At 46.3% G+C, this 135937-nt stretch overlaps 1 protein-coding gene, 1 long non-coding RNA gene and 67 other non-coding genes across 69 annotated transcripts; 68 read left to right on the forward strand and 1 right to left on the reverse strand.

Annotated features, from left to right (window-relative positions):
* Positions 1-28839: 28839 nt before the first annotated feature.
* On the forward strand, positions 28840-28911 carry trnaq-cug (transfer RNA glutamine (anticodon CUG)). Its single transcript has one exon. It is a non-coding gene; the product is annotated as a tRNA-Gln (tRNA).
* A 1320-nt stretch (positions 28912-30231) lies between these two features.
* On the forward strand, positions 30232-30303 carry trnaq-cug (transfer RNA glutamine (anticodon CUG)). Its single transcript has one exon. It is a non-coding gene; the product is annotated as a tRNA-Gln (tRNA).
* A 97-nt stretch (positions 30304-30400) lies between these two features.
* On the forward strand, positions 30401-30474 carry trnai-aau (transfer RNA isoleucine (anticodon AAU)). The gene has a single exon. It is a non-coding gene; the product is annotated as a tRNA-Ile (tRNA).
* Positions 30475-30989: 515 nt separating this feature from the next.
* Positions 30990-31060, forward strand: trnag-gcc (transfer RNA glycine (anticodon GCC)). The gene has a single exon. It is a non-coding gene; the product is annotated as a tRNA-Gly (tRNA).
* A 563-nt stretch (positions 31061-31623) lies between these two features.
* On the forward strand, positions 31624-31695 carry trnaq-cug (transfer RNA glutamine (anticodon CUG)). The gene has a single exon. It is a non-coding gene; the product is annotated as a tRNA-Gln (tRNA).
* A 97-nt stretch (positions 31696-31792) lies between these two features.
* Positions 31793-31866, forward strand: trnai-aau (transfer RNA isoleucine (anticodon AAU)). Its single transcript has one exon. It is a non-coding gene; the product is annotated as a tRNA-Ile (tRNA).
* Positions 31867-32887: 1021 nt separating this feature from the next.
* On the forward strand, positions 32888-32960 carry trnaf-gaa (transfer RNA phenylalanine (anticodon GAA)). The gene has a single exon. It is a non-coding gene; the product is annotated as a tRNA-Phe (tRNA).
* Positions 32961-33015: 55 nt separating this feature from the next.
* On the forward strand, positions 33016-33087 carry trnaq-cug (transfer RNA glutamine (anticodon CUG)). The gene has a single exon. It is a non-coding gene; the product is annotated as a tRNA-Gln (tRNA).
* Positions 33088-33184: 97 nt separating this feature from the next.
* Positions 33185-33258, forward strand: trnai-aau (transfer RNA isoleucine (anticodon AAU)). Its single transcript has one exon. It is a non-coding gene; the product is annotated as a tRNA-Ile (tRNA).
* Positions 33259-33773: 515 nt separating this feature from the next.
* trnag-gcc (transfer RNA glycine (anticodon GCC)) lies at positions 33774-33844 on the forward strand. Its single transcript has one exon. It is a non-coding gene; the product is annotated as a tRNA-Gly (tRNA).
* Positions 33845-34407: 563 nt separating this feature from the next.
* trnaq-cug (transfer RNA glutamine (anticodon CUG)) lies at positions 34408-34479 on the forward strand. The gene has a single exon. It is a non-coding gene; the product is annotated as a tRNA-Gln (tRNA).
* A 1192-nt stretch (positions 34480-35671) lies between these two features.
* Positions 35672-35744, forward strand: trnaf-gaa (transfer RNA phenylalanine (anticodon GAA)). The gene has a single exon. It is a non-coding gene; the product is annotated as a tRNA-Phe (tRNA).
* Positions 35745-35799: 55 nt separating this feature from the next.
* trnaq-cug (transfer RNA glutamine (anticodon CUG)) lies at positions 35800-35871 on the forward strand. Its single transcript has one exon. It is a non-coding gene; the product is annotated as a tRNA-Gln (tRNA).
* A 686-nt stretch (positions 35872-36557) lies between these two features.
* trnag-gcc (transfer RNA glycine (anticodon GCC)) lies at positions 36558-36628 on the forward strand. The gene has a single exon. It is a non-coding gene; the product is annotated as a tRNA-Gly (tRNA).
* Positions 36629-37353: 725 nt separating this feature from the next.
* On the forward strand, positions 37354-37427 carry trnai-aau (transfer RNA isoleucine (anticodon AAU)). The gene has a single exon. It is a non-coding gene; the product is annotated as a tRNA-Ile (tRNA).
* A 1149-nt stretch (positions 37428-38576) lies between these two features.
* Positions 38577-38648, forward strand: trnaq-cug (transfer RNA glutamine (anticodon CUG)). Its single transcript has one exon. It is a non-coding gene; the product is annotated as a tRNA-Gln (tRNA).
* Positions 38649-38745: 97 nt separating this feature from the next.
* Positions 38746-38819, forward strand: trnai-aau (transfer RNA isoleucine (anticodon AAU)). The gene has a single exon. It is a non-coding gene; the product is annotated as a tRNA-Ile (tRNA).
* A 2412-nt stretch (positions 38820-41231) lies between these two features.
* On the forward strand, positions 41232-41304 carry trnaf-gaa (transfer RNA phenylalanine (anticodon GAA)). The gene has a single exon. It is a non-coding gene; the product is annotated as a tRNA-Phe (tRNA).
* Positions 41305-41521: 217 nt separating this feature from the next.
* Positions 41522-41595, forward strand: trnai-aau (transfer RNA isoleucine (anticodon AAU)). The gene has a single exon. It is a non-coding gene; the product is annotated as a tRNA-Ile (tRNA).
* Positions 41596-42616: 1021 nt separating this feature from the next.
* Positions 42617-42689, forward strand: trnaf-gaa (transfer RNA phenylalanine (anticodon GAA)). Its single transcript has one exon. It is a non-coding gene; the product is annotated as a tRNA-Phe (tRNA).
* Positions 42690-44008: 1319 nt separating this feature from the next.
* On the forward strand, positions 44009-44081 carry trnaf-gaa (transfer RNA phenylalanine (anticodon GAA)). Its single transcript has one exon. It is a non-coding gene; the product is annotated as a tRNA-Phe (tRNA).
* A 217-nt stretch (positions 44082-44298) lies between these two features.
* Positions 44299-44372, forward strand: trnai-aau (transfer RNA isoleucine (anticodon AAU)). The gene has a single exon. It is a non-coding gene; the product is annotated as a tRNA-Ile (tRNA).
* Positions 44373-45393: 1021 nt separating this feature from the next.
* On the forward strand, positions 45394-45466 carry trnaf-gaa (transfer RNA phenylalanine (anticodon GAA)). The gene has a single exon. It is a non-coding gene; the product is annotated as a tRNA-Phe (tRNA).
* A 1616-nt stretch (positions 45467-47082) lies between these two features.
* Positions 47083-47156, forward strand: trnai-aau (transfer RNA isoleucine (anticodon AAU)). Its single transcript has one exon. It is a non-coding gene; the product is annotated as a tRNA-Ile (tRNA).
* A 1318-nt stretch (positions 47157-48474) lies between these two features.
* trnai-aau (transfer RNA isoleucine (anticodon AAU)) lies at positions 48475-48548 on the forward strand. Its single transcript has one exon. It is a non-coding gene; the product is annotated as a tRNA-Ile (tRNA).
* A 1311-nt stretch (positions 48549-49859) lies between these two features.
* Positions 49860-49933, forward strand: trnai-aau (transfer RNA isoleucine (anticodon AAU)). The gene has a single exon. It is a non-coding gene; the product is annotated as a tRNA-Ile (tRNA).
* Positions 49934-51251: 1318 nt separating this feature from the next.
* On the forward strand, positions 51252-51325 carry trnai-aau (transfer RNA isoleucine (anticodon AAU)). The gene has a single exon. It is a non-coding gene; the product is annotated as a tRNA-Ile (tRNA).
* Positions 51326-52346: 1021 nt separating this feature from the next.
* Positions 52347-52419, forward strand: trnaf-gaa (transfer RNA phenylalanine (anticodon GAA)). Its single transcript has one exon. It is a non-coding gene; the product is annotated as a tRNA-Phe (tRNA).
* Positions 52420-53725: 1306 nt separating this feature from the next.
* On the forward strand, positions 53726-53798 carry trnaf-gaa (transfer RNA phenylalanine (anticodon GAA)). Its single transcript has one exon. It is a non-coding gene; the product is annotated as a tRNA-Phe (tRNA).
* A 1306-nt stretch (positions 53799-55104) lies between these two features.
* On the forward strand, positions 55105-55177 carry trnaf-gaa (transfer RNA phenylalanine (anticodon GAA)). The gene has a single exon. It is a non-coding gene; the product is annotated as a tRNA-Phe (tRNA).
* Positions 55178-56483: 1306 nt separating this feature from the next.
* On the forward strand, positions 56484-56556 carry trnaf-gaa (transfer RNA phenylalanine (anticodon GAA)). Its single transcript has one exon. It is a non-coding gene; the product is annotated as a tRNA-Phe (tRNA).
* A 1603-nt stretch (positions 56557-58159) lies between these two features.
* On the forward strand, positions 58160-58233 carry trnai-aau (transfer RNA isoleucine (anticodon AAU)). Its single transcript has one exon. It is a non-coding gene; the product is annotated as a tRNA-Ile (tRNA).
* Positions 58234-59553: 1320 nt separating this feature from the next.
* trnai-aau (transfer RNA isoleucine (anticodon AAU)) lies at positions 59554-59627 on the forward strand. The gene has a single exon. It is a non-coding gene; the product is annotated as a tRNA-Ile (tRNA).
* A 1320-nt stretch (positions 59628-60947) lies between these two features.
* trnai-aau (transfer RNA isoleucine (anticodon AAU)) lies at positions 60948-61021 on the forward strand. The gene has a single exon. It is a non-coding gene; the product is annotated as a tRNA-Ile (tRNA).
* Positions 61022-62336: 1315 nt separating this feature from the next.
* trnai-aau (transfer RNA isoleucine (anticodon AAU)) lies at positions 62337-62410 on the forward strand. The gene has a single exon. It is a non-coding gene; the product is annotated as a tRNA-Ile (tRNA).
* A 1320-nt stretch (positions 62411-63730) lies between these two features.
* Positions 63731-63804, forward strand: trnai-aau (transfer RNA isoleucine (anticodon AAU)). The gene has a single exon. It is a non-coding gene; the product is annotated as a tRNA-Ile (tRNA).
* A 1320-nt stretch (positions 63805-65124) lies between these two features.
* trnai-aau (transfer RNA isoleucine (anticodon AAU)) lies at positions 65125-65198 on the forward strand. The gene has a single exon. It is a non-coding gene; the product is annotated as a tRNA-Ile (tRNA).
* Positions 65199-66513: 1315 nt separating this feature from the next.
* trnai-aau (transfer RNA isoleucine (anticodon AAU)) lies at positions 66514-66587 on the forward strand. The gene has a single exon. It is a non-coding gene; the product is annotated as a tRNA-Ile (tRNA).
* Positions 66588-67608: 1021 nt separating this feature from the next.
* On the forward strand, positions 67609-67681 carry trnaf-gaa (transfer RNA phenylalanine (anticodon GAA)). Its single transcript has one exon. It is a non-coding gene; the product is annotated as a tRNA-Phe (tRNA).
* A 224-nt stretch (positions 67682-67905) lies between these two features.
* Positions 67906-67979, forward strand: trnai-aau (transfer RNA isoleucine (anticodon AAU)). The gene has a single exon. It is a non-coding gene; the product is annotated as a tRNA-Ile (tRNA).
* Positions 67980-68999: 1020 nt separating this feature from the next.
* On the forward strand, positions 69000-69072 carry trnaf-gaa (transfer RNA phenylalanine (anticodon GAA)). Its single transcript has one exon. It is a non-coding gene; the product is annotated as a tRNA-Phe (tRNA).
* Positions 69073-69279: 207 nt separating this feature from the next.
* trnai-aau (transfer RNA isoleucine (anticodon AAU)) lies at positions 69280-69353 on the forward strand. The gene has a single exon. It is a non-coding gene; the product is annotated as a tRNA-Ile (tRNA).
* A 1021-nt stretch (positions 69354-70374) lies between these two features.
* trnaf-gaa (transfer RNA phenylalanine (anticodon GAA)) lies at positions 70375-70447 on the forward strand. The gene has a single exon. It is a non-coding gene; the product is annotated as a tRNA-Phe (tRNA).
* A 1319-nt stretch (positions 70448-71766) lies between these two features.
* On the forward strand, positions 71767-71839 carry trnaf-gaa (transfer RNA phenylalanine (anticodon GAA)). Its single transcript has one exon. It is a non-coding gene; the product is annotated as a tRNA-Phe (tRNA).
* Positions 71840-73158: 1319 nt separating this feature from the next.
* Positions 73159-73231, forward strand: trnaf-gaa (transfer RNA phenylalanine (anticodon GAA)). The gene has a single exon. It is a non-coding gene; the product is annotated as a tRNA-Phe (tRNA).
* Positions 73232-74672: 1441 nt separating this feature from the next.
* On the forward strand, positions 74673-74744 carry trnaq-cug (transfer RNA glutamine (anticodon CUG)). The gene has a single exon. It is a non-coding gene; the product is annotated as a tRNA-Gln (tRNA).
* Positions 74745-74841: 97 nt separating this feature from the next.
* trnai-aau (transfer RNA isoleucine (anticodon AAU)) lies at positions 74842-74915 on the forward strand. The gene has a single exon. It is a non-coding gene; the product is annotated as a tRNA-Ile (tRNA).
* A 1149-nt stretch (positions 74916-76064) lies between these two features.
* Positions 76065-76136, forward strand: trnaq-cug (transfer RNA glutamine (anticodon CUG)). The gene has a single exon. It is a non-coding gene; the product is annotated as a tRNA-Gln (tRNA).
* A 97-nt stretch (positions 76137-76233) lies between these two features.
* Positions 76234-76307, forward strand: trnai-aau (transfer RNA isoleucine (anticodon AAU)). The gene has a single exon. It is a non-coding gene; the product is annotated as a tRNA-Ile (tRNA).
* Positions 76308-77456: 1149 nt separating this feature from the next.
* On the forward strand, positions 77457-77528 carry trnaq-cug (transfer RNA glutamine (anticodon CUG)). The gene has a single exon. It is a non-coding gene; the product is annotated as a tRNA-Gln (tRNA).
* Positions 77529-77625: 97 nt separating this feature from the next.
* Positions 77626-77699, forward strand: trnai-aau (transfer RNA isoleucine (anticodon AAU)). Its single transcript has one exon. It is a non-coding gene; the product is annotated as a tRNA-Ile (tRNA).
* Positions 77700-78848: 1149 nt separating this feature from the next.
* On the forward strand, positions 78849-78920 carry trnaq-cug (transfer RNA glutamine (anticodon CUG)). Its single transcript has one exon. It is a non-coding gene; the product is annotated as a tRNA-Gln (tRNA).
* A 97-nt stretch (positions 78921-79017) lies between these two features.
* Positions 79018-79091, forward strand: trnai-aau (transfer RNA isoleucine (anticodon AAU)). Its single transcript has one exon. It is a non-coding gene; the product is annotated as a tRNA-Ile (tRNA).
* A 1021-nt stretch (positions 79092-80112) lies between these two features.
* Positions 80113-80185, forward strand: trnaf-gaa (transfer RNA phenylalanine (anticodon GAA)). Its single transcript has one exon. It is a non-coding gene; the product is annotated as a tRNA-Phe (tRNA).
* A 55-nt stretch (positions 80186-80240) lies between these two features.
* trnaq-cug (transfer RNA glutamine (anticodon CUG)) lies at positions 80241-80312 on the forward strand. The gene has a single exon. It is a non-coding gene; the product is annotated as a tRNA-Gln (tRNA).
* Positions 80313-80409: 97 nt separating this feature from the next.
* Positions 80410-80483, forward strand: trnai-aau (transfer RNA isoleucine (anticodon AAU)). Its single transcript has one exon. It is a non-coding gene; the product is annotated as a tRNA-Ile (tRNA).
* A 1149-nt stretch (positions 80484-81632) lies between these two features.
* trnaq-cug (transfer RNA glutamine (anticodon CUG)) lies at positions 81633-81704 on the forward strand. The gene has a single exon. It is a non-coding gene; the product is annotated as a tRNA-Gln (tRNA).
* Positions 81705-81801: 97 nt separating this feature from the next.
* trnai-aau (transfer RNA isoleucine (anticodon AAU)) lies at positions 81802-81875 on the forward strand. The gene has a single exon. It is a non-coding gene; the product is annotated as a tRNA-Ile (tRNA).
* A 1021-nt stretch (positions 81876-82896) lies between these two features.
* On the forward strand, positions 82897-82969 carry trnaf-gaa (transfer RNA phenylalanine (anticodon GAA)). The gene has a single exon. It is a non-coding gene; the product is annotated as a tRNA-Phe (tRNA).
* A 55-nt stretch (positions 82970-83024) lies between these two features.
* On the forward strand, positions 83025-83096 carry trnaq-cug (transfer RNA glutamine (anticodon CUG)). Its single transcript has one exon. It is a non-coding gene; the product is annotated as a tRNA-Gln (tRNA).
* A 1192-nt stretch (positions 83097-84288) lies between these two features.
* On the forward strand, positions 84289-84361 carry trnaf-gaa (transfer RNA phenylalanine (anticodon GAA)). Its single transcript has one exon. It is a non-coding gene; the product is annotated as a tRNA-Phe (tRNA).
* A 55-nt stretch (positions 84362-84416) lies between these two features.
* trnaq-cug (transfer RNA glutamine (anticodon CUG)) lies at positions 84417-84488 on the forward strand. Its single transcript has one exon. It is a non-coding gene; the product is annotated as a tRNA-Gln (tRNA).
* Positions 84489-85803: 1315 nt separating this feature from the next.
* trnaq-cug (transfer RNA glutamine (anticodon CUG)) lies at positions 85804-85875 on the forward strand. The gene has a single exon. It is a non-coding gene; the product is annotated as a tRNA-Gln (tRNA).
* A 97-nt stretch (positions 85876-85972) lies between these two features.
* Positions 85973-86046, forward strand: trnai-aau (transfer RNA isoleucine (anticodon AAU)). Its single transcript has one exon. It is a non-coding gene; the product is annotated as a tRNA-Ile (tRNA).
* Positions 86047-87067: 1021 nt separating this feature from the next.
* trnaf-gaa (transfer RNA phenylalanine (anticodon GAA)) lies at positions 87068-87140 on the forward strand. The gene has a single exon. It is a non-coding gene; the product is annotated as a tRNA-Phe (tRNA).
* A 55-nt stretch (positions 87141-87195) lies between these two features.
* On the forward strand, positions 87196-87267 carry trnaq-cug (transfer RNA glutamine (anticodon CUG)). The gene has a single exon. It is a non-coding gene; the product is annotated as a tRNA-Gln (tRNA).
* Positions 87268-87364: 97 nt separating this feature from the next.
* Positions 87365-87438, forward strand: trnai-aau (transfer RNA isoleucine (anticodon AAU)). The gene has a single exon. It is a non-coding gene; the product is annotated as a tRNA-Ile (tRNA).
* A 1363-nt stretch (positions 87439-88801) lies between these two features.
* On the reverse strand, positions 88802-91182 carry LOC125709981 (uncharacterized). Its single transcript, XR_007382884.1, has 2 exons — positions 90947-91182; positions 88802-89915 (listed from the first exon to the last, which is right to left on the reverse strand). It is a non-coding gene; the product is annotated as an uncharacterized LOC125709981 (long non-coding RNA).
* Positions 91183-97820: 6638 nt separating this feature from the next.
* On the forward strand, positions 97821-100864 carry LOC125709967 (uncharacterized). The gene is made up of 2 exons (XM_048979067.1): positions 97821-98490; positions 99234-100864. The coding sequence occupies exons 1-2, from the start codon at positions 98483-98485 to the stop codon at positions 99949-99951; spliced, it is 726 nt and encodes a 241-aa protein (XP_048835024.1). The 5' UTR covers positions 97821-98482; the 3' UTR covers positions 99952-100864.
* The last annotated feature ends 35073 nt before the right edge of the window (positions 100865-135937 follow it).

Below are 135937 nucleotides of genomic sequence, written 5' to 3' on the forward strand. Positions count from 1 at the left end.
TATCCAGAGCCATCCAGGCGTATTCAGAACGGTATTTACAAAGATCAACGAAAAGCTTACAGCTGAGAGTATTGAACAGCAGTTTACAGAACAAAGGTCTGAGCGAGGGAGCGACAAAATCGAAAATGAAGCTATCTCTTGGATGCTAAGAGAAGGTATTCCTCAACCACAATTAGAACCAAACTTAAAAGGATGTGGAATTCTAAAGAATGATGGTTCTTCCTAATATCAGCACTACAAATATTTAAGTAAAATTCAGCCTTATTTACTTTATACATGGAACCTGGCAAAAGCAGCCAGCCATTACTGACACATGAGAAATTATAGATAGAACATTTTTATTCTAAAATGTATAGTAATTTGTATCAAAATTGTAACTAATTAAAAATTAACTGACTAAGTATATATGACTATACTATACGCTACATAGTGCAGGACAGTTACACTTATTTTTGCATTGTTCATTGATTTTGCATATGCTTCATACAGGTTGATAGAACTGTTTGTTGTTACATTATTTTTACACTACAGAGACTTAAACTGTGCCTTATTGGCTCTTAAACTCAGAATCTCTCGAGTCCCCTTTAGGAACAGGCTGGGTCATATGATTTGACATGTTACACACTGGATAACCTGTTACAGTTTTCTCCTATATATCCCATACATGGGGATGGCACAGTGGTGCAGTGGTTAGCACTGTTGTCTCACAACTCTGGGACCATCCAACCATCCATCTTCTGAAACTGCTTCTCCTGTTCAGGGCCGCAGGGGCTTCTCCTGTTCAGGGCCGCATTTAAACCCAAATCCCAGAGGTGTGAGGCGAAAGCGCTAACCACTGCATCACCGTGCCACCCGCCTCTGGGAACATACTGCGGTTAATTGGAGTTAACAAGTTGACCATGAGTGTGAATGGTGCACACAGGCAGGCATGTAAGTAGGCAGGCATGTAAGTAGGCAGGCATGTAAGTAGGCAGGCAGACAGGCAAGCGCGCGCGAACACAGACAGGCAAGTATGCACACATGCATAAAGGCACTCCTCCAAACAGTCAAGCACACACGCACACAGGCAGGCACACACACACATAGGCACGCACAAATGTACGCACACAGGCACGCACGCAGACACACACACACATAGGCAGGCACAGACACAGGTAGGCTCACAGGCACTCAGAGGCACCCATGCATGCAAGGACACACAGAGACACAGGTGCATACAAGCACACAGGAATGCACGGACACAGGCACGCAAGCACAGGCATGCACAGAGGCATGCACACACACAGACATATACACACAGGCAGGCACACACACGGACACACACAGGCGCGCAGACAGGTAGGTACTTACACAGGAATGCACGCACCCACACAAGCACGCATGCACTCACACAGGCAGACATGTACACAGGCACGCAGACAGGTAGGTATTTACACAGGCATGCACGCACCCACACAAGCAGGCATGCACGCACACAGGCAGACGCGCAGACAGGTAGGTACTTACACAGGCATGCACACATGCAGGCACGCATGCACGCACAAAACTCCTCGTCCTTAACCCAGGACTTCCAAACATAAGCAAAACACAGTTACAATATTAGTTGTAATTATTAGCATTAGTAAGATTCCCCTTACATTGCATAATAGGTAAGAAATAAATGGATGTAGAGAAGAAACATGTTTACAATTCAAAGTATATTAGAGATGCTGTAAGTATGTATGTGAAGGGTTCAATGGGGCTAATCCCACAATGATTAAAAACAATTTGACAAATTCAAATAACAGGCTGAGAAGGATGTTCAGCTTCAGCCACCGGCTCTCGTTTTTGACAGTGGGGTGTAATTTTGCCGGTTCTTTCCTTTCTTCTGTTTCCCATACGTTGTTTGCAGAGGCCCCTTCACCACATCGCCATGTGATGTGGACACCTTCACACTGCCTGCTTCTAGATCATTTATGTTGAGGTGTTCCACTTTAGTTTCAGCAATGTGTAAATTAACATCATTCAGCTGGAATTCATCGTCTACAACTTCTAATAATAATAATAATAATCAATACTTTATTAATCCCTGTGGGGATATTGCGTTTTTTGTGTCTCCCTCAACATGCCCTTTGTGGAGTAAGTTGTCTGTGAAGGGCAGCTACCTGTTGGGGCGTCTAGGGAGCTGGGGGGAATTAAGGGCCTTGCTCGAGGACCCGCAGACGTGCTGAGGCTGGGTTTGAACCGGTGACCTTCCGATTACAGGCACAAGGACTTGGTCTATGTATTGACCCCTGCCCCCCAACTGTGTATGAGTAGCATTTATGGTGTTTCTTGAATGTGAGCTAGTACATAAACCAGCTAGTACCCACCCTTGCAAAAATACTCTAGAGTTCCGTCATACACATTCTTTTATTTTCTTGCATTGTCCGTTTTTGTTCATAGTCTGTAATTTTCCGAATAACGGCAATTTCAGATAACTACTGGAACTATGAATTCCGGAGGGGAGAATATATTCATGCAAGTTCCATTACATGCTATAGATATATTGATCTGATACCTTTCTTTATCAGACTGTTACTGTACCACTGTTAAAAACCACAGATATTTTATTCTGATTGTATGCATTTCCTTATTAGGGCACATTAGTTAGTTCTTTTAAAAAATCTGTTTATTCTGACATCGTAAATTTCCTGATCAGAGTTTACCCTCTTTAAAATGACAGGGTTACACTTGTGCCATTTAATTTCCGTAATCTGTGGCAGTCAGTGACAATGACTTATTTACTACCAAACAGCACTGAGATTGAGTAGAGTGAGGGGCTTAGGGCGTATTACGGAAGAATAAAAGCTGAGTCCTGTATCCAGGCGAGATGCGTAGCTGACAGGCTGATGAACGTTTCAAACTCTTACCTCCACCGTACTGACAGGAACGGCGAGCAGCTGTGGCGTCATGGCATCAAACTTCTGTTTCTCCAGGCAAGAAAACAACCAAGACCAGCCTTAATAATCTAAACACTTTGAAGACTGATATAAATGGTAAATATGAGGCGTGAATACCATCCAACACTACCAGTTACTCAGTGAATACTCAGTCATGCAGAAATATAATCTAAAGTTATAATTATGGGGACATGTGGCCATCCACTGCAGGTGACAATGTCCTAAACTCTTTCATACTTAAAGAACGCTTACAGTTATTACTTTGTAAGGATGCATAGAACTCCAGTTCAGTATATTTATGGAATATATACAGCAGCAACTACTTTATGGTCATTTATTAAGTAACAGACTTATTTTCTACCTGCGGGATCTTATAATTATGCTGAAATAAAAATGTAACTTACAGCGTAAAAACATGGAATCCAGTCCAAAATTTATTTAGTTTGACATGTGATCAAAATTCAGAGTAAACTAATACATGATAGCATGCATGCAAAAGATCAAGGGCAGAACAGGGGCTGTGAACCCAGTCTGCATTAAAATGGAATTAACCATCTCTCTCAATATAAAATCGGGATAATTATTCTCTTCAGAGGCATCCATAGAATAGTGTATCCATCCCCTCACTCCTGTGTATAGAGGCATATCCTAAGGCTCTGGCAACAAATTTCAGCTCAACAACAGCATCAATAATTTTACAGCTAGTTTTAAAACTTGCTTTAACATACAGTGATTGCAGAAAATGATAAACAAATTAGGTAATATTAATAAAATCATTAAAATGTGCAGAAAAGGTTTTGAAGTTTACATCACGATAAATGAGAACTACACGTGATTACTAATTACTGTTAACTAATTTGCTGTCTGGACTTTTTACAGTGAGGGGGGAAAAGTCATTATATGTCAGGATGCCAGTCAGTGGCACAGACACAAGTTGGCCAGCTGGCCTATTCATTCAGCACCAGCCCATCAAGTAGAGAATTTATTTACGTAGTTTTAAGTGGACAGATTTCTGACTAATTTTCAAGCATGTGCAACAAGCAATGACAGATATTGACGTTAGTTTCACACATTCAAAAATATTCAGTAACTGCGTTGCTTGTGACATTTGCGTTTGGTTTATACTTTCATAAGGTGTTCGAATTTTTAACCAATATGTTTTGTTTTGCCATTTCCAAATATATGTGTCTAACATCCGGAATACGGCACGTATGGTAGATGTTCATGGACGTGGATGGTACTCACACAAAGGATGTGAGGACCGACTTCAAATAGCATATCTCGGGGGGGCCAATAGTACTATTGGCACACGTTTCCCTTCGTATCAAAACATGGGTTAGTATGACGTGTTCGTAGTGAGCATATATATCCTCTATCAGTTTTATCACAATCTCGTATATCATACCTTTTGTTAGTATAGGTATCTAGCTATTCTCCCTTTACCTGTAGAGTCCATTAATCACGGCGGGGGTTGCGGAAAATAAGGAGGACGCTATAGCGGATCAGTCCAATATTTATCTTCTCCGTCAACTCCGGGAGAGAGAGCAACAGGACAGAGACAAAAAAAATCCAAAATCGAGGTAGTGAAAACAGACAGGTGGTCAGGCGATCGGCATCGGCAGTGAGAGGGCTAGGCTATAAGCGAAGGGCGGAAGAGGCAGAACAGAGGTGGAGACAGGTCAGGGAATAAACGCTGGAACTTAGCACGGAGGGCTGAAGACCGGCAGGTGTGCCAAACACGAATAAAAAGGCTCGCCGATTACCCCGACGGGCATCAGCTGGTAGAGGAGGGCAAACGGTAACCGGTCCTGCCGGTTCTCGGGACAGGTGTAGAAGCGCTACGGCCGCTGCTCAACTCCCTCCTAGGGAAACCAGCGGGGGTGTGGCAGGGGAGTCCCGCGTGACATCATAGGGGCTTCCCCTGGGCGATCCACGACACCATTATGCCCCTCCAGCTATTATGGACAACCCGTGGAATCTACATTGAGCTTGGTGTGTAGCTACATTATACATTCCCCCATGCCCAGTGCATAAAGTATCATTACACTGAGGTATTTCAGGCTTTAGATGTAACCACATAGTAGAACTAATACTCCACAGTTGCTTCCATGCACTATGATTAGATGTCAATAACATTCGTTGAACATTATTTCGTTGTATTTTGGCATTTAACATAGCCATAGTACATGCAGTCCAATTCATCCATCGAGTTCGGTCACAGCCACTTGAGGGGGCACTCCGGCAGACGCAAGGATGTTCTTTCCCCTATAACACCCCCTGCAGAAGTACATCTCACTTCCATTAGTAGGGGCCAGTTCAGCATGGTTGGTTTGCTGGACAGGTGAAGTTGTCTTGCTGTCGATCTTGTATGCTGCTTCTCCATCCAATCCTAAAAGTGGAAGTGTGCTCCAGCTCGGTCATTGGGACTGTATCATAGCCGAAGGCTGTCAGCAGCATTGGCCACGCCGTCCACCAGGGCCATTGCGCCATCCTTCACGCATAAAGAAGAACTGACATCCACATTACTGTAGTTTTCTCATAAATAACATTTATTAGCTGGGATACGTCACCAACTTTCGGCGCCTGGCTTCATAACGGCCACAGTGTTATCTTGTCCCACTGTTTCTATAAGGAAACATTCCAATTATTCCTTTTTCTGGATCTATTTTTATAAATGAATTGTGAAGGAAAAGGAAAATATGCAAAGGAGGCCAAACTAACACTGCAATCTGGAGTAATGTATTTTATTCTTTTTATAATAATGGATGAAGTTTAGCTTCCTTACACTCTCTCTGTACCTCTGTTTCTAATGCGGGTTTACGTGAAGAGTTGTACTGTATTTAATCTAACTACAGCTAGATCAGTACCAGAGATATAAACACTGGATGTCGCGTTGAATACAGCCGTCTATGGGAGCGAATGCTTCAACAGAGCCGCCATCTTGGGACGGGGTAGAGCTCCTTTTAAATGAATGAACGTCTATCAGGGACAAGCTGGCATTCAGAAATAAAGAACCATAAATGGGCAAATTTGAGAAGCGATTTTTATTGTCTTGGTTCATTATAAATGTCAGACATGTATTTACGACCGAGCCACGAGTAAATCGACAGGGAAGCGGTTTTTCTTAACACAGCCTACTTTTATGTTCAAAATGTAATGCGCATATAGGTATTTTTTCATTCTTCCAATCGAAATAAACATACACTACTCTCCTACTACGTGCAGAACAATGCAAATACAAAACACCACAAAAAAGGCCAGCAATGTTAGCTGAAAGACCCTGGTAATCTCCATGATAAATCCCATTGTGTTACCACTCATGCATTTACATTAATGCAGGCCGGCTCGTGGCATTGGCAATATAGGCAATGGACCAAGAGCGCCATTCATCCAGGGGGCGCCACAAACGGAGGAAGAAAAAAGTGTAACATTCCACTATTCTTAAAGCTAGTTGGTATTAATGTGTCTTAATATGAAAAGAACAAGCCCACATGAATTTACCTGCTAAACAAAGCCTATTAAGTAGTAATAATAATAATGATGATGATGACGATGATGATGATACATAACTTTCCTATGAGCCCCCCCCCCTTGTAACCTCCCTCAATAACAAACACAAGTTGATCTCTGATCACGGGCATTTATTCACATATCTATCCGGTCGAGCATGCCGTGAGAACTAGATAAAATAAAGCACATACATCAAAAAATGAATAAGTAAAAACACAGGCAATTTCCTAAAAATAACCAAACACAAACATAAATAGGCTACAGCTCGCTCACGCCATTAACTTATGAGTGCAGCTCATACAATAACTCCAATATCCATGAATATTGACATTATAACTTAAAACACTTTCTCAGCCGCATAACAAATGCTGCACTTATAACTGAGCAAAACAAAAATGTTACCAGCAAAACTGACCAGACCTCAACCCAAACGCAACATTAGTTCCGCTATAGTTTCCCTACGCCTGGGGGGGGGGGGGGGGGGGATGCTCGCCTAGGGCGCCTCATCGGCTAGGACCGTTACTGCATTTAAGCATTTGGCAGACGCCTTTATCCAAAGCAACGGGCATTTGTATAGACTTGTAGAGAACTATAGACAATGAACTGTACACAATACATTTTCCAGACAAAGAAAATTCTTTCTTTTTTTTTTACATTTAATATGAAAGATGAACATCCGTTTACCTGCTTTTTGGAAAAATAACTATAGACAGGGCAGGTCCATACACACAGGCATCTTGTGTATTATTTGTCAAGAACTATAGCCAATGAACTGCAATATATACTGGTGTCAGTACAGAAGCTGTGTCTTTCCTGTGGGGTGGGGGTGGGAAGACAGAGGCTCTGTGTCTAGTATTTAGTATCCTTGTAACAATACTATTTTACACAGTTTCTTCCTCAAACTGCTGCTCTGTAGTTGGAGAGTATGTACTTTTGCCACATGGTCTTCTCTCAACTTGTGAAAGCAAGACAAGTGAAATTAAATTGAAATGATGGTTGCCAATGCCATCTTGAGTTTCAGCAATGTGATCACAACGATTAAATATATCCTGAAAACCTACATCTGCTTTCACAACCCTATTCAACAGAGACTGGATGTTGGAGGCCTGTCTGATGCACTGCTCAGCTGAGCCAATCGCCTTTACTGTACCATGGCTTAGTATCAGCAGGCCTCCATTGTTACGCAAGGTCAGCAGATGATAGTTCTGACGAGACGTGAAGGCACGGCTGTACTAACCAAGCTACTGCAGCACATCACACTTCAGCTTCTTCACGACCTGCCTAACAACAAAACCTGTGATATACACCAGAGCATTCTCAGTTAGGGCTCCAAAGCTGGCTGGCAAGTAGCTACGGTCTAACACAACACCAGTGACTTGCTCAAAAGGAGAGGACCCTCTTGTGTCCCTGTCCTTTGGCATGGCTTTGAACAGCAGAAATGCCCATGTTGCCTACATCAAAAGCTTTCTTGCATATCTTGCAGTATGCCCGATGTACATTATCTGTCACATGCCCTATCCAGTACCTGAACTCAGGATTTATCGTCCATTCCACCTTAAACGTACACCTCCTTCACATGATTCTGCTCTCCCTCACTTCTGTAATTAGAAACACATTCTCTAAATTAACCATTATAGGCTACTATTTTCCTGCAACACTGCCTATTAGTGTCAAAGATATTAAATACAGTAATGCACAAAAATGTAGGCTAAACAGAAATACTGATCCAATACAGATTTTCTGTAGGCTAACTGTGGTAAACTGAACGTGAAAGCATACCTGTCACGCGTAGTGCAGGACGGGCTGGATTGAAGATCGCTCAGGGAGCGCGAGCGATCCAAAATAGACAGGCAAGCAGGAATCGGGGTAAACGAGGGTTTAATCGGGCTTCGGGGAGCCGGGAACATTAGACGCAGACTAACATCAATGACAGACAACGGGTTAGTACAAGTCAGGAACTTAAATACATGAAACAAGGCAGCAGGAAACAAGACACGACTGGGCACGATCAGGAAATCACACGTGGGTAATTAGGGGGCGTGGCACACACGAGGAGCGGACGGAGCGGGCGTCACAATACCCATATAATTCCTCTAGAGGGAGCTAACGTTCTGGGGAATAATGGAAGCTAGCTAGAACAAGAAGTTGAGCCAGAAGCCGTTAAGCCTGTTTGCAGTTGTGCAAATAAATGGCACAAGCCAAGTAATATTTATTGTGTGGTGATTGCTGGGCTTGAAGGATATCACAGGAACCTACACAAACACACAAACACAGGCATTTAGATGTAGGCTTCAAGTAGCCTAAGCTCAATTTGTTTTTAAATGAAAGAGCTCTTAGTCTAATCATTTTTAAGACTGTTATCGTCTTTGTGCTGTTTCAGATTTGGTTCACTGAATTTATTTGCTTAACAGTGGGACCACGTAGGCCTCCAAAATGATTTTAGATCGATTACCGTCATTGACAATTAGCACTATGCTAACACCTAATGGGAACTGCCATTAACAGGCTAACAGAAATTAGCATCGCCAATTTACTTGACATGTTTAACATGCGGCCTGGGTCCACATCAGATGGTATGAAGTGACAAAACTATCAGTTGCACCATATGCACTGTGGTCATACTTACAGTCATGAACTTGAGAAATTTCAATTGATGAACTGATATCCTTTTGTTCTCCTGTCAGCTACTAAGAAGCTAGAGCAACGAGAGTCAAAATATGATAAGTCGCATTAAGTTGACGTCATTGTCCAAGGTATACATAATGGAAACGAGGCGGCGGCCATTTTACTGGGGTGCGAGAGACAAGAGCAGCAAGAAAACCGGAGAAAAACTGAGTAGGGGCTATGCTGTAACAACGCGAGACCTCGACGAGAAGCACGGCAGTATTGAACATGGCGGTGCGCAGCTGACTGCAAAAAGGTTATCAATCGGATTCTTTCCACGCCAACTTATCTCTAGACAGCCTTAAAGGTAATCAAAATTCATTTCAGTTGTATCCATAAAAAAATTTAGCATCCTGGAGCACAGTGAAATTCTGAACAGTTTAGAAAATTGTATAGACAAGTACTTCGAGAGAATTGCTATGCGGAAATCAGACAAAACACCGACCACTTCCACCTGTAAAAATAACTCGTCCTCCAAGAGAAGCCGCCCCGAGGACTCCCCAGAAGCGGCTTCTCGTAATACCAACGATGTGACAGACATTTTGGAGTCTATAGATATACGACTATCCTGCTTAGAGGCGCGTCTGTCCCTAATGGAAATTCTCCATAAAGAGTTCCAGGCTTTGCGTGAGTCAGTGGAGTACAGCCAACAACAGGTGGAATCACTTGCTGCAGAGAATGCGACCCTCGGGGAATCGGTAAAATCCCTCACAGATGGAATGACGCGCCTTTCGGAGGAAAATTAAAAAATAAAATAAACTATCATTGACCTCCAGGCCCGCAGCATGAGAGACAATTTAGTAATTTCAGGCATCCTGGAGAAAGCATATTTTAGCACTTTGAAATTGCTAAAATATAAAGTGCAATACAAATAAAATTTATTATTATTATTATTATAATTATTATTATTACAGTGAAAGAGTTCATTCTAACTCAGCTAAAACTCCCGGAGGACACAGTAAAAACCATCAGCTTCTATCGAGTTCACCACCTAGGAGTGAAGAGACCCGACGGACGCAGACCCAGACCAATAGTGGCTAAATTCGAGCACTTTAAACAAAAAGAACTGGTTAAAAGCCTCGGCCGGGAATTAAAAGGAACAAACTTTAGCATCAATGACCAGTTTCCCAAGGAGATCCTGGAAAGAAGGAAGATCCTGTTCCCTATAAGGAAAAAAATTCATCGACGGAGGCTCCCGTGCTGTCATCGCGGTCAACAAACTGTATGTCAGCGGATGGGTCTTTTGCCACCGGACCCGGAGCCGTACAGCATCTTCCAAATAATAAAGTCCCAGGTCCCGATGGTTTCCCAGCAGAATTCTACAAAGTATTTTGGCCAACGTTAGCACCCGTTTTTATCAGAATGGTTACTGAAATTCAGAATGATCACTCGCTATCTCCAAACATGAACTATTAGCCTGCTTCTGAAACCTGGTAAAGACCCAACGTCGAGCTACCGCCCAATCTTACTCATAGACGTAGATCTTAAAATAATTTGGCAAAGTCCTTGCCAAAAGATTAGAGAAAGTTAGTCCATTTCTTATACATCCTGACCAAACAGGTTTTTATCAAGGGTAGACACTCAGCCAATAATACACGTAGACTATTGAATGTTATAGACTATTGCTCCATTAACAAATTAGAAACCACGGTTATATCTCTAGATGCAGAGAAAGCATTTGACAAAGTAAATTGTAAATTTCTATTTGCAGTTCTACATAAATTTGGATTTAGTTCATCCTTCATAAGCTGGATTAAAACACTATACAGCTCTCCAAATGAATGTATTAGGACAAATGAACTATTTTCTCGAAGCCTCCGTTTGCAGAGGGGCACCAGGCAGGGCTGCCCGCTCTCTCCCTCGCTTTTTGTTATCTTCATTGAGCCACTAGCAGCGGTGATTAGACAAAATTTACATATTAAAGGAATTCAAACAGAAAAAATAGACCATAAGATAAGCCTTTATGCAGATGACGTATTACTCTTTCTTAGGAACTCACCAGCCTCTCTTCTTAAGACAATATCACTTATAGATAAGTTCTCATCTATATCAGACTACTCCGTCAACTGGAGCAGACCAACAGTTCTGCCTTTGAATTGTAATTTCCAAAACACAACTGCTACTCCGTTGCAGTCAGGTAACCTCAGATACTTAGGCATACATTTTTCCACCAGGCTCTCAGACTTGGTACAGATGAATGACATTCCAGTATTAAAAATGGTAGAAGATGATTTCATGCGATGGAAAACTCTACCTATATCACTCATGGGTATAATTGCCACCATTAAAATGAAGATCCTGCCTAAAATCAACTACTTGTTCTCAATGATCCCTAATATTGCTTGGTTTATATCACTAGACACAAGCATCTCATCATTTTTATGGGAGAATAAACCATCGCGAATAAGATTAAAAACCCTACAAAATGCTAAAGGTGATGGTGGTCTAGAACTACCAAATTTCTATCACTACTTCTTAGCCAACAGATTGCAGTATGTATCAAATTGGATTAAATCAAGCCCAGTAGACAGTCCATGGCTGGACTTAGAACAAGCAATCAGTGGAGAAGTAAAAAATCTCTGATCTACCCTTTATAAGTCGTAGCATGAAGTGTTATAACTGTTTTAAAAGCCTTAGTAACCTCATTGACAGCCTGGTGGGAATTTTTAAAAATAACCAGGTCTGCACTTAGCCCTGTAATCTAACACCCATTTGGAACAATCCAGATATTTGCCAAAAAAAGAAAGCATTGAACTTTCCTGTATGGCGTGATAAAGGGATTATAAATCTATAAATAGATGACTCAATTTCCCTCCCAACCTCAAAATGGGAGCAAGATCTATCCATTGATCCCGAGCAAAACGTTTTGAATCAAATACATTTAAACCCTTTCAAAATGACTAAAAGTCCCAACTTGCAACTTGTACAATACAAAACTCTCCATTGAATACACTACACAGGACAAAGGATGTTCCAAATAGGCCTTAAACACTCAAACTTATGTACCCACTGCTCAGGTAACTTTGTGGAGAACTACAGTACATGCATGCAATATGGTCCTGCACACCGGTGCAGAAGTTCTGGCAGATGATATGTGAAGATCTATCAGTATGGTTTAATTGTCATATCCCAACCTCACCCACACTGTATATTTTAGGAGATGCAAGTGAATTAGATATGGAAGAAAATAAGGCACACATATTCCTTACTGCCTTAGGCATTGCAAAGAAAACTATCTTCATGAACAGGAAATCAAAAAATAATTTATGTATTACTCAGCATAGAAATTTACTGTTAGACCACTTAAGTATGGAGAGAATATCTGCTCCCATCCAAAATAAACAATTATGTGAATTGGATTCTCTCTGGTCCACTCTCTCTCTGGGCCAATTCCATTATATGGGGGGGGTGGTCGGCTGTGGTCTCGTCTCCTCGGGATCCTGGCGGATGGCGGGGTTGGGCCCTCGAGCAATGGGCGTCTAGTGGCTTCTTGGGATGGCTGCCGTTTTATGATGTCTGGGTGTTTGCCCTGGCTGGGGGTGGTGGGGGGGAGCTTGGGCGGGTGCTAACTGGTGGTTATGGGGCGTGGGGTCTGGAGTGCTGGTGGTGGCAGGGGCTGGCCCTGGGAGGGGCGGTTGACCTCTTTGGTGCAGGCCTCGGTACGGGGTTCGAGGCTGTGGCGCCCGGGGCCTGGCCATCTCTTCGGTGGGTGCCTCCCTGCGCCGGGGTGGCCTGTGCTTCCCCCGGGGTGCCGCCGAGGGTGGGGGAGGGGTGGGGTGGGTTTTGGTGCTGGCGGTGCCCTGGAGGCCCCGGGTCCGCTCCTTCCCGCTCGGCGGGGGGGGCTGGGGTGCCTACTAAGGCAGCTGGTTAGCTGGCTTTCTTTTTCCAGGGGGTGAATAATCTGCCCCCTGGCCTTATGAATCCTAGCCCCTCTCCCCCCTCATTCACAACATGCCACGCACACATGTAGGACCTCTGGGGGGGGGGGGGGGGGCATATGCCGTGCATACTACGGTGGGGAGGGCCATTTACGTGGCCTTACTCACTCTGTTGCGCGGCCTTCTGCCTCCCCGTTTTAATTGCACTTTAGTCATCACATACCAGTATACACACGGGGCCTTGGGGGGCGGGGGCACTACTCAGAGGCTTGGTGGCATCCCCCGTCAATTTTAAACTCATCTTAGTTTCTCAACTGTCATACTCACCCTTACACTACATACAGTCTCATACATCACCACACGCCTCCAACACTCTACCTTTCACACAGGTGCATGGGGGAGGAGAGTGGGAGGGTCTTCCTACTCCCCTGCTTCCTGCCGGGGGTGTGGGGGGGGCGCTTGGGTGGTCGCTCGGCTGGTGGCGCCCTGGGGTCGTGGCTGGTTGCATTCTCCCGCACGTCGGAGGGCAGTTCGGAGTGAATGGGCCTATTACATTTACATTTACATTTACAGGATTTGGCAGACGCCCTTAGCCAGAGCGACTTACATAAGTGCTTTGAGACTCTGCAATGAATTTCCGATGCTAGCTCAATAAGGACCCAAGCTATGAATACTATCTCTGAGAACTCCATTGAGTAGTGCAGAATTTTATTTTTTTTTTATAAATTTTTTTTTTTAAACACACACCAGAATAAGAGTCGAGAAAGAATATAGAAGTTCTACGTCAGGTATTTCTGAAAAAGAAAAGTCTTGAGTCGTCGCTTGAAGACAGTCAAGGATTCAGCTGTTCGGACATCTAGGGGGAGTTCATTCCACCAATTAGGTGCCAGGACAGAGAAGAGCCGAGATGCGTGTCTTCCTTGTGCCTTGAGGGGAGGAGGGACCAGTCGAGCAGTGCTGGAGGATCGGAGAGATCGTGGTGCAGAGCGGGGTGTGATGAGGTCCTTTAGGTAGGATGGTGCCAGAGAATTTTTGGCTTTGTATGCGAGCATCAGTGTTTTGAATCTGATGCGTGCAGCTACAGGAAGCCAGTGGAGGGAGTGCAGCAAAGGAGTGGTGTGGGAGAACTTGGGAAGGTTGAAAACAAGACGAGCAGCTGCATACTGAATCAGTTGGAGGGGACGGATGGCGCTCAGTGGTAAACCCGCTAGAAGCGAGTTACAGTAGTCAAGGCGTGAGATGACGAGGGACTGGACGAGTATCTGGGTAGCCTGAGTGGAAAGAAATGGACGTATCCTCCTGATGTTAAAGAGGAGAAACCGACAAGAGCGAGAAAGACTGGCGATATGTGAGGAAAATGACAACCGATCATCTATGGTAACTCCAAGGTTTCTAGCAGAAACCGAAGGACGGATCAGGGAGTTGTCGAAAGAGATCGCAAGGTCCTGGAGGGGGGATGAGTCAGCCGGGATGTAAAGCAGCTCCGTTTTACTAGTGTTGAGTTTTAGCTGGTGAGTGGTCATCCAAGATGAGATGTCGGCCAAGCATGTAGAGATCTTAGTGGAGACATGAGTGTCTGAGGGAGGGAAGGAGAGGATGAGTTGAGTGTCATCGGCATAGCAGTGGTAGGAGAAGCCATGTGAGGATATAACTTCGCCAAGAGATTTAGTGTAGAGGGAGAATAGGAGAGGGCCAAGAACCAAGCCCTGAGGGACACCGGTGGAAAGACAACGTGGAGTAGATGTGGATCCATTCCATGTCACTTGGTATGTTCGGCCTTCTAGGTAGGAAACCAGCCAGTGCCAGGCCAGGCCACCAATGCCAAGACTCCTAAGGATGGATAGGAGAGTTTCGTGGTTGACCGTGTCAAATGCTGCTGATTGGTCAAGAAGGATGAGGACAGATGACAGTTTGGCCGATCTGGCAGCATGTAGCTTCTCAGTGACTGCTAAGAGGGCAGTCTCTGTAGAGTGAGCTGCTTTAAAGCCAGACTGATTAGGATCCTGGAGGTTGTTCTGAGAGAGATAGAGAGAAAGCTGGTTGTAGACTGTACGTTCGAGGATTTTTGAAAGGAAGGAAAGAAGCGATACTGGTCGGTAGCTGCAAGTGTCTGAGGGATTTAGAGTGGGTTTTTTTAGGATGGGAATGACCCTGGCTATTTTGAATGCTGTTGGTACATGACCGGAGGTTATGGAGCCATTAATGATAGTCGTGATGAAGGGGAGAAGGTCTAGAGAGATTGTCTGAAACAATGCAGAAGGGATTGGATCAAGTGGGCAGGTGGTAGGGTTGGAAGATGAGATGACTTTCATGATCTCATCTGCCGTAAGACCGGAAAACTGGGCCAGTGAGGGGGGAGGGAAATCCTTAGTGTGTAGTGTAGTGGATGAGGGAGAGAATGTCTGACAGATTCTGTCAATCTTCTCGGCAAAGAAGTTGGCAAAATCTTCAGCAGTCAGGAAGGAAGGAGCAGGAGGAGGGGGAGGGTTGAGAAGAGATGAAAAGATGTTATGGAGTTTGCGAGGATCTCGTGAGGATAATTCTAGTTTGTCTTTGTAAAAGGCAGTTTTAGCTGCAGTCACGTCCATAGAGAATTTGGATAGCAGAGTACGGTAGGAAGACAGATCTGCATCAAGCTTAGATTTCTTCCACGTCCTCTCTGCTACCCGCAATTCTCTTCGGTTAGTACATAAGAACATAAGAACTATACAAACGAGAGGAGGCCATTCGGCCCATCAAGCTCGCTTGGGGAGAACTAAACTAATAGCTCAGAGTCGTTAAAATCTTATCTAGCTCTGATTTAAAGGAACCCAAGGATTCAGCTTGCACTACATTATCAGGAAGGCTATTCCATACTCTGACTACACGCTGTGTAAAGAAGTGCTTCCTTAAATCCAGCTTGAAATGTTCTCCCGCTAATTTCCACCTATGGCCACGAGTTTGTGTATTTAAACTAATGCTGAAGTACGTAATGCAGCTGAAAGCCAAGGAGTAGGCCGAGTTTTCCTTGGTTTGGAAGACAGCGGGCAGAGGTTGTCCAAGGATGTGTAAAGTGAGGAGATGAGAGTATCAGTTGCAGACTCCAGTGCCAAGGAGGAAAAGGAGTCAGGGTCAGGAAGGTAAGACAGGGTGCAGGAAGCAACAGAAGAAGCGGAGACAGAGTGGAGGTTTGGTCGAGTGGGGAGGAAACGTTGAAAACTGGGATTGGGCAAGACGGGTAGGGCAATGGTAAAGGATACAAAGTGGTGATCAGAAATGTGTAGAGGAGTAGAAGAGATGTCAGTAGCCGGAGAGGGGCGGCTGAAAACCAGGTCGAGGACGTTACCTCCTTTGTGTGTAGGAGAGGAGCTGTTGGATGTTAGAGAGAAGGAATCGAGAAAAGGGAGGAGACCAGAAGAAGGGAGCTTGTCATGGGGGAGGTTGAAGTCACCAAGGAGAATGAGAGAGGAGCTGTCAGTGGGGAAGAGACTGAGGAGAGTATCAAGCTCCTCTAGAAAGCAGCCTAGGGGGCCAGGAGGGCGGTAGACAACAATGATCCGAATATCGAGTGGAGAGGTAACAGCAACTCCATGGAATTCAAAGGATGAAATGTTGAGATGGGGCAGAGAGAGGGGCGTGTAGCACCAGTTCCGAGTTACCAATAGACCTGTGCCACCACCCCTGCCAGTCTGGCGAGGAGAGTGAGAGAAAACATAAGCAGAGGAGAGAGCTGCCGGGGTAGCCGAGTTCTCAGGCGATATCCAGGTCTCCGTCAGAGCCAGAAAGTCAAGAGAGTGGTGTGAAGCAAGGGCAGAAATGAAATCAGCCTTCTTTACAGCAGACTGGCAATTCCAGAGGCCACCCAACACGCTTCGCTGTGACTGGGGTGTTATGGGAGGGTAGACAAGATTACTGAGAGTGCGGCGCCTGGATGTTGGATGAGATATTCTAGGTCTCAAAGATAAGTGTACTGGTATATGTCTAAGGCACATGTCTGTAGTGATGGTGTGAGAGATTGCGAAGTAGAGGATAGGATAGAGTAGGAGAGAAAGGTTTAGAAGCAGTAGTAACAACTAGACTGTTTACCTTTATCCGCCACAGACACAGGTGTCTGTGGCGGTGTCACCTTCAATTTAAACTCAGTAAGCCCTGCCCCTTGTCTGTGTATGTTGTGGGGATGTGTGTATGGTGTATGTGCATGGCTGCGAGGTGTGTTTGCGGGGTGTCTGTGTGGATGGTGGCGGCCTGGGTCAGTGCTTGCTGCTCCGTCCTGGGTGCGGTTGGTTTCCTGGGCATGGTTGCTGGCCCCTTTCCACTGGCTGGTGGCCCGGGGGGGGCTCGGGCCTCTCCAGCGTGGGTGAGGCTCTCTATTGGGGGCTGGTCGGCCCTCGGCCGCCTGGGGTCCTAGGGGCCCTGGCCTTAGCTCATGTGGGAGTGGCCGCGCCCTCGCATTTGGGAACCCACCTCTGGTTCTTTGGGGCTCATGCCCTTTTGGCTGCGGGGGCTGCGTCTGGGACCTCCCTCCTCCCCCGGCTGGAGTGGAGGCATGGCTGTTATTGGGACGTGGGGCCCGGCTCTTCCGTGCTCTTTGGGTGCTGCGTACGTCCTGGTCCTCCCGGGCCTGTCTCCGCCGACCTCTGGCTCTTGTGGGGTGTGGTTGCGGCCTCCCACCCTTGCTATTTAGTCCATTTCATGTTGAAAACACACGCACACAACACACGCACACAACACACGCACCCTAGCCTGCATCTCGCCTACACAATTGAGCACACATGCACGTATACTTGCACGCATCCATCCAAGCACACACTAAGATTTTATATGCTTGTATAGTTGTGTTACTTTCTTCACTTTTTAATTTTGTTTGTTCCTGAATTCATCCATTTCTGGATAATTTCACATTTCTGAATTTATCCACTCTTGACATGTTTCTCACTTATTCCTTTTTTCTTTTTCCTTCTTTTTTCCCTCCTAATCTGTCCCTCCTCTTTGGCCAGCTCACCCACTGCAAAATTTTGTATGTGTTCAAAATAAAATAAATAAATAAAATAAAATAAAATAAAGAAATCGATTAATATGAGGAGTCTATAGAGTTTATAGAGCCCCTCATGGTAAAGCAAACATGTTTGGCAGAGCAGTGCATTCAGACCTCGATTCTGCTAAAGCTGCCGGACAGGACAAAGGGGAAAAAAAAGAAGAAGGTGGGGGTCAGTGCAGCAGTGGATAGTTCAGGTCCAGAAAGTAAAAATCCAGACCAAGATTTAGTTTCAACCAACCAGCTGAGTACTCTGTGTCTGTGGCACTTTACACAACTAGTTGTTTGAAACAAAATCCAGGACTGGATTTTTACTCTCTGGACCTAAACTATCCACTTCTGGATCAGTGTCATTCTTAAAGTCGTGTTTCAACTTCTGGCAAAGTTCTCCCAGGAGCCCATCTCTGTTGTATGTACATTTGACATGTAATTCATTCCTGCCCAGATCCCTGACAAACAGTTGGAGGCAGAGTTACTTACTATCAGAGTATGTGAATTTATACACACACCAGCGGCTGTGACAGAATAAGATATTTCCTGGATACATTTTCTCTCTATTTCTTGTCTGTAATAAGGAAAACAGTTTGATGCTGCTTTTGTCCTGCTCTTACCAGGAATAAATATTTTGATTACATCTAGAATCTTATTTTAGAAACATGATTTCATAGCAAAATTATTGATAGCTGGCCTTCACAGTGAATCATTCATGCTCACAGTTTAAACTACAAACAAATTAATCAAATAAGTCTAGTTCTTTTCTAAACTGTTAATTCCTCATATTGCAAATGAGCAAAGAGCAGTGAAATCAGACTTATTCTGAACAGCAGAAATGTCGTCATACAGGATGTGAGTGTGAGACTCTGCAGAAACACTGTGTGCTGCATACAGAGGGTCTGACCTCAGGCCTTTGTTTCAGTCTTTATTATGTTTTATACAGTTTTAAAATGTCACTGCAGTAGGTCCTTTTAATATCTGTGGATCAGTACAAATCAAGAAGTCCATTAGGAAGGTGTCTGTATGACAGGGGCGGGGGTGTCCTGGGGGGAGGGGGGCAAAGTCAGGTGATTCACTTCATCTGGGTCTTATCAGCAGTCCTGTCAGACTGAGTGCTGTTTGTCTTTCTCTCAGCACCACAATGGTGTTTCACACATAATGGGGTCCGTGGGCGTCCTCAGTCATATTCAGGCTTTCAAAGCTCATCAATCATAAAAAGTCACATGGATCTGACACTCTGACACTGTTATATTCATTTGTTTAAATTCAATGAAAATACTATATATTACAGCTAGTTGGTGGATCCGTCTGCTCTTTATCTGCTCCTCACTGGCATACCTGGGTCTCTCTACAGTGCTTCCCTGAAGCATCAGAACCATTTATAAGGGAATCTATGTGTGGCTGCCCTCTAGTGGATAAACAAAATTCAGCTACTTACATAGCTTGACTGTATTTCCCTCCTAGTTTAGTTTAGTTCCTAATTTAATCTATCTGATGAAGCTGAAGGCAGAGATGGAAATTAGTTTAGTCATGACTTCAGACAAGGGATTCTGTACAATCAGAGATGGAGCTGCTGGTTGGGCTGGTCATCTTTTTCTGACTGATGTAGCTCTGGATGTAAAGTTACAAACTGCTTAATATGTATCAATCTGTTTTATAATGTTCACACAAAAAAGTGCTTTTAATGTGTTTGCACCTTGTATCTCCCACAATGTGCTTCTGCATTTGATTCCTTCCTGACTTGGAGGTAAAGAGATTTAACTGGATGGATTTTACTTTTGTGAAGCACTACAGTCCAAAGCTGAACTGATTATTCAAAGCTTTCTGGTTTTTAAGTAAAACTACTTCATTTAAATTATCTGTAACCCACTTTGCGCCTTTCTAGACTCAACAAAGCATCATTGCCAACAAAATATGTTACAATTAAATCAGGTAAAGAAGTTTCATTTGGAATTTACTGATCCAGGTTTTCAGAACCATGGACAGCAACTGGATTTACTGTCATTTAATGGGATTGAAAGCAGAAAACACAGGGATGTTTTCAATTGATGTTGTCTTTCTTTTTACTTTTGATATGCCGTCTTCCTCCTTAGTTGATATGTGAGGCTGCTGTCAGCTGAGACAAACTGGTGTGATTTGTGATTGGATTGGATGGTGGTGTGATTGGAGCGATAAGTGGGCGGTCCTGATTTAATGCGTACATCACCCTCTAAAAGAGTCCCTGATTGGTGGGCCCTGACAAGGAGGCGTGACCTAATAACCCCAAACCGTTTAAGTTTGTGGAATTTGTTTTTAATAATAACCAATTTCATAAAAATACTAAATGTCTTGTAAAGTATCAATTTATTAATCATGTATTAAAACAAATAATGACCAGTATAAAAGACATATACAAAACTATGCAAAAGTCTTGGGCCGTCAAATAAAATGATGTTCATCTTGGTCTAGAATTATAATATTTTGTCCATCAAAGAGTGGCAGCCCAGTCATTTCAAAATCTCTTCTAAGTCAGTACAGCATTTGCACCAACCATCTAATACACCCATATATTTTTGACTTGACCATTAACACAACTCCTATGGCTAATCAATACATCATTAACATTTGTTTAATAATTAAATTAAGCGAGCTGGTGGTGAAATTTAACAAATACATGGAATGGCTGAGGTGCCCCTGAGGAGAGATTTTGTAACCAAAGCGTGGTTCATCTAGTGATCCAACAAGGCATCAGCAACTTTTTGGAGAAAAGGAGAAATTCTTGTTAGTTTTTATTGTGTTACTTTTAATTTGCATATATTTTAATGATAATTGTGTTTTTGTTCTGAGCAAATATACAAAACCCAGATAAATAGCATTAAACATTTTCTTTGATGGCCCAAGACTTTTGCATAGTACCGCATTTTTTCAGAATTAATAGACAATTTAATAAAATCCAGTCTAACCTTCACTAGTTAACTATTATTAAACATTAACCAGCAAGTGGCAGCAAAGCGCTTGTGAATAAGTGGCCAATACGTGGTTGTACAGGTTCCCAACAGATAATCCAACACTGCAGATCAACCTCTCTGTGTTTAACTGACTCTCTTGCTATGACTGTACAGACTTAGCAGGGTCAAGTGAAAGAGGCCTCACTGCAGTTAACATAACCGTGTACCTCGGCCGGTTGGGGAGGTTCTTACCATCTGTCCGCAGGGGGTCCCTGCTTTTGGGGTATCCACTCTGCGGGGGGGGGGGGGATCCAATAGAGGAGGAGGAGGGACTCAACCTGGATGTCTTTTGTCTTATGCAGTCTGAGAGTTGACTGAATGCTGGGGCGGGGGTAGTTTTTCCTCTGTGGTGGGGTGTCTTGGGCTCTGTGGGGCCCGCTGATGCCACTGCCTTTGGCCCCGGTCTGGATGGGCCTGGGCCCCCCACCTTGGATGGATTTCGGGGGGGGGGTGCCTATGGGGGTCAGCGGGGGAGCTGGCTCCAGAGGGGGGGAACTTTGCCCCCCGCCATTCCTTTCCTCCCCATCCCGAAGTGCCTCCCTTCTCCCACTCCATCACACCACCACACACGTAGGGCTTTGAGGTGCAGGTGCGTTGCTGGGATACAGGGGAAGTATCCCTCCTCTGTCCCCTCGCGACCACATGTACCTCATTCATACACTACAACGTAGACACTCTCATTACTTACTCTCTCACAACACATACATTTAGGGCCTTGGGGGTGGGTACACAGAATGGCATCCAGAGGGCGGTCTGTTCATTCAGCCTTACCTCTGGTGCCAGGGCCCACATCTCAATTTTAATCACACATAGACATTGAGGGTTCTGGGGAGGGGCCGAGCTAACACCAGCTGTTGGTCGGCAGGGGATGGTTATCGCTATGCCCTTCACCTGTTTTAAAAGCACTTTAGAACAACACGCACCAACAACACATCTGAGCGGGCGAAGGGGGGCATGGGGTCTTTTCACACCCCCGTTCTCTGTTCGCCATTTGCAGCTGGGGGCTGAGAGGAAGAGCTGTGGCCCCGCCGCCACACTCCCTGCCGGTGGATGGGGCCCCCGGCCGCTGGTGCGTTGGTGGTTCTCGATGTCCAGGGCTGGGTGCTTGGGTGGGTGCTGGCTCACCCTCGGCGGTTGCCTGGCGGGGTCTGGCCCTCGTGGCTCTGTCGGCCCTTGCTGGGGGTTGGGGGGGCCCTTGGATCTCTGGGCCCAGGGCCTGGTCTGTTCTGGTGGGGCCGGCCGCCGGCGGAGCTTGCGGGCTCACCGCCACGGCCCCCTGGGGCTCCTGCACTGTGGCTGCCGGATGGCCTCCCTCCGGAGCTCTCCTCTGCCCTTTTCTGGGTGAGGGATGCTATTCTCCCTGCGGTGGTCCTCCGGGGGCTCCCATGCCCTGGGGGGCCTCTGGATGTCTGGGGTCCGGGCCTCCTCCGTGTCTGCTTCATGTCCTGAGGGATGGGGCTGTGGCTCCCCACACACACTACTAGACATTTACATGGAGAAACCTTTTGAAGACCGGCGCGCTCACAGATACAGGTGTGCACACAGGGGTACAAACAGGTTCTCACAGACACAAACAGGAGTACAAACAGGTTCTCACAGACACACGCAGGTGTACAAACAGGTTCTCACAGACACACGCAGGTGTACAAACAGGTTGTCACAAACACACACTGTCTTTATCGGCTGTTGCTCCTTAACATGCTCATTGTGATTCGTACAGATGTTGGTTGTTGTTTTCTCTCATCAGCAGGTATTGAAGCAGATTATCTGTGGTTTTCTTTCTTCTTAATTGTTTTTCTCTTTTCCCTCCCTCCCTCTCTATTTACCTTCCTCTCCGTTTTCGTCCTTCTGTCCCCCTCTCTCTCCTTCTCCCTCTCTTGAGGAAATAAATAAAAATAAATAGAAATAAAGTAGTCCTCCGCAGAGGGGGGGTGGTGGAGGGAATATATATATATATAAAATATATATATAACCATTTATTTCCAGCTTGTCTGACTCTCATTCTGCTCCACGAAGGTCATCTCCTCTGCCAGCTTCCTCTAACACAGGGAGACCCTCTGCTTCTCTCTGATTGGTTCCCGCTTTCTACAGGAGGTCCAGTGCAGCTGAATGGTGATGATGGTGCAAATCAGATAAAACACACCAGTCCCAGCTTTCAGTACAGCATCCAGAACCTGCTCCCACCTGTCAGACATCAGTGTGTCTGTCAGTCACACGTATCACAATTAAACCTGAAGAACAGAAGAGTGAATCTATTCTGACTGAAGTAAAACCATCTTGATGATCAACAGCAGCACCGATAAGCCCAGTCCTACATGCAGAGCCAGCTGGACCAAAGAGCTGAATAAGAGGGTGGATTTGAACAGTAAAGTCTTACGTGCTTTATAGCAACACGGTACAGCCATCTGTACTACTGTATTACACAGGTTACATGTGAGGAACAGGAGACATTAACAAAGAGCATGAAAATAGCTAGAGATTATCACACAACATGTTACACTATTTTGTAAAAACAGGCCTGCAGTCGTTCCCCAGCAGCATAGGGCACAAGGCAAGGGCTCACCCTGGATGAGATGGGATCTCAAGTTTATTATTAATAAAATAAAATAAAAAATAATATCTTTTTCTCTTAAAATTAAAATGACAGTTTCCCATTACTGTGTGATCAGGTAAATGCTGCTAGCTGGATCCCCACACTACTGTAAATGCTGCTGAATGCTTACCTCAGTTTTTCATTATCCCCTCCTTCTTCCTCATGTGCAGAGAAAAGGAGAGCAGTGGAAACAGGAGAAAGGATCGTTAATAAAAAGCAGTGCTCTGTTAGTCAATAAAGACTAAGAAAAGGTCACTCTTGAAACTGAAATATAAATTATGAAAGGTATTCTACAGAGAAAATGATTAGATGGAGAACAATGAATTAGTGTCATGACCAAAGTATTCACATCCCACGGCACTGATAGTGAACAGGTGAGATAAATGATCCATCCATCCATCCATCATCTCCCGCTTGATCCGGGGTCGGGTCGCGGGGGCAGCAGCCTCAGCAGGGAGACCCAGACTTCCCTCTCCCCGGCCACTTCGTCTAGCTCCTCTGGGGGGACCCCGAGGCGTTCCCAGGCCAGCCGAGAGACATAGTCTCTCCAGCGTGTCCTGGGTCTTCCCCGGGGCCTCCTCCCAGTGGGACATGCCCGGAATACCTCCCCAGGGAGGCGTCCCGGAGGCATCCTGATCAGATGCCCGAGCCACCTCATCTGGCTCCTCTCGATGCGGAGGAGCAGGGGCTCTACTCTGAGTCCCTCCCGAATGACTGAGCTCCTCACCCTATCTCTAAGGGAGAGCCCAGCCACCCTGCGGAGGAAACTCATTTCGGCCGCTTGTACCCGCGATCTCGTTCTTTCGGTCACTACCCAAAGCTCATGACCATAGGTGAGGGTAGGAACGTAGATCGACTGGTAAATCGAGAGCTTCGCCTTTTGGCTCAGCTCTCTCTTCACCATGACAGACCGATGCAGCGCCCGCATGACTGCCGACGCCGCACCGATCCGCCTGTCGATCTCCCGCTCCATCGTTCCCCCACTCGTGAACAAGATCCCGAGATACTTAAACTCCTCCACTTGGGGGAGGACCCCATCCCCAACCCGGAGAGAGCACTCTACCCTTTTCCGGCTGAGAACCATGGTCTCGGATTTGGAGGTGCTGATTCTCATCCCAGCCGCTTCGCACTCGGCTGCGAACTGCTCCAGCGAGAGCTGAAGGTCATGGCTCGATGAGGCCAACAGAACCACATCATCTGCAAAAAGCAGAGACCTAATCCTGAGGTCACCGAACCGGACGCCCTCAACGCCCTGGCTGCGCCTAGAAATTCTGTCCATAAAAACTATGAACAGAATCGGTGACAAAGGGCAGCCCTGACGGAGTCCAACCCTCACCGGGAACGAGTCCGACTTATTGCCGCCCATGCGGACCAAACTCTGGCACCGGTCATACAGGGACCAAACCGCCCTTAAAAGGGAGCCCGGTACCCCATACTCCCGGAGCACTCCCCACAGGACCCCACGAGGGACACGGTCGAATGCCTTTTCCAAGTCCACAAAACACATGTAGACTGGTCGGGCAAACTCCCATGAACCCTCCAGAACCCTGCTGAGAGTATAGAGCTGGTCCACTGTTCCACGGCCAGGGCGAAAACCACACTGCTCCTCCTGAATCCGAGGTTCGACAATCCGGCGGACCCTCCTTTCCAGGACCCCCGAATAGACCTTACCAGGGAGGCTGAGGAGTGTGATCCCCCTGTAGTTGGAGCACACCCTCCGGTCCCCCTTCTTAAAGAGGGGGACCACCACCCCGGTCTGCCAGTCCAGAGGTACTGCCCCCGATGTCCACGCGATGCTGCAGATGCGTGTCAACCAGGACAGCCCCGCAGCATCCAGAGCCTTGAGGAACTCTGGGCGAATCTCGTCCACCCCCGGGGCCCGGCCACCGCGGAGCTTTTTGACCACCTCAGCGACCTCCACCCCCGAGATAGGCGAGTCCACCCCCAAGTCCCCACACTCTGCTTCCATATTGGAAGGCGTGTCGGTGGGATTGAGGAGGTCTTCGAAGTACTCCCTCCACCGACCCAAAACGTCCCGAGCTGAGGTCAGCAGCGCACCATCCCCACCATAAATAGTGTTGATGCTGCACCGCTTTCCCGCCCGGAGCCGCCGGATGGTGGACCAGAATCTCCTCAAAGCCGTCCGGAAGTCGTTCTCCATGGCCTCACCAAACTCCTCCCACACCCGAGTTTTTGCCTCAGCGACCGCCAAAGCCGCATTCCGCTTGGCCTGCCGGTAGCCGTCAGCTGCGTCTGGAGTCCCACAGGCCAGAAAGGCCCGATAAGACTCCTTCTTCAGCTTGACGGCATCCCTTACCACCGGTGTCCACCAGCGGGTTCGGGGATTACCGCCGCGAGAGGCACCGACCACCTTGCGGCCGCAGCTCCGGTCAGCCGCCTCCACAATGGAGGCACGGAACATGGCCCATTCGGACTCAATGTCCCCCGCCTCCCCCGGGATATGGGAGAAGTTCTGCTGGAGGTAGGAGTTGAAACTCTCCCTGACAGGGGATTCCGCCAGACGTTCCCAGCAGACCCTCACTATACGCTTGGGCCTGCCAGGCCTGGCCGGCTTCCTCCCCCACCAGCGGAGCCAACCCACCACCAGGTAGTGATTGGTTGACAGCTCCGCCCCTCTCTTCACCCGAGTGTCCAAAACATGCGGCCGCAAGTCCGACGACACGACTACAAAGTCGATCATCGAACTGCGGCCTAGGGTGTCCTGGTGCCAAGTGCACATATGGACACCCTTATGCTTGAACATGGTGTTCATTATGGACAGTCCGTGACGAGCACAGAAGTCCAATAACAAAACACCGCTCGGGTTCAGATCGGGGGGGCCGTTCCTCCCAATCACGCCCCTCCAGGTCTCACTGTCGCTGCCCACGTGAGCATTGAAGTCCCCCAGCAGAACAAGGGAGTCCCCAGGAGGAGCGCTCTCAAACACCCCTTCCAAGGACTCCAAAAAGGGTGGGTATTCCGAACTGCTGTTTGGCGCATAAGCGCAAACAACAGTCAGGACCCGTCCCCCCACCCGAAGGCGGAGGGAGGCTACCCTCTCGTCCACTGCGGTAAACCCCAATGTACAGGCGCCCAGCCTGGGGGCAATAAGTATGCCCACGCCCGCTCGGCGCCTCTCCCCGCGGGCAACTCCAGAGTGGAAAAGGGTCCAACCCCCTTCAAGGAGACTGGTTCCAGAGCCCAAGCCGTGCGTTGAGGTGAGTCCGACTATATCTAGCCGGAACTTCACAACCTCGCGCACCAGCTCAGGCTCTTTCCCCATCAGAGAGGTGACATTCCATGTCCCTAGAGCTAGCTTCTGCAGCCGAGGATCGGACCGCCAAGGTCCCCGCCTTTGGCCGCCGCCCAGATCACTTCGCACCCGACCCCTTTGGCCCCTCCCATGGGTGGTGAGCCCATTGGAGGGGGGACCCACGTGCCTTGTTCGGGCTGTGCCCGACCAGGCCCCAGAGATAAATGATTTTATTAACATATTATAATGTATTTATTGTAGCAGGGTGGCACGGTGGTGCAGTGGTTTGCAATGTCACCTCACACCTCTGGCACGTGTGCTCAAGTCTCTACCAGAGTTCTGTGTGTGTGGAGTTTGCATGTTCTCCCCGTGTCATTGTGGGGTTTCCTCCAGGTACTCTGATTTCCCCCCACAGTCCAAAAACATGCTGAGGCTAATTGGAGTTGTCAAATTGCCGGTAGGTGTGCTTGTGCGAGAGAATGGAGTGTGAGTGTGTCCTGCAATGGGTTGGCACCCTGTCATGGGACGTACCCTGCCTTGCGCCCATAGGGACCCTGAATTAGACAAGCAGTTTCAGACAATGGATGGATGCAGCACTGGAACAGATATTACAGAGTACAACTGTAACACTGGCCTACGCTGCAATGAAAAACCACCTACAGACATGTTAGTCAGTCTTCACACAATTAGACTGATCATAAACTAGAAGACACACATTCTATATTAGAGACACCAATTAGGTTGACTGTGTGTTTTTGGATTGTTGGAGGAAACCCACACAGCATGTAGAGAACATGCAAACTCCACACAGAAAGAGCAGAAGCCAGATTAAAACCCCTGAACATGGAGGTGTGAAGCAACAGCCCATACGGGCCACGCTTTCTCTTTCTCCCGGTGGTCGGAGTGCTTGGAGATCAGAGGTAGGGAAAATGAAAGTGTCCGACGTGATGATAAGAAGACAGTCGTGCCAGATTCACCTGCGTCGTGGTGAGAAAAAGAAATGGAGGATACACACATTTCTCTTAGCTGACAATTCTGCAGCAAGTGGACTGGCAAAGTGTACGTCTACATACACAATTTGCTCAAAGAGCGTAGTAGTTCTTGAAGAAAAATCCAACCCGCACTGTAAAACCATGCTGCCTTCTGGTGTTGTTTACAAGTTTCTGATGGAACGAGCTTTTTTGGAGGCATTTATTGGAAAAGTCGACGGAGTTGTCAAGCATCCCGAAGCAGCACTTCCACTAGAAGGTCCCAGAGTTCTTGTGCTTCAAGCACGTCAATTTATAAATACTCCGTTGATCTTAACAGTTGTGTGAAATGAGCTGTCATCACTCCGTTTTTGCTTTAGCAATTTTTCCGGTCTTTCGGCGGAAAGCCGGTCTCGTGTGTTTGCATGGGTGGTTCAGTGGTAGAATTCTCGCCTGCCACGCGGGAGGCCCGGGTTCGATTCCCGGCCAATGCAAAGCGGCTCTTTTAATAACTGTACACTCAGCGCTGAACTCCAGCTAATTCAGTCTTATCTCAAGACAGGTACTCCACATTTCCGCTCAACCCCTGGCAAGCGGAGCCCTGAGGCTGGCTCATTACAGTTCCCCTAGCTAAAAACTACACAGAGGCATCTCAGCTTCACACTTCTGACCGCCTTCTTGCCCATCCTTGCATCTGTGCACTTTCTCACACATTCCACTGTCTGACATATTGTCTTTGTTGAGCAACAGTCTCGTGTTAGCTTGAGAAGAGCCTCTCACCTGACTCGTGTACCGTACTATGGCTTAAAATCGGACACTTCTCATAGCTTGCTGCTGCTCCAGGTTGACATTCACTGCATGTGGCTCAGGTGGGGAGATGGGCTCCAAAGAAAGAGGCAGAAAACGGCAAGAGTGGAGCTCACGGTTGTGCCGGAATAGCTCAGTTGGGAGAGCGTTAGACTGAAGATCTAAAGGTCCCTGGTTCAATCCTGGGTTCTGGCAGCACGTGACGTGAGTCTTGGAGCTCGTCTCCGCCTTGGGCTGCGATGTACCCGCTGGTTCCATGGTGTAATGGTTAGCACTCTGGGCTCTGAATCCAGCGATCCGAGTTCAAATCTCGGTGGGACCTGTCATGGGCTCAGTTTAGCGCCCCAAGGCGCACTCTTGCCCAAAAACGTTTCTTTTCCACTTTTTGCATGTGGTGTAGCCGACCTTTTCTGCTGCTTGGTCGGTTAGCTCAGCTGGTTAGAGCGTGGTGCTAATAACGCCAAGGTCATGGGTTCGATCCCCATACGGGCCACGCTTTCTCTTTCTCCCGGTGGTCGGAGTGCTTGGAGATCAGAGGTAAGGAAAATGAAGGTGTCCGACGTGATTATAAGAACACAGTCGTGCCAGATTCACCTGCGTCGTGGTGAGAAAAAGAAATGGAGGATACACGCATTTCTCTTAGCTGACAATTCTGCAGCAAGTGGACTGGCAAAGTGTACGTCTACATACACAATTTGCTCAAAGAGCGTAGTAGTTCTTGAAGAAAAATCCAACCCGCACTGTAAAACCATGCTGCCTTCTGGTGTTGTTTACAAGTTTCTGATGGAACGAGCTTTTTTGGAGGCATTTATTGGAAAAGTCGACGGAGTTGTCAAGCATCCCGAAGCAGCACTTCCACTAGAAGGTCCCAGAGTTCTTGTGCTTCAAGCACTTCAATTTATAAATACTCCGTTGATCTTAACAGTTGTGTGAAATGAGCTGTCATCACTCCGTTTTTGCTTTAGCAATTTTTCCGGTCTTTCGGCGGAAAGCCGGTCTCGTGTGTTTGCATGGGTGGTTCAGTGGTAGAATTCTCGCCTGCCACGCGGGAGGCCCGGGTTCGATTCCTGGCCAATGCAAAGCGGCTCTTTTAATAACTGTACACTCAGCGCTGAACTCCAGCTAATTCAGTCTTTTCTCAAGACAGGTACTCCACATTTCCGCTCAACCCCTGGCAAGCGGAGCCCTGAGGCTGGCTCATTACAGTTCCCCTAGCTAAAAACTACACAGAGGCATCTCAGTTTCACACTTCTGACCGCCTTCTTGCCCATCCTTGCATCTGTGCACTTTCTCACACATTCCACTGTCTGACAAATTGTCTTTGTTGAGCAACAGTCTCGTGTTAGCTTGAGAAGAGCCTCTCACCTGACTCGTGTACCGTACTATGGCTTAAAATCGGACACTTCTCATAGCTTGCTGCTGCTCCAGGTTGACATTCACTGCATGTGGCTCAGGTGGGGAGATGGGCTCCAAAGAAAGAGGCAGAAAACGGCAAGAGTGGAGCTCACAGTTTTGCCGGAATAGCTCAGTTGGCAGAGCGTTAGACTGAAGATCTAAAGGTCCTTGGTTCAATCCCGGGTTCTGGCAGCACGTGACGTGAGTCTTGGAGCTCGTCTCCGCCTTGGGCTGCGATGTACCCGCTGGTTCCATGGTGTAATGGTTAGCACTCTGGGCTCTGAATCCAGCGATCCGAGTTCAAATCTCGGTGGGACCTGTCATGGGCTCAGTTTTGCGCCCCAAGGCGCACTCTTGCCCAAAAACGTTTCTTTTGCACTTTTTGCATGTGGTGTAGCGGACTTTTTCTGCCGCTTGGCCGGTTAGCTCAGCTGGTTAGAGCGTGGTGCTAATAACGCCAAGGTCATGGGTTCGATCCCCATACGGGCCACGCTTTCTCTTTCTCCCGGTGGTCGGAGTGCTTGGAGATCAGAGGTAGGGAAAATGAAAGTGTCCGACGTGATGATAAGAACACAGTCGTGCCAGATTCAACTGCGTCGTGGTGAGAAAAAGAAATGGAGGATACACGCATTTCTCTTAGCTGACAATTCTGCAGCAATTGGACTGGCAAAGTGTACGTCAACATACACAATTTGCTCAAAGAGCGTAGTAGTTTTTGAAGAAAAATCCAACCCGCACTGTAAAACCATGCTGCCTTCTGGTGTTGTTTACAACTTTCTGATGAAACGAGCTTTTTTGGAGGCATTTATTGGAAAAGTCGACGGAGTTGTCAAGCATCCCGAAGCAGCACTTCCACTAGAAGGTCCCAGAGTTCTTGTGCTTCAAGCACTTCAATTTATAAATACTCCGTTGATCTTAACAGTTGTGTGAAATGACCTGTCATCACTCCGTTTTTGCTTTAGCAATTTTTCCGGTCTTTTGGCGGAAAGCCAGTCTCGTGTGTTTGCATTGGTGGTTCAGTGGTAGAATTCTCGCCTGCCACGCGGGAGGCCCGGGTTCGATTCCCGGCCAATGCAAAGCGGCTCTTTTAATAACTGTACACTCAGCGCTGAACTCCAGCTAATTCAGTCTTATCTCAAGACAGGTACTCCACATTTCCGCTCAACCCCTGGCAAGCGGAGCCCTGAGGCTGGCTCATTACAGTTCCCCTAGCTAAAAACTACACAGAGGCATCTCAGCTTCACACTTCTGACCGCCTTCTTGCCCATCCTTGCATCTGTGCACTTTCTCACACATTCCACTGTCTGACATATTGTCTTTGTTGAGCAACAGTCTCGTGTTAGCTTGAGAAGAGCCTCTCACCTGACTCGTGTACCGTACTATGGCTTAAAATCGGACACTTCTCATAGCTTGCTGCTGCTCCAGGTTGACATTCACTGCATGTGGCTCAGGTGGGGAGATGGGCTCCAAAGAAAGAGGCAGAAAACGGCAAGAGTGGAGCTCACAGTTTTGCCGGAATAGCTCAGTTGGCAGAGCGTTAGACTGAAGATCTAAAGGTCCTTGGTTCAATCCCGGGTTCTGGCAGCACGTGACGTGAGTCTTGGAGCTCGTCTCCGCCTTGGGCTGCGATGTACCCGCTGGTTCCATGGTGTAATGGTTAGCACTCTGGGCTCTGAATCCAGCGATCCGAGTTCAAATCTCGGTGGGACCTGTCATGGGCTCAGTTTTGCGCCCCAAGGCGCACTCTTGCCCAAAAACGTTTCTTTTGCACTTTTTGCATGTGGTGTAGCGGACTTTTTCTGCCGCTTGGCCGGTTAGCTCAGCTGGTTAGAGCGTGGTGCTAATAACGCCAAGGTCATGGGTTCGATCCCCATACGGGCCACGCTTTCTCTTTCTCCCGGTGGTCGGAGTGCTTGGAGATCAGAGGTAGGGAAAATGAAATTGTCCGACGTGATGATAAGAACACAGTCGTGCCAGATTCAACTGCGTCGTGGTGAGAAAAAGAAATGGAGGATACACGCATTTCTCTTAGCTGACAATTCTGCAGCAATTGGACTGGCAAAGTGTACGTCAACATACACAATTTGCTCAAAGAGCGTAGTAGTTTTTGAAGAAAAATCCAACCCGCACTGTAAAACCATGCTGCCTTCTGGTGTTGTTTACAACTTTCTGATGAAACGAGCTTTTTTGGAGGCATTTATTGGAAAAGTCGACGGAGTTGTCAAGCATCCCGAAGCAGCACTTCCACTAGAAGGTCCCAGAGTTCTTGTGCTTCAAGCACTTCAATTTATAAATACTCCGTTGATCTTAACAGTTGTGTGAAATGACCTGTCATCACTCCGTTTTTGCTTTAGCAATTTTTCCGGTCTTTTGGCGGAAAGCCAGTCTCGTGTGTTTGCATTGGTGGTTCAGTGGTATAATTCTCGCCTGCCACGCGGGAGGCCCGGGTTCGATTCCCGGCCAATGCAAAGCGGCTCTTTTAATAACTGTACACTCAGCGCTGAACTCCAGCTAATTCAGTCTTATCTCAAGACAGGTACTCCACATTTCCGCTCAACCCCTGGCAAGCGGAGCCCTGAGGCTGGCTCATTACAGTTCCCCTAGCTAAAAACTACACAGAGGCATCTCAGCTTCACACTTCTGACCGCCTTCTTGCCCATCCTTGCATCTGTGCACTTTCTCACACATTCCACTGTCTGACATATTGTCTTTGTTGAGCAACAGTCTCGTGTTAGCTTGAGAAGAGCCTCTCACCTGACTCGTGTACCGTACTATGGCTTAAAATCGGACACTTCTCATAGCTTGCTGCTGCTCCAGGTTGACATTCACTGCATGTGGCTCAGGTGGGGAGATGGGCTCCAAAGAAAGAGGCAGAAAACGGCAAGAGTGGAGCTCACGGTTGTGCCGGAATAGCTCAGTTGGGAGAGCGTTAGACTGAAGATCTAAAGGTCCCTGGTTCAATCCCGGGTTCTGGCAGCACGTGACGTGAGTCTGGGAGCTCGTCTCCGCCTTGGGCTGTGATGTACCCGCTGGTTCCATGGTGTAATGGTTAGCACTCTGGGCTCTGAATCCAGCGATCCGAGTTCAAATCTCGGTGGGACCTGTCATGGGCTCAGTTTTGCGCCCCAAGGCGCACTCTTGCCCAAAAACGTTTCTTTTGCACTTTTTGCATGTGGTGTAGCCGACCTTTTCTGCCGCTTGGCCGGTTAGCTCAGCTGGTTAGAGCGTGGTGCTAATAACGCCAAGGTCATGGGTTCGATCCCCATACGGGCCACGCTTTCTCTTTCTCCCGGTGGTCGGAGTGCTTGGAGATCAGAGGTAGGAAAAATGAAAGTGTCCGACGTGATTATAAGAACACAGTCGTGCCAGATTCACCTGCGTCGTGGTGAGAAAAAGAAATGGAGGATACACGCATTTCTCTTAGCTGACAATTCTGCAGCAAGTGGACTGGCAAAGTGTACGTCTACATACACAATTTGCACAAAGAGCGTAGTAGTTCGTGAAGAAAAATCCAACCCGCACTGTAAAACCATGCTGCCTTCTGGTGTTGTTTACAACTTTCTGATGGAACGAGCTTTTTTGGAGGCATTTATTGGAAAAGTCGACGGAGTTGTCAAGCATCCCGAAGCAGCACTTGCACTAGAAGTTCCCAGAGTTCTTGTGCTTCAAGCACTTCAATTTATAAATACTCCGTTGATCTTAACAGTTGTGTGAAATTAGCTGTCATCTCTCCGTTTTTGCTTTAGCAATTTTTCCGGTCTTTCGGCAGAAAGCCGGTCTCGTGTGTTTGCATTGGTGGTTCAGTGGTAGAATTCTCGCCTGCCACGTGGGAGGCCCGGGTTCGATTCCCGGCCAATGCAAAGCGGCTCTTTTAATAACTGTACACTCAGCGCTGAACTCCAGCTAATTCAGTCTTATCTCAAGACAGGTACTCCACATTTCCGCTCAACCCCTGGCAAGCGGAGCCCTGAGGCTGGCTCATTACAGTTCCCCTAGCTAAAAACTACACAGAGGCATCTCAGCTTCACACTTCTGACCGCCTTCTTGCCCATCCTTGCATCTGTGCACTTTCTCACACATTCCACTGTCTGACATATTGTCTTTGTTGAGCAACAGTCTCGTGTTAGCTTGAGAAGAGCCTCTCACCTGACTCGTGTACCGTACTATGGCTTAAAATCGGACACTTCTCATAGCTTGCTGCTGCTCCAGGTTGACATTCACTGCATGTGGCTCAGGTGGGGAGATGGGCTCCAAAGAAAGAGGCAGAAAACGGCAAGAGTGGAGCTCACGGTTGTGCCGGAATAGCTCAGTTGGGAGAGCGTTAGACTGAAGATCTAAAAGTCCCTGGTTCAATCCCGGGTTCTGGCAGCACGTGACGTGAGTCTTGGAGCTCGTCTCCGCCTTGGGCTGCGATGTACCCGCTGGTTCCATGGTGTAATGGTTAGCACTCTGGGCTCTGAATCCAGCGATCCGAGTTCAAATCTCGGTGGGACCTGTCATGGGCTCAGTTTTGCGCCCCAAGGCGCACTCTTGCCCAAAAACGTTTCTTTTGCACTTTTTGCATGTGGTGTATAGGATCTTTTCTGCCGCTTGGCTGGTTAGCTCAGCTGGTTAGAGCGTGGTGCTAATAACGCCAAGGTCATGGGTTCGATCCCCATACAGGCCACGCTTTCTCTTTCTCCCGGTGGTCGGAGTGCTTGGAGATCAGAGGTAAGGAAAATGAAAGTGTCCGACGTGATTATAAGAACACAGTCGTGCCAGATTCACCTGCGTCGTGGTGAGAAAAAGAAATGGAGGATACACGCATTTCTCTTAGCTGACAATTCTGCAGCAAGTGGACTGGCAAAGTGTACGTCTACATACACAATTTGCTCAAAGAGCGTAGTAGTACTTGAAGAAAAATCCAACCCGCACTGTAAAACCATGCTGCCTTCTGGTGTTGTTTACAAGTTTCTGATGGAACGAGCTTTTTTGGAGGCATTTATTGGAAAAGTCGACGGAGTTGTCAAGCATCCCGAAGCAGCACTTCCACTAGAAGGTCCCAGAGTTCTTGTGCTTCAAGCACTTCAATTTATAAATACTCCGTTGATCTTAACAGTTGTGTGAAATGAGCTCTCATCACTCCGTTTTTGCTTTAGTAATTTTTCCGGTCTTTCGGTGGAAAGCCGGTTTCGTGTGTTTGCATGGGTGGTTCAGTGGTAGAATTCTCGCCTGCCACGCGGGAGGCCCGGGTTCGATTCCCGGCCAATGCAAAGCGGCTCTTTTAATAACTGTACACTCAGCGCTGAACTCCAGCTAATTCAGTCTTATCTCAAGACAGGTACTCCACATTTCCGCTCAACCCCTGGCAAGCGGAGTCCTTAGGCTGGCTCATTACAGTTCCCCTAGCTAAAAACTACACAGAGGCATCTCAGCTTCACACTTCTGACCGCCTTCTTGCCCATCCTTGCATCTGTGCACTTTCTCACACATTCCACTGTCTGACATATTGTCTTTGTTGAGCAACAGTCTCGTGTTAGCTTGAGAAGAGCCTCTCACCTGACTCGTGTACCGTACTATGGCTTAAAATCGGACACTTCTCATAGCTTGCTGCTGCTCCAGGTTGACATTCACTGCATGTGGCTCAGGTGGGGAGATGGGCTCCAAAGAAAGAGGCAGAAAACGGCAAGAGTGGAGCTCACGGTTGTGCCGGAATAGCTCAGTTGGGAGAGCGTTAGACTGAAGATCTAAAGGTCCCTGGTTCAATCCCGGGTTCTGGCACCACGTGACGTGAGTCTTGGAGCTCGTCTCCGCCTTGGGCTGCGATGTACCCGCTGGTTCCATGGTGTAATGGTTAGCACTCTGGGCTCTGAATCCAGCGATCCGAGTTCAAATCTCGGTGGGACCTGTCATGGGCTCAGTTTTGCGCCCCAAGGCGCACTCTTGCCCAAAAACGTTTCTTTTGCACTTTTTGCATGTGGTGTAGCCGACCTTTTCTGCCGCTTGGCCGGTTAGCTCAGCTGGTTAGAGCGTGGTGCTAATAACGCGAAGGTCATGGGCTCGATCCCCATACGGGCCACGCTTTCTCTTTTTCCCGGTGGTCGGAGTGCTTGGAGATCAGAGGTAAGGAAAATGAAAGTGTCCGACGTGATTATAAGAACACAGTCGTGCCAGATTCACCTGCGTCGTGGTGAGAAAAAGAAATGGAGGATACACGCATTTCTCTTAGCTGACAATTCTGCAGCAAGTGGACTGGCAAAGTGTACGTCTACATACACAATTTGCTCAAAGAGCGTAGTAGTTCTTGAAGAAAAATCCAACCCGCACTGTAAAACCATGCTGCCTTCTGGTGTTGTTTACAACTTTCTGATGAAACGAGCTTTTTTGGAGGCATTTATTGGAAAAGTCGACGGAGTTGTCAAGCATCCCGAAGCAGCACTTCCACTAGTAGGTCCCAGAGTTCTTGTCCTTCAAGCACTTCAATTTATAAATACTCCGTTGATCTTAACAGTTGTGTGAAATGAGCTGTCATCACTCCGTTTTTGCTTTAGCAATTTTTCCGGTCTTTTGGCGGAAAGCCGGTCTCGTGTGTTTGCATTGGTGGTTCAGTGGTAGAATTCTCGCCTGCCACGCGGGAGGCCCGGGTTCGATTCCCGGCCAATGCAAAGCGGCTCTTTTAATAACTGTACACTCAGCGCTGAACTCCAGCTAATTCAGTCTTATCTCAAGACAGGTACTCCACATTTCCGCTCAACCCCTGGCAAGCGGAGCCCTGAGGCTGGCTCATTACAGTTCCCCTAGCTAAAAACTACACAGAGGCATCTCAGCTTCACACTTCTGACCGCCTTCTTGCCCATCCTTGCATCTGTGCACTTTCTCACACATTCCACTGTCTGACATATTGTCTTTGTTGAGCAACAGTCTCGTGTTAGCTTGAGAAGAGCCTCTCACCTGACTCGTGTACCGTACTATGGCTTAAAATCGGACACTTCTCATAGCTTGCTGCTGCTCCAGGTTGACATTCACTGCATGTGGCTCAGGTGGGGAGATGGACTCCAAAGAAAGAGGCAGAAAATGGAAAGAGTGGAGCTCACGGTTGTGCCGGAATAGCTCAGTTGGGCAAGCGTTAGACTGAAGATCTAAAGGTCCCTGGTTCAATCCCGGGTTCTGGCAGCACGTGACGTGAGTCTTGGAGCTTGTCTCCGCCTTGGGCTGCGATGTACCCGCTGGTTCCCTGGTGTAATGGTTAGCGCTCTGAATCCAGCGATCCGAGTTCAAATCTCGGTGGGACCTGTCATGGGCTCAGTTTTGCGCCCCAAGGCGCACTCTTGCCCAAAAACGTTTCTTTTGCACTTTTTACATGTGGTGTAGCCGACCTTTTCTGCCGCTTGGCCGGTTAGCTCAGCTGGTTAGAGCGTGGTGCTAATAACGCCAAGGTCATGGGTTCGATCCCCATACGGGCCACGCTTTCTCTTTCTCCCGGTGGTCGGAGTGCTTGGAGATCAGAGGTAGGGAAAATGAAAGTGTCCGACGTGATGATAAGAACATAGTCGTGCCAGATTCACCTGCGTCGTGGTGAGAAAAAGAAATGGAGGATACACGCATTTCTCTTAGCTGACAATTCTGCAGCAAGTGGACTGGCAAAGTGTACGTCTACATACACAATTTGCTCAAAGAGCGTAGTAGTTCTTGAAGAAAAATCCAACCCGCACTGTAAAACCATGCTGCCTTCTGGTGTTGTTTACAACTTTCTGATGGAACGAGCTTTTTTGGAGGCATTTATTGGAAAAGTCGACGGAGTTGTCAAGCATCCCGAAGCAGCACTTCCACTAGAAGGTCCCAGAGTTCTTGTGCTTCAAGCACTTCAATTTATAAATACTCCGTTGATCTTAACAGTTGTGTGAAATGAGCTGTCATCACTCCGTTTTTGCTTTAGCAATTTTTCCGGTCTTTCGGCGGAAAGCCGGTCTCGTGTGTTTGCATGGGTGGTTCAGTGGTAGAATTCTCGCCTGCCACGCGGGAGGCCCGGGTTCGATTCCCGGCCAATGCAAAGCGGCTCTTTTAATAACTGTACACTCAGCGCTGAACTCCAGCTAATTCAGTGTTATCTCAAGACAGGTACTCCACATTTCCGCTCAACCCCTGGCAAGCGGAGCCCTGAGGCTGGCTCATTACAGTTCCCCTAGCTAAAAACTACACAGAGGCATCTCAGCTTCACACTTCTGAACGCCTTCTTGCCCATCCTTGCATCTGTGCACTTTCTCACACATTCCACTGTCTGACATATTGTCTTTGTTGAGCAAAAGTCTCGTGTTAACTTGAGAAGAGCCTCTCACCTGACTCGTGTACCGTACTATGGCTTAAAATCGGACACTTCTCATAGCTTGCTGCTGCTCCAGGTTGACATTCACTGCATGTGGCTCAGGTGGGGAGATGGGCTCCAAAGAAATAGGCAGAAAACGGCAAGAGTGGAGCTCACAGTTGTGCCGGAATAGCTCAGTTGGGAGAGCGTTAGACTGAAGATCTATAGGTCCTTGGTTCAATCCCGGGTTCTGGCAGCACGTGACGTGAATCTTGGAGCTCGTCTCCGCCTTGGGCTGCGATGTACCTGCTGGTTCCATGGTGTAATGGTTAGCACTCTGGGCTCTGAATCCAGCGATCCGAGTTCAAATCTCGGTGGGACCTGTCATGGGCTCAGTTTTGCGCCCCAAGGCGCACTCTTGCCCAAAAACGTTTCTTTTGCACTTTTTGCATGTGGTGTAGCCGACCTTTTCTGCCGCTTGGCCGGTTAGCTCAGCTGGTTAGAGCGTGGTGCTAATAACGCCAAGGTCATGGGTTCGATCCCCATACGGGCCACGCTTTCTCTTTCTCCCGGTGGTCGGAGTGCTTGGAGATCAGAGGTAAGGAAAATGAAAGTGTCCGACGTGATTATAAGAACACAGTCGTGCCAGATTCACCTGCGTCGTGGTGAGAAAAAGAAATGGAGGATACACGCATTTCTCTTAGCTGACAATTCTGCAGCAAGTGGACTGGCAAAGTGTACGTCTACATACACAATTTGCTCAAAGAGCGTAGTAGTTCTTGAAGAAAAATCCAACCCGCACTGTAAAACCATGCTGCCTTCTGGTGTTGTTTACAAGTTTCTGATGGAACGAGCTTTTTTGGAGGCATTTATTGGAGAAGTCGACGGAGTTGTCAAGCATCCCGAAGCAGCACTTCCACTAGAAGGTCCCAGAGTTCTTGTGCTTCAAGCACTTCAATTTATACATACTCCGTTGATCTTAACAGTTGTGTGAAATGAGCTGTCATCACTCCGTTTTTGCTTTAGCAATTTTTCCGGTCTTTCGGCGGAAAGCCGGTCTCGTGTGTTTGCATGGGTGGTTCAGTGGTAGAATTCTCGCCTGCCACGCGGGAGGCCCGGGTTCGATTCCTGGCCAATGCAAAGCGGCTCTTTTAATAACTGTACACTCAGCGCTGAACTCCAGCTAATTCAGTCTTATCTCAAGACAGGTACTCCACATTTCCGCTCAACCCCTGGCAAGCGGAGCCCTGAGGCTGGCTCATTACAGTTCCCCTAGCTAAAAACTACACAGAGGCATCTCAGCTTCACACTTCTGACCGCCTTCTTGCCCATCCTTGCATCTGTGCACTTTCTCACACATTCCACTGTCTGACATATTGTCTTTGTTGAGCAACAGTCTCGTGTTAGCTTGAGAAGAGCCTCTCACCTGACTCGTGTACCGTACTATGGCTTAAAATCGGACACTTCTCATAGCTTGCTGCTGCTCCAGGTTGACATTCACTGCATGTGGCTCAGGTGGGGAGATGGGCTCCAAAGAAAGAGGCAGAAAACGGCAAGAGTGGAGCTCACGGTTGTGCCGGAATAGCTCAGTTGGGAGAGCGTTAGACTGAAAATCTATAGGTCCTTGGTTCAATCCCGGGTTCTGGCAGCACGTGACATGCGTTTTGGAGCTCGTCTCCGCCTGGGCTGCAATGCACCAGCTGGTTCCATGGTGTAATGGTTAGCACTCTGGGCTTTGAATCCAGCGATCAGAGTTCAAATCTCGGTGGGACCTATCATGGGCTCAGTTTTGCGCCCCATGGCGCACTCTGGCTCAAAAACATTTCTTTTGCACTTTTTGCATGTGATGTAGCCGACCTTTTCTGCCACTTGGCCGGTTAGCTCAGCTGGTTAGAGCGTGTTGCTAATAACGCCAAGGTCATGGGTTCGATCCCCGTACTGTCCACGCTTTCTCTTTCTCCCGGTGGTCGGAGTGCTTGGAGATCAGAGGTAAGGAAAATGAAAGTGTCCGACGTGATTATAAGAACACAGTCGTGCCAGATTCACCTGCGTCGTGGTGAGAAAAAGAAATGGAGGATACACGCATTTCTCTTAGCTGACAATTCTGCAGCAAGTGGACTGGCAAAGTGTACGTCTACATACACAATTTGCTCAGAGAGCGTAGTAGTTCTTGAAGAAAAATCCAACCCGCACTGTAAAACCATGCTGCCTTCTGGTGTTGTTTACAAGTTTCTGATGGAACGAGCTTTTTTGGAGGCATTTATTGGAAAAGTCGACGGAGTTGTCAAGCATCCCGAAGCAGCACTTCCACTAGAAGGTCCCAGAGTTCTTGTGCTTCAAGCACTTCAATTTATAAATACTCCGTTGATCTTAACAGTTGTGTGAAATGAGCTGTCATCGCTCCGTTTTTGCTTTAGCAATTTTTCCGGTCTTTCGGCGGAAAGCCGGCCTCGTGTGTTTGCATGGGTGGTTCAGTGGTAGAATTCTCGCCTGCCACGCGGGAGGCCCGGGTTCGATTCCCGGCCAATGCAAAGCGGCTCTTTTAATAACTGTACACTCAGCGCTGAACTCCAGCTAATTCAGTCTTATCTCAAGACAGGTACTCCACATTTCCGCTCAACCCCTGGCAAGCGGAGCCCTGAGGCTGGCTCATTACAGTTCCCCTAGCTAAAAACTACACAGAGGCATCTCAGCTTCACACTTCTGACCGCCTTCTTGCCCATCCTTGCATCTGTGCACTTTCTCACACATTCCACTGTCTGACATATTGTCTTTGTTGAGCAACAGTCTCGTGTTAGCTTGAGAAGAGCCTCTCACCTGACTCGTGTACCGTACTATGGCTTAAAATCGGACACTTCTCATAGCTTGCTGCTGCTCCAGGTTGACATTCACTGCATGTGGCTCAGGTGGGGAGATGGGCTCCAAAGAAAGAGGCAGAAAACGGCAAGAGTGGAGCTCACGGTTGTGCCGGAATAGCTCAGTTGGGAGAGCGTTAGACTGAAGATCTAAAGGTCCCTGGTTCAATCCCGGGTTCTGGCAGCACGTGAAGTGAGTCTTGGAGCTCGTCTCCGCCTTGGGCTGCGATGTACCCGCTGGTTCCATGGTGTAATGGTCAGCGCTCTGAATCCAGCGATCGAAGTTCAAATCTCGGTGGGACTTGTCATGGGCTCAGTTTTGCGCCCCAAGGCGCACTATTGCCCAAAAACGTTTCTTTTGCACTTTTTGCATGTGGTGTAGCCGATTTTTTCTGCCGCTTGGCCGGTTAGCTCAGCTGGTTAGAGCGTGGTGCTAATAACGCCAAGGTCATGGGTTCGATCCCCATACGGGCCACGCTTTCTCTTTCTCCCGGTGGTCGGAGTGCTTGGAGATCAGAGGTCGGGAAAATGAAAGTGTCCGACGTGATTATAAGAACACAGTCGTGCCAGATTCACCTGCGTCATGGTGAGAAAAAGAAATGGAGGATACACGCATTTCTCTTAGCTGACAATTCTGCAGCAAGTGGACTGGCAAAGTGTACGTCTACATACACAATTTGCTCAAAGAGCGTAGTAGTTCGTGAAGAAAAATCCAACCCGCACTGTAAAACCATGCTGCCTTCTGGTGTTGTTTACAACTTTCTGATGGAACGAGCTTTTTTGGAGGCATTTATTGGAAAAGTCGACGGAGTTGTCAAGCATCCCGAAGCAGCACTTCCACTAGAAGGTCCCAGAGTTCTTGTGCTTCAAGCACTTCAATTTATAAATACTCCGTTGATCTTAACAGTTGTGTGAAATGAGCTGTCATCACTCCGTTTTTGCTTTAGCAATTTTTCCGGTCTTTCGGCGGAAAGCCGGCCTCGTGTGTTTGCATGGGTGGTTCAGTGGTAGAATTCTCGCCTGCCACGCGGGAGGCCCGGGTTCGATTCCTGGCCAATGCAAAGCGGCTCTTTTAATAACTGTACACTCAGCGCTGAACTCCAGCTAATTCAGTCTTATCTCAAGACAGGTACTCCACATTTCCGCTCAACCCCTGGCAAGCGGAGCCCTGAGGCTGGCTCATTACAGTTCCCCTAGCTAAAAACTACACAGAGGCATCTCAGCTTCACACTTCTGACCGCCTTCTTGCCCATCCTTGCATCTGTGCACTTTCTCACACATTCCACTGTCTGACATATTGTCTTTGTTGAGCAACAGTCTCGTGTTAGCTTGAGAAGAGCCTCTCACCTGACTCGTGTACCGTACTATGGCTTAAAATCGGACACTTCTCATAGCTTGCTGCTGCTCCAGGTTGACATTCACTGCATGTGGCTCAGGTGGGGAGATGGGCTCCAAAGAAAGAGGCAGAAAACGGCAAGAGTGGAGCTCACGGTTGTGCCGGAATAGCTCAGTTGGGAGAGCGTTAGACTGAAGATCTAAAGGTCCCTGGTTCAATCCCGGGTTCTGGCAGCACGTGACGTGAGTCTTGGAGCTCGTCTCCGCCTTGGGCTGCGATGTACCCGCTGGTTCCATGGTGTAATGGTTAGCACTCTGGGCTCTGAATCCAGCGATCCAAGTTCAAATCTCGGTGGGACCTGTCATGGGCTCAGTTTTGCGCCCCAAGGCGCACTCTTGCCCAAAAACGTTTCTTTTGCACTTTTTGCATGTGGTGTAGCCGACCTTTTCTGCCGCTTGGCCGGTTAGCTCAGCTGGTTAGAGCGTGATGCTAATAACGCCAAGGTCATGGGTTCGATCCCCATACGGGCCACGCTTTCTCTTTCTCCCGGTCGTCGGAGTGCTTGGAGATCAGAGGTAGGGAAAATGAAAGTGTCCGACGTGATTATAAGAACACAGTCGTGCCAGATTCACCTGCGTCGTGGTGAGAAAAAGAAATGGAGGATACACGCATTTCTCTTAGCTGACAATTCTGCAGCAAGTGGACTGGCAAAGTGTACGTCTACATACACAATTTGCTCAAAGAGCGTAGTAGTTCTTGAAGAAAAATCCAACCCGCACTGTAAAACCATGCTGCCTTCTGGTGTTGTTTACAACTTTCTGATGGAACGAGCTTTTTTGGAGGCATTTATTGGAAAAGTCGACGGAGTTGTCAAGCATCCCGAAGCAGCACTTCCACTAGAAGGTCCCAGAGTTCTTGTGCTTCAAGCACTTCAATTTATAAATACTCCGTTGATCTTAACAGTTGTGTGAAATGAGCTGTCATCGCTCCGTTTTTGCTTTAGCAATTTTTCCGGTCTTTCGGCGGAAAGCCGGCCTCGTGTGTTTGCATGGGTGGTTCAGTGGTAGAATTCTCGCCTGCCACGCGGGAGGCCCGGGTTCGATTCCCGGCCAATGCAAAGCGGCTCTTTTAATAACTGTACACTCAGCGCTGAACTCCAGCTAATTCAGTCTTATCTCAAGACAGGTACTCCACATTTCCGCTCAACCCCTGGCAAGCGGAGCCCTGAGGCTGGCTCATTACAGTTCCCCTAGCTAAAAACTACACAGAGGCATCTCAGCTTCACACTTCTGACCGCCTTCTTGCCCATCCTTGCATCTGTGCACTTTCTCACACATTCCACTGTCTGACATATTGTCTTTGTTGAGCAACAGTCTCGTGTTAGCTTGAGAAGAGCCTCTCACCTGACTCGTGTACCGTACTATGGCTTAAAATCGGACACTTCTCATAGCTTGCTGCTGCTCCAGGTTGACATTCACTGCATGTGGCTCAGGTGGGGAGATGGGCTCCAAAGAAAGAGGCAGAAAACGGCAAGAGTGGAGCTCACGGTTGTGCCGGAATAGCTCAGTTGGGAGAGCGTTAGACTGAAGATCTAAAGGTCCCTGGTTCAATCCCGGGTTCTGGCAGCACGTGAAGTGAGTCTTGGAGCTCGTCTCCGCCTTGGGCTGCGATGTACCCGCTGGTTCCATGGTGTAATGGTCAGCGCTCTGAATCCAGCGATCGAAGTTCAAATCTCGGTGGGACTTGTCATGGGCTCAGTTTTGCGCCCCAAGGCGCACTATTGCCCAAAAACGTTTCTTTTGCACTTTTTGCATGTGGTGTAGCCGATTTTTTCTGCCGCTTGGCCGGTTAGCTCAGCTGGTTAGAGCGTGGTGCTAATAACGCCAAGGTCATGGGTTCGATCCCCATACGGGCCACGCTTTCTCTTTCTCCCGGTGGTCGGAGTGCTTGGAGATCAGAGGTCGGGAAAATGAAAGTGTCCGACGTGATTATAAGAACACAGTCGTGCCAGATTCACCTGCGTCATGGTGAGAAAAAGAAATGGAGGATACACGCATTTCTCTTAGCTGACAATTCTGCAGCAAGTGGACTGGCAAAGTGTACGTCTACATACACAATTTGCTCAAAGAGCGTAGTAGTTCGTGAAGAAAAATCCAACCCGCACTGTAAAACCATGCTGCCTTCTGGTGTTGTTTACAACTTTCTGATGGAACGAGCTTTTTTGGAGGCATTTATTGGAAAAGTCGACGGAGTTGTCAAGCATCCCGAAGCAGCACTTCCACTAGAAGGTCCCAGAGTTCTTGTGCTTCAAGCACTTCAATTTATAAATACTCCGTTGATCTTAACAGTTGTGTGAAATGAGCTGTCATCACTCCGTTTTTGCTTTAGCAATTTTTCCGGTCTTTCGGCGGAAAGCCGGCCTCGTGTGTCTGCATGGGTGGTTCAGTGGTAGAATTCTCGCCTGCCACGCGGGAGGCCCGGGTTCGATTCCTGGCCAATGCAAAGCGGCTCTTTTAATAACTGTACACTCAGCGCTGAACTCCAGCTAATTCAGTCTTATCTCAAGACAGGTACTCCACATTTCCGCTCAACCCCTGGCAAGCGGAGCCCTGAGGCTGGCTCATTACAGTTCCCCTAGCTAAAAACTACACAGAGGCATCTCAGCTTCACACTTCTGACCGCCTTCTTGCCCATCCTTGCATCTGTGCACTTTCTCACACATTCCACTGACTGACATATTGTCTTTGTTGAGCAACAGTCTCGTGTTAGCTTGAGAAGAGCCTCTCACCTGACTCGTGTACCGTACTATGGCTTAAAATCGGACACTTCTCATAGCTTGCTGCTGCTCCAGGTTGACATTCACTGCATGTGGCTCAGGTGGGGAGATGGGCTCCAAAGAAAGAGGCAGAAAACGGCAAGAGTGGAGCTCACGGTTGTGCCGGAATAGCTCAGTTGGGAGAGCGTTAGACTGAAGATCTAAAGGTCCCTGGTTCAATCCCGGGTTCTGGCAGCACGTGACGTGAGTCTTGGAGCTCGTCTCCGCCTTGGGCTGCGATGTACCCGCTGGTTCCATGGTGTAATGGTTAGCACTCTGGGCTCTGAATCCAGCGATCCAAGTTCAAGTCTTGGTGGGACCTGTCATGGGCTCAGTTTTGCGCCCCAAGGCGCACTCTTGCCCAAAAACGTTTCTTTTGCACTTTTTGCATGTGGTGTAGCCGACCTTTTCTGCCGCTTGGCCGGTTAGCTCAGCTGGTTAGAGCGTGGTGCTAATAACACCAAGGTGATGGGTTCGATCCCCATACGGGCCACGCTTTCTCTTTCTCCCGGTCGTCGGAGTGCTTGGAGATCAGAGGTAGGGAAAATGAAAGTGTCCGACGTGATTATAAGAACACAGTCGTGCCAGATTCACCTGCGTCGTGGTGAGAAAAAGAAATGGAGGATACACGCATTTCTCTTAGCTGACAATTCTGCAGCAAGTGGACTGGCAAAGTGTACGTCTACATACACAATTTGCTCAAAGAGCGTAGTAGTTCTTGAAGAAAAATCCAACCCGCACTGTAAAACCATGCTGCCTTCTGGTGTTGTTTACAAGTTTCTGATGGAACGAGCTTTTTTGGAGGCATTTATTGGAGAAGTCGACGGAGTTGTCAAGCATCCCGAAGCAGCACTTCCACTAGAAGGTCCCAGAGTTCTTGTGCTTCAAGCACTTCAATTTATACATACTCCGTTGATCTTAACAGTTGTGTGAAATGAGCTGTCATCACTCCGTTTTTGCTTTAGCAATTTTTCCGGTCTTTCGGCGGAAAGCCGGTCTCGTGTGTTTGCATGGGTGGTTCAGTGGTAGAATTCTCGCCTGCCACGCGGGAGGCCCGGGTTCGATTCCTGGCCAATGCAAAGCGGCTCTTTTAATAACTGTACACTCAGCGCTGAACTCCAGCTAATTCAGTCTTATCTCAAGACAGGTACTCCACATTTCCGCTCAACCCCTGGCAAGCGGAGCCCTGAGGCTGGCTCATTACAGTTCCCCTAGCTAAAAACTACACAGAGGCATCTCAGCTTCACACTTCTGACCGCCTTCTTGCCCATCCTTGCATCTGTGCACTTTCTCACACATTCCACTGTCTGACATATTGTCTTTGTTGAGCAACAGTCTCGTGTTAGCTTGAGAAGAGCCTCTCACCTGACTCGTGTACCGTACTATGGCTTAAAATCGGACACTTCTCATAGCTTGCTGCTGCTCCAGGTTGACATTCACTGCATGTGGCTCAGGTGGGGAGATGGGCTCCAAAGAAAGAGGCAGAAAACGGCAAGAGTGGAGCTCACGGTTGTGCCGGAATAGCTCAGTTGGGAGAGCGTTAGACTGAAGATCTAAAGGTCCCTGATTCAATCCCGGGTTCTGGCAGCACGTGACGTGAGTCTTGGAGCTCGTCTCCGCCTTGGGCTGCGATGTACCGGCTGGTTCCATGGTGTAATGGTTAGCACTCTGGGCTCTGAATCGAGCGATCCGAGTTCAAATCTCGGTGGGACCTGTCATGGGCTCAGTTTTGCGCCCCAAGGCGCACTCTTGCCCAAAAACGTTTCTTTTGCACTTTTTGCATGTGGTGTAGCCGACCTTTTCTGCCGCTTGGCCGGTTAGCTCAGCTGGTTAGAGCGTGGTGCTAATAACGCCAAGGTCATGGGTTCGATCCCCATACGGGCCACGCTTTCTCTTTCTCCCGGTGGTCGGAGTGCTTGGAGATCAGAGGTCGGGAAAATGAAAGTGTCCGACGTGATTATAAGAACACAGTCGTGCCAGATTCACCTGTGTCGTGGTGAGAAAAAGAAATGGAGGATACAGGCATTTCTCTTAGCTGACAATTCTGCAGCAAGTGGACTGGCAAAGTGTACGTCTACATACACAATTTGCTCAAAGAGCGTAGTAGTTCGTGAAGAAAAATCCAACCCGCACTGTAAAACCATGCTGCCTTCTGGTGTTGTTTACAACTTTCTGATGGAACGAGCTTTTTTGGAGGCATTTATTGGAAAAGTCGACGGAGTTGTCAAGCATCCCGAAGCAGCACTTCCACTAGAAGGTCCCAGAGTTCTTGTGCTTCAAGCACTTCAATTTATAAATACTCCGTTGATCTTAACAGTTGTGTGAAATGAGCTGTCATCACTCCGTTTTTGCTTTAGCAATTTTTCCGGTCTTTCGGCGGAAAGCCGGCCTCGTGTGTTTGCATGGGTGGTTCAGTGGTAGAATTCTCGCCTGCCACGCGGGAGGCCCGGGTTCGATTCCCGGCCAATGCAAAGCGGCTCTTTTAATAACTGTACACTCAGCGCTGAACTCCAGCTAATTCAGTCTTATCTCAAGACAGGTACTCCACATTTCCGCTCAACCCCTGGCAAGCGGAGCCCTGAGGCTGGCTCATTACAGTTCCCCTAGCTAAAAACTACACAGAGGCATCTCAGCTTCACACTTCTGACCGCCTTCTTGCCCATCCTTGCATCTGTGCACTTTCTCACACATTCCACTGTCTGACATATTGTCTTTGTTGAGCAACAGTCTCGTGTTAGCTTGAGAAGAGCCTCTCACCTGACTCGTGTACCGTACTATGGCTTAAAATCGGACACTTCTCATAGCTTGCTGCTGCTCCAGGTTGACATTCACTGCATGTGGCTCAGGTGGGGAGATGGGCTCCAAAGAAAGAGGCAGAAAACGGCAAGAGTGGAGCTCACGGTTGTGCCGGAATAGCTCAGTTGGGAGAGCGTTAGACTGAAGATCTAAAGGTCCCTGATTCAATCCCGGGTTCTGGCAGCACGTGACGTGAGTCTTGGAGCTCGTCTCCGCCTTGGGCTGCGATGTACCGGCTGGTTCCATGGTGTAATGGTTAGCACTCTGGGCTCTGAATCGAGCGATCCGAGTTCAAATCTCGGTGGGACCTGTCATGGGCTCAGTTTTGCGCCCCAAGGCGCACTCTTGCCCAAAAACGTTTCTTTTGCACTTTTTGCATGTGGTGTAGCCGACCTTTTCTGCCGCTTGGCCGGTTAGCTCAGCTGGTTAGAGCGTGGTGCTAATAACGCCAAGGTCATGGGTTCGATCCCCATACGGGCCACGCTTTCTCTTTCTCCCGGTGGTCGGAGTGCTTGGAGATCAGAGGTCGGGAAAATGAAAGTGTCCGACGTGATTATAAGAACACAGTCGTGCCAGATTCACCTGTGTCGTGGTGAGAAAAAGAAATGGAGGATACACGCATTTCTCTTAGCTGACAATTCTGCAGCAAGTGGACTGGCAAAGTGTACGTCTACATACACAATTTGCTCAAAGAGCGTAGTAGTTCGTGAAGAAAAATCCAACCCGCACTGTAAAACCATGCTGCCTTCTGGTGTTGTTTACAACTTTCTGATGGAACGAGCTTTTTTGGAGGCATTTATTGGAAAAGTCGACGGAGTTGTCAAGCATCCCGAAGCAGCACTTCCACTAGAAGGTCCCAGAGTTCTTGTGCTTCAAGCACTTCAATTTATAAATACTCCGTTGATCTTAACAGTTGTGTGAAATGAGCTGTCATCACTCCGTTTTTGCTTTAGCAATTTTTCCGGTCTTTCGGCGGAAAGCCGGCCTCGTGTGTTTGCATGGGTGGTTCAGTGGTAGAATTCTCGCCTGCCACGCGGGAGGCCCGGGTTCGATTCCCGGCCAATGCAAAGCGGCTCTTTTAATAACTGTACACTCAGCGCTGAACTCCAGCTAATTCAGTCTTATCTCAAGACAGGTACTCCACATTTCCGCTCAACCCCTGGCAAGCGGAGCCCTGAGGCTGGCTCATTACAGTTCCCCTAGCTAAAAACTACACAGAGGCATCTCAGCTTCACACTTCTGACCGCCTTCTTGCCCATCCTTGCATCTGTGCACTTTCTCACACATTCCACTGTCTGACATATTGTCTTTGTTGAGCAACAGTCTCGTGTTAGCTTGAGAAGAGCCTCTCACCTGACTCGTGTACCGTACTATGGCTTAAAATCGGACACTTCTCATAGCTTGCTGCTGCTCCAGGTTGACATTCACTGCATGTGGCTCAGGTGGGGAGATGGGCTCCAAAGAAAGAGGCAGAAAACGGCAAGAGTGGAGCTCACGGTTGTGCCGGAATAGCTCAGTTGGGAGAGCGTTAGACTGAAGATCTAAAGGTCCCTGCTTCAATCCCGGGTTCTGGCAGCACGTGAAGTGAGTCTTGGAGCTCGTCTCCGCCTTGGGCTGCGATGTACCCGCTGGTTCCATGGTGTAATGGTCAGCGCTCTGAATCCAGCGATCCAAGTTCAAATCTCGGTGGGACCTGTCATGGGCTCAGTTTTGCGCCCCAAGGCGCACTATTGCCCAAAAACGTTTCTTTTGCACTTTTTGCATGTGGTGTAGCCGATTTTTGCTGCCGCTTGGCCGGTTAGCTCAGCTGGTTAGAGCGTGGTGCTAATAACGCCAAGGTCATGGGTTCGATCCCCATACGGGCCACGCTTTCTCTTTCTCCCGGTGGTCGGAGTGCTTGGAGATCAGAGGTAAGGAAAATGAAAGTGTCCGACGTGATTATAAGAACACAGTCGTGCCAGATTCACCTGCGTCGTGGTGAGAAAAAGAAATGGAGGATACACGCATTTCTCTTAGCTGACAATTCTGCAGCAAGTGAACTGGCAAAGTGTACGTCTACATACACAATTTGCTCAAAGAGCGTAGTAGTTCTTGAAGAAAAATCCAACCCGCACTGTAAAACCATGCTGCCTTCTGGTGTTGTTTACAAGTTTCTGATGGAACGAGCTTTTTTGGAGGCATTTATTGGAAAAGTCGACGAAGTTGTCAAGCATCCCGAAGCAGCACTTCCACTAGAAGGTCCCAGAGTTCTTGTGCTTCAAGCACTTCAATTTATAAATACTCCGTTGATCTTAACAGTTGTGTGAAATGAGCTGTCATCACTCCGTTTTTGCTTTAGCAATTTTTCCGGTCTTTCGGCGGAAAGCTGGTCTCGTGTGTTTGCATGGGTGGTTCAGTGGTAGAATTCTCGCCTGCCACGCGGGAGGCCCGGGTTCCATTCCCGGCCAATGCAAAGCGGCTCTTTTAATAACTGTACACTCAGCGCTGAACTCCAGCTAATTCAGTCTTATCTCAAGACAGGTACTCCACATTTCCGCTCAACCCCTGGCAAGCGGAGCCCTGAGGCTGGCTCATTACAGTTCCCCTAGCTAAAAACTACACAGAGGCATCTCAGCTTCACACTTCTGACCGCCTTCTTGCCCATCCTTGCATCTGTGCACTTTCTCACACATTCCACTGTCTGACATATTGTCTTTGTTGAGCAACAGTCTCGTGTTAGCTTGAGAAGAGCCTCTCACCTGACTCGTGTACCGTACTATGGCTTAAAATCGGACACTTCTCATAGCTTGCTGCTGCTCCAGGTTGACATTCACTGCATGTGGCTCAGGTGGGGAGATGGGCTCCAAAGAAAGAGGCAGAAAACGGCAAGAGTGGAGCTCTCGGTTCTGCCGGAATAGCTCAGTTGGGAGAGCGTTAGACTGAAGATCTAAAGGTCCCTGGTTCAATCGCGGGTTCTGGCAGCACGTGACGTGAGTCTGGGAGCTCGTCTCCGCCTTGGGCTGTGATGTACCCGCTGGTTCCATGGTGTAATGCTTAGCACTCTGGGCTCTGAATCCAGCGATCCGAGTTCAAATCTCGGTGGGACCTGTCATGGGCTCAGTTTTGCGCCCCAAGGCGCACTCTTGCCCAAAAACGTTTCTTTTGCACTTTTTGCATGTGGTGTAGCCGACCTTTTCTGCCGCTTGGCCGGTTAGCTCAGCTGGTTAGAGCGTGGTGCTAATAACGCCAAGGTCATGGGTTCGATCCCCATACGGGCCACGCTTTCTCTTTCTCCCGGTGGTCGGAGTGCTTGGAGATCAGAGGTCGGGAAAATGAAAGTGTCCGACGTGATTATAAGAACACAGTCGTGCCAGATTCACCTGCGTCGTGGTGAGAAAAAGAAATGGAGGATACACGCATTTCTCTTAGCTGACAATTCTGCAGCAAGTGGACTGGCAAAGTGTACGTCTACATACACAATTTGCTCAAAGAGCGTAGTAGTTCGTGAAGAAAAATCCAACCCGCACTGTAAAACCATGCTGCCTTCTGGTGTTGTTTACAACTTTCTGATGGAACGAGCTTTTTTGGAGGCATTTATTGGAAAAGTCGACGGAGTTGTCAAGCATCCCGAAGCAGCACTTCCACTAGAAGGTCCCAGAGTTCTTGTGCTTCAAGCACTTCAATTTATAAATACTCCGTTGATCTTAACAGTTGTGTGAAATGAGCTGTCATCACTCCGTTTTTGCTTTAGCAATTTTTCCGGTCTTTCGGCGGAAAGCCGGCCTCGTGTGTTTGCATGGGTGGTTCAGTGGTAGAATTCTCGCCTGCCACGCGGGAGGCCCGGGTTCGATTCCCGGCCAATGCAAAGCGGCTCTTTTAATAACTGTACACTCAGCGCTGAACTCCAGCTAATTCAGTCTTATCTCAAGACAGGTACTCCACATTTCCGCTCAACCCCTGGCAAGCGGAGCCCTGAGGCTGGCTCATTACAGTTCCCCTAGCTAAAAACTACACAGAGGCATCTCAGCTTCACACTTCTGACCGCCTTCTTGCCCATCCTTGCATCTGTGCACTTTCTCACACATTCCACTGTCTGACATATTGTCTTTGTTGAGCAACAGTCTCGTGTTAGCTTGAGAAGAGCCTCTCACCTGACTCGTGTACCGTACTATGGCTTAAAAACGGACACTTCTCATAGCTTGCTGCTGCTCCAGGTTGACATTCACTGCATGTGGCTCAGGTGGGGAGATGGGCTCCAAAGAAAGAGGCAGAAAACGGCAAGAGTGGAACTCACGGTTGTGCCGGAATAGCTCAGTTGGGAGAGCGTTAGACTGAAGATCTAAAGGTCCCTGGTTCAATCCCGGGTTCTGGCAGCACGTGAAGTGAGTCTTGGAGCTCGTCTCCGCCTTGGGCTGCGATGTACCCGCTGGTTCCATGGTGTAATGGTCAGCGCTCTGAATCCAGCGATCGAAGTTCAAATCTCGGTAGGACCTGTCATGGGCTCAGTTTTGCGCCCCAAGGCGCACTATTGCCCAAAAACGTTTCTTTTGCACTTTTTGCATGTGGTGTAGCCGATTTTTTCTGCCGCTTGGCCGGTTAGCTCAGCTGGTTAGAGCGTGGTGCTAATAACGCCAAGGTCATGGGTTCGATCCCCATACGGGCCTCTCTTTCTCCCGGTGGTCGGAGTGCTTGGAGATCAGAGGTAAGGAAAATGAAAGTGTCCGACGTGATTATAAGAACACAGTTGTGCCAGATTCACCTGCGTCGTGGTGAGAAAAAGAAATGGAGGATACACGCATTTCTCTTAGCTGACAATTCTGCAGCAAGTGGACTGGCAAAGTGTACGTCTACATACACAATTTGCTCAAAGAGCGTAGTAGTTCTTGAAGAAAAATCCAACCCGCACTGTAAAACCATGCTGCCTTCTGGTGTGGTTTACAAGTTTCTGATGGAACGAGCTTTTTTGGAGGCATTTATTGGAAAAGTCGACGGAGTTGTCAAGCATCCCGAAGCAGCACTTCCACTAGAAGGTCCCAGAGTTCTTGTGCTTCAAGCACTTCAATTTATAAATACTCCGTTGATCTTAACAGTTGTGTGAAATGAGCTGTCATCACTCCGTTTTTGCTTTAGCAATTTTTCCGGTCTTTCGGCGGAAAGCCGGCCTCGTGTGTTTGCATGGGTGGTTCAGTGGTAGAATTCTCGCCTGCCACGCGGGAGGCCTGGGTTCGATTCCCGGCCAATGCAAAGCGGCTCTTTTAATAACTGTACACTCAGCGCTGAACTCCAGCTAATTCAGTCTTATCTCAAGACAGGTACTCCACATTTCCGCTCAACCCCTGGCAAGCGGAGCCCTGAGGCTGGCTCATTACAGTTCCCCTAGCTAAAAACTACACAGAGGCATCTCAGCTTCACACTTCTGACCGCCTTCTTGCCCATCCTTGCATCTGTGCACTTTCTCACACATTCCACTGTCTGACATATTGTCTTTGTTGAGCAACAGTCTCGTGTTAGCTTGAGAAGAGCCTCTCACCTGACTCGTGTACCGTACTATGGCTTAAAATCGGACACTTCTCATAGCTTGCTGCTGCTCCAGGTTGACATTCACTGCATGTGGCTCAGGTGGGGAGATGGGCTCCAAAGAAAGAGGCAGAAAACGGCAAGAGTGGAGCTCACAGTTGTGCCGGAATAGCTCAGTTGGGAGAGCGTTAGACTGAAGATCTAAAGGTCCCTGGTTCAATCCCGGGTTCTGGCAGCACGTGAAGTGAGTCTTGGAGCTCGTCTCCGCCTTGGGCTGCGATGTACCCGCTGGTTCCATGGTGTAATGGTCAGCGCTCTGAATCCAGCGATCCAAGTTCAAATCTCGGTGGGACCTGTCATGGGCTCAGTTTTGCGCCCCAAGGCGCACTATTGCCCAAAAACGTTTCTTTTGCACTTTTTGCATGTGGTGTAGCCGATTTTTTCTGCCGCTTGGCCGGTTAGCTCAGCTGGTTAGAGCGTGGTGCTAATAACGCCAAGGTCATGGGTTCGATCCCCATACGGGCCTCTCTTTCTCCCGGTGGTCGGAGTGCTTGGAGATCAGAGGTAAGGAAAATGAAAGTGTCCGACGTGATTATAAGAACACAGTCGTGCCAGATTCACCTGCGTCGTGGTGAGAAAAAGAAATGGAGGATACACGCATTTCTCTTAGCTGACAATTCTGCAGCAAGTGGACTGGCAAAGTGTACGTCTACATACACAATTTGCTCAAAGAGCGTAGTAGTTCGTGAAGAAAAATCCAACCCGCACTGTAAAACCATGCTGCCTTCTGGTGTTGTTTACAACTTTCTGATGGAACGAGCTTTTTTGGAGGCATTTATTGGAAAAGTCGACGGAGTTGTCAAGCATCCCGAAGCAGCACTTCCACTAGAAGGTCCCAGAGTTCTTGTGCTTCAAGCACTTCAATTTATAAATACTCCGTTGATCTTAACAGTTGTGTGAAATGAGCTGTCATCACTCCGTTTTTGCTTTAGCAATTTTTCCGGTCTTTCGGCGGAAAGCCGGCCTCGTGTGTTTGCATGGGTGGTTCAGTGGTAGAATTCTCGCCTGCCACGCGGGAGGCCCGGGTTCGATTCCCGGCCAATGCAAAGCGGCTCTTTTAATAACTGTACACTCAGCGCTGAACTCCAGCTAATTCAGTCTTATCTCAAGACAGGTACTCCACATTTCCGCTCAACCCCTGGCAAGCGGAGCCCTGAGGCTGGCTCATTACAGTTCCCCTAGCTAAAAACTACACAGAGGCATCTCAGCTTCACACTTCTGACCGCCTTCTTGCCCATCCTTGCATCTGTGCACTTTCTCACACATTCCACTGTCTGACATATTGTCTTTGTTGAGCAACAGTCTCGTGTTAGCTTGAGAAGAGCCTCTCACCTGACTCGTGTACCGTACTATGGCTTAAAAACGGACACTTCTCATAGCTTGCTGCTGCTCCAGGTTGACATTCACTGCATGTGGCTCAGGTGGGGAGATGGGCTCCAAAGAAAGAGGCAGAAAACGGCAAGAGTGGAACTCACGGTTGTGCCGGAATAGCTCAGTTGGGAGAGCGTTAGACTGAAGATCTAAAGGTCCCTGGTTCAATCCCGGGTTCTGGCAGCACGTGAAGTGAGTCTTGGAGCTCGTCTCCGCCTTGGGCTGCGATGTACCCGCTGGTTCCATGGTGTAATGGTCAGCGCTCTGAATCCAGCGATCGAAGTTCAAATTTCGGTAGGACCTGTCATGGGCTCAGTTTTGCGCCCCAAGGCGCACTATTGCCCAAAAACGTTTCTTTTGCACTTTTTGCATGTGGTGTAGCCGATTTTTTCTGCCGCTTGGCCGGTTAGCTCAGCTGGTTAGAGCGTGGTGCTAATAACGCCAAGGTCATGGGTTCGATCCCCATACGGGCCTCTCTTTCTCCCGGTGGTCGGAGTGCTTGGAGATCAGAGGTAAGGAAAATGAAAGTGTCCGACGTGATTATAAGAACACAGTTGTGCCAGATTCACCTGCGTCGTGGTGAGAAAAAGAAATGGAGGATACACGCATTTCTCTTAGCTGACAATTCTGCAGCAAGTGGACTGGCAAAGTGTACGTCTACATACACAATTTGCTCAAAGAGCGTAGTAGTTCTTGAAGAAAAATCCAACCCGCACTGTAAAACCATGCTGCCTTCTGGTGTTGTTTACAAGTTTCTGATGGAACGAGCTTTTTTGGAGGCATTTATTGGAAAAGTCGACGGAGTTGTCAAGCATCCCGAAGCAGCACTTCCACTAGAAGGTCCCAGAGTTCTTGTGCTTCAAGCACTTCAATTTATAAATACTCCGTTGATCTTAACAGTTGTGTGAAATGAGCTGTCATCACTCCGTTTTTGCTTTAGCAATTTTTCCGGTCTTTCGGCGGAAAGCCGGCCTCGTGTGTTTGCATGGGTGGTTCAGTGGTAGAATTCTCGCCTGCCACGCGGGAGGCCCGGGTTCGATTCCCGGCCAATGCAAAGCGGCTCTTTTAATAACTGTACACTCAGCGCTGAACTCCAGCTAATTCAGTCTTATCTCAAGACAGGTACTCCACATTTCCGCTCAACCCCTGGCAAGCGGAGCCCTGAGGCTGGCTCATTACAGTTCCCCTAGCTAAAAACTACACAGAGGCATCTCAGCTTCACACTTCTGACCGCCTTCTTGCCCATCCTTGCATCTGTGCACTTTCTCACACATTCCACTGTCTGACATATTGTCTTTGTTGAGCAACAGTCTCGTGTTAGCTTGAGAAGAGCCTCTCACCTGACTCGTGTACCGTACTATGGCTTAAAATCGGACACTTCTCATAGCTTGCTGCTGCTCCAGGTTGACATTCACTGCATGTGGCTCAGGTGGGGAGATGGGCTCCAAAGAAAGAGGCAGAAAACGGCAAGAGTGGAGCTCACGGTTGTGCCGGAATAGCTCAGTTGGGAGAGCGTTAGACTGAAGATCTAAAGGTCCCTGGTTCAATCCCGGGTTCTGGCAGCACGTGAAGTGAGTCTTGGAGCTCGTCTCCGCCTTGGGCTGCGATGTACCCGCTGGTTCCATGGTGTAATGGTCAGCGCTCTGAATCCAGCGATCCAAGTTCAAATCTCGGTGGGACCTGTCATGGGCTCAGTTTTGCGCCCCAAGGCGCACTATTGCCCAAAAACGTTTCTTTTGCACTTTTTGCATGTGGTGTAGCCGATTTTTTCTGCCGCTTGGCCGGTTAGCTCAGCTGGTTAGAGCGTGGTGCTAATAACGCCAAGGTCATGGGTTCGATCCCCATACGGGCCTCTCTTTCTCCCGGTGGTCGGAGTGCTTGGAGATCAGAGGTAAGGAAAATGAAAGTGTCCGACGTGATTATAAGAACACAGTCGTGCCAGATTCACCTGCGTCGTGGTGAGAAAAAGAAATGGAGGATACACGCATTTCTCTTAGCTGACAATTCTGCAGCAAGTGGACTGGCAAAGTGTACGTCTACGTACACAATTTGCTCAAAGAGCGTAGTAGTTCTTGAAGAAAAATCCAACCCGCACTGTAAAACCATGCTGCCTTCTGGTGTTGTTTACAACTTTCTGATGGAACGAGCTTTTTTGGAGGCATTTATTGGAAAAGTCGACGGAGTTGTCAAGCATCCCGAAGCAGCACTTCCACTAGAAGGTCCCAGAGTTCTTGTGCTTCAAGCACTTCAATTTATAAATACTCCGTTGATCTTAACAGTTGTGTGAAATGAGCTGTCATCACTCCGTTTTTGCTTTAGCAATTTTTCCGGTCTTTCGGCGGAAAGCCGGCCTCGTGTGTTTGCATGGGTGGTTCAGTGGTAGAATTCTCGCCTGCCACGCGGGAGGCCCGGGTTCGATTCCCGGCCAATGCAAAGCGGCTCTTTTAATAACTGTACACTCAGCGCTGAACTCCAGCTAATTCAGTCTTATCTCAAGACAGGTACTCCACATTTCCGCTCAACCCCTGGCAAGCGGAGCCCTGAGGCTGGCTCATTACAGTTCCCCTAGCTAAAAACTACACAGAGGCATCTCAGCTTCACACTTCTGACCGCCTTCTTGCCCATCCTTGCATCTGTGCACTTTCTCACACATTCCACTGTCTGACATATTGTCTTTGTTGAGCAACAGTCTCGTGTTAGCTTGAGAAGAGCCTCTCACCTGACTCGTGTACCGTACTATGGCTTAAAATCGGACACTTCTCATAGCTTGCTGCTGCTCCAGGTTGACATTCACTGCATGTGGCTCAGGTGGGGAGATGGGCTCCAAAGAAAGAGGCAGAAAACGGCAAGAGTGGAGCTCACGGTTGTGCCGGAATAGCTCAGTTGGGAGAGCGTTAGACTGAAGATCTAAAGGTCCCTGGTTCAATCGCGGGTTCTGGCAGCACGTGACGTGAGTCTGGGAGCTCGTCTCCGCCTTGGGCTGTGATGTACCCGCTGGTTCCATGGTGTAATGCTCAGCACTCTGGGCTCTGAATCCAGCGATCCGAGTTCAAATCTCGGTGGGACCTGTCATGGGCTCAGTTTTGCGCCCCAAGGCGCACTCTTGCCCAAAAACGTTTCTTTTGCACTTTTTGCATGTGGTGTAGCCGACCTTTCCTGCCGCTTGGCCGGTTAGCTCAGCTGGTTAGAGCGTGGTGCTAATAACGCCAAGGTCATGGGTTCGATCCCCATACGGGCCACGCTTTCTCTTTCTCCCGGTCGTCGGAGTGCTTGGAGATCAGAGGTAGGGAAAATGAAAGTGTCCGACGTGATTATAAGAACACAGTCGTGCCAGATTCACCTGCGTCGTGGTGAGAAAAAGAAATGGAGGATACACGTATTTCTCTTAGCTGACAATTCTGCAGCAAGTGGACTGGCAAAGTGTACGTCTACATACACAATTTGCTCAAAGAGCGTAGTAGTTCTTGAAGAAAAATCCAACCCGCACTGTAAAACCATGCTGCCTTCTGGTGTTGTTTACAAGTTTCTGATGGAACGAGCTTTTTTGGAGGCATTTATTGGAAAAGTCGACGGAGTTGTCAAGCATCCCGAAGCAGCACTTCCACTAGAAGGTCCCAGAGTTCTTGTGCTTCAAGCACTTCAATTTATAAATACTCCGTTGATCTTAACAGTTGTGTGAAATGAGCTGTCATCACTCCGTTTTTGCTTTAGCAATTTTTCCGGTCTTTCGGCGGAAAGCCGGCCTCGTGTGTTTTTGCTTGGGTGGTTCAGTGGTAGAATTCTCGCCTGCCACGCGGGAGGCCCGGGTTCTATTCCTGGCCAATGCAAAGCGGCTCTTTTAATAACTGTACACTCAGCGCTGAACTCCAGCTAATTCAGTCTTATCTCAAGACAGGTACTCCACATTTCCGCTCAACCCCTGGCAAGCGGAGCCCTGAGGCTGGCTCATTACAGTTCCCCTAGCTAAAAACTACACAGAGGCATCTCAGCTTCACACTTCTGACCGCCTTCTTGCCCATCCTTGCATCTGTGCACTTTCTCACACATTCCACTGTCTGACATATTGTCTTTGTTGAGCAACAGTCTCGTGTTAGCTTGAGAAGAGCCTCTCACCTGACTCGTGTACCGTACTATGGATTAAAATCGGACACTTCTCATAGCTTGCTGCTGCTCCAGGTTGAAATTCACTGCATGTGGCTCAGGTGGGGAGATGGGCTCCAAAGAAAGAGGCAGAAAACGGCAAGAGTGGAGCTCACGGTTGTGCCGGAATAGCTCACTTGGGAGAGCGTTAGACTGAAGATCTAAAGGTCCCTGGTTCAATCCCGGGTTCTGGCAGCATGTGACGTGAGTCTGGGAGCTCGTCTCCGCCTTGGGCTGTGATGTACCCGCTGGTTCCATGGTGTAATGCTTAGCACTCTGGGCTCTGAATCCAGCGATCCGAGTTCAAATCTCGGTGGGACCAGTCATGGGCTCAGTTTTGCGCCCCAAGGCGCACTCTTGCCCAAAAACGTTTCTTTTGCACTTTTTGCATGTGGTGTAGCCGACCTTTCCTGCCGCTTGGCCGGTTAGCTCAGCTGGTTAGAGCGTGGTGCTAATAACGCCAAGGTCATGGGTTCGATCCCCATACGGGCCACGCTTTCTCTTTCTCCCGGTCGTCGGAGTGCTTGGAGATCAGAGGTAGGGAAAATGAAAGTGTCCGACGTGATTATAAGAACACAGTCGTGCCAGATTCACCTGCGTCGTGGTGAGAAAAAGAAATGGAGGATACACGTATTTCTCTTAGCTGACAATTCTGCAGCAAGTGGACTGGCAAAGTGTACGTCTACATACACAATTTGCTCAAAGAGCGTAGTAGTTCTTGAAGAAAAATCCAACCCGCACTGTAAAACCATGCTGCCTTCTGGTGTTGTTTACAAGTTTCTGATGGAACGAGCTTTTTTGGAGGCATTTATTGGAAAAGTCGACGGAGTTGTCAAGCATCCCGAAGCAGCACTTCCACTAGAAGGTCCCAGAGTTCTTGTGCTTCAAGCACTTCAATTTATAAATACTCCGTTGATCTTAACAGTTGTGTGAAATGAGCTGTCATCACTCCGTTTTTGCTTTAGCAATTTTTCCGGTCTTTCGGCGGAAAGCCGGCCTCGTGTGTTTTTGCTTGGGTGGTTCAGTGGTAGAATTCTCGCCTGCCACGCGGGAGGCCCGGGTTCTATTCCTGGCCAATGCAAAGCGGCTCTTTTAATAACTGTACACTCAGCGCTGAACTCCAGCTAATTCAGTCTTATCTCAAGACAGGTACTCCACATTTCCGCTCAACCCCTGGCAAGCGGAGCCCTGAGGCTGGCTCATTACAGTTCCCCTAGCTAAAAACTACACAGAGGCATCTCAGCTTCACACTTCTGACCGCCTTCTTGCCCATCCTTGCATCTGTGCACTTTCTCACACATTCCACTGTCTGACATATTGTCTTTGTTGAGCAACAGTCTCGTGTTAGCTTGAGAAGAGCCTCTCACCTGACTCGTGTACCGTACTATGGATTAAAATCGGACACTTCTCATAGCTTGCTGCTGCTCCAGGTTGAAATTCACTGCATGTGGCTCAGGTGGGGAGATGGGCTCCAAAGAAAGAGGCAGAAAACGGCAAGAGTGGAGCTCACGGTTGTGCCGGAATAGCTCACTTGGGAGAGCGTTAGACTGAAGATCTAAAGGTCCCTGGTTCAATCCCGGGTTCTGGCAGCACGTGACGTGAGTCTGGGAGCTCGTCTCCGCCTTGGGCTGTGATGTACCCGCTGGTTCCATGGTGTAATGCTTAGCACTCTGGGCTCTGAATCCAGCGATCCGAGTTCAAATCTCGGTGGGACCTGTCATGGGCTCAGTTTTGCGCCCCAAGGCGCACTCTTGCCCAAAAACGTTTCTTTTGCACTTTTTGCATGTGGTGTAGCCGACCTTTCCTGCCGCTTGGCCGGTTAGCTCAGCTGGTTAGAGCGTGGTGCTAATAACGCCAAGGTCATGGGTTCGATCCCCATACGGGCCACGCTTTTTCTTTCTCCCGGTCGTCGGAGTGCTTGGAGATCAGAGGTAGGGAAAATGAAAGTGTCCGACGTGATTATAAGAACACAGTCGTGCCAGATTCACCTGCGTCGTGGTGAGAAAAAGAAATGGAGGATACACGTATTTCTCTTAGCTGACAATTCTGCAGCAAGTGGACTGGCAAAGTGTACGTCTACATACACAATTTGCTCAAAGAGCGTAGTAGTTCTTGAAGAAAAATCCAACCCGCACTGTAAAACCATGCTGCCTTCTGGTGTTGTTTACAAGTTTCTGATGGAACGAGCTTTTTTGGAGGCATTTATTGGAAAAGTCGACGGAGTTGTCAAGCATCCCGAAGCAGCACTTCCACTAGAAGGTCCCAGAGTTCTTGTGCTTCAAGCACTTCAATTTATAAATACTCCGTTGATCTTAACAGTTGTGTGAAATGAGCTGTCATCACTCCGTTTTTGCTTTAGCAATTTTTCCGGTCTTTCGGCGGAAAGCCGGCCTCGTGTGTTTTTGCTTGGGTGGTTCAGTGGTAGAATTCTCGCCTGCCACGCGGGAGGCCCGGGTTCTATTCCTGGCCAATGCAAAGCGGCTCTTTTAATAACTGTACACTCAGCGCTGAACTCCAGCTAATTCAGTCTTATCTCAAGACAGGTACTCCACATTTCCGCTCAACCCCTGGCAAGCGGAGCCCTGAGGCTGGCTCATTACAGTTCCCCTAGCTAAAAACTACACAGAGGCATCTCAGCTTCACACTTCTGACCGCCTTCTTGCCCATCCTTGCATCTGTGCACTTTCTCACACATTCCACTGTCTGACATATTGTCTTTGTTGAGCAACAGTCTCGTGTTAGCTTGAGAAGAGCCTCTCACCTGACTCGTGTACTATGGCTTAAAATCGGACACTTCTCATAGCTTGCTGCTGCTCCAGGTTGACATTCACTGCATGTGGCTCAGGTGGGGAGATGGGCTCCAAAGAAAGAGGCAGAAAACGGCAAGAGTGGAGCTCACGGTTGTGCCGGAATAGCTCAGTTGGGAGAGCGTTAGACTGAAGATCTAAAGGTCCCTGGTTCAATCGCGGGTTCTGGCAGCACGTGACGTGAGTCTGGGAGCTCGTCTCCGCCTTGGGCTGTGATGTACCCGCTGGTTCCATGGTGTAATGCTCAGCACTCTGGGCTCTGAATCCAGCGATCCGAGTTCAAATCTCGGTGGGACCTGTCATGGGCTCAGTTTTGCGCCCCAAGGCGCACTCTTGCCCAAAAACGTTTCTTTTGCACTTTTTGCATGTGGTGTAGCCGACCTTTCCTGCCGCTTGGCCGGTTAGCTCAGCTGGTTAGAGCGTGGTGCTAATAACGCCAAGGTCATGGGTTCGATCCCCATACGGGCCACGCTTTCTCTTTCTCCCGGTCGTCGGAGTGCTTGGAGATCAGAGGTAGGGAAAATGAAAGTGTCCGACGTGATTATAAGAACACAGTCGTGCCAGATTCACCTGCGTCGTGGTGAGAAAAAGAAATGGAGGATACACGTATTTCTCTTAGCTGACAATTCTGCAGCAAGTGGACTGGCAAAGTGTACGTCTACATACACAATTTGCTCAAAGAGCGTAGTAGTTCTTGAAGAAAAATCCAACCCGCACTGTAAAACCATGCTGCCTTCTGGTGTTGTTTACAAGTTTCTGATGGAACGAGCTTTTTTGGAGGCATTTATTGGAAAAGTCGACGGAGTTGTCAAGCATCCCGAAGCAGCACTTCCACTAGAAGGTCCCAGAGTTCTTGTGCTTCAAGCACTTCAATTTATAAATACTCCGTTGATCTTAACAGTTGTGTGAAATGAGCTGTCATCACTCCGTTTTTGCTTTAGCAATTTTTCCGGTCTTTCGGCGGAAAGCCGGCCTCGTGTGTTTTTGCTTGGGTGGTTCAGTGGTAGAATTCTCGCCTGCCACGCGGGAGGCCCGGGTTCTATTCCTGGCCAATGCAAAGCGGCTCTTTTAATAACTGTACACTCAGCGCTGAACTCCAGCTAATTCAGTCTTATCTCAAGACAGGTACTCCACATTTCCGCTCAACCCCTGGCAAGCGGAGCCCTGAGGCTGGCTCATTACAGTTCCCCTAGCTAAAAACTACACAGAGGCATCTCAGCTTCACACTTCTGACCGCCTTCTTGCCCATCCTTGCATCTGTGCACTTTCTCACACATTCCACTGTCTGACATATTGTCTTTGTTGAGCAACAGTCTCGTGTTAGCTTGAGAAGAGCCTCTCACCTGACTCGTGTACCGTACTATGGATTAAAATCGGACACTTCTCATAGCTTGCTGCTGCTCCAGGTTGAAATTCACTGCATGTGGCTCAGGTGGGGAGATGGGCTCCAAAGAAAGAGGCAGAAAACGGCAAGAGTGGAGCTCACGGTTGTGCCGGAATAGCTCACTTGGGAGAGCGTTAGACTGAAGATCTAAAGGTCCCTGGTTCAATCCCAGGTTCTGGCAGCACGTGACGTGAGTCTGGGAGCTCGTCTCCGCCTTGGGCTGTGATGTACCCGCTGGTTCCATGGTGTAATGCTTAGCACTCTGGGCTCTGAATCCAGCGATCCGAGTTCAAATCTCGGTGGGACCTGTCATGGGCTCAGTTTTGCGCCCCAAGGCGCACTCTTGCCCAAAAACGTTTCTTTTGCACTTTTTGCATGTGGTGTAGCCGACCTTTCCTGCCGCTTGGCCGGTTAGCTCAGCTGGTTAGAGCGTGGTGCTAATAACGCCAAGGTCATGGGTTCGATCCCCATACGGGCCACGCTTTCTCTTTCTCCCGGTCGTCGGAGTGCTTGGAGATCAGAGGTAGGGAAAATGAAAGTGTCCGACGTGATTATAAGAACACAGTCGTGCCAGATTCACCTGCGTCGTGGTGAGAAAAAGAAATGGAGGATACACGTATTTCTCTTAGCTGACAATTCTGCAGCAAGTGGACTGGCAAAGTGTACGTCTACATACACAATTTGCTCAAAGAGCGTAGTAGTTCTTGAAGAAAAATCCAACCCGCACTGTAAAACCATGCTGCCTTCTGGTGTTGTTTACAAGTTTCTGATGGAACGAGCTTTTTTGGAGGCATTTATTGGAAAAGTCGACGGAGTTGTCAAGCATCCCGAAGCAGCACTTCCACTAGAAGGTCCCAGAGTTCTTGTGCTTCAAGCACTTCAATTTATAAATACTCCGTTGATCTTAACAGTTGTGTGAAATGAGCTGTCATCACTCCGTTTTTGCTTTAGCAATTTTTCCGGTCTTTCGGCGGAAAGCCGGCCTCGTGTGTTTTTGCTTGGGTGGTTCAGTGGTAGAATTCTCGCCTGCCACGCGGGAGGCCCGGGTTCTATTCCTGGCCAATGCAAAGCGGCTCTTTTAATAACTGTACACTCAGCGCTGAACTCCAGCTAATTCAGTCTTATCTCAAGACAGGTACTCCACATTTCCGCTCAACCCCTGGCAAGCGGAGCCCTGAGGCTGGCTCATTACAGTTCCCCTAGCTAAAAACTACACAGAGGCATCTCAGCTTCACACTTCTGACCGCCTTCTTGCCCATCCTTGCATCTGTGCACTTTCTCACACATTCCACTGTCTGACATATTGTCTTTGTTGAGCAACAGTCTCGTGTTAGCTTGAGAAGAGCCTCTCACCTGACTCGTGTACCGTACTATGGATTAAAATCGGACACTTCTCATAGCTTGCTGCTGCTCCAGGTTGAAATTCACTGCATGTGGCTCAGGTGGGGAGATGGGCTCCAAAGAAAGAGGCAGAAAACGGCAAGAGTGGAGCTCACGGTTGTGCCGGAATAGCTCACTTGGGAGAGCGTTAGACTGAAGATCTAAAGGTCCCTGGTTCAATCCCGGGTTCTGGCAGCACGTGACGTGAGTCTGGGAGCTTGTCTCCGCCTTGGGCTGTGATGTACCCGCTGGTTCCATGGTGTAATGCTTAGCACTCTGGGCTCTGAATCCAGCGATCCGAGTTCAAATCTCGGTGGGACCTGTCATGGGCTCAGTTTTGCGCCCCAAGGCGCACTCTTGCCCAAAAACGTTTCTTTTGCACTTTTTGCATGTGGTGTAGCCGACCTTTCCTGCCGCTTGGCCGGTTAGCTCAGCTGGTTAGAGCGTGGTGCTAATAACGCCAAGGTCATGGGTTCGATCCCCATACGGGCCACGCTTTCTCTTTCTCCCGGTCGTCGGAGTGCTTGGAGATCAGAGGTAGGGAAAATGAAAGTGTCCGACGTGATTATAAGAACACAGTCGTGCCAGATTCACCTGCGTCGTGGTGAGAAAAAGAAATGGAGGATACACGTATTTCTCTTAGCTGACAATTCTGCAGCAAGTGGACTGGCAAAGTGTACGTCTACATACACAATTTGCTCAAAGAGCGTAGTAGTTCTTGAAGAAAAATCCAACCCGCACTGTAAAACCATGCTGCCTTCTGGTGTTGTTTACAAGTTTCTGATGGAACGAGCTTTTTTGGAGGCATTTATTGGAAAAGTCGACGGAGTTGTCAAGCATCCCGAAGCAGCACTTCCACTAGAAGGTCCCAGAGTTCTTGTGCTTCAAGCACTTCAATTTATAAATACTCCGTTGATCTTAACAGTTGTGTGAAATGAGCTGTCATCACTCCGTTTTTGCTTTAGCAATTTTTCCAGTCTTTCGGCGGAAAGCCGGCCTCGTGTGTTTTTGCTTGGGTGGTTCAGTGGTAGAATTCTCGCCTGCCACGCGGGAGGCCCGGGTTCTATTCCTGGCCAATGCAAAGCGGCTCTTTTAATAACTGTACACTCAGCGCTGAACTCCAGCTAATTCAGTCTTATCTCAAGACAGGTACTCCACATTTCCGCTCAACCCCTGGCAAGCGGAGCCCTGAGGCTGGCTCATTACAGTTCCCCTAGCTAAAAACTACACAGAGGCATCTCAGCTTCACACTTCTGACCGCCTTCTTGCCCATCCTTGCATCTGTGCACTTTCTCACACATTCCACTGTCTGACATATTGTCTTTGTTGAGCAACAGTCTCGTGTTAGCTTGAGAAGAGCCTCTCACCTGACTCGTGTACTATGGCTTAAAATCGGACACTTCTCATAGCTTGCTGCTGCTCCAGGTTGACATTCACTGCATGTGGCTCAGGTGGGGAGATGGGCTCCAAAGAAAGAGGCAGAAAACGGCAAGAGTGGAGCTCACGGTTGTGCCGGAATAGCTCAGTTGGGAGAGCGTTAGACTGAAGATCTAAAGGTCCCTGGTTCAATCGCGGGTTCTGGCAGCACGTGACGTGAGTCTGGGAGCTCGTCTCCGCCTTGGGCTGTGATGTACCCGCTGGTTCCATGGTGTAATGCTTAGCACTCTGGTCTCTGAATCCAGCGATCCGAGTTCAAATCTCGGTGGGACCTGTCATGGGCTCAGTTTTGCGCCCCAAGGCGCACTCTTGCCCAAAAACGTTTCTTTTGCACTTTTTGCATGTGGTGTAGCCGACCTTTTCTGCCGCTTGGCCGGTTAGCTCAGCTGGTTAGAGCGTGGTGCTAATAACGCCAAGGTCATGGGTTCGATCCCCATACGGGCCACGCTTTCTCTTTCCTCCGGTGGTCGGAGTGCTTGGAGATCAGAGGTAGGGAAAATGAAAGTGTCCGACGTGATTATAAGAACACAGTCGTGCCAGATTCACCTGCGTCGTGGTGAGAAAAAGAAATGGAGGATACACGCATTTCTCTTAGCTGACAATTCTGCAGCAAGTGGACTGGCAAAGTGTACGTCTACATACACAATTTGCTCAAAGAGCGTAGTAGTTCGTGAAGAAAAATCCAACCCGCACTGTAAAACCATGCTGCCTTCTGGTGTTGTTTACAACTTTCTGATGGAACGAGCTTTTTTGGAGGCATTTATTGGAAAAGTCGACGGAGTTGTCAAGCATCCCGAAGCAGCACTTGCACTAGAAGTTCCCAGAGTTCTTGTGCTTCAAGCACTTCAATTTATAAATACTCTGTTGATCTTAACAGTTGTGTGAAATGAGCTGTCATCTCTCCGTTTTTGCTTTAGCAATTTTTCCGGTCTTTCGGCAGAAAGCCGGTCTCGTGTGTTTGCATGGGTGGTTCAGTGGTAGAATTCTCGCCTGCCACGTGGGAGGCCCGGGTTCGATTCCCGGCCAATGCAAAGCGGCTCTTTTAATAACTGTACACTCAGCGCTGAACTCCAGCTAATTCAGTCTTATCTCAAGACAGGTACTCCACATTTCCGCTCAACCCCTGGCAAGCGGAGCCCTGAGGCTGGCTCATTACAGTTCCCCTAGCTAAAAACTACACAGAGGCATCTCAGCTTCACACTTCTGACCGCCTTCTTGCCCATCCTTGCATCTGTGCACTTTCTCACACATTCCACTGTCTGACATATTGTCTTTGTTGAACAACAGTCTTGTGTTAGCTTGAGAAGAGCCTCTCACCTGACTCGTGTACCATACTATGGCTTAAAATCGGACACTTCTCATAGCTTGCTGCTGCTCCAGGTTGACATTCACTGCATGTGGCTCAGGTGGGGAGATGGGCTCCAAAGAAAGAGGCAGAAAACGGCAAGAGTGGAGCTCACGGTTGTGCCGGAATAGCTCAGTTGGGAGAGCGTTAGACTGAAGATCTAAAGGTCCCTGGTTCAATCCCGGGTTCTGGCAGCACGTGACGTGAGTCTTGGAGCTCGTCTCCGCCTTGGGCTGCGATGTACCCGCTGGTTCCATGGTGTAATGGTTAGCACTCTGGGCTCTGAATCCAGCGATCCAAGTTCAAATCTTGGTGGGACCTGTCATGGGCTCAGTTTTGCGCCCCAAGGCGCACTCTTGCCCAAAAACGTTTCTTTTGCACTTTTTGCATGTGGTGTAGCCGACCTTTTCTGCCGCTTGGCCGGTTAGCTCAGCTGGTTAGAGCGTGGTGCTAATAACGCCAAGGTCATGGGTTCGATCCCCATACGGGCCACGCTTTCTCTTTCTCCCGGTCGTCGGAGTGCTTGGAGATCAGAGGTAGGGAAAATGAAAGTGTCCGACGTGATTATAAGAACACAGTCGTGCCAGATTCACCTGCGTCGTGGTGAGAAAAAGAAATGGAGGATACACGCATTTCTCTTCGCTGACAATTCTGCAGCAAGTGGACTGGCAAAGTGTACGTCTACATACACAATTTGCTCAAAGAGCGTAGTAGTTCGTGAAGAAAAATCCAACCCGCACTGTAAAACCATGCTGCCTTCTGGTGTTGTTTACAACTTTCTGATGGAACGAGCTTTTTTGGAGGCATTTATTGGAAAAGTCGACGGAGTTGTCAAGCATCCCGAAGCAGCACTTGCACTAGAAGTTCCCAGAGTTCTTGTGCTTCAAGCACTTCAATTTATAAATACTCTGTTGATCTTAACAGTTGTGTGAAATGAGCTGTCATCTCTCCGTTTTTGCTTTAGCAATTTTTCCGGTCTTTCGGCAGAAAGCCGGTCTCGTGTGTTTGCATGGGTGGTTCAGTGGTAGAATTCTCGCCTGCCACGTGGGAGGCCCGGGTTCGATTCCCGGCCAATGCAAAGCGGCTCTTTTAATAACTGTACACTCAGCGCTGAACTCCAGCTAATTCAGTCTTATCTCAAGACAGGTACTCCACATTTCCGCTCAACCCCTGGCAAGCGGAGCCCTGAGGCTGGCTCATTACAGTTCCCCTAGCTAAAAACTACCAGAGGCATCTCAGCTTCACACTTCTGACCGCCTTCTTGCCCATCCTTGCATCTGTGCACTTTCTCACACATTCCACTGTCTGACATATTGTCTTTGTTGAGCAACAGTCTCGTGTTAGCTTGAGAAGAGCCTCTCACCTGACTCGTGTACCATACTATGGCTTAAAATCGGACACTTCTCATAGCTTGCTGCTGCTCCAGGTTGACATTCACTGCATGTGGCTCAGGTGGGGAGATGGGCTCCAAAGAAAGAGGCAGAAAACGGCAAGAGTGGAGCTCATGGTTGTGCCGGAATAGCTCAGTTGGGAGAGCGTTAGACTGAAGATCTAAAGGTCCCTGGTTCAATCCCGGGTTCTGGCAGCACGTGACGTGAGTCTTGGAGCTCGTCTCCGCCTTGGGCTGCGATGTACCCACTGGTTCCATGGTGTAATGGTTAGCGCTCTGAATCCAGCGATCCGAGTTCAAATCTCGGTGGGACCTGTCATGGGCTCAGTTTTGCGCACTCTTGCCCAAAAATGTTTCTTTTGCACTTTTTGCATGTGGTGTAGCTGACCTTTTCTGCCGCTTGGCCGGTTAGCTCAGCTGGTTAGAGCGTGGTGCTAATAACGCCAAGGTCATGGGTTCGATCCCCATACGGGCCACGCTTTCTCTTTCTCCCGGTGGTCGGAGTGCTTGGAGATCAGAGGTAAGGAAAATGAAAGTGTCCGACGCGATTATAAGAACACAGTCGTGCCAGATTCACCTGCGTCGTGGTGAGAAAAAGAAATGGAGGATACACGCATTTCTCTTAGCTGACAATTCTGCAGCAAGTGGACTGGCAAAGTGTACGTCTACATACACAATTTGCTCAAAGAGCGTAGTAGTTCTTGAAGAAAAATCCAACCCGCACTGTAAAACCATGCTGCCTTCTGGTGTTGTTTACAACTTTCTGATGGAACGAGCTTTTTTGGAGGCATTTATTGGAAAAGTCGACGGAGTTGTCAAGCATCCCGAAGCAGCACTTCCACTAGAAGGTCCCAGAGTTCTTGTGCTTCAAGCACTTCAATTTATAAATACTCCGTTGATCTTAACAGTTGTGTGAAATGAGCTGTCATCACTCCGTTTTTGCTTTAGCAATTTTTCCGGTCTTTCGGCGGAAAGCCGGTCTCGTGTGTTTGCATGGGTGGTTCAGTGGTAGAATTCTCGCCTGCCACGCGGGAGGCCCGGGTTCGATTCCCGGCCAATGCAAAGCGGCTCTTTTAATAACTGTACACTCAGTACTGAACTCCAGCTAATTCAGTCTTATCTCAAGACAGGTACTCCACATTTCCGCTCAACCCCTGGCAAGCGGAGCCCTGAGGCTGGCTCATTACAGTTCCCCTAGCTAAAAACTACACAGAGGCATCTCAGCTTCACACTTCTGACCGCCTTCTTGCCCATCCTTGCATCTGTGCACTTTCTCACACATTCCACTGTCTGACATATTGTCTTTTTTGAGCAACAGTCTCGTGTTAGCTTGAGAAGAGCCTCTCACCTGACTCGTGTACCGTACTATGGCTTAAAATCGGACACTTCTCATAGCTTGCTGCTGCTCCAGGTTGACATTCACTGCATGTGGCTCAGGTGGGGAGATGGACTCCAAAGAAAGAGGCAGAAAACGGCAAGAGTGGAGCTCACGGTTGTGCCGGAATAGCTCAGTTGGGAGAGCGTTAGACTGAAGATCTAAAGGTCCCTGGTTCAATCCCGGGTTCTGGCAGCACGTGACGTGAGTCTTGGAGCTCGTCTCCGCCTTGGGCTGCGATGTACCCGCTGGTTCCATGGTGTAATGGTCAGCACTCTGGGCTCTGAATCCAGCGATCCGAGTTCAAATCTTGGTGGGACTTGTCATGGGCTCAGTTTTGCGCCCCAAGGCGCACTCTTGCCCAAAAATGTTTCTTTTGCACTTTTTGCATGTGGTGTAGCTGACCTTTTCTGCCGCTTGGCCGGTTAGCTCAGCTGGTTAGAGCGTGGTGCTAATAACGCCAAGGTCATGGGTTCGATCCCCATACGGGCTACGCTTTCTCTTTCTCCCGGTGGTCGGAGTGCTTGGAGATCAGAGGTAAGGAAAATGAAAGTGTCCGACGCGATTATAAGAACACAGTCGTGCCAGATTCACCTGCGTCGTGGTGAGAAAAAGAAATGGAGGATACACGCATTTCTCTTAGCTGACAATTCTGCAGCAAGTGGACTGGCAAAGTGTACGTCTACATACACAATTTGCTCAAAGAGCGTAGTAGTTCTTGAAGAAAAATCCAACCCGCACTGTAAAACCATGCTGCCTTCTGGTGTTGTTTACAACTTTCTGATGGAACGAGCTTTTTTGGAGGCATTTATTGGAAAAGTCGACGGAGTTGTCAAGCATCCCGAAGCAGCACTTCCACTAGAAGGTCCCAGAGTTCTTGTGCTTCAAGCACTTCAATTTATAAATACTCCGTTGATCTTAACAGTTGTGTGAAATGAGCTGTCATCACTCCGTTTTTGCTTTAGCAATTTTTCCGGTCTTTCGGCGGAAAGCCGGTCTCGTGTGTTTGCATGGGTGGTTCAGTGGTAGAATTCTCGCCTGCCACGCGGGAGGCCCGGGTTCGATTCCCGGCCAATGCAAAGCGGCTCTTTTAATAACTGTACACTCAGTACTGAACTCCAGCTAATTCAGTCTTATCTCAAGACAGGTACTCCACATTTCCGCTCAACCCCTGGCAAGCGGAGCCCTGAGGCTGGCTCATTACAGTTCCCCTAGCTAAAAACTACACAGAGGCATCTCAGCTTCACACTTCTGACCGCCTTCTTGCCCATCCTTGCATCTGTGCACTTTCTCACACATTCCACTGTCTGACATATTGTCTTTGTTGAGCAACAGTCTCGTGTTAGCTTGAGAAGAGCCTCTCACCTGACTCGTGTACCGTACTATGGCTTAAAATCGGACACTTCTCATAGCTTGCTGCTGCTCCAGGTTGACATTCACTGCATGTGGCTCAGGTGGGGAGATGGACTCCAAAGAAAGAGGCAGAAAACGGCAAGAGTGGAGCTCACGGTTGTGCCGGAATAGCTCAGTTGGGAGAGCGTTAGACTGAAGATCTAAAGGTCCCTGGTTCAATCCCGGGTTCTGGCAGCACGTGACGTGAGTCTTGGAGCTCGTCTCCGCCTTGGGCTGCGATGTACCCGCTGGTTCCATGGTGTAATGGTCAGCACTCTGGGCTCTGAATCCAGCGATCCGAGTTCAAATCTTGGTGGGACTTGTCATGGGCTCAGTTTTGCGCCCCAAGGCGCACTCTTGCCCAAAAATGTTTCTTTTGCACTTTTTGCATGTGGTGTAGCTGACCTTTTCTGCCGCTTGGCCGGTTAGCTCAGCTGGTTAGAGCGTGGTGCTAATAACGCCAAGGTCATGGGTTCGATCCCCATACGGGCTACGCTTTCTCTTTCTCCCGGTGGTCGGAGTGCTTGGAGATCAGAGGTAAGGAAAATGAAAGTGTCCGACGCGATTATAAGAACACAGTCGTGCCAGATTCACCTGCGTCGTGGTGAGAAAAAGAAATGGAGGATACACGCATTTCTCTTAGCTGACAATTCTGCAGCAAGTGGACTGGCAAAGTGTACGTCTACATACACAATTTGCTCAAAGAGCGTAGTAGTTCTTGAAGAAAAATCCAACCCGCACTGTAAAACCATGCTGCCTTCTGGTGTTGTTTACAACTTTCTGATGGAACGAGCTTTTTTGGAGGCATTTATTGGAAAAGTCGACGGAGTTGTCAAGCATCCCGAAGCAGCACTTCCACTAGAAGGTCCCAGAGTTCTTGTGCTTCAAGCACTTCAATTTATAAATACTCCGTTGATCTTAACAGTTGTGTGAAATGAGCTGTCATCACTCCGTTTTTGCTTTAGCAATTTTTCCGGTCTTTCGGCGGAAAGCCGGTCTCGTGTGTTTGCATGGGTGGTTCAGTGGTAGAATTCTCGCCTGCCACGCGGGAGGCCCGGGTTCGATTCCCGGCCAATGCAAAGCGGCTCTTTTAATAACTGTACACTCAGCGCTGAACTCCAGCTAATTCAGTCTTATCTCAAGACAGGTACTCCACATTTCCGCTCAACCCCTGGCAAGCGGAGCCCTGAGGCTGGCTCATTACAGTTCCCCTAGCTAAAAACTACACAGAGGCATCTCAGCTTCACACTTCTGACCGCCTTCTTGCCCATCCTTGCATCTGTGCACTTTCTCACACATTCCACTGTCTGACATATTGTCTTTGTTGAGCAACAGTCTCGTGTTAGCTTGAGAAGAGCCTCTCACCTGACTCGTGTACCGTACTATGGCTTAAAATCGGACACTTCTCATAGCTTGCTGCTGCTCCAGGTTGACATTCACTGCATGTGGCTCAGGTGGGGAGATGGACTCCAAAGAAAGAGGCAGAAAACGGCAAGAGTGGAGCTCACGGTTGTGCCGGAATAGCTCAGTTGGGAGAGCGTTAGACTGAAGATCTAAAGGTCCCTGGTTCAATCCCGGGTTCTGGCAGCACGTGACGTGAGTCTTGGAGCTCGTCTCCGCCTTGGGCTGCGATGTACCGGCTGGTTCCATGGTGGAATGGTCAGCACTCTGGGCTCTGAATCCAGCGATCCGAGTTCAAATCTCGGTGGGACCTGTCATGGGCTCAGTTTTGCGCCCCAAGGCGCACTCTTGCCCAAAAACGTTTCTTTTGCACTTTTTGCATTTGGTGTAGCCGATTTTTTCTGCCGCTTGGCCGGTTAGCTCAGCTGGTTAGAGCGTGGTGCTAATAACGCCAAGGTCATGGGTTCGATCCCCATACGGGCCTCTCTTTCTCCCGGTGGTCGGAGTGCTTGGAGATCAGAGGTAAGGAAAATGAAAGTGTCCGACGTGATTATAAGAACACAGTCGTGCCAGATTCACCTGCGTCGTGGTGAGAAAAAGAAATGGAGGATACAGGCATTTCTCTTAGCTGACAATTCTGCAGCAAGTGGACTGGCAAAGTGTACGTCTACATACACAATTTGCTCAAAGAGCGTAGTAGTTCTTGAAGAAAAATCCAACCCGCACTGTAAAACCATGCTGCCTTCTGGTGTGGTTTACAAGTTTCTGATGGAACGAGCTTTTTTGGAGGCATTTATTGGAAAAGTCGACGGAGTTGTCAAGCATCCCGAAGCAGCACTTCCACTAGAAGGTCCCAGAGTTCTTGTGCTTCAAGCACTTCAATTTATAAATACTCCGTTGATCTTAACAGTTGTGTGAAATGAGCTGTCATCACTCCGTTTTTGCTTTAGCAATTTTTCCGGTCTTTCGGCGGAAAGCCGCTCTCGTGTGTTTGCATGGGTGGTTCAGTGGTAAAATTCTCGCCTGCCACGCGGGAGGCCTGGGTTCGATTCCCGGCCAATGCAAAGCGGCTCTTTTAATAACTGTACACTCAGCGCTGAACTCCAGCTAATTCAGTCTTATCTCAAGACAGGTACTCCACATTTCCGCTCAACCCCTGGCAAGCGGAGCCCTGAGGCTGGCTCATTACAGTTCCCCTAGCTAAAAACTACACAGAGGCATCTCAGCTTCACACTTCTGACCGCCTTCTTGCCCATACTTGCATCTGTGCACTTTCTCACACATTCCACTGTCTGACATATTGTCTTTGTTGAGCAACAGTCTCGTGTTAGCTTGAGAAGAGCCTCTCACCTGACTCGTGTACCGTACTATGGCTTAAAATCGGACACTTCTCATAGCTTGCTGCTGCTCCAGGTTGACATTCACTGCATGTGGCTCAGGTGGGGCGATGGGCTCCAAAGAAAGAGGCAGAAAACGGCAAGAGTGGAGCTCACAGTTGTGCCGGAATAGCTCAGTTGGGAGAGCGTTAGACTGAAGATCTAAAGGTCCCTGATTCAATCCCGGGTTCTGGCAGCACGTGACGTGAGTCTTGGAGCTCGTCTCCGCCTTGGGCTGCAATGTACCGGCTGGTTCCATGGTGTAATGGTCAGCACTCTGGGCTCTGAATCCAGCGATCCGAGTTCAAATCTCGGTGGGACCTGTCATGGGCTCAGTTTTGCGCCCCAAGGCGCACTCTTGCCCAAAAACGTTTCTTTTGCACTTTTTGCATGTGGTGTAGCCGACCTTTTCTGCCGCTTGGCCGGTTAGCTCAGCTGGTTAGAGCGTGGTGCTAATAACGCCAAGGTCATGGGTTCGATCCCCATACGGGCCACGCTTTCTCTTTCTCCCGGTGGTCGGAGTGCTTGGAGATCAGAGATAAGGAAAATGAAAGTGTCCGACGTGATTATAAGAACACAGTCGTGCCAGATTCACCTGCGTCGTGGTGAGAAAAAGAAATGGAGGATACACACATTTCTCTTAGCTGACAATTCTGCAGCAAGTGGACTGGCAAAGTGTACGACTACATACACAATTTGCTCAAAGAGCGTAGTAGTTCTTGAAGAAAAATCCAACCCGCACTGTAAAACCATGCTGCCTTCTGGTGTTGTTTACAAGTTTCTGATGGAACGAGCTTTTTTGGAGGCATTTATTGGAAAAGTCGACGGAGTTGTCAAGCATCCCGAAGCAGCACTTCCACTAGAAGGTCCCAGAGTTCTTGTGCTTCAAGCACTTCAATTTATAAATACTCCGTTGATCTTAACAGTTGTGTGAAATGAGCTGTCATCACTCCTTTTTTGCTTTAGCAATTTTTCCGGTCTTTCGGCGGAAAGCCGGTCTCGTGTGTTTGCATGGGTGGTTCAGTGGTAGAATTCTCGCCTGCCACGCGGGAGGCCCGGGTTCGATTCCCGGCCAATGCAAAGCGGCTCTTTTAATAACTGTACACTCAGCGCTGAACTCCAGCTAATTCAGTCTTATCTCAAGACAGGTACTCCACATTTCCGCTCAACCCCTGGCAAGCGGAGCCCTGAGGCTGGCTCATTACAGTTCCCCTAGCTAAAAACTACACAGAGGCATCTCAGCTTCACACTTCTGACCGCCTTCTTGCCCATCCTTGCATCTGTGCACTTTCTCACACATTCCACTGTCTGACATATTGTCTTTGTTGAGCAACAGTCTCGTGTTAGCTTGAGAAGAGCCTCTCACCTGACTCGTGTACCGTACTATGGCTTAAAATCGGACACTTCTCATAGCTTGCTGCTGCTCCAGGTTGACATTCACTGCATGTGGCTCAGGTGGGGAGATGGGCTCCAAAGAAAGAGGCAGAAAACGGCAAGAGTGGAGCTCACAGTTGTGCCGGAATAGCTCAGTTGGGAGAGCGTTAGACTGAAGATCTAAAGGTCCCTGATTCAATCCCGGGTTCTGGCAGCACGTGACGTGAGTCTTGGAGCTCGTCTCCGCCTTGGGCTGCGATGTACCCGCTGGTTCCATGGTGTAATGGTTAGCACTCTGGGCTCTGAATCCAGCGATCCGAGTTCAAATCTCGGTGGGACCTGTCATGGGCGCAGTTTTGCGCCCCAAGGCGCACTCTTGCCCAAAAACGTTTCTTTTGCACTTTTTGCATGTGGTGTAGCCGACCTTTTCTGCCGCTTGGCCGGTTAGCTCAGCTGGTTAGAGCGTGGTGCTAATAACGCCAAGGTCATGGGTTCGATCCCCATACGGGCCACGCTTTCTCTTTCTCCCGGTGGTCGGAGTGCTTGGAGATCAGAGATAAGGAAAATGAAAGTGTCCGACGTGATTATAAGAACACAGTCGTGCCAGATTCACCTGCGTCGTGGTGAGAAAAAGAAATGGAGGATACACACATTTCTCTTAGCTGACAATTCTGCAGCAAGTGGACTGGCAAAGTGTACGACTACATACACAATTTGCTCAAAGAGCGTAGTAGTTCTTGAAGAAAAATCCAACCCGCACTGTAAAACCATGCTGCCTTCTGGTGTTGTTTACAAGTTTCTGATGGAACGAGCTTTTTTGGAGGCATTTATTGGAAAAGTCGACGGAGTTGTCAAGCATCCCGAAGCAGCACTTCCACTAGAAGGTCCCAGAGTTCTTGTGCTTCAAGCACTTCAATTTATAAATACTCCGTTGATCTTAACAGTTTTGTGAAATGAGCTGTCATCACTCCTTTTTTGCTTTAGCAATTTTTCCGGTCTTTCGGCGGAAAGCCGGTCTCGTGTGTTTGCATGGGTGGTTCAGTGGTAGAATTCTCGCCTGCCACGCGGGAGGCCCGGGTTCGATTCCCGGCCAATGCAAAGCGGCTCTTTTAATAACTGTACACTCAGCGCTGAACTCCAGCTAATTCAGTCTTATCTCAAGACAGGTACTCCACATTTCCGCTCAACCCCTGGCAAGCGGAGCCCTGAGGCTGGCTCATTACAGTTCCCCTAGCTAAAAACTACACAGAGGCATCTCAGCTTCACACTTCTGACCGCCTTCTTGCCCATCCTTGCATCTGTGCACTTTCTCACACATTCCACTGTCTGACATATTGTCTTTGTTGAGCAACAGTCTCGTGTTAGCTTGAGAAGAGCCTCTCACCTGACTCGTGTACCGTACTATGGCTTAAAATCGGACACTTCTCATAGCTTGCTGCTGCTCCAGGTTGACATTCACTGCATGTGGCTCAGGTGGGGCGATGGGCTCCAAAGAAAGAGGCAGAAAACGGCAAGAGTGGAGCTCACAGTTGTGCCGGAATAGCTCAGTTGGGAGAGCGTTAGACTGAAGATCTAAAGGTCCCTGATTCAATCCCGGGTTCTGGCAGCACGTGACGTGAGTCTTGGAGCTCGTCTCCGCCTTGGGCTGCAATGTACCGGCTGGTTCCATGGTGTAATGGTCAGCACTCTGGGCTCTGAATCCAGCGATCCGAGTTCAAATCTCGGTGGGACCTGTCATGGGCTCAGTTTTGCGCCCCAAGGCGCACTCTTGCCCAAAAACGTTTCTTTTGCACTTTTTGCATGTGGTGTAGCCGACCTTTTCTGCCGCTTGGCCGGTTAGCTCAGCTGGTTAGAGCGTGGTGCTAATAACGCCAAGGTCATGGGTTCGATCCCCATACGGGCCACGCTTTCTCTTTCTCCCGGTGGTCGGAGTGCTTGGAGATCAGAGATAAGGAAAATGAAAGTGTCCGACGTGATTAAAAGAACACAGTCGTGCCAGATTCACCTGCGTCGTGGTGAGAAAAAGAAATGGAGGATACACGCATTTCTCTTAGCTGACAATTCTGCAGCAAGTGGACTGGCAAAGTGTACGTCTACATACACAGTTTGCTCAAAGAGCGTAGTAGTTCTTGAAGAAAAATCCAACCCGCACTGTAAAACCATGCTGCCTTCTGGTGTTGTTTACAACTTTCTGATGGAACGAGCTTTTTTGGAGGCATTTATTGGAAAAGTCGACGGAGTTGTCAAGCATCCCGAAGCAGCACTTCCACTAGAAGGTCCCAGAGTTCTTGTGCTTCAAGCACTTCAATTTATAAATACTCCGTTGATCTTAACAGTTGTGTGAAATGAGCTGTCATCACTCCGTTTTTGCTTTAGCAATTTTTCCGGTCTTTCGGCGGAAAGCCGGTCTCGTGTGTTTGCATGGGTGGTTCAGTGGTAGAATTCTCACCTGCCACGCGGGAGGCCCGGGTTCGATTCCCGGCCAATGCAAAGCGGCTCTTTTAATAACTGTACACTCAGTACTGAACTCCAGCTAATTCAGTCTTATCTAAAAACAGGTACTCCACATTTCCGCTCAACGCCTGGCAAGCGGAGCCCTGAGGCTGGCTCATTACAGTTCCCCTAGCTAAAATCTACACAGAGGCATCTCAGCTTCACACGTCTGACCGCCGCCTTGCCCATCCTTGCATCTGTGCACTTTCTCACACATTCCACTGTCTGACATATTGTCTTTGTTGAGCAACAGTCTCGTGTTAGCTTGAGAAGAGCCTCTCACCTGACTCGTGTACCGTACTATGGCTTAAAATCGGACACTTCTCATAGCTTGCTGCTGCTCCAGGTTGACATTCACTGCATGTGGCTCAGGTGGGGAGATGGGCTCCAAAGAAAGAGGCAGAAAACGGCAAGAGTGGAGCTCACATTTGTGCCGGAATAGCTCAGTTGGGAGAGCGTTAGACTGAAGATCTAAAGGTCCCTGATTCAATCCCGGGTTCTGGCAGCACGTGACGTGAGTCTTGGAGCTCGTCTCCGCCTTGGGCTGCGATGTACCCGCTGGTTCCATGGTGTAATGGTTAGCACTCTGGGCTCTGAATCCAGCGATCCGAGTTCAAATCTCGGTGGGACCTGTCATGGGCGCAGTTTTGCGCCCCAAGGCGCACTCTTGCCCAAAAACGTTTCTTTTGCACTTTTTGCATGTGGTGTAGCCGACCTTTTCTGCCGCTTGGCCGGTTAGCTCAGCTGGTTAGAGCGTGGTGCTAATAACGCCAAGGTCATGGGTTCGATCCCCATACGGGCCACGCTTTCTCTTTCTCCCGGTGGTCGGAGTGCTTGGAGATCAGAGATAAGGAAAATGAAAGTGTCCGACGTGATTATAAGAACACAGTCGTGCCAGATTCACCTGCGTCGTGGTGAGAAAAAGAAATGGAGGATACACACATTTCTCTTAGCTGACAATTCTGCAGCAAGTGGACTGGCAAAGTGTACGACTACATACACAATTTGCTCAAAGAGCGTAGTAGTTCTTGAAGAAAAATCCAACCCGCACTGTAAAACCATGCTGCCTTCTGGTGTTGTTTACAAGTTTCTGATGGAACGAGCTTTTTTGGAGGCATTTATTGGAAAAGTCGACGGAGTTGTCAAGCATCCCGAAGCAGCACTTCCACTAGAAGGTCCCAGAGTTCTTGTGCTTCAAGCACTTCAATTTATAAATACTCCGTTGATCTTAACAGTTTTGTGAAATGAGCTGTCATCACTCCTTTTTTGCTTTAGCAATTTTTCCGGTCTTTCGGCGGAAAGCCGGTCTCGTGTGTTTGCATGGGTGGTTCAGTGGTAGAATTCTCGCCTGCCACGCGGGAGGCCCGGGTTCGATTCCCGGCCAATGCAAAGCGGCTCTTTTAATAACTGTACACTCAGCGCTGAACTCCAGCTAATTCAGTCTTATCTCAAGACAGGTACTCCACATTTCCGCTCAACCCCTGGCAAGCGGAGCCCTGAGGCTGGCTCATTACAGTTCCCCTAGCTAAAAACTACACAGAGGCATCTCAGCTTCACACTTCTGACCGCCTTCTTGCCCATCCTTGCATCTGTGCACTTTCTCACACATTCCACTGTCTGACATATTGTCTTTGTTGAGCAACAGTCTCGTGTTAGCTTGAGAAGAGCCTCTCACCTGACTCGTGTACCGTACTATGGCTTAAAATCGGACACTTCTCATAGCTTGCTGCTGCTCCAGGTTGACATTCACTGCATGTGGCTCAGGTGGGGAGATGGGCTCCAAAGAAAGAGGCAGAAAACGGCAAGAGTGGAGCTCACAGTTGTGCCGGAATAGCTCAGTTGGGAGAGCGTTAGACTGAAGATCTAAAGGTCCCTGGTTCAATCCCGGGTTCTGGCAGCACGTGACGTGAGTCTTGGAGCTCGTCTCCGCCTTGGGCTGCGATGTACCCGCTGGTTCCATGGTGTAATGGTTAGCACTCTGGGCTCTGAATCCAGCGATCCGAGTTCAAATCTCGGTGGGACCTGTCATGGGCTCAGTTTTGCGCCCCAAGGCGCACTCTTGCCCAAAAACGTTTCTTTTGCACTTTTTGCATGTGGTGTAGCCGACCTTTTCTGCCGCTTGGCCGGTTAGCTCAGCTGGTTAGAGCGTGGTGCTAATAACGCCAAGGTCATGGGTTCGATCCCCATACGGGCCACGCTTTCTCTTTCTCCCGGTGGTCGGAGTGCTTGGAGATCAGAGATAAGGAAAATGAAAGTGTCCGACGTGATTAAAAGAACACAGTCGTGCCAGATTCACCTGCGTCGTGGTGAGAAAAAGAAATGGAGGATACACGAATTTCTCTTAGCTGACAATTCTGCAGCAAGTGGACTGGCAAAGTGTACGTCTACATACACAATTTGCTCAAAGAGCGTAGTAGTTCTTGAAGAAAAATCCAACCCGCACTGTAAAACCATGCTGCCTTCTGGTGTTGTTTACAACTTTCTGATGGAACGAGCTTTTTTGGAGGCATTTATTGGAAAAGTCGACGGAGTTGTCAAGCATCCCGAAGCAGCACTTCCACTAGAAGGTCCCAGAGTTCTTGTGCTTCAAGCACTTCAATTTATAAATACTCCGTTGATCTTAACAGTTGTGTGAAATGAGCTGTCATCACTCCGTTTTTGCTTTAGCAATTTTTCCGGTCTTTCGGCGGAAAGCCGGTCTCGTGTGTTTGCATGGGTGGTTCAGTGGTAGAATTCTCGCCTGCCACGCGGGAGGCCCGGGTTCGATTCCCGGCCAATGCAAAGCGGCTCTTTTAATAACTGTACACTCAGTACTGAACTCCAGCTAATTCAGTCTTATCTAAAAACAGGTACTCCACATTTCCGCTCAACGCCTGGCAAGCGGAGCCCTGAGGCTGGCTCATTACAGTTCCCCTAGCTAAAATCTACACAGAGGCATCTCAGCTTCACACGTCTGACCGCCGCCTTGCCCATCCTTGCATCTGTGCACTTTCTCACACATTCCACTGTCTGACATATTGTCTTTGTTGAGTAACAGTCTCGTGTTAGCTTGAGAAGAGCCTCTCACCTGACTCGTGTACCGTACTATGGCTTAAAATCGGACACTTCTCATAGCTTGCTGCTGCTCCAGGTTGACATTCACTGCATGTGGCTCAGGTGGGGAGATGGGCTCCAAAGAAAGAGGCAGAAAACGGCAAGAGTGGAGCTCACAGTTGTGCCGGAATAGCTCAGTTGGGAGAGCGTTAGACTGAAGATCTAAAGGTCCCTGATTCAATCCCGGGTTCTGGCAGCACGTGACGTGAGTCTTGGAGCTCGTCTCCGCCTTGGGCTGCGATGTACCCGCTGGTTCCATGGTGTAATGGTTAGCACTCTGGGCTCTGAATCCAGCGATCCGAGTTCAAATCTCGGTGGGACCTGTCATGGGCGCAGTTTTGCGCCCCAAGGCGCACTCTTGCCCAAAAACGTTTCTTTTGCACTTTTTGCATGTGGTGTAGCCGACCTTTTCTGCCGCTTGGCCGGTTAGCTCAGCTGGTTAGAGCGTGGTGCTAATAACGCCAAGGTCATGGGTTCGATCCCCATACGGGCCACGCTTTCTCTTTCTCCCGGTGGTCGGAGTGCTTGGAGATCAGAGATAAGGAAAATGAAAGTGTCCGACGTGATTATAAGAACACAGTCGTGCCAGATTCACCTGCGTCGTGGTGAGAAAAAGAAATGGAGGATACACACATTTCTCTTAGCTGACAATTCTGCAGCAAGTGGACTGGCAAAGTGTACGACTACATACACAATTTGCTCAAAGAGCGTAGTAGTTCTTGAAGAAAAATCCAACCCGCACTGTAAAACCATGCTGCCTTCTGGTGTTGTTTACAAGTTTCTGATGGAACGAGCTTTTTTGGAGGCATTTATTGGAAAAGTCGACGGAGTTGTCAAGCATCCCGAAGCAGCACTTCCACTAGAAGGTCCCAGAGTTCTTGTGCTTCAAGCACTTCAATTTATAAATACTCCGTTGATCTTAACAGTTTTGTGAAATGAGCTGTCATCACTCCTTTTTTGCTTTAGCAATTTTTCCGGTCTTTCGGCGGAAAGCCGGTCTCGTGTGTTTGCATGGGTGGTTCAGTGGTAGAATTCTCGCCTGCCACGCGGGAGGCCTGGGTTCGATTCCCGGCCAATGCAAAGCGGCTCTTTTAATAACTGTACACTCAGCGCTGAACTCCAGCTAATTCAGTCTTATCTCAAGACAGGTACTCCACATTTCCGCTCAACCCCTGGCAAGCGGAGCCCTGAGGCTGGCTCATTACAGTTCCCCTAGCTAAAAACTACACAGAGGCATCTCAGCTTCACACTTCTGACCGCCTTCTTGCCCATCCTTGCATCTGTGCACTTTCTCACACATTCCACTGTCTGACATATTGTCTTTGTTGAGCAACAGTCTCGTGTTAGCTTGAGAAGAGCCTCTCACCTGACTCGTGTACCGTACTATGGCTTAAAATCGGACACTTCTCATAGCTTGCTGCTGCTCCAGGTTGACATTCACTGCATGTGGCTCAGGTGGGGAGATGGGCTCCAAAGAAAGAGGCAGAAAACGGCAAGAGTGGAGCTCACAGTTGTGCCGGAATAGCTCAGTTGGGAGAGCGTTAGACTGAAGATCTAAAGGTCCCTGGTTCAATCCCGGGTTCTGGCAGCACGTGACGTGAGTCTTGGAGCTCGTCTCCGCCTTGGGCTGCGATGTACCCGCTGGTTCCATGGTGTAATGGTTAGCACTCTGGGCTCTGAATCCAGCGATCCGAGTTCAAATCTCGGTGGGACCTGTCATGGGCTCAGTTTTGCGCCCCAAGGCGCACTCTTGCCCAAAAACGTTTCTTTTGCACTTTTTGCATGTGGTGTAGCCGACCTTTTCTGCCGCTTGGCCGGTTAGCTCAGCTGGTTAGAGCGTGGTGCTAATAACGCCAAGGTCATGGGTTCGATCCCCGTACGGGCCACGCTTTCTCTTTCTCCCGGTGGTCGGAGTGCTTGGAGGTCAGAGATAAGGAAAATGAAAGTGTCCGACGTGATTATAAGAACACAGTCGTGCCAGATTCACCTGCGTCGTGGTGAGAAAAAGAAATGGAGGATACACACATTTCTCTTAGCTGACAATTCTGCAGCAAGTGGACTGGCAAAGTGTACGTCTACATAGACAATTTGCTCAAAGAGCGTAGTAGTTCTTGAAGAAAAATCCAACCCGCACTGTAAAACCATGCTGCCTTCTGGTGTTGTTTACAAGTTTCTGATGGAACGAGCTTTTTTGGAGGCATTTATTGGAAAAGTCGACGGAGTTGTCAAGCATCCCGAAGCAGCACTTCCACTAGAAGGTCCCAGAGTTCTTGTGCTTCAAGCACTTCAATTTATAAATACTCCGTTGATCTTAACAGTTGTGTGAAATGAGCTGTCATCACTCCGTTTTTGCTTTAGCAATTTTTCCGGTCTTTCGGCGGAAAGCCGGTCTCGTGTGTTTGCATGGGTGGTTCAGTGGTAGAATTCTCGCCTGCCACGCGGGAGGCCTGGGTTCGATTCCCGGCCAATGCAAAGCGGCTCTTTTAATAACTGTACACTCAGCGCTGAACTCCAGCTAATTCAGTCTTATCTCAAGACAGGTACTCCACATTTCCGCTCAACCCCTGGCAAGCGGAGCCCTGAGGCTGGCTCATTACAGTTCCCCTAGCTAAAAACTACACAGAGGCATCTCAGCTTCACACTTCTGACCGCCTTCTTGCCCATCCTTGCATCTGTGCACTTTCTCACACATTCCACTGTCTGACATATTGTCTTTGTTGAGCAACAGTCTCGTGTTAGCTTGAGAAGAGCCTCTCACCTGACTCGTGTACCGTACTATGGCTTAAAATCGGACACTTCTCATAGCTTGCTGCTGCTCCAGGTTGACATTCACTGCATGTGGCTCAGGTGGGGAGATGGGCTCCAAAGAAAGAGGCAGAAAACGGCAAGAGTGGAGCTCACAGTTGTGCCGGAATAGCTCAGTTGGGAGAGCGTTAGACTGAAGATCTAAAGGTCCCTGGTTCAATCCCGGGTTCTGGCAGCACGTGACGTGAGTCTTGGAGCTCGTCTCCGCCTTGGGCTGCGATGTACCCGCTGGTTCCATGGTGTAATGGTTAGCACTCTGGGCTCTGAATCCAGCGATCCGAGTTCAAATCTCGGTGGGACCTGTCATGGGCTCAGTTTTGCGCCCCAAGGCGCACTCTTGCCCAAAAACGTTTCTTTTGCACTTTTTGCATGTGGTGTAGCCGACCTTTTCTGCCGCTTGGCCGGTTAGCTCAGCTGGTTAGAGCGTGGTGCTAATAACGCCAAGGTCATGGGTTCGATCCCCGTACGGGCCACGCTTTCTCTTTCTCCCGGTGGTCGGAGTGCTTGGAGGTCAGAGATAAGGAAAATGAAAGTGTCCGACGTGATTATAAGAACACAGTCGTGCCAGATTCACCTGCGTCGTGGTGAGAAAAAGAAATGGAGGATACACACATTTCTCTTAGCTGACAATTCTGCAGCAAGTGGACTGGCAAAGTGTACGTCTACATAGACAATTTGCTCAAAGAGCGTAGTAGTTCTTGAAGAAAAATCCAACCCGCACTGTAAAACCATGCTGCCTTCTGGTGTTGTTTACAAGTTTCTGATGGAACGAGCTTTTTTGGAGGCATTTATTGGAAAAGTCGACGGAGTTGTCAAGCATCCCGAAGCAGCACTTCCACTAGAAGGTCCCAGAGTTCTTGTGCTTCAAGCACTTCAATTTATAAATACTCCGTTGATCTTAACAGTTGTGTGAAATGAGCTGTCATCACTCCGTTTTTGCTTTAGCAATTTTTCCGGTCTTTCGGCGGAAAGCCGGTCTCGTGTGTTTGCATGGGTGGTTCAGTGGTAGAATTCTCGCCTGCCACGCGGGAGGCCCGGGTTCGATTCCCGGCCAATGCAAAGCGGCTCTTTTAATAACTGTACACTCAGCGCTGAACTCCAGCTAATTCAGTCTTATCTCAAGACAGGTACTCCACATTTCCGCTCAACCCCTGGCAAGCGGAGCCCTGAGGCTGGCTCATTACAGTTCCCCTAGCTAAAAACTACACAGAGGCATCTCAGCTTCACACTTCTGACCGCCTTCTTGCCCATCCTTGCATCTGTGCACTTTCTCACACATTCCACTGTCTGACATATTGTCTTTGTTGAGCAACAGTCTCGTGTTAGCTTGAGAAGAGCCTCTCACCTGACTCGTGTACTATGGCTTAAAATCGGACACTTCTCATAGCTTGCTGCTGCTCCAGGTTGACATTCACTGCATGTGGCTCAGGTGGGGAGATGGGCTCCAAAGAAAGAGGCAGAAAACGGCAAGAGTGGAGCTCACGGTTGTGCCGGAATAGCTCAGTTAGGAGAGCGTTAAACTGAAGATCTAAAGGTCCCTGGTTCAATCCTGGGTTCTGGCAGCACGTGACGTGAGTCTTGGAGCTCGTCTCCGCCTTGGGCTGCGATGTACCCGCTGGTTCCATGGTGTAATGGTTAGCACTCTGGGCTCTGAATCCAGCGATCCGAGTTCAAATCTCGGTGGGACCTGTCATGGGCGCAGTTTTGCGCCCCAAGGCGCACTCTTGCCCAAAAACGTTTCTTTTGCACTTTTTGCATGTGGTGTAGCCGACCTTTTCTGCCGCTTGGCCGGTTAGCTCAGCTGGTTAGAGCGTGGTGCTAATAACGCCAAGGTCATGGGTTCGATCCCCATACGGGCCACGCTTTCTCTTTCTCCCGGTGGTCGGAGTGCTTGGAGATCAGAGGTAAGGAAAATGAAAGTGTCCGACGTGATTATAAGAACACAGTCGTGCCAGATTCACCTGCGTCGTGGTGAGAAAAAGAAATGGAGGATACACACATTTCTCTTAGCTGACAATTCTGCAGCAAGTGGACTGGCAAAGTGTACGACTACATACACAATTTGCTCAAAGAGCGTAGTAGTTCTTGAAGAAAAATCCAACCCGCACTGTAAAACCATGCTGCCTTCTGGTGTTGTTTACAAGTTTCTGATGGAACGAGCTTTTTTGGAGGCATTTATTGGAAAAGTCGACGGAGTTGTCAAGCATTCCGAAGCAGCACTTCCACTAGAAGGTCCCAGAGTTCTTGTGCTTCAAGCACTTCAATTTATAAATACTACGTTGATCTTAACAGTTGTGTGAAATGAGCTGTCATCACTCCTTTTTTGCTTTAGCAATTTTTCCGGTCTTTCGGCGGAAAGCCGGTCTCGTGTGTTTGCATGGGTGGTTCAGTGGTAGAATTCTTGCCTGCCACGCGGGAGGCCCGGGTTCGATTCCCGGCCAATGCAAAGCGGCTCTTTTAATAACTGTACACTCAGCGCTGAACTCCAGCTAATTCAGTCTTATCTCAAGACAGGTACTCCACATTTCCGCTCAACCCCTGGCAAGCGGAGCCCTGAGGCTGGCTCATTACAGTTCCCCTAGCTAAAAACTACACAGAGGCATCTCAGCTTCACACTTCTGACCGCCTTCTTGCCCATCCTTGCATCTGTGCACTTTCTCACACATTCCACTGTCTGACATATTGTCTTTGTTGAGCAACAGTCTCGTGTTAGCTTGAGAAGAGCCTCTCACCTGACTCGTGTACCGTACTATGGCTTAAAATCGGACACTTCTCATAGCTTGCTGCTGCTCCAGGTTGACATTCACTGCATGTGGCTCAGGTGGGGAGATGGGCTCCAAAGAAAGAGGCAGAAAACGGCAAGAGTGGAGCTCACGGTTGTGCCGGAATAGCTCAGTTGGGAGAGCGTTAGACTGAAGATCTAAAGGTCCCTGGTTCAATCCCGGGTTCTGGCAGCACGTGACGTGAGTCTTGGAGCTCGTCTCCGCCTTGGGCTGCGATGTACCCGCTGGTTCCATGGTGTAATGGTTAGCACTCTGGGCTCTGAATCCAGCGATCCGAGTTCAAATCTCGGTGGGACCTGTCATGGGCTCAGTTTTGCGCCCCAAGGCGCACTCTTGCCCAAAAACGTTTCTTTTGCACTTTTTGCATGTGGTGTAGCCGACCTTTTCTGCCGCTTGGCCGGTTAGCTCAGCTGGTTAGAGCGTGGTGCTAATAACGCCAAGGTCATGGGTTCGATCCCCATACGGGCCACGCTTTCTCTTTCTCCCGGTGGTCGGAGTGCTTGGAGATCAGAGGTAAGGAAAATGAAAGTGTCCGACGTGATTATAAGAACACAGTCGTGCCAGATTCACCTGCGTCGTGGTGAGAAAAAGAAATGGAGGATACACACATTTCTCTTAGCTGACAATTCTGCAGCAAGTGGACTGGCAAAGTGTACGTCTACATACACAATTTGCTCAAAGAGCGTAGTAGTTCTTGAAGAAACATCCAACCCGCACTGTAAAACCATGCTGCCTTCTGGTGTTGTTTACAAGTTTCTGATGGAACGAGCTTTTTTGGAGGCATTTACTGGAAAAGTCGACGGAGTTGTCAAGCATCCCGAAGCAGCACTTCCACTAGAAGGTCCCAGAGTTCTTGTGCTTCAAGCACTTCAATTTATAAATACTCCGTTGATCTTAACAGTTGTGTGAAATGAGCTGTCATCACTCCGTTTTTGCTTTAGCAATTTTTCCGGTCTTTCGGCGGAAAGCCGGTCTCGTGTGTTTGCATGGGTGGTTCAGTGGTAGAATTCTCGCCTGCCACAGCAGGGCAGGTTGCGAATAGCTGTAACAGAAAACCAGCCAATCAGAGGGAAGCCTTTTTTTGGTTCATCTGTGCCGTTCAAAGGATCGAGAGGATCGGTTCGAATCCGCCTTCAGGTATCGTAAAATATGAGATATGCCAGTGGAAAGTATTGCAAATAAATAATAAAATATAATGAATTAGTCGTAAATTTAAAAGTACTTCATACAAGATTTATTGGATGAATGCTGCTACTCTGAACATTGTAAATGATTGCACCACTTTGGCAGTTACTTACAAGTTTATTAATTTTACTCCTTTGTTTGTCAAATTGTGTTTAATTATCATTAATATATTGTAAAGGACTGTTGATGTACTGCTTAAATTATTAAAATGATAAAATGTGAGATCTGTGAGTGGAAAACACTGAAAATTAATTTCAACTGTACATTTCACTACATGTTGTACTTGTAGTAACTATGTATGTAATGAATAAAGAATAATTTAAAATTAGATTTTGTAGTTTATACCAAATTCATTGGATGAATGGTGCTACTTTAAACACAGTAAATTACTACACTGTATTGGCAGTAACTGACTAGAAGTATACTGATTTTTCAGTTATTCCTGTGTTTGTCAAAGTTTGTCATTAAGACTCCCCACAAGGATTGTTGATGAACCGCTTAAAAAATATTAACCAACATATTGGAATGTTCTTATGATGCAGAACCTATCGTGTTAGATGACATAATAAAGTTGTGAAAAGCAGTCGTGTGCAGAAAAAGTCTGCTGTGTGATTTTTGTTTAACCAGGAAAAAAGCAGCATGTAATATTTCAATTAAATATCAATTTTATGTTTGACATAGTTTCACAGAAAAGCAAGAGCAAGTCCTAAAATACCACCAGCAAGCAGTTATGAAACAGGAAAAGCTCTGCTATAAAAAAATAAACTTTACTAGCAAAACATGGCTATATTTAAGACATGCACCAAGGTTCCAGTCATCATTGCAGACATGACAACACTGTTAAAAATTTGGGATAAATTATTCAAAACATGAGGATCCTGGGTGCATTTATTGAAATGACTTTTGACACTGACGTCTGACAGACAGACCCAAATAAAAATCATCAGTGTAACCAAACAGTCAGGTTCTGAGGATGAAAGTAGTGTGTCAGGCCCCCTCTATACAAACATTTCAAATTTTACAATAGAATTTTACGTCTCATTTTATTACATTTCTGTAAATACTAATTAAAGATAAGTGTTTTAGAACTAAAACAGAAAACATAAGGCCAGCATTTAAAAATAACTGCTTACAATGACTAAATGAAGATGAAAAGCAATCACTTATTAACAAGGATAAACTTCCCGTTAAAAACAAGAAAACCTGATAAAAAGGTGGCATGTGTGTGACGCTGGCCTGAGTGAGAGCAGGAATGCCGAGCAGAGGGCTGGGTCAGCTATGGGGGGCAGGGTCCCAGAAGATGGTATGTATATAATATGGATACATAGAGTGCCTGTTAACAGTGCAAGTAGAACATGACAGATTTTCAGCCATGCATCAAGGTCAGTGTAACAATCTTAATCACATCAATACAACATAAAACAGACACATTTATAACAAACAAAATATATCACACAGGAAGATCTTGAAGATGAAAGTACCTCTATACAAATATAAAGCATTTTTTATGTATCTTACTGTTTTACACAAATATAAAAGCATGGACTATACTCATAAAGAGAGGTCTTATTGAAATAACATGGAACATTAAAGGCATCCGGTGTAGATGTGCAGGCTGTTTGGTTCCTGTTTCAGGTTCATGCAGCAGAATCTGCAAAGGCGGCCTTGGTTGTCGTGAGTCTGGCCCTTTTCTCCTTGTCTCCATATTCTGCTTCATCTGTTTCTTGGCGGCCTCCAGTTCCTTCTGGAAGAATTCTGTCTCTGCAAATTCATCCAAGGCCATTTTGGTGTTAAAGAGCTAATATTTAACCTAAATCAGGTAACACTTTACTTAAGGCCATTGCTTTGGTAATTTATAAACAAATGCATAACAAATAATAATGCATCCATAAAGTATTACACACATGGCTATAAATATTTATCAAAATGCATAACACATTATTGCCATGTGTATTATGCATTATGAATGCACTATAGAAAGCTTCATAATGCATTGCAATGGTCGGTATAAGCATTAATGATGCTTTATGCTGTATTACAAAGGTATCTACCATGCATTATAGATGACAGCTTCATAAGGCAGTCATAATGCATAACACACACGGCTATAATGTGTGATGCCTTTATATTATATTATATATATAATGTAATGCTTTATCTTAATATTTTAAAATGACTAAAACAAAAAAAGTTATCAAAAAGCATTTATGGTTCTGCCTGTGATACTATTAGTACTCAAGTTCTTCTGTTCAGTGCAGTTTATAATTGATCAGACAGAAAATAATCTACCAAGCGACAGATGCTCAGGTCACTGATCAACGCAAGTTTGTCAGAAACGGACTGACAGGATTTTTTAATGTTATGGCATGAAAACTATACACAGCAATATAAAAAAAATTATCATGTTCATTCATTATTCCGCGTGTCATTTTATCACAAGCCATAGACACATAAACTATGCCACAAACCTAGCATCAGCCTCTTATAAAGTGAGCGATAGTAGCCAATTTGACACAAAATTACTGACAGTACAAGATTTTATAATATAACAACATAAAACCACACACATTATCAATAACGGTCAGGTTAATTCATTATTATTATTATTGTTTAATTCATTAATTACAGCTAACATGTACGAGAGACAGAATTCGGTCAGTTATCTCTCATCAAACAAGTGAAATAGTTGCAATATTTAATGTTATCATAAGCGAGCTGATATTAAAAAACCTGGAGACATAACTGTAAATTTATCCTGAAGTTTTACATTTACCCAAAACAACGTGTCTTACCTTTGATAGATGAACAGTAAGTGTAAATAACCGAAGCGAGAAGCTGGTGACTCGTCCTGTGTCCACAGAAGTTTATCCATGTAATAAAGATTTTAGAAACTTTGCGTCTTTAAAATCTCGGAACAGCGCCACAAAGTCGTAGTGGCCAAAAATATATTACATCCGTAGTGGTTTAGCACTACCATAGAGAATGAATGGGAAACGGTTTAGGGCCGTTTAGCTAAACTATTCTCGCCGCCCGCAGCAGCAACTGGTTAGCTCTAATTGCTTTCTTTTATGGAGTAAGATCGCTGTCAAAAATAACTCGTAATAATGTACGTCAAATGTACGCTTCACAAGCGTAAATTACGCTTGCACTTCTGAAAAATACGCTTGCTTCTGAAATTTACGCTTGCGCTTCCGAAAATTACGCTTGCTTCTGAAATTTACGCTTGCGCTTCTGAAAATTACGCTTGCTTCTGAAATTTACGCTTGCGCTTCTGAAAATTACGAGTGGTTTCTCAAGCGTGAACAACCTGTCAAAAACCAAAAAAAAATCATTGGACATATAAGGCATTCTCTATCGAGGAAGAAACAATCGATTTTTGTTATTGTATACGCATGTGCCAGAAAGATGGAGAACCAACCAAACGCGCCGAATTCACAGCTATTTCTATTAGTTTACTTGTTGTTGCACAACACTTTTTCTCGGTGAACAGAATGTAAAAATATTAAGGTAAAGAATGTTGTACTTTATTCATAGTAATTATAGTTGGTTATTATTTATAATGTGTTATTACTGTCTTAATTTCTGTCATTGCAGAAATGTGTATTTTGCATAGTATACAGAGATCTGGAATGTCTATGACATGTATTAAACTTTTTATGTTGTGTTGTATGCATATGTTTTTTTAAATTAATCTTTATTTTTGTTTGTAGATTCATTTAGCTGAAATTATTAATACAGCACAAAATTTGGTGAACTTTGGTCATGCTGGTGATTTTTGGTGAAAGTTGAGTCATCCTTTCCAAAATTCCAGAAGCGTCAACTCTGTGCAGGCTTTCTTTGACACGACTCCACTGAACTCTGTGTCCTTCTGCTTGTAGACCTGGTTGACAAGCCCAATTCCCTCATACGTCTAAAGATGGTTGCCTCACTAACACCTAATATATTTGCAATACAAGCCACTGAGAGTGGCATATCAGTTAGCAATCCAAGCAGTTCACTTGAAAACACAAAATTTGGACGACCACGACCCTCACACCCTTGCCTTACAAAGGCAACAAAGTCCTCCTGTGCAAGGCTTCTCTGCAGCTTTATTTGAAGGTCAGACAAAGTATTTATAATTTCAAACGGAATATCAAAAACTGTTGAAGCAGATGTCAATATAAACATTTCCTGATTTATGACATACAAGAAGTAGTCCAAATCCTGTTGTGGTTGATTTAAAATGGAAATTATACTGTGTCTGAGTCTGTCCAGCACTTGTGTCACCAATGATACCTGTTAAAGCAAATAACAAATAATTTTCAAAGCAAATATCAACAAAACTTAATAACTACTACATGCCCGTGAAGTGGTTTGTGCTCACTGAACCCTAAGCTGTATGAAAAATCTTATTCTTATGAAAACAAAATTAATTGTTAGCCATAGCTACAGTACACTGTTTATTATTTATCAGAAAATAACAGTGTGTACTTAAATGTCCATCTCATATACATGAGACTATTAACAACTTAGCCTGACACATTACTGGACAGCAGCAGTGACATACTTCTGCATAATAAATAATAACCAACTATAATTACTATGAATAAAGTATAACATTCTTTACCTTAATATTTTTACATTCTGTACACCGAGAAAAAGTGTTGTGCAACAACAAGTAAACTAATAGAAATAACTGTGAATTCGGCGCGTTTGGTTGATTCTCTATCTTTCTGGCACATGCGTATACAGTAACAAAAATCGATTGTTTCTTCCTCGATAGAGAATGCCTTGTACTTCCAATGACGGTTTTTGACAGGTTGTTCACGCTTGAGAAGCCACTCGTAATTTTCAGAAGCGCAAGCGTAAATTTCAGAAGCAAGCGTAATTTTCAGAAGCGCAAGCGTAAATTTCAGAAGCAAGCGTATTTTTCAGAAGCGCAAGCGTAATTTACGCTTGTGAAGCGTACATTTGACGTACATTATTACGAGTTATTTTTGACAGCGATCTTACTCCATATTCTTTTATTTTTGCGTTTCAGGCAAAACTACATAACACTTAAAGACACTTCCGGCATGTAAATGGAGAACGAAATTATAGTTATACCGAATCTCCTACACACAATACCAAGGTTACCAACTTTGCTCAGCTGACCGGAGTCAGACGTTCAATTCGCCATAACCCGGAACTTCATCAGAAGTAGTTAGAAAATGGATGGATGGATGGATGGATGGACGGACGGACAGATCAATAAAAGTACAGGACATCCATTTTACAAAGAACCGTCAACACTAAATGTGTGCACTGGTCATGCTCCTGGAAATTAAACTTCTTTTCTGAAAAGCAGCATGTTCATAAATTAGCTGCTGTTATACCTTGGGGAAACAAATGCAGATGAAACTGTAAAACAAACTGCAGTGGCAAAACAGTTCTGGCTGCCCGCCAGCCCTTCTGCCTGTGCTGCCCTGCCTGCCTACCCTCCTGCCCATGACATCCTGTCGGCGACATGCCACAAAGCAACCCTTCTTTGCCACAGGAAATGTCTGGTGCAATTTCTTTTTTAATTGTACATGTCAATTGCATAATACCTTAAACTAATTCTTTATTATTTCTATCATCATCATCATCATCATCATCCTGATAAGTATTTCATTAGTATTCCACGGTATTTTGATTTTTCAGGAATCATTGTGTGTACTGTATACTTTTAAATTAGTTTGCACTATATGTAGTGTCTCTGCACCTGTGCCTTACGTACTTGCTGCAGCTTGCACAACAACTTCTCTCAGGCATCAGTATAGTTTATCTAATGCAATATTTGTTGTTTGTTTATTAAGTGGTTTTAGGTATTTTGTGTGTTCCACTTAATTTAGTGTAATTAGTCCTAGTTGACTCAGGTTTAGTTTGATATTTCCTTCTGTTTGTTCCTCTGCATCATGCTACTGTCATAACATGTCAATGTCTTACCTAACTTTTGTGCATTATGTTTTGGAGAGAAAAAAATCATGACTTTTTTTTTTAGATTCATCCACTGATTCTATCACCTCTGACACATCCCCCCTCAATATTTGTTTGTTTATGTATTTGCTTGGGGGGTGGAATTAACAAACAGAAATAACTGAATGAATCAGGGTAGTGAAAAACATTTATAAACTTATAATTTTGGTATTGGTATGATCCTGTTCTGGTTAGTTAGCCGAGGGAGTAAATCATCAGGAGTTTCATCTCTCAAACTCCTACTACACTCACTCAGCATCACAGTATGGACTCCCCAATGCAACTGATCTGCACGTACTCTGGGAGGAAACCTGGTTCGGGAACAGCACCATGCAGGACAGACGAGCTCTACAGAGGGTTGTGCGATCAGCTGAGCGCACCATCTGCACCGAGCTCCCTGACCTGCACTCAATCTACAGCAGGCGGTGCTGGACCAAGGCCAAGAAGATCGTGAAGGACCTCAGCCATCCCAATAATGGACTGTTCATTTCATTAGAATCTGTAGAAATTGTGGATAAACTTGTTCTACTTTACTGACACTGTGCAAAAGTCTCTGACCACTGACTGCTATTGTTAAAACTTAAATTGCATCCATTACAAAACTAAAACAATATTTTGAAGCAACTTAAGTTTAATTTAATTAATTAAATTTTATTTTAATATAAATGTAAGTAATTAGTCAACATGTTTCAATAGCTATGATTATGTACATTACGAACCTAAAATAATATTTTGAAGCAGCTTAAGTTTAATTTAATTAATTAAATTTTATTTTAATATAAATGTAAGTAATTAGTTAACATGTTTCAATAGCTGTGATTATGTACTTTACTCAGTCTAGGAGCCATCAGGATATGCAAATGTTATTTATCCAAACCACTGTGAAACGAACAGTGTTGATGATGACTGGACTGTTTCTTTATTCAACTAAAAGTAATGAATCAAATCTAATCTTTATTTATGACTTTTTTTAATTTTATTTTATCCCCAGTGCTTCGAGCAGGCATTTCCTGCTCTGCCCCGTGTGCAAGAAGACACAGCCAAGCCTCTCAGTGCATCTGGCTAGGGTGTGCATGAAGAGGTCTTCGAAAGAGGCCATCCAGGAAGTGATGGAGAAGGAAAAGCAGAATTCCCTTGAACTTCTGCAGTGGGGCAGGGTCTTCAGCTACAGGCTGAACTTCAGCTACATTATGCCTGTCAAAGTGTGTCAGCTTAGCCATTTCAGAACCTCTGCTAAAATCATCCTAGTATTTGTAACGACCATCCAGTGCAGCCATGTATTTTTTGACTTGGCCACTAGCACACCTCATACAGTACAGCTAGTCAATCTGTCACTGACTTTTTAAACCAGTATAATTAATTATTTAATTGAGCTGTTGGTGAAATTTAACAAAATCATGGAACGGCTGAGGTGCCGCTGGGGAGAAGTTTGGGAACTGAAGCGGTGTTCATCTAGCCATCCAACTAGATATCAGTAACGCTTTAGAAAACAGAAGAAGTTATTACTAGTTTTTATTGTGTTACTCTTAATTTGCACATGTTCTAATGTTAAATTGTGTCATTTATTCTAAGTCAAAGTACACTTGCTACCCAGATAAACAGCTTTAAACATTTCTTTGGACTGCCTAAGACTTTCACACAGTACTGTATGTCTTAGAACATAAGAAATTTACAAATTAGAGGAGGCCTTTCGGCCCATCAAACTCATTTGGGAAGAACTTAACTAATAGCTCAGAGTTGTTAAAATCTTATCTAGCTCTGATTTAATCATCTCTCCCAATATAATATTGGGATAATTTATTCTCTTCAGAGGCCTCCATAGAATAGTGCATCCATCCCCTCACTTATGTTCAGACAGTCAGAATAACAACAGCATCATCAATTTCACAGCTAGATTTAAAAATTGCTTTAACATAGAGTGATTACAGAAAAAAAGGTAAACAAATATTAACAAGATTATTAAAACGTAATAGACATATTCGTCATTCAGACATATTGCGCTTTTTTAAGAGCAGAAGGGATACATTAAATCACGATTATATTTTGTCCATAATATATATATATATATATATATATATATATATATATATATTTACATATATATATATATATGGTGGTGCAGTGGTTAACACTGTTGCCTCACACCTCTGGGACCCAGGTTCGAGTCTCTGCCTGGATTACATGTGTGTGGAGTTTGCATGTTCTCCCCGTGTCCTCGTGGGGTTTCCTCCGGGTACTCCGGTGTACCCCCACAATCAAAAACATGCTGAGGCTAATTGGAGTTACTAAATTGCCCATAGGTGTGCATGTGAGAGTGAATGGTATGTGAGTGTGACCTGCGATGGGCTGGCCCCCCATCCTAGGTTGTTCCCTGCCTCGTGCCCATTGGGAACTGGGATAGGCTCAGGAACCCCCGCGACCCAGTAGGATAAGCAGTTTGGAAAATGGATGGATGGATGGATGGATATATATATATTTATAATTTTACATCATTATAAATGAGAACTATAAGTGATTGCTAATTACTGTTAACTAATGTCCTGTAATCAGTGGAGGCACACGGACACTTTGGCCAGTTATCCTATTTCTTCAGCGCCAGCCCAACACCCAGCACCACAGACAGTGACCTGTGTTACTGTGACATCTGGTTCCTTCATTGGCTCTATTTATTTTTCTAGAAATAACTAATTGGCTCTTCCAGACTATATGAAGAGAATATTTTATTTTTATTTAGACTAAGAAACTACAGAAAATCAGCTCTGCATGTGATCTCCCCTTTACTGCTCAAGGAGGGCACACGCACATCAACAAATATCAATGCAACAATTACAGATGAACAATTTCTCACAGCTTCATAAGAAGTCAGAGTTCTGTGTAATTCAGAAATTGTCTAAGACCTCTGCTAGAACATTTTCTGCACTTCAAAATAAATGACACCTGGCTCCATTAAAAGAAGGTGATGCTGCCTGAACCACCAGCCAAGGCTGGGAGGAAAGGGAGGAACACTAGTAAAATGAAGGAAGAAAAGCAGCCCACCCTATCTCATGGTCACGGATACAAAAGTCAGGGAGTGTTATGAAGAAGACACCACACTTAAGACCATGGTTTTATGCAGTGAATTACACCAGAGAGAACTTTTGCATTTTAACTGTGTTACGTAACATTCCTCAGCCTTCATTTTTTTCCACAGAATGCAGGACATAATTTACGGTGCCAAACAAAACAGCGGAACTGCATTGTAGCCAATTATTTGTTTCAGTAGTTTTAAGATAAATAGAACATAAAATGGTTGTTTTACTTAGGTAAAAATCCAGTTGAAACAGACTTTATTTTAAAAAAGTTACATTGGCTTTAAGTGATGGCACATGTCGCTTGTGTTAATACTGCTTTGATTTTGAGGATGAAGTCTGAAGTGTAGGTGACATGCAGAAGCATGCAATTTGACGTTTGGGGATTGTAGTTTTTAATGGGACAATTTGAATAAGGAATACTGGTGATATGCTTTTTAAGGGGACAGCACACGAAAATTATAATACAGAGTATTAAAAGAACCGCTCTTTAAAGGAACTGAATTATCTTAGTGTATTTTACATCACAAGCACTCTCGGTCCGTTGGGGAGTCCGTCCCACTGTACTTGGAGAATGCTGCCATGCATTAATCATAAATTTCATTCAGTTGTGCGACAGAAGTTCCCTTCTAATGTTTTCTTCAACATAACAAAGTCCCACGGTAACAAAAGCGCTGAGGCCAGGATCGTTAATTGCAATGTGGGGAATGCAGACCAGCTGGGGTGGGGGATCGTGCTCAGTCACGGTAAAAGGCAAACGGGTAAATTGTGAATACGCTCTTAATCTAACTACAGCTTCTTGAATTGTGGGAGGCGTGTGTAACATAACGTTGTTCCACATACCAATATCACTACGTATCGGTATCGCAAAACAAAGTTTTAAATGTTAAGATTCTGTCATTCTGAAAATCTGAGTATTTAAGACATTATGTTACATAGCGATTTGTGGAGATAAATGCCCTCGGACAGTAGCGTTCATTTCATATTAAGTCTCTTTAAGTCATTGTTTTATGTTATGCAGGATGAATGTGCGAATTTTAATTAATCATCCTTTAAGGGTTATATGCTTACGGTGTTGTATACTATTCTCGGTGAACAAGTTAACTTATAAAAGTCTGTTCCTCTAATTATAGAATAATATATAGAATAATTATACAAGAGCTATAATTATTATGATGTTATTATTTAATTGTGTGGGCCGTGTTGCTTGATTACATTTGACTCTTCGGCACGTGGGACGCTGCCGGTTTGAAAGACGCAGCTTCACTTGTTTTCTGCACCAAGATGACGAGGTACGTTGCTTTTCTGCTCCCATTTTATCGGATAATTTTTCTTATTTAGTATCTGTCAAATTTGCATGTATATTAAAATATGTTTGGTGAGTAAAGTCAGTATATTGCTTTTAAATAAAGTGATTTTGTTCCGGGGTACAATGTTAATTATATTTAAATTTTATGCGCAAAGTGTAGTTGATATTTCGCTTTTCCGCGTGCGCTTTACTGCGCTTAAGTAAATAATTGCGCTTGCTTGTGAGTAAATTAGTTCATTGCTTTTAAATAAAGTGAATATTGTTGCGGGCTACTGTGTTGGTTATATTTAAATTTTATGTGCAAGTCGGCTAGTTTCCTGTGCCGCAAAGTCTAGATGATATTTCACTTTTGCACGTGCGCTTTCCCGCGCTTTCATGTTGCATTCGGAAGAGGATGCGGGTGGTTGCGCTCGGTGCTGCCTACAGCAATGATATTCCAGCAGACCAGGAGAGGGCAGATGTATTGCAACAAACACAGATAAAAGTAGTGAAGCAAGACCTGAAAAGTTTGTTTGGTGACTAAAATCAGTATATTGCCATTTAGTAAAATTTAAAATTGTTCCAGGCTTCTTTCTTGATTATATGTAAATTGTATGTGAAAGTTAACTAGTTTCCTATGCTATAATGCAGTTGTTCATTGCGAAGGTGTCAGTGCAGAACTGAATTCCATGTGCCAGGAGTGACTGACAGCTCTATTGTATTGCTTGTGTGTTTTTCCTCATTCAGAAACAAACGAATTGCAAAAGCTGTCAGCTGGAGCAACGATCGATACTGGGCAACTTGGGACAAGTGGATGGAAGTGATTGACTGGGAAGATGAGGAAGAGCTGTGCTCCCCAGCAGAATCACCCTCTGACCAGGCTGACCGTTCCATCGTGTCACACATCCGAAAGCCAATTGCCAAGGCAGTTAGCTGGACGGATGATGTGTATTGGGCAGCCTGGGACAAGTGGGATGAGATCATCTGCTGGGGTGAAGAAGGAGAGTGCTCCCCAGCAACTCCACCCATCAACCAGCCTGGGAGGGATAAGGGGTTAGACATGCATGGGTTAGAGGTTTTTCTGTTAAATGAAAGGACAGTCTCCATAAAGCCTGCAGATGACCACCAAGACAGGCTGAAAATAGGAGCCGTAGTGGTCGACCTCTGCCAGTTTGAGCTAGATGGTGTAAATGATAAATTTGAAATTGTCGAAATACAAATTGGAGAGGTCAAATTGGAGGAGACTGCAGAGAGGGGTTTTAATTCAGAATTTGAATTGGAAATTATGGATGTGGAGATAGAGGTTGTAGACAGTGAATTCCAGCTGAATGCTCTTAATTGGGAAATTGCTGGAACTAAAGTGGACAAATTATTAGTGGAACACCTGAACATAAATAATCTAGAAGCAGGCAGTGTGAAGGTGTCCACATCAAATGGGAATGTGGTATATGTCAATGGTATGTGAGTGTGTTTGGTAATGATGGGTGTGAATGGTGTGTGTAAGTGGTGTGTGTGTGTGTGTGTATGAGAATGGTGATTGAATGGTGTGTGTGAGGTAATGGCAGGTGTGTGAATGGTGTGTGTGAGGTAATGGCATGTGAGTGTGAGTGGTAATGGTGTGTGTGAGTGAATGGTGTGTGTGAGTATATGGTGTATGTGAATGGTCTATGTGTGTGTGAATGGTGTGTGAGTGACTGGTGTGTGTCTGGTGTTTATGAATGGTGTGTGTGAGTGAATGCTGTGTGAATGGTGTTTATGAATGGTGTGTGTGTGAGTGAATGCTGTGTGAGTGATTGGTGTGTGAATGGTGTTTATGAATGGTGTGTGAATGAATGGTGAGTTTTTGTGTGTGTGTTTTGTGTGTGTGTGTGAATGATCTGTGTGTGTGAGCCTGCCCTGTGATGGGTTGGTGTCCCATCCTGGGTTGTTCCCTGCCTCGTGCCTGTAGCCTCTGGGATCCATCTGACCGCCTGTTCCAAAAGGCAAATTGATCCCCACATCCCTGAACAGGAGAAGCGGTTTTAGAAAATGGATAAATGTTCCCAGAGGTGTGAGGCAACAGTGCTAACCACTGTACCATGCATATGTATAGGATATGTAGAAGAATACCTGTTGCAGTTATCTGATGTGTGTGTTTTTCACTCTCCCTGCCGGCCCCTGGAGGTTTGGGCTTCCCCTTTGAGTCTGGTGCCTCCCAAGGTTTCTTCCTTCTAGGGAGTTTTTCCTTGCCACTGTCGCCTATGGCTTACTCACTGGGGGCTTTGGGTGGGGGTGCTCTAAAGCGCTTTGAGACAATGTAATGTTGTGATATCGTGCTATACTTTGTTGTGTAATTTTCTATTTACTCATGCAAATAAATAATTGTTTGATAACAAAAAGCACTTGTTTCATTCTTTTTACTGCGAGCATATCAGTCACTTCCCTTGTGCTCCTGCATTCAAAAATGAAAGTTTGTCCTGCCCTGCACTTAATTGCCATGGATTCTACGGGAATGCAGACCTCTACTTTGGTGGAATCCTGCTGTTGTTGTAGATGGTCTGCTCAAACGCTTTCACATTGTGTACAAGCAGATTTGTTTCTGTATCTCTGTAGAGAAGCATTCTTTTCTTCTACCTGGCAAATCCACAAATATAATAGCAATCCACCAAGGTGCAAGTGCACCTAGCTCTTAAAGAAAATGTTAGAAAAAATTAGTTTATAGCATGTTTAAACCATAAACACAGCAGTGACTGAGTACATCCCTTGTGGACCAGGCGCCTGGCTTTGACTATTTTTCTGCCATTAAACTAGCAAAGGTGGCTTGGCCATGACGTAAAATAACTTGTGCCTTTAAATTGTTAAGTCCTGTGTGTTGTAAAGTGAGGTATGAAACAGATACCAGGTCGTTTCAGTAACGGTCAGCGTACGTTTTCTTCATGTGATTTTGTGGTTTCAAATGTTTCATTGGAATCAATAGTATTTGCCAATTCCAGTTGCCAGGTAACTTCAATAATTTGAATAGAATACATGATAACATTTTAAACTAGATTACAGTTAATTGTTATTTTTCTGTTTAAAAAAGACAATTGCTGTAATTTACATACGACAAAACCTGTAAAAGACATTTTGGAATTCTTTTCTAAATGAAATGAAGGTACTTTGTTACTCCCCTTGGGGAAATTCTATTTTCACCTACCCCATTTTGCCCTACTTGACACATGGGCACAGACGAAGGTGACAGCAAGCCTGGCAGCAAAGGGCAGCCACCTGTAGGGACACCCATGGAGCTGGGGGTTTTACAGTGATTAACAGCAATTTTGCAATACTTTTCTGGCAGTTTTTTTTGCTAGGAATTTACAGTCAATTCTACACTGAAACAGACGTCATTCCTAAGCGCAGCATGGACTGCTTCCGGACACAGTATCAAATGCGACTTCCAGAGTCACTTGAGTAAGCTGGAGATGCTACATCCCCGGGTAAGATTACCTGCAGTAGGCAGCCTACCAAAAGAGGGCCTTTCCTGTTCCCTTGGTGAATTAGAAAACCAGTGGAGAGAGCTCTCCTGTTGCAGTTTCACAGAGATGAACAACATGGAGAACTTTGGATTGAGGTTTTGCAGTATGAGGGTGCTGAAGGAAAAAGGAGTTTTAAAGACATTGGTCTGCCTGTACTGCAGATTTTGTCTCTGCCCATTTCAGATGTTCATGTAAAGCGTGAATTTACTAATGTGACATTCCTTAAATATAACCACCGAAACAGAACGGTTGTAAATTTGCTGTCCAGATTGGTAGATGTACAACTTGGACTGCAAAGAGATGGACTGACACAGAGGCGGAGCTATGGATAGGCCTGGGTGGGATTGACAGCTGGGCCCACCCATTCAGATTAATGAAATTACATTTTTTATATATAAATTACCGGCTTCTAACTGTTCCTATACATCACTGTTGTTACTGTGGCAAGTACAATAGAATGTGTGAGCTCCCTCTAGTGGTGCTCTAGGTAGAACACCACAGTCGTAGGTGTATTATTGTTGCAGTCACCATGTTGTAAATATATAAGCCAATTTAAGAAAATTTGGGGTAATGAGTTTCACTCAGAAGTCCATCCATCAGCCACTTTTCCATATTTAAAGGCTGCAGGAGGATGCTCACATGGAAAAAAAAGACTAATTCATTTCTTTATCCAAAACTATTTCTTTCCTCATTCATTAAAACGAAAAGAGCTTTAACTTGTGCGTGCATTGCTTCATTTTAAGCAGCATTATGGAGTATCATTGAAGATAGAAAAGTTTATGAAGGGTCTGATTTTCGACATCTTTTACTCCTGGTTTGGGCTATAAAATTGGAAGGAGTTGCCAAACATGACCGTGCAGGGTCTGCGCTGTTCTCATCTGTGAACAGTGTGTGGGTTTGTGGGTCAGGCATAAATTTGGGGGGAGGGGCTCCCTCCAGCATTAAAATAGGGAGATATCCCCCAAAATAATATAATTCTTCATATTCAAAAAAGTACAGATAAAATTAATCTATCTCACCAGTTAATGTAAAGTTTTTTCACCCCAAGCACACCTACCCTTCCCGAAAATGGTTTAGTCTGAAGTCCTGCTCTGGGGTACGTTTCCTATACCACGATGCACTTTGCAAAAGACAAATATATATCAGGAAAATATATAGCAGGAGATGAAAGAAAAAAGATACATTCTGCGGGCCATGGCTGCTGCCGCCTGGCAGAGGGTATGAGGAGGAAGTGCAGGGACGATGTCAGCATCACCAAAAGGATGGTTGCAGCACTCTGGAGGGAGCAGGTGAGGTGGGCTGGGGGGAGCACCAGTCTGCATTCTCTCACTCCTGGGGAGGACCGAGTATTGGCCATCCTAGATCTCAGAAGCACTTGAGGGAGTCCCGGGGTGCATAAATCTCTGTAGTCTACAGAGACAACTCCCAGACATCTGTGCTTTCTACTCCCCAGCCACTTCCTCTTGGCCCACCAACATTTGTCCCCCTGTAGTGTGATCACCAGGGTTCCTCAATGTGTGGCACCTCCACACCTGGCTCCTCTACATCAGCCATCCCTCCTATAGGCCCCTCTACATCAGGGCGACACTGTCCCCTGAGTCCCCAGAATACCTTTCAGTCTGGTAGATCACCAAACCCCAACCATCCTGCTTCCTTGTCACCACACGCCCCTCCTTCCCCCCACGCACTCAAGCCCACTGGTGCAGAAACATTCGCTGCCAATGTAGTGAAGAGCTCCTCAGGTCTGAAGGTGGAAAAAATATCTGTTCTGAGGGGCATCCGGGAGGAACCGGCAGCCCTGATGGAGCAGTATGAAAGACACCATAAAGAGGTGATCGCCTACCGGAGAGAGACACTGGCCTTACTGGCCCAAAGGGTCAGGAGGCCCAGTGTGACAATATACTGTATCTCCCTACCTCTTAATGTCAAGGGCGCCTCCAAGGGGCGGCCACATCCCTCCTTGGAAACCTCTGGCCACCCCTGTGGCAGCCCCCAAATATGGCTGTAGAGAGATTGTTTTATAGCGAAAGCTGTGGTGCACTCAGGGACCATTAACTGTGTAGCACCTGGGGCCTGCATCATGAAACTGAAAGTCTGAGTTAGAACAAAAGTTTTAGCCTAATAAAGTCAAACAAATGCAATGCGCGATCATAAAAATCATGCCTGTAAGAAGGCTCCTGCAGTTTTAAGGGCGCACCGGTGCATGCAAAGGACTGTGGGTGCACTGTGGGGACACCGAGGCACGCGCTGACAGCGTGTTAGAACTTAAAGTTTTTCCTGGTCAGCAATATATGGAAGTCCTTACATTATATGTATGTATTAAGTTATATAATTGTGCTATGTGATTACCGAATGACGCTAAACTCATTTAGTTTGGCTTTAATTATGCTGATGTTTAATGCCGGTGTTGTGCTGCAAACTGCCCCTCTGCCACGGATTGTAATCTTTCATTTTAAAGGAAGTGTAACTTCATTTATCTTGCTTTAAGCAAACTGAAAACTCACATTACTTGTTTATTATGATATTTTACAGACAAACCTGAAGTTAAGATTAACTACCTCCTGTAAAACGTCGCAAATGTGACATCATTTAAAGGCGACAGTAATGCTTCGCTTTTCGACGACAGACGCCTTCAGTCGCAAGAAGTGTTTCATTTTCTTGAATAATATTTTTGATACTTTGTTGAATTAATTCTGCCTCGATATTTTTGATATTCTGTCTTCTTTTCATACTTATAATGCGGCGAATAGCTTCATACTCGGCACATCACACCTGGAAATAAAATAACATCGAACTAAGCAACAGAAGTAATCAGAACATAAGAACATAAGAACTATACAAACGAGAGGAGGCCATTCGGCCCATCAAGCTCGCTTGGGGAGAACTAAACTAATAGCTCAGAGTCGTTAAAATCTTATCTAGCTCTGATTTAAAGGAACCCAAGGATTCAGCTTGCACTACATTATCAGGAAGGCTATTCCATACTCTGACTACACGCTGCGTAAAGAAGTGCTTCCTTAAATCCAGCTTGAAATGTTCTCCCGCTAATTTCCACCTATGGCCACGAGTTCGTGTATTTAAACTAATGCTGAAGTAACTATTTGGTTGAACAGCATCCAAACCTGTTAGAATCTTATATACCTAGATCATGTCCCCCCTCAATCTCCTTTGCTTGAGACTGAACAGATTTAGCTCAAGTAACCGTTCCTCGTATGACATTCCTCTAAGACCAGGAATCATTTTTGTAGCCCTACGCTGCACCTTTTCTAAGGCCACAATGTCCTTTTTAAGATATGGTGACCAAACCTGCACACAATATTCTAGGTGAGGTCTCACCAAGGAATTGTATAATCTTAGCATTACCTCCCTTGACTTAAACTCCACACACCTGGAGATATACCCCAACATCCTATTGGCCTTTTTTATTGCTTCCCCACACTGGCGAGAATGGGACATGGAAGCATCAACATACACACCAAGGTCTTTCTCATGATCAGCTACCTTTATTTCAGTGACACCCATGAAATACCTGTACTTTATATTTCTGCTCCCTAGATGGAGTACCTTACATTTATCGACGTTAAATTTCATCTGCCAGGTATCGGCCCAGTCACTAATTAAATCAAGATCCCGCTGTAGCTGCTGAGCCACTAATTCAGTATCTGCTACACCACCCACCTTGGTGTCATCTGCAAATTTCACCAGTTTACTGTATATATTGGTATCCATATCATTTATGTAAATTAGGAACAATAGTGGTCCTAAAATCGAACCCTGCGGTACCCCACTATGAACGCAAGCCCACTGTGACATTGTGCCTCTTATAACTACTCGCTGTTTCCTATCTGTTAACCAGTTATCAATCCAGGTCGCTACGGTACCTAAAATACCTGTCACTTTGAGTTTAAGTAGGAGCCTCTTGTGGGGGACAACATCAAAAGCCTTTTGGAAATCTAAGTAGATGACAAGTAGTCAGCACCCTGCACTTCTTAGTATTTAGAAGTTATGTTTTTCATTGGGTCGAACTTGCTATATCTTGACGTTAAAATTTAGAAAGCTATGTGATTTAAAAGTACTTTTTTCACTTTAATATGACATTATTTTATTAATGCTATATTATTCGTTAAACTTTTGTTTTAGTAGTGTTTGAGATCACAATCACCAGTTACAGCTACTCTTTGCTGAAACAGACATTAGACTAATTATGTCTGGATAACTGAGTACATACTGTATTGTGCATTTTTTCCCAGTGGCGAGTCTCCAAAGTTAGCCAGACTTCTGCATCAAGCTGCAAGGATATTAATGAGACAGTCTGAAAATTCAGACATAGTTGTAGCAGAAGCGACATCACTGGTGTCAAATCAAACACCTGGGGTGTCAACCTCAGCCAGTCTTTCTGCACTTGTTGCATATTCTGAATTTAACACATCTAGACAGGACCAGATTGAAAGAAATCTAGTCCAGCTGTTCCAGTTGTATGACCGTTTTAAGAGGACAAAGGGACCCATACCAAAGGGTGAAATAGAGAGCAAGTATAACAACAGAGTCATGGACACATGACTTCTTCTGTTTTGCGGAAAAAGATGTCCATCCTTTGCCAGAAGAACATAGTCATTTACAGAACTGTGGCCTAGGTAGGAAGCGAATAACATTCCCAGATAAAAATGGCAATTACAAAGACCTCTGAGATGTCCTGTATGCAGCTTATCCACCACTTAATACTTCTGGAGGATTTCAAATTTTGGCATGTTTTAGATCAATATATTTGGAACCTCTGCCAATACCACCCAATGGATATAGCGTGAAATACCTTAGAACAGAGAGTGGTTTGAATCAGGCAGTCGACTATATCCGTCCACTCCGTCCAAGTTAGCATAAGCACAGATGGATTGTGTAAGCTTAATGAGGTTAGTCACAAAAAATCTTGCCTTTTTTGTACACTTGTAAATGTTTCATGAAAGCATCTCACTTCTCCTACGAAATATCTTCAATTTCTTTAAACTACTACAAATAATTACTAAATAGAGTTATGTTCAGAGATTTACATATGTCTTGTTTGTATTATGCTGTGTTTAACTGTTATGCTTTCTACCTTAAGGGCCAAGCATTTGTGCTGGAAAAATGTCAGACCTGTAGAAATTATATTCCCATGCAGTCTCTAGTTCAGCATGTTGAACAGTGCTCAAGGTAAAATACATGATTTAGACTTTTTTTGTCTTGCATCACCTGAGACATTATTTGAATGTGTGTTAAATGGACTTTAAAACTCGCTGAGCATTTGTTAAAGTATTTAGATGTATGCTGAGTGATTTTAATGTATCATTTAAATGAAAATGTCTTTATATTCTTCTTCTTGTAAAGCAAAACCAACAGCCAGATACCAGATGCCAGGCAGAGGAAGCACCTTGTACTTCACAATCACTAGCTAACATCCAAGCTGATATCACCCCGCAGATTTTAACTTCCACTGTTATAGACACAGAAAGTCCATCTGTTTGTACATACAGGTATGATTAATGTAAATGAGGTCTCAGAAAGATAGAAAATGTAAGAACAACCTCAAATGAGCAAATTTTTTCAGGGACTATTTGGACCTTGTTTGCTCTGATGTGAGTGAGTCAGAGGATGAACAAATCAGTCGAGCTATAGAAGAGTCATTGATAGAAATGTCAAGTGAGTTTAATGTTCAAATGTCGCAATTTTGTTATGTAGTGTTTTTTTATGTTTGGTTGTGTGACTGTCTTTTCAGGCTGCAGGATGTCTTGCAGATGCTGCAAAAGGAATATTGATAAGGATGAAGCTCTTCGCTTCAACATCAACCGGAAGAACATTTAGGATGGTGCTGTCCGCACAATGAGGAGACCAAATTTCTCTGCCAGAAAGAGAATTGATGCCAAATTCACTTATGAGGGAAATTCTGTAGAAGCAGTTTATATGGGTGGCCCAATGAGGGAGTTCTTCAGACTTGCATTTCAACATATAAGGCAGAGCCCAGTGTTCACAGGTTCTGACTACCAGCGAGTTTTGGAGTGCCATATATGTGTGTAAGTGTTGCAGAGGGAAACCATCAAACATTTCATATATATGTCAGGCTTTGGTTACTGTTGAGAATGTAATTGCATGATTTCTCATCTTTCTCTGGTAGCTTTAAAAGAAAACAGCTACTTTTATGCAGGAGAGTTGATTGCAATGGGCATAGTTCAAGGAGGACCATCCCCACGTTTCTTTGCTCCAGTCTTGTATCAAGCCATAGTGTCAGGTGCAGAAAGTGCAGACATTGAGGACATTCATGATCATGAATTAAAAAGCTTGCTGTCAGAGGTAGGGGAAGAACGTGAATAATTGCATTTCAGACTGCTGTACAATTTTAAAATGGTGTTTATAGCAATGTTTACGTATTCTTTAGTACGTTTTGTCAGTTCTCTTTATGCTCATGTGCATTTGAAAAGCTTGATATTAATGTTTGCATGAACAAATAATTCACTGTAAAAATAAATGTTTTCAATCCAGTGTCAAGTTGTGGCTTCAGAGTTTAAGAAAAACCTGAACAAAGCTGTTGAAAGATGTGAGACCCACCTGATGCTGGCTGGATGTCTGCGAAGCATCTCTGTCAGTAATAAAAATGAAGTGGTGCAAGACGTCATTAATTGGTTTGTCCTTCAGGATAAGGAAACACTTTGAAAGGCATGTTCCTCATCATGTATTATCCATGTTCAAAGTTTATAGGGCATTCAAAATTAGTGGATGTTTTTTTTCTCTTTTGATCAATGTATCAAAATTTTTTATAGGTTCCAGGATGGGCTTCGTAGCTGTGGACTACTGGATGCTATCCAGAGCCATCCAGGCGTATTCAGAACGGTATTTACAAAGATCAACGAAAAGCTTACAGCTGAGAGTATTGAACAGCAGTTTACAGAACAATGGTCTGAGCGAGGGAGCGACAAATACAAAATCGAAAATGAAGCTATCTCTTGGATGCTAAGAGAAGGTATTCCTCAACCACAATTAGAACCAAACTTAAAAGGATGTGGAATTCTAAAGAATGATGGTTCTTCCTAATATCAGCACTACATATATTTAAGTAAAATTCAGCCTTATTTACTTTATACATGGAACCTGGCAAAAGCAGCCAGCCATTACTGACACATGAGAAATTATAGATAGAACATTTTTCTTCTAAAATGTATAGTAATTTGTATCAAAATTGTAACTAATTAAAAATTAACTGACTAAGTATATATGACTATACTATACGCTACATAGTGCAGGACAGTTACACTTATTTTTGCATTGTTCATTGATTTTGCATATGCTTCATACAGGTTGATAGAACTGTTTGTTGTTACATTATTTTTACACTACAGAGACTTAAACTGTGCCTTATTGGCTCTTAAACTCAGAATCTCTCGAGTCCCCTTTAGGAACAGGCTGGGTCATATGATTTGACATGTTACACACTGGATAACCTGTTACAGTTTTCTCCTATATATCCCATACATGGGGATGGCACAGTGGTGCAGTGGTTAGCACTGTTGTCTCACAACTCTGGGACCATCCAACCATCCATCTTCTGAAACTGCTTCTCCTGTTCAGGGCCGCAGGGGCTTCTCCTGTTCAGGGCCGCATTTAAACCCAAATCCCAGAGGTGTGAGGCGAAAGCGCTAACCACTGCATCACCGTGCCACCCGCCTCTGGGAACATACTGCGGTTAATTGGAGTTAACAAGTTGACCATGAGTGTGAATGGTGCACACAGGCAGGCATGTAAGTAGGCAGGCATGTAAGTAGGCAGGCATGTAAGTAGGCAGGCAGACAGGCAAGCGCGCGCGAACACAGACAGGCAAGTATGCACACATGCATAAAGGCACTCCTCCAAACAGTCAAGCACACACGCACACAGGCAGGCACACACACACATAGGCACGCACAAATGTACGCACACAGGCACGCACGCAGACACACACACACATAGGCAGGCACAGACACAGGTAGGCTCACAGGCACTCAGAGGCACCCATGCATGCAAGGACACACAGAGACACAGGTGCATACAAGCACACAGGAATGCACGGACACAGGCACGCAAGCACAGGCATGCACAGAGGCATGCACACACACAGACATATACACACAGGCAGGCACACACACGGACACACACAGGCGCGCAGACAGGTAGGTACTTACACAGGAATGCACGCACCCACACAAGCACGCATGCACTCACACAGGCAGACATGTACACAGGCACGCAGACAGGTAGGTATTTACACAGGCATGCACGCACCCACACAAGCAGGCATGCACGCACACAGGCAGACGCGCAGACAGGTAGGTACTTACACAGGCATGCACACATGCAGGCACGCATGCACGCACAAAACTCCTCGTCCTTAACCCAGGACTTCCAAACATAAGCAAAACACAGTTACAATATTAGTTGTAATTATTAGCATTAGTAAGATTCCCCTTACATTGCATAATAGGTAAGAAATAAATGGATGTAGAGAAGAAACATGTTTACAATTCAAAGTATATTAGAGATGCTGTAAGTATGTATGTGAAGGGTTCAATGGGGCTAATCCCACAATGATTAAAAACAATTTGACAAATTCAAATAACAGGCTGAGAAGGATGTTCAGCTTCAGCCACCGGCTCTCGTTTTTGACAGTGGGGTGTAATTTTGCCGGTTCTTTCCTTTCTTCTGTTTCCCATACGTTGTTTGCAGAGGCCCCTTCACCACATCGCCATGTGATGTGGACACCTTCACACTGCCTGCTTCTAGATCATTTATGTTGAGGTGTTCCACTTTAGTTTCAGCAATGTGTAAATTAACATCATTCAGCTGGAATTCATCGTCTACAACTTCTAATAATAATAATAATAATCAATACTTTATTAATCCCTGTGGAGATATTGCGTTTTTTGTGTCTCCCTCAACATGCCCTTTGTGGAGTAAGTTGTCTGTGAAGGGCAGCTACCTGTTGGGGCGTCTAGGGAGCTGGGGGGAATTAAGGGCCTTGCTCGAGGACCCGCAGACGTGCTGAGGCTGGGTTTGAACCGGTGACCTTCCGATTACAGGCACAAGGACTTGGTCTATGTATTGACCCCTGCCCCCCAACTGTGTATGAGTAGCATTTATGGTGTTTCTTGAATGTGAGCTAGTACATAAACCAGCTAGTACCCACCCTTGCAAAAATACTCTAGAGTTCCGTCATACACATTCTTTTATTTTCTTGCATTGTCCGTTTTTGTTCATAGTCTGTAATTTTCCGAATAACGGCAATTTCTGATAACTACTGGAACTATGAATTCCGGAGGGGAGAATATATTCATGCAAGTTCCATTACATGCTATAGATATATTGATCTGATACCTTCCTTTATCAGACTGTTACTGTACTACTGTTAAAAACCACAGATATTTTATTCTGATTGTATGCATTTCCTTATTAGGGCACATTAGTTAGTTCTTTTAAAAAATCAGTTTATTCTGACATCGTAAAATTCCTGATCAGAGTTTACCCTCTTTAAAATGACAGGGTTACACTTGTGCCATTTAATTTCCGTAATCTGTGGCAGTCAGTGACAATGACTTATTTACTACCAAACAGCACTGAGATTGAGTAGAGTGAGGGGCTTAGGGCGTATTACGGAAGAATAAAAGCTGAGTCCTGTATCCAGGCGAGATGCGTAGCTGACAGGCTGATGAACGTTTCAAACTCTTACCTCCACCGTACTGACAGGAACGGCGAGCTGCTGTGGCGTCATGGCATCAAACTTCTGTTTCTCCAGGCAAGAAAACAACCAAGACCAGCCTTAATAATCTAAACACTTTGAAGACTGATATAAATGGTAAATATGAGGCGTGAATACCATCCAACACTACCAGTTACTCAGTGAATACTCAGTCATGCAGAAATATAATCTAAAGTTATAATTATGGGGACATGTGGCCATCCACTGCAGGTGACAATGTCCTAAACTCTTTCATACTTAAAGAACGCTTACAGTTATTACTTTGTAAGGATGCATAGAACTCCAGTTCAGTATATTTATGGAATATATACAGCAGCAACTACTTTATGGTCATTTATTAAGTAACAGACTTATTTTCTACCTGCGGGATCTTATAATTATGCTGAAATAAAAATGTAACTTACAGCGTAAAAACATGGAATCCAGTCCAAAATTTATTTAGTTTGACATGTGATCAAAATTCAGAGTAAACTAATACATGATAGCATGCATGCAAAAGATCAAAGGCAGAACAGGGGCTGTGAACCCAGTCTGCATTAAAATGGAATTAACCATCTCTCTCAATATAAAATCGGGATAATTATTCTCTTCAGAGGCATCCATAGAATAGTGTATCCATCCCCTCACTCCTGTGTATAGAGGCATATCCTAAGGCTCCGGCAACAAATTTCAGCTCAACAACAGCATCAATAATTTTACAGCTAGTTTTAAAACTTGCTTTAACATACAGTGATTGCAGAAAATGATAAACAAATTAGGTAATATTAATAAAATCATTAAAATGTGCAGAAAAGGTTTTGAAGTTTACATCACGATAAATGAGAACTACACGTGATTACTAATTACTGTTAACTAATTTGCTGTCTGGACTTTTTACAGTGAGGGGGGAAAAGTCATTATATGTCAGGATGCCAGTCAGTGGCACAGACACAAGTTGGCCAGCTGGCCTATTCATTCAGCACCAGCCCATCAAGTAGAGAATTTATTTACGTAGTTTTAAGTGGACAGATTTCTGACTAATTTTCAAGCATGTGCAACAAGCAATGACAGATATTGACGTTAGTTTCACACATTCAAAAATATTCAGTAACTGCGTTGCTTGTGACATTTGCGTTTGGTTTATACTTTCATAAGGTGTTCGAATTTTTTACCAATATGTTTTGTTTTGCCATTTCCAAATATATGTGTTATTCTAACATCCGGAATACGGCACGTATGGTAGATGTTCATGGACGTGGATGGTACTCACACAAAGGATGTGAGGACCGACTTCAAATAGCATATCTCGGGGGGGCCAATAGTACTATTGGCACACGTTTCCCTTCGTATCAAAACATGGGTTAGTATGACGTGTTCGTAGTGAGCATATATATCCTCTATCAGTTTTATCACAATCTCGTATATCATACCTTTTGTTAGTATAGGTATCTAGCTATTCTCCCTTTACCTGTAGAGTCCATTAATCACGGCGGGGGATGCGGAAAATAAGGAGGACGCTATAGCGGATCAGTCCAATATTTATCTTCTCCGTCAACTCCGGGAGAGAGAGCAACAGGACAGAGACAAAAAAAATCCAAAATCGAGGTAGTGAAAACAGACAGGTGGTCAGGCGATCGGCATCGGCAGTGAGAGGGCTAGGCTATAAGCGAAGGGCGGAAGAGGCAGAACAGAGGTGGAGACAGGTCAGGGACTAAACGCTGGAACTTAGCACGGAGGGCTGAAGACCGGCAGGTGTGCCAGACACGAATAAAAAGGCTCGCCGATTACCCCGACGGGCATCAGCTGGTAGAGGAGGGCAAACGGTAACCGGTCCTGCCGGTTCTCGGGACAGGTGTAGAAGCGCTACGGCCGCTGCTCAACTCCCTCCTAGGGAAACCAGCGGGGGTGTGGCAGGGGAGTCCCGTGTGACGTCATAGGGGCTTCCCCTGGGCGATCCACGACACCATTATGCCCCTCCAGCTATTATGGACAACCCGTGGAATCTACATTGAGCTTGGTGTGTAGCTACATTATACATTCCCCCATGCCCAGTGCATATCATTATCAAGTATCATTACACTGAGGTATTTCAGGCTTTAGATGTAACCACGTAGTAGAACTAATACTCCACAGTTGCTTCCATGCACTATGATTAGATGTCAATAACATTCGTTGAACATTATTTCGTTGTATTTTGGCATTTAACATAGCCATAGTACATGCAGTCCAATTCATCCATCGAGTTCGGTCACAGCCACTTGAGGGGGCACTCCGGCAGACTCAAGGATGTTCTTCCCCCTATAACACCCCCTGCAGAAGTACATCTCACTTCCATTAGTAGGGGCCAGTTCAGCATGGTTGGTTTGCTGGACAGGTGAAGTTGTCTTGCTGTCGATCTTGTATGCTGCTTCTCCATCCAATCCTAAAAGTGGAAGTGTGCTCCAGCTCGGTCATTGGGACTGTATCATAGCCGAAGGCTGTCAGCAGCATTGGCCACGCCGTCCACCAGGGCCATTGCGCCATCCTTCACGCATAAAGAAGAACTGACATCCACATTACTGTAGTTTTCTCATAAATAACATTTATTAGCTGGGATACGTCACCAACTTTCGGCGCCTGGCTTCATAACGGCCACAGTGTTATCTTGTCCCACTGTTTCTATAAGGAAACATTCCAATTATTCCTTTTTCTGGATCTATTTTTATAAATGAATTGTGAAGGAAAAGGAAAATATGCAAAGGAGGCCAAACTAACACTGCAATCTGGAGTAATGTATTTTATTCTTTTTATAATAATGGATGAAGTTTAGCTTCCTTACACTCTCTCTGTACCTCTGTTTCTAATGCGGGTTTACGTGAAGAGTTGTACTGTATTTAATCTAACTACAGCTAGATCAGTACCAGAGATAAAAACACTGGATGTCGCGTTGAATACAGCCGTCTATGGGAGCGAATGCGTCAACAGAGCCGCCATCTTGGGACGGGGTAGAGCTCCTTTTAAATGAATGAACGTCTATCAGGGACAAGCTGGCATTCAGAAATAAAGAACCATAAATGGGCAAATTTGAGAAGCGATTTTTATTGTCTTGGTTCATTATAAATGTCAGACATGTATTTATGACCGAGCCACGAGTAAATCGACAGGGAAGCGGTTTTTCTTAACACAGCCTACTCTTATGTTCAAAATGTAATGCGCATATAGGTATTTTTTCATTCTTCCAATCGAAATAAACATACACTACTCTCCTACTACGTGCAGAACAATGCAAATACAAAACACCACAAAAAAGGCCAGCAATGTTAGCTGAAAGACCCTGGTAATCTCCATGATAAATCCCATTGTGTTACCACTCATGCATTTACATTAATGCAGGCCGGCTCGTGGCATTGGCAATATAGGCAATGGGCCAAGGGCGCCATTCATCCAGGGGGCGCCACAAACGGAGGAAGAAAAAAGTGTGACATTCCACTATTCTTAAAGCTAGTTGGTATTAATGTGTCTTCATATGAAAAGAACAAGCCCACATGAATTTACCTGCTAAACAAAGCCTATTAAGTAATAATAATAATAATGATGATGATGACGATGATGATGATACATAACTTTCCTATGAGCCCCCCCCCCCCTTGTAACCTCCCCCAATAACGAACACAAGTTGATCTCTGATCACGGGCATTTATTCACATATCTATCCGGTCGAGCATGCCGTGAGAACTAGATAAAATAAAGCACATACATCAAAAAATGAATAAGTAAAAACACAGGCAATTTCCTAAAAATAATCAAACACAAACATAAATAGGCTACAGCTCGCTCACGCCATTAACTTATGAGTGCAGCTCATACAATAACTCCAATATCCATGAATATTGACATTATAACTTAAAACACTTTCTCAGCCGCATAACAAATGCTGCACTTATAACTGAGCAAAACAAAAATGTTACCTGCAAAACTGACCAGACCGATGAGGCGCCCTAGGCGCTGATGCTCGCCTAGGGCGCCTCATCGGCTAGGACCGTTACTGCATTTAAGCATTTGGCAGACGCCTTTATCCAAAGCAACGGGCATTTGTATAGACTTGTAGAGAACTATAGACAATGAACTGTACACAATACATTTTCCAGACAAAGAAAATTCTTTCTTTTTTTTTTACATTTAATATGAAAGATGAACATCCGTTTACCTGCTTTTTGGAAAAATAACTATAGACAGGGCAGGTCCATACACACAGGCAACTTGTGTATATTTGTCAAGAACTATAGCCAATGAACTGCAATATATACTGGTGTCAGTACAGAAGCTGTGTCTTTCCTGTGGGGTGGGGGTGGGAAGACAGAGGCTCTGTGTCTAGTATTTAGTATCCTTGTAACAATACTATTTTACACAGTTTCTTCCTCAAACTGCTGCTCTGTAGTTGGAGAGTATGTACTTTTGCCACATGGTCTTCTCTCAACTTGTGAAAGCAAGACAAGTGAAATTAAATTGAAATGATGGTTGCCAATGCCATCTTGAGTTTCAGCAATGTGATCACAACGATTAAATATATCCTGAAAACCTACATCTGCTTTCACAACCCTATTCAACAGAGACTGGATGTTGGAGGCCTGTCTGATGCACTGCTCAGCTGAGCCAATCGCCTTTACTGTACCATGGCTTAGTATCAGCAGGCCTCCATTGTTACGCAAGGTCAGCAGATGATAGTTCTGACGAGACGTGAAGGCACGGCTGTACTAACCAAGCTACTGCAGCACATCACACTTCAGCTTCTTCACGACCTGCCTAACAACAAAACCTGTGATATACACCAGAGCATTCTCAGTTAGGGCTCCAAAGCTGGCTGGCAAGTAGCTATGGTCTAACACAACACCAGTCACTTGCTCAAAAGGAGAGGACCCTCTTGTGTCCCTGTCCTTTGGCATGGCTTTGAACAGCAGAAATGCCCATGTTGCCTACATCAAAAGCTTTCTTGCAGATCTTGCAGTATGCCCGATGTACATTATCTGTCACATGCCCTATCCAGTACCTGAACTCAGGATTTATCGTCCATTCCACCTTAAACGTACACCTCCTTCACATGATTCTGCTCTCCCTCACTTCTGTAATTAGAAACACATTCTCTAAATTAACCATTATAGGCTACTATTTTCCTGCAACACTGCCTATTAGTGTCAAAGATATTAAATACAGTAATGCACAAAAATGTAGGCTAAACAGAAATACTGATCCAATACAGATTTTCTGTAGGCTAACTGTGGTAAACTGAACGTGAAAGCATACCCATATAATTCCTCTAGAGGGAGCTAACGTTCTGGGGAATAATGGAAGCTAGCTAGAACAAGAAGTTGAGCCAGAAGCCGTTAAGCCTGTTTGCAGTTGTGCAAATAAATGGCACAAGCCAAGTAATATTTATTGTGTGGTGATTGCTGGGCTTGAAGGATATCACAGGAACCTACACAAACACACAAACACAGGCATTTAGATGTAGGCTTCAAGTAGCCTAAGCTCAATTTGTTTTTAAATGAAAGAGCTCTTAGTCTAATCATTTTTAAGACTGTTATCGTCTTTGTGCTGTTTCAGATTTGGTTCACTGAATTTATTTGCTTAACAGTGGGACCACGTAGGCCTCCAAAATGATTTTAGATCGATTACCGTCATTGACAATTAGCACTATGCTAACACCTAATGGGAACTGCCATTAACAGGCTAACAGAAATTAGCATCGCCAATTTACTTGACATGTTTAACATGCGGCCTGGGTCCACATCAGATGGTATGAAGTAACAAAACTATCAGTTGCACCATATGCACTGTGGTCATACTTACAGTCATGAACTTGAGAAATTTCAATTGATGAACTGATATCCTTTTGTTCTCCTGTCAGCTACTAAGAAGCTAGAGCAACGAGAGTCAAAATATGATAAGTCGCATTAAGTTGACGTCATTGTCCAAGGTATACATAATGGAAACGAGGCGGCGGCCATTTTACTGGGGTGCGAGAGACAAGAGCAGCAAGAAAACCGGAGAAAAACTGAGTAGGGGCTATGCTGTAACAACGCGAGACCTCGACGAGAAGCACGGCAGTATTGAACATGGCGGTGCGCAGCTGACTGCAAAAAGGTTATCAATCGGATTCTTTCCACGCCAACTTATCTCTAGACAGCCTTAAAGGTAATCAAAATTCATTTCAGTTGTATCCATAAAAAAATTTAGCATCCTGGAGCACAGTGAAATTCTGAACAGTTTAGAAAATTGTATAGACGAGTACTTCGAGAGAATTGCTATGCGGAAATCAGACAAAACACCGACCACTTCCACCTGTAAAAATAACTCGTCCTCCAAGAGAAGCCGCCCCGAGGACTCCCCAGAAGCGGCTTCTCGTAATACCAACGATGTGACAGACATTTTGGAGTCTATAGATATACGACTATCCTGCTTAGAGGCGCGTCTGTCCCTAATGGAAATTCTCCATAAAGAGTTCCAGGCTTTGCGTGAGTCAGTGGAGTACAGCCAACAACAGGTGGAATCACTTGCTGCAGAGAATGCGACCCTCGGGGAATCGGTAAAATCCCTCACAGATGGAATGACGCGCCTTTCGGAGGAAAATTAAAAAATAAAATAAACTATCATTGACCTCCAGGCCCGCAGCATGAGAGACAATTTAGTAATTTCAGGCATCCTGGAGAAAGCATATTTTAGCACTTTGAAATTGCTAAAATATAAAGTGCAATACAAATAAAATTTATTATTATCCATCCATCCATCCATCCATCCATTTTCCAAACCGCTTATCCTATTGGGTCGCGGGGGGTCCGGAGCCTATCCCGGAAGCAATGGGCACGAGGCTGGGAACAACCCAGGTTGGGGGGCCAGCCCATCGCAGGGCACACTCACACACCATTCACTCTCACATGCATTCCTACGGGCAATTTAGCAAGTCCAATTAGCCTCAGCATGTGTTTGGACTGTGGGGGGAAACCGGAGTACCTGGAGGAAACCCCACGACGACATGGGGAGAACATGCAAACTCCACACACATGCGACCCAGGCGGAGATTCGAACCCGGGTCCCAGAGGTGTGAGGCAACAGTGCTAACCACTGCACCACCATGCCGCCCCATTTATTGTTATTATTATTATAATTATTATTATTATTACAGTGAAAGAGTTCATTCTCACTCAGCTAAAACTCCCGGAGGACACAGTAAAAACCATCAGCTTCTATCGAGTTCACCACCTAGGAGTGAAGAGACCCGACGGACGCAGACCCAGACCAATAGTGGCTAAATTCGAGCACTTTAAACAAAAAGAACTGGTTAAAAGCCTCGGCCGGGAATTAAAAGGAACAAACTTTAGCATCAACGACCAGTTTCCCAAGGAGATCCTGGAAAGAAGGAAGATCCTGTTCCCTATAAGGAAAAAAATTCATCGACGGAGGCTCCCGTGCTGTCATCGCGGTCAACAAACTGTATGTCAGCGGATGGGTCTTTTGCCACCGGACCCGGAGCCGTACAGCATCTTCCAAATAATAAAGTCCCAGGTCCCGATGGTTTCCCAGCAGAATTCTACAAAGTATTTTGGCCAACGTTAGCACCCGTTTTTATCAGAATGGTTACTGAAATTCAGAATGATCACTCGCTATCTCCAAACATGAACTATTAGCCTGCTTCTGAAACCTGGTAAAGACCCAACGTCGAGCTACCGCCCAATCTTACTCATAGACGTAGATCTTAAAATAATTTGGCAAAGTCCTTGCCAAAAGATTAGAGAAAGTTAGTCCATTTCTTATACATCCTGACCAAACAGGTTTTTATCAAGGGTAGACACTCAGCCAATAATACACGTAGACTATTGAATGTTATAGACTATTGCTCCATTAACAAATTAGAAACCACGGTTATATCTCTAGATGCAGAGAAAGCATTTGACAAAGTAAATTGTAAATTTCTACATAAATTTGGATTTAGTTCATCCTTCATAAGCTGGATTAAAACACTATACAGCTCTCCAAATGAATGTATTAGGACAAATGAACTATTTTCTCGAAGCCTCCGTTTGCAGAGGGGCACCAGGCAGGGCTGCCCGCTCTCTCCCTCGCTTTTTGTTATCTTCATTGAGCCACTAGCAGCGGCGATTAGACAAAATTTACATATTAAAGGAATTCAAACAGAAAAAATAGACCATAAGATAAGCCTTTATGCAGATGACGTATTACTCTTTCTTAGGAACTCACCAGCCTCTCTTCTTAAGACAATATCACTTATAGATAAGTTCTCATCTATATCAGACTACTCCGTCAACTGGAGCAGACCAACAGTTCTGCCTTTGAATTGTAATTTCCAAAACACAACTGCTACTCCGTTGCAGTCAGGTAACCTCAGATACTTAGGCATACATTTTTCCACCAGGCTCTCAGACTTGGTACAGATGAATGACATTCCAGTATTAAAAATGGTAGAAGATGATTTCATGCGATGGAAAACTCTACCTATATCACTCATGGGTATAATTGCCACCATTAAAATGAAGATCCTGCCTAAAATCAACTACTTGTTCTCAATGATCCCTAATATTGCTTGGTTTATATCACTAGACACAAACATCTCATCATTTTTATGGGAGAATAAACCATCGCGAATAAGATTAAAAACCCTACAAAATGCTAAAGGTGATGGTGGTCTAGAACTACCAAATTTCTATCACTACTTCTTAGCCAACAGATTGCAGTATGTATCAAATTGGATTAAATCAAGCCCAGTAGACAGTCCATGGCTGGACTTAGAACAAGCAATCAGTGGAGAAGTAAAAAATCTCTGATCTACCCTTTATAAGTCGTAGCATGAAGTGTTATAACTGTTTTAAAAGCCTTAGTAACCTCATTGACAGCCTGGTGGGAATTTTTAAAAATAACCAGGTCTGCACTTAGCCCTGTAATCTAACACCCATTTGGAACAATCCAGATATTTGCCAAAAAAAGAAAGCATTGAACTTTCCTGTATGGCGTGATAAAGGGATTATAAATCTATAAATAGATGACTCAATTTCCCTCCCAACCTCAAAATGGGAGCAAGATCTATCCATTGATCCCGAGCAAAACGTTTTGAATCAAATACGTTTAAACCCTTTCAAAATGACTAAAAGTCCCAACTTGCAACTTGTACAATACAAAACTCTCCATTGAATACACTACACAGGACAAAGGATGTTCCAAATAGGCCTTAAACACTCAAACTTATGTACCCACTGCTCAGGTAACTTTGTGGAGAACTACAGTACATGCATGCAATATGGTCCTGCACACCGGTGCAGAAGTTCTGGCAGATGATATGTGAAGATCTATCAGTATGGTTTAATTGTCATATCCCAACCTCACCCACACTGTATATTTTAGGAGATGCAAGTGAATTAGATATGGAAGAAAATAAGGCACACATAATCCTTACTGCCTTAGGCATTGCAAAGAAAACTATCTTCATGAACAGGAAATCAAAAAATAATTTATGTATTACTCAGCATAGAAATTTACTGTTAGACCACTTAAGTATGGAGAGAATATCTGCTCCCATCCAAAATAAACAATTATGTGAATTGGATTCTCTCTGGTCCACTCTCTCTCTGGGCCAATTCCATTATATGGGGGGGGTGGTCGGCTGTGGTCTCGTCTCCTCGGGATCCTGGCGGATGGCGGGGTTGGGCCCTCGAGCAATGGGCGTCTAGTGGCTTCTTGGGATGGCTGCCGTTTTATGATGTCTGGGTGTTTGCCCTGGCTGGGGGTGGTGGGGGGGAGCTTGGGCGGGTGCTAACTGGTGGTTATGGGGCGTGGGGTCTGGAGTGCTGGTGGTGGCAGGGGCTGGCCCTGGGAGGGGCGGTTGACCTCTTTGGTGCAGGCCTCGGTACGGGGTTCGAGGCTGTGGCGCCCGGGGCCTGGCCATCTCTTCGGTGGGTGCCTCCCTGCGCCGGGGTGGCCTGTGCTTCCCCCGGGGTGCTGCCGAGGGTGGGGGAGGGGTGGGGTGGGTTTTGGTGCTGGCGGTGCCCTGGAGACCCCGGGTCCGCTCCTTCCCGCTCGGCGGGGGGGGCTGGGGTGCCTACTAAGGCAGCTGGTTAGCTGGCTTTCTTTTTCCAGGGGGTGAATAATCTGCCCCCTGGCCTTATGAATCCTAGCCCCTCTCCCCCCTCATTCACAACATGCCACGCACACATGTAGGACCTCTGGGGGGGGGGGGGGGGGGGCGTATGCCATGCATACTACGGTGGGGAGGGCCATTTACGTGGCCTTACTCACTCTGTTGCGCGGCCTTCTGCCTCCCCGTTTTAATTGCACTTTAGTCATCACATACCAGTATACACACGGGGCCTTGGGGGGCGGGGGCACTACTCAGAGGCTTGGTGGCATCCCCCGTCAATTTTAAATTCATCTTAGTTTCTCAACTGTCATACTCACCCTTACACTACATACAGTCTCATACATCACCACACGCCTCCAACACTCTACCTTTCACACAGGTGCATGGGGGAGGAGAGTGGGAGGGTCTTCCTACTCCCCTGCTTCCTGCCGGGGGTGTGGGGGGGGGCGCTTGGGTGGTCGCTCGGCTGGTGGCGCCCTGGGGTCGCGGCTGGTTGCATTCTCCCGCACGTCGGAGGGCAGTTCGGAGTGAATGGGCCTATTACATTTACATTTACATTTACAGGATTTGGCAGACGCCCTTAGCCAGAGCGACTTACATAAGTGCTTTGAGACTCTGCAATGAATTTCCGATGCTAGCTCAATAAGGACCCAAGCTATGAATACTATCTCTGAGAACTCCATTGAGTAGTGCAGAATTTTTTTTTTTTTTTATAAATTTTTTTTTTTAAACACACACCAGAATAAGAGTCGAGAAAGAATATAGAAGTTCTACGTCAGGTATTTCTGAAAAAGAAAAGTCTTGAGTCGTCGCTTGAAGACAGTCAAGGATTCAGCTGTTCGGACATCTAGGGGGAGTTCATTCCACCAATTAGGTGCCAGGACAGAGAAGAGCCGAGATGCATGTCTTCCTTGTGCCTTGAGGGGAGGAGGGACCAGTCGAGCAGTGCTGGAGGATCGGAGAGATCGTGGTGCAGAGCGGGGTGTGATGAGGTCCTTTAGGTAGGATGGTGCCAGAGAATTTTTGGCTTTGTATGCGAGCATCAGTGTTTTGAATCTGATGCGTGCAGCTACAGGAAGCCAGTGGAGGGAGTGCAGCAAAGGAGTGGTGTGGGAGAACTTGGGAAGGTTGAAAACAAGACGAGCAGCTGCATACTGAATCAGTTGGAGGGGACGGATGGCGCTCAGTGGTAAACCCGCTAGAAGCGAGTTACAGTAGTCAAGGCGTGAGATGACGAGGGACTGGACGAGTATCTGGGTAGCCTGAGTGGAAAGAAATGGACGTATCCTCCTGATGTTAAAGAGGAGAAACTGACAAGAGCGAGAAAGACTGGCGATATGTGAGGAAAATGACAACCGATCATCTATGGTAACTCCAAGGTTTCTAGCAGAAACCGAAGGACGGATCAGGGAGTTGTCGAAAGAGATCGCAAGGTCCTGGAGGGGGGATGAGTCAGCCAGGATGTAAAGCAGCTCAGTTTTACTAGTGTTGAGTTTTAGCTGGTGAGTGGTCATCCAAGATGAGATGTCGGCCAAGCATGTAGAGATCTTAGTGGAGACATGAGTGTCTGAGGGAGGGAAGGAGAGGATGAGTTGAGTGTCATCGGCATAGCAGTGGTAGGAGAAGCCATGTGAGGATATAACTTCGCCAAGAGATTTAGTGTAGAGGGAGAATAGGAGAGGGCCAAGAACCAAGCCCTGAGGGACACCGGTGGAAAGACAACGTGGAGTAGATGTGGATCCATTCCATGTCACTTGGTATGTTCGGCCTTCTAGGTAGGAAACCAGCCAGCGCCAGGCCAGGCCACCAATGCCAAGACTCCTAAGGATGGATAGGAGAGTTTTGTGGTTGACCGTGTCAAATGCTGCTGATTGGTCAAGAAGGATGAGGACAGATGACAGTTTGGCCGATCTGGCAGCATGTAGCTTCTCAGTGACTGCTAAGAGGGCAGTCTCTGTAGAGTGAGCTGCTTTAAAGCCAGACTGATTAGGATCCTGGAGGTTGTTCTGAGAGAGATAGAGAGAAAGCTGGTTGTAGACTGTACGTTCGAGGATTTTTGAAAGGAAGGAAAGAAGCGATACTGGTCGGTAGCTGCAAGTGTCTGAGGGATTTAGAGTGGGTTTTCTTAGGATGGGAATGACCCTGGCTATTTTGAATGCTGTTGGTACATGACCGGAGGTTATGGAGCCATTAATGATAGTCGTGATGAAGGGGAGAAGGTCTAGAGAGATTGTCTGAAACAATGCACAAGGGATTGGATCAAGTGGGCAGGTGGTAGGGTTGGAAGATGAGATGACTTTCATGATCTCATCTGCCGTAAGACCGGAAAACTGGGCCAGTGAGGGGGGAGGGAAATCCTTAGTGTGTAGTGTAGTGGATGAGGGAGAGAATGTCTGACAGATTCTGTCAATCTTCTCGGCAAAGAAGTTGGCAAAATCTTCAGCAGTCAGGAAGGAAGGAGCAGGAGGAGGGGGAGGGTTGAGAAGAGATGAAAAGATGTTATGGAGTTTGCGAGGATCTCGTGAGGATAATTCTAGTTTGTCTTTGTAAAAGGCAGTTTTAGCTGCAGTCACGTCCATAGAGAATTTGGATAGCAGAGTACGGTAGGAAGACAGATCTGCATCAAGCTTAGATTTCTTCCACGTCCTCTCTGCTACCCGCAATTCTCTTCAGTTAGTACATAAGAACATAAGAACATAAGAACTATACAAACGAGAGGAGGCCATTCGGCCCATAAAGCTCGCTTGGGGAGAACTAAACTAATAGCTCAGAGTCGTTAAAATCTTATCTAGCTCTGATTTAAAGGAACCCAAGGATTCAGCTTGCACTACATTATCAGGAAGGCTATTCCATACTCTGACTACACGCTGTGTAAAGAAGTGCTTCCTTAAATCCAGCTTGAAATGTTCTCCCGCTAATTTCCACCTATGGCCACGAGTTTGTGTATTTAAACTAATGCTGAAGTACGTAATGCAGCTGAAAGCCAAGGAGTAGGCCGAGTTTTCCTTGGTTTGGAAGACAGCGGGCAGAGGTTGTCCAAGGATGTGTAAAGTGAGGAGATGAGAGTATCAGTTGCAGACTCCAGTGCCAAGGAGGAAAAGGAGTCAGGGTCAGGAAGGTAAGACAGGGTGCAGGAAGCAACAGAAGAAGCGGAGACAGAGTGGAGGTTTGGTCGAGTGGGGAGGAAACGTTGAAAACTGGGATTGGGCAAGACGGGTAGGGCAATGGTAAAGGATACAAAGTGGTGATCAGAAATGTGTAGAGGAGTAGAAGAGATGTCAGTAGCCGGAGAGGGGCGGCTGAAAACCAGGTCGAGGACGTTACCTCCTTTGTGTGTAGGAGAGGAGCTGTTGGATGTTAGAGAGAAGGAATCGAGAAAAGGGAGGAGACCAGAAGAAGGGAGCTTGTCATGGGGGAGGTTGAAGTCACCAAGGAGAATGAGAGAGGAGCTGTCAGTGGGGAAGAGACTGAGGAGAGTATCAAGCTCCTCTAGAAAGCAGCCTAGGGGGCCAGGAGGGCGGTAGACAACAATGATCCGAATATCGAGTGGAGAGGTAACAGCAACTCCATGGAATTCAAAGGATGAAATGTTGAGATGGGGCAGAGAGAGGGGCGTGTAGCACCAGTTCCGAGTTACCAATAGACCTGTGCCACCACCCCTGCCAGTCTGGCGAGGAGAGTGAGAGAAAACATAAGCAGAGGAGAGAGCTGCCGGGGTAGCCGAGTTCTCAGGCGATATCCAGGTCTCCGTCAGAGCCAGAAAGTCAAGAGAGTGGTGTGAAGCAAGGGCAGAAATGAAATCAGCCTTCTTTACAGCAGACTGGCAATTCCAGAGGCCACCCAACACGCTTCGCTGTGACTGGGGTGTTATGGGAGGGTAGACAAGATTACTGAGAGTGCGGCGCCTGGATGTTGGATGAGATATTCTAGGTCTCAAAGATAAGTGTACTGGTATATGTCTAAGGCACATGTCTGTAGTGATGGTGTGAGAGATTGCGAAGTAGAGGATAGGATAGAGTAGGAGAGAAAGGTTTAGAAGCAGTAGTAACAACTAGACTGTTTACCTTTATCCGCCACAGACACAGGTGTCTGTGGCGGTGTCACCTTCAATTTAAACTCAGTAAGCCCTGCCCCTTGTCTGTGTATGTTGTGGGGATGTGTGTATGGTGTATGTGCATGGCTGCGAGGTGTGTTTGCGGGGTGTCTGTGTGGATGGTGGCGGCCTGGGTCCGTGCTTGCTGCTCCGTCCTGGGTGCGGTTGGTCTCCTGGGCATGGTTGCTGGCCCCTTTCCACTGGCTGGTGGCCGGGGGGGGGCTCGGGCCTCTCCAGCGTGGGTGAGGCTCTCTACTGGGGGCTGGTCGGCCCTCGGCCGCCTGGGGTCCTAGGGGTCCTGGCCTTAGCTCATACGGGAGTGGCCGCGCCCTCGCATTTGGGAACCCACCTCTGGTTCTTTGGGGCTCATGCCCTTTTGGCTGCGGGGGCTGCGTCTGGGACCTCCCTCCTCCCCCGGCTGGAGTGGAGGCATGGCTGTTATTGGGACGTGGGGCCCGGCTCTTCCGTGCTCTTTGGGTGCTGCGTACGTCCTGGTCCTCCCGGGCCTGTCTCCGCCGACTTCTGGCTCTTGTGGGGTGTGGTTGCGGCCTCCCACCCTTGCTATTTAGTCCATTTCATGTTGAAAACACACGCACACAACACACGCACACAACACATGCACACAACACACGCACCCTAGCCTGCATCTCGCCTACACAATTGAGCACACATGCACGTATACTTGCACGCATCCATCCAAGCACACACTAAGATTTTATATGCTTGTATAGTTGTGTTACTTTCTTCACTTTTTAATTTTGTTTGTTCCTGAATTCATCCATTTCTGGATAATTTCACATTTCTGAATTTATCCACTCTTGACATGTTTCTCACTTATTCCTTTTTTCTTTTTCCTTCTTTTTTCCCTCCTAATCTGTCCCTCCTCTTCGGCCAGCTCACCCACTGCAAAATTTTGTATGTGTTCAAAATGAAATAAATAAATAAAATAAAATAAAATAAAGAAATCGATTAACATGAGGAGTCTATAGAGAGTTTATAGAGCCCCTCATGGTAAAGCAAACATGTTTGGCAGAGCAGTGCATTCAGACCTCGATTCTGCTAAAGCTGCCGGACAGGACAAAGGGGAAAAAAAAAGAAGAAGGTGGGGGTCAGTGCAGCAGTGGATAGTTCAGGTCCAGAAAGTAAAAATCCAGACCAAGATTTAGTTTCAACCAACCAGCTGAGTACTCTGTGTCTGTGGCACTTTACACAACTAGTTGTTTGAAACAAAATCCAGGACTGGATTTTTACTCTCTGGACCTAAACTATCCACTTCTGGATCAGTGTCATTCTTAAAGTCGTGTTTCAACTTCTGGCAAAGTTCTCCCAGGAGCCCATCTCTGTTGTATGTACATTTGACATGTAATTCATTCCTGCCCAGATCCCTGACAAACAGTTGGAGGCAGAGTTACTTACTATCAGAGTATGTGAATTTATACACACACAAGCGGCTGTGACAGAATAAGATATTTCCTGTATACTGCTGCCACATAGTGGACACAAGGAAGACTGCAATCAATTCTAAAATCAGTCAGTCAACATGCTACCGCCACAGACTATTATCGGGAAGTGATAAAACTTCAGGGAACAATATGAATATAAAAATACAGATGTAGTAAGTATATTGTACAAAATGGATCTTCATCTTAACTACGCTGGATGGTGGAGTGAGAGAGAGTGAGAGCCTGTCCCAGAGTAAGTGATCCTCACCTGGAGGCCCATCAGTGAAGAAGAGGATGAAGAGGAGCATCAGAGGAGCCTTAAGTGTGACCTCGGATCTGTGGAGACTGACACTCACTTCCTGACTCTCCATAACTTCACTGCCTCCCTTTTTCTGGGTTTTAAATGTTTAAAAATCATCCATCTATCTTTGATAAAAATAAACTGTTTGTGCACTGATACATTTTCTCTCTATTTCTTGTCTGTAATAAGGAAAACAGTTTGATGCTGCTTTTGTCCTGCTCTTACCAGGAATTAATATTTTGATTACATCTAGAATCTTATTTTAGAAACATGATTTCATAGCAAAATTATTGATAGCTGGCCTTCACAGTGAATCATTCATGCTCACAGTTTAAACTACAAACAAATTAATCAAATAAGTCTAGTTCTTTTCTAAACTGTTACTTCCTCATATTGCAAATGAGCAAAGAGCAGTGAAATCAGACTTATTCTGAACAGCAGAAATGTCGTCATACAGGATGTGAGTGTGAGACTCTGCAGAAACACTGTGTGCCGCATACAGAGGGTCTGACCTCAGGCCTTTGTTTCAGTCTTTATTATGTTTTATACAGTTTTAAAATGTCACTGCAGTAGGTCCTTTTAATATCTGTGGATCAGTACAAATCAAGAAGTCCATTAGGAAGGTGTCTGTATGACAGGGGTGGGGGTGTCCTGGGGGGAGGGGGGCAAAGTCAGGTGATTCACTTCATCTGGGTCTTATCAGCAGTCCTGTCAGACTGAGTGCTGTTTGTCTTTCTCTCAGCACCACAATGGTGTTTCACACATAATGGGGTCCGTGGGCGTCCTCAGTCATATTCAGGCTTTCAAAGCTCATCAATCATAAAAAGTCACATGGATCTGACACTCTGACACTGTTATATTCATTTGTTTAAATTCAATGAAAATACTATATATTACAGCTAGTTGGTGGATCCGTCTGCTCTTTATCTGCTCCTCACTGGCATACCTGGGTCTCTCTACAGTGCTTCCCTGAAGCATCAGAACCATTTATAAGGGAATCTATGTGTGGCTGCCCTCTAGTGGATAAACAAAATTCAGCTACTTACATAGCTTGACTGTATTTCCCTCCTAGTTTAGTTTAGTTCCTAATTTAATCTATCTGATGAAGCTGAAGGCAGAGATGGAAATTAGTTTAGTCATGACTTCAGACAAGGGATTCTGTACAATCAGAGATGGAGCTGCTGGTTGGGCTGGTCATCTTTTTCTGACTGATGTAGCTCTGGATGTAAAGTTACAAACTGCTTAATATGTATCAATCTGTTTTATAATGTTCACACAAAAAAGTGCTTTTAATGTGTTTGCACCTTGTATCTCCCACAATGTGCTTCTGCATTTGATTCCTTCTTGACTTGGAGGTAAAGAGATTTAACTGGATGGATTTTACTTTTGTGAAGCACTATAGTCCAAAGCTGAACTGATTATTCAAAGCTTTCTGGTTTTTAAGTAAAACTACTTCATTTAAATTATCTGTAACCCACTTTGCGCCTTTCTAGACTCAACAAAGCATCATTGCCAACAAAATATGTTACAATTAAATCAGGTAAAGAAGTTTCATTTGGAATTTACTGATCCAGGTTTTCAGAACCATGGACAGCAACTGGATTTACTGTCATTTAATGGGATTGAAAGCAGAAAACACAGGGATGTTTTCATTTGATGTTGTCTTTCTTTTTACTTTTGATATGCCGTCTTCCTCCTTAGTTGATATGTGAGGCTGCTGTCAGCTGAGACAAACTGGTGTGATTTGTGATTGGATTGGATGGTGGTGTGATTGGAGCGATAAGTGGGCGGTCCTGATTTAATGCGTACATCACCCTCTAAAAGAGTCCCTGATTGGTGGGCCCTGACAAGGAGGCGTGACCTAATAACCCCAAACCGTTTAAGTTTGTGGAATTTGTTTTTAATAATAACCAATTTCATAAAAATACTAAATGTTTTGTAAAGTATCAATTTATTAATCATGTATTAAAACAAATAATGACCAGTATAAAAGACATATACAAAACTATGCAAAAGTCTTGGGCCGTCAAATAAAATGATGTTCATCTTGGTCTAGAATTATAATATTTTGTCCATCAAAGAGTGGCAGCCCAATCATTTCAAAATCTCTTCTAAGTCAGTACAGCATTTGCACCAACCATCTAATACACCCATATATTTTTGACTTGACCATTAACACAACTCCTATGGCTAATCAATACATCATTAACATTTGTTTAATAATTAAATTAATTAAGCGAGCTGGTGGTGAAATTTAACAAATACATGGAATGGCTGAGGTGCCCCTGAGGAGAGATTTTGTAACCAAAGCGTGGTTCATCTAGTGAGCCAACAAGGCATCAGCAACTTTTTGGAGAAAAGGAGAAATTCTTGTTAGTTTTTATTGTGTTACTTTTAATTTGCATATATTTTAATGATAATTGTGTTTTTGTTCTGAGCAAATATACAAAACCCAGATAAATAGCATTAAACATTTTCTTTGATGGCCCAAGACTTTTGCATAGTACCGCATTTTTTCAGAATTAATAGACAATTTAATAAAATCCAGTCTAACCTTCACTAGTTAACTATTATTAAACATTAACCAGCAAGTGGCAGCAAAGCGCTTGTGAATAAGTGGCCAATACGTGGTTGTACAGGTTCCCAACAGATAATCCAACACTGCAGATCAACCTCTCTGTGTTTAACTGACTCTCTTGCTATGACTGTACAGACTTAGCAGGGTCAAGTGAAAGAGGCCTCACTGCAGTTAACATAACCGTGTACCTCGGCCGGTTGGGGAGGTTCTTACCATCTGTCCGCAGGGGGTCCCTGCTTTTGGGGTATCCACTCTGCGGGGGGGGGGGGGGGGGGGGGATCCAATAGAGGAGGAGGAGGGACTCAACCTGGATGTCTTTTGTCTTATGCAGTCTGAGAGTTGACTGAATGCTGGGGCGGGGGTAGTTTTTCCTCTGTGGTGGGGTGTCTTGGGCTCTGTGGGGCCCGCTGATGCCACTGCCTTTGGCCCCGGTCTGGATGGGCCTGGGCCCCCCACCTTGGATGGATTTCGGGGGGGGGGGGGTGCCTATGGGGGTCAGCGGGGGAGCTGGCTCCAGAGGGGGGGGAACTTGGCCCCCCGCCATTCCTTTCCTCCCCATCCCGAAGTGCCTCCCTTCTCCCCCTCCATCACACCACCACACACGTAGGGCTTTGAGGTGCAGGTGCGTTGCTGGGATACAGGGGAAGTATCCCTCCTCTGTCCCCTCGCGACCACATGTACCTCATTCATACACTACAACGTAGACACTCTCATTACTTACTCTCTCACAACACATACATTTAGGGCCTTGGGGGTGGGTACACAGAATGGCATCCAGAGGGCGGTCTGTTCATTCAGCCTTACCTCTGGTGCCAGGGCCCACATCTCAATTTTAATCACACATAGACATTGAGGGTTCTGGGGAGGGGCCGAGCTAACACCAGCTGTTGGTCGGCAGGGGATGGTTATCGCTATGCCCTTCACCTGTTTTAAAAGCACTTTAGAACAACACGCACCAACAACACATCTGAGCGGGCGAAGGGGGGCATGGGGTCTTTTCACACTCCCGTTCTCTGTTCGCCATTTGCAGCTGGGGGCTGAGAGGAAGAGCTGTGGCCCCGCCGCCACACTCCCTGCCGGTGGATGGGGCCCCCGGCCGCTGGTGCGTTGGTGGTTCTCGATGTCCAGGGCTGGGTGCTTGGGTGGGTGCTGGCTCACCCTCGGCGGTTGCCTGGCGGGGTCTGGCCCTCGTGGCTCTGTCGGCCCTTGCTGGGGGTTGGGGGGGCCCTTGGATCTCTGGGCCCAGGGCCTGGTCTGTTCTGGTGGGGCCGGCCGCCGGCGGAGCTTGCGGGCTCACCGCCACGGCCCCCTGGGGCTCCTGCACTGTGGCTGCCGGATGGCCTCCCTCCGGAGCTCTCCTCTGCCCTTTTCTGGGTGAGGGATGCTATTCTCCCTGTGGTGGTCCTCCGGGGGCTCCCATGCCCTGGGGGGCCTCTGGATGTCTGGGGTCCGGGCCTCCTCCGTGTCTGCTTCATGTCCTGAGGGATGGGGCTGTGGCTCCCCACACACACTACTAGACATTTACATGGAGAAACCTTTTGAAGACCGGCGCGCTCACAGATACAGGTGTGCACACAGGGGTACAAACAGGTTCTCACAGACACAAACAGGAGTACAAACAGGTTCTCACAGACACACGCAGGTGTACAAACAGGTTCTCACAGATACACGCAGGTGTACAAACAGGTTGTCACAAACACACACTGTCTTTATCGGCTGTTGCTCCTTAACATGCTCATTGTGATTCGTACAGATGTTGGTTGTTGTTTTCTCTCATCAGCAGGTATTGAAGCAGATTATCTGTGGTTTTCTTTCTTCTTAATTGTTTTTCTCTTTTCCCTCCCTCCCTCTCTATTTACCTTCCTCTCCGTTTTCGTCCTTCTGTCCCCCTCTCTCTCCTTCTCCCTCTCTTGAGGAAATAAATAAAAATAAATAGAAATAAAGTAGTCCTCCGCAGAGGGGGGGTGGTGGAGGGAATATATATATATATATATATATATATATATATATATATATAAAATATATATATAACCATTTATTTCCAGCTTGTCTGACTCATTCTGCTCCACGAAGGTCATCTCCTCTGCCAGCTTCCTCTAACACAGGGAGACCCTCTGCTTCTCTCTGATTGGTTCCCGCTTTCTACAGGAGGTCCAGTGCAGCTGAATGGTGATGATGGTGCAAATCAGATAAAACACACCAGTCCCAGCTTTCAGTACAGCATCCAGAACCTGCTCCCACCTGTCAGACATCAGTGTGTCTGTCAGTCACACGTATCACAATTAAACCTGAAGAACAGAAGAGTGAATCTATTCTGACTGAAGTAAAACCATCTTGATGATCAACAGCAGCACCGATAAGCCCAGTCCTACATGCAGAGCCAGCTGGACCAAAGAGCTGAATAAGAGGGTGGATTTGAACAGTAAAGTCTTACGTGCTTTATAGCAACACGGTACAGCCATCTGTACTACTGTATTACACAGGTTACATGTGAGGAACAGGAGACATTAACAAAGAGCATGAAAATAGCTAGAGATTATCACACAACATGTTACACTATTTTGTAAAAACAGTCCTGCAGTCGTTCCCCAGCAGCATAGGGCACAAGGCAAGGGCTCACCCTGGATGGGATGGGATCTCAAGTTTATTATTAATAAAATAAAATAAAAAATAATATCTTTTTCTCTTAAAATTAAAATGACAGTTTCCCATTACTGTGTGATCAGGTAAATGCTGCTAGCTGGATCCCCACACTACTGTAAATGCTGCTGAATGCTTACCTCAGTTTTTCATTATCCCCTCCTTCTTCCTCATGTGCAGAGAAAAGGAGAGCAGTGGAAACAGGAGAAAGGATCGTTAATAAAAAGCAGTGCTCTGTTAGTCAATAAAGACTAAGAAAAGGTCACTCTTGAAACTGAAATATAAATTATGAAAGGTATTCTACAGAGAAAATGATTAGATGGAGAACAATGAATTAGTGTCATGACCAAAGTATTCACATCCCACGGCACTGATAGTGAACAGGTGAGATAAATGATTTTATTAACATATTATAATGTATTTATTGTAGCAGGGTGGCACGGTGGTGCAGTGGTTTGCAATGTCACCTCACACCTCTGGCACGTGTGCTCAAGTCTCTACCAGAGTTCTGTGTGTGTGGAGTTTGCATGTTCTCCCCGTGTCATTGTAGGGTTTCCTCCAGGTACTCTGATTTCCCCCCACAGTCCAAAAACATGCTGAGGCTAATTGGAGTTGTCAAATTGCCGGTAGGTGTGCTTGTGCGAGAGAATGGAGTGTGAGTGTGTCCTGCAATGGGTTGGCACCCTGTCATGGGACGTACCCTGCCTTGCGCCCATAGGGACCCTGAATTAGACAAGCAGTTTCAGACAATGGATGGATGCAGCACTGGAACAGATATTACAGAGTACAACTGTAACACTGGCCTACGCTGCAATGAAAAACCACCTACAGACATGTTAGTCAGTCTTCACACAATTAGACTGATCATAAACTAGAAGACACACATTCTATATTAGAGACACCAATTAGGCTGACTGTGTGTTTTTGGATTGTTGGAGGAAACCCACACAGCATGTAGAGAACATGCAAACTCCACACAGAAAGAGCAGAAGCCAGATTCAAACCCCTGAACATGGAGGTGTGAAGCAACAGCGCCACCTACTGGACCACCGTGCCACTATCATTGAAACAATAATCTCAATAAATAATTGTTTCACAACAGCTGATAAATATCCCCACAAAGAAGCACAAACCGCTTTGTGAGTGAAACTGCTGGGTTTCAAAAATAAAATAAAATTAGTATTTATCTATTTATATTCAAGCACAAAGGATTCACAGGCAGATTTAAATCAATTACTTACGTTTGACAGTTATATGAACTGGAATCTGCAGGTTTCCAGCAGCACACCAATGCCAGCCAGTGTCCTTCCTCTCCAGCCCACTCATTGTCACAATGAAGGTTTTATTTTCTGTTTCATCCCTGACCAGGACAGGCCTCCCATCCAAACTCGCTGATCTCTCTGATGCACAGGAACCCCCAATCTTACACCGCATCCTATGTCTTTTGTTGTTTCCATAGTAACACTGACACTGTCTCCATCCACACCCGTCACCTCCTGTTTGTCCACTGACAGCCCTGGAGGACCTGAACACACAGGTAAAACACTCAAAGATTTGCATAGCAATGAAATGTTTATGAATATCATCAGCTCATTACAACATGCATATGTAAATGTTTGCCCAATAAACTGATATTTTTTAACATATTACTTATCATATTTAACCTCATGAAGTCACCCAATTTAGCTGACACTGTTACTTCTTCCAAGTCTCGTTTATCATATTGAATTAAATTAAAATGCAGATTTTTTAAATATTAAAACATTTTTTCCTTCAGTGTTTGCATTAATGTCCTTCCTTCTTGACTCAGTGACATGTTACATACTGTGCATCTCATTGGCTACAGTCTGCAGTACAGACATCTTCCCATGAGTGACTGACAGATTAACCCGATCAAAGAGGCTCCACTGATCTTCACACCACACCAGTACCGATCAGAGTCCTCAGCTGTCAGATTGTTGATGGTCACAGTGAAGACTCGCTAGTCAGGATCATCTCTGACTGACACTTTACCCTCCTGTGGAGAGTCAGTGTGTACTATGGGAGTACATGACCTCACATGATACCCTCTGCACCAGTATTTCACATGAGTTTTATATCTGTCACCATAGAAACATGGGATTGTAACAGATCATCCTTTCTGTACACAGACCCATTTCACTGTGGACACACTGTCAGCACCTGTGGGAAAAATAATTAGCTGAACAAGGATTTTCCACATCATGACATCTCTAAGTGATGATGCTTGGCTTGTATAATACTTATATTACGTCATGTGTAATTAACAGAACAGTGATGATGTATAAAAGGCAAAGACCATCATTTCACTATAAGAACAAGGAAAACAAAACTAGTGTCTGATCTTGGGAAGGGCTTGTCACTTGTCACTGTGTGGGATGGCCACACCCCTTCAGTACTATGGCCTTACTTGTAAACATATCCAGTCCTGTGATACAGGCCCTCTCCTATTCCGTCTATACATGCTTCCTTTGGGCTCTATTTGTGAATGTTATTATGTAAAATATCATTGCTATGCCAGTGATATGCAGCTCTATCTGCCATTAAAACCTGGATACTGCTGCTCTCTGATGGCCCTTTCTAACTGTCGGGAGGACATTAAGAACATGACAGCAATGACCTTCGTCTAGATTAATGAAAACAAGACTAATGTAATGAGTTTTGGTCACTCAGGGTCTGTTCATGATCTCAGAGAACAATTAGGGCCTCATTCAGAAAACTTCCGGTCACATACTAAAAATCTTGGTTTCATCTTTGATTCATCATTGAGTCTGATAAACAAATAAATGCTGTTGTGAAGGGGTGTTTCTGTCAGCTCAATAGCCAGGCTTAAATCACACCTTTCAGCCAAAGACCTGGAGACAGTTACTCCTGCTTTTATCTTATCCCCATTGAATTACTAAAATTATATATATTATGTAACTTTGTCCAGTGTCTCTGGTTGTATTACGTATTTCATGGTTTTATTGTAGCTTTTCTATTTACAGCATTTTGGCACAACATGTATTGTTTGTTAATGTGCTTTTTAA

The sequence above is a fragment of the Brienomyrus brachyistius genome, chromosome 16, assembly GCF_023856365.1.
Source record: "Brienomyrus brachyistius isolate T26 chromosome 16, BBRACH_0.4, whole genome shotgun sequence".
Taxonomy (NCBI): domain Eukaryota; kingdom Metazoa; phylum Chordata; class Actinopteri; order Osteoglossiformes; family Mormyridae; genus Brienomyrus; species Brienomyrus brachyistius.